The sequence below is a fragment of the Emys orbicularis genome, chromosome 14 (genome assembly GCF_028017835.1).
Source record: "Emys orbicularis isolate rEmyOrb1 chromosome 14, rEmyOrb1.hap1, whole genome shotgun sequence".
NCBI classification, from domain to species: domain Eukaryota; kingdom Metazoa; phylum Chordata; order Testudines; family Emydidae; genus Emys; species Emys orbicularis.
The window spans coordinates 11,420,717-11,564,895 of NC_088696.1; the positions used below are offsets into that span (position 1 = coordinate 11,420,717).

At 41.7% G+C, this 144,179-nt stretch overlaps 1 protein-coding gene across 1 annotated transcript; it reads right to left on the reverse strand.

The window, feature by feature from the left end:
* Positions 1 to 18,871: 18,871 nt before the first annotated feature.
* On the reverse strand, positions 18,872 to 98,092 carry CDYL2 (chromodomain Y like 2). The gene is made up of 7 exons (XM_065416692.1): positions 98,027 to 98,092; positions 52,884 to 53,478; positions 38,778 to 38,995; positions 27,730 to 27,902; positions 22,335 to 22,545; positions 21,543 to 21,686; positions 18,872 to 19,030 (listed from the first exon to the last, which is right to left on the reverse strand). The coding sequence occupies exons 1-7, from the start codon at positions 98,048 to 98,050 to the stop codon at positions 18,872 to 18,874; spliced, it is 1,524 nt and encodes a 507-aa protein (XP_065272764.1). The 5' UTR covers positions 98,051 to 98,092.
* Between the last annotated feature and the right edge of the window lie 46,087 nt (positions 98,093 to 144,179).

Consider the following 144,179-nt stretch of genomic DNA (forward strand, 5'->3'; position numbering starts at 1 on the left):
TTAGCAGGCTTCCTGCATCTGATGTACTTAATTTTTTTTTGCCATTATCCCTTAGCTACAAAGGACATTTTCTTTCCTGTCTCTGTACCTGAGTCTCCAGCTAAATTACCAGCAGGACACATTGAGCAAAACAAAGGGCCCAGTCCCGCTACGTGCCTGTATAGGAGAAGAGTAAAGTCCATAATGGGAAATGTGACCGAGAAGCTGAGAGCGGTTTAAACAGAGCACAGCATTTCTTTGCTCACAAGGGAGGACGGGACATTCAGAATGCAGAATTCTATTCTAACTTTCATGAGACCTGGGGTTAGATTCACAAGAGAAATGTAGGTGTCTTGCTGCCCCTTTAGGTGCCTAAGTCCAACATTTAGGTATTCACAAAACCACCACTCAGCTGCTACCTAACATTGGAAGTGCCTAAAGTCCCTAGATGTCTATGTTTCTCTTGTAAAGCTCCCTAGGTGCCTACATTTCTTCCACTTGGCATGCGCACTGCTGCCTCAGTCCTGACCCCACTGAGCAGCTTGATGCCTAAACTGATGTCTAAGCCCTGGTGGGTTCTCCCACCTATCTTGATTGAGGACCCTATGCTGGTCTGCATGCTTAGAGCATACCTAACCCCACACAAAGGGGGAAGGCATGGTCCCCTTTGAGACAGTGTCCCAGTGACCAAGAACACTTGCTCAGTATATGGGAAACCTAGCTTCAAATCCCCACTTTGCCGGATGTAGAGCAGGGGCTTGAACTCAGATCTTCTATCTCCTAGGAGAGTGCTTTACCCACTCACCTATAGGACATTCGGGGGGGGGGGGGAGGGAGAGCGAGAGAGTGTGTGAGTGTGTGTGTGTGTGTGTTTTGTTTTGAAGCTGTTCCACTTTGTATACATACTTAGATATTCATTTGGCCAGAGAGAGAATGACTCTGTAGCCTGATCATTAGCATACTCATCTGGGAAGGAGGAGGCCTGTATTCCAATTCCTTCTCCTTGGTTTGTCTTTAGGTGTCTAACTCCAGGAAAGGGTGCATGGCTGTGAATCCTGATTGGAGCTGGGTGCCTAGTTCCCTTTGAGGATGGGGCTTAGACTACACCCCCTTGTATTGTACAAGTGGCGTGGACACCTCAGGGTTGTGAATTCCACTAGGCGGTCTATAAGTTAGGCACTGCAATGCTGAATGGAGCAACGCCTAAGTCTCCCTTGTAAATCCAACCCCTAGTCTGAGTGCTTCAGCCTCTGTGGCTAAATCCACACTCCTTAAATATGGAGCATCCCTTCTCCATAAGCTTAGTGTTATTAGTCAGCACCATGTGATCTTTCTAACAATCAGACTGCTTTCTATTCACTACATGCCATGTTGAAAGAGCATACCATAGCCTACATCATGTGCTTGATCTAAAAGCCACCAACATCAGAGGAAAGACCTCCGAGGGCTTTGATTCATCCCACAGGTGATGTCGATGTCATCCTGAAGAGAACTCCAAGCTCATTATCAAAATTTGGTTCATAGTTGAAGATCTTTGGGACAATATAAAAATGGGCCTCAGTATGACTTACTTGTGTGACCACAAAAGATCCTTCTCGCTTTGAGGCAGATATTAATTTTGCCCTCAGCTTCTATTGGCATGAAGCCATCAGCCCTCAGGAAACTCCAACTGGTACAGAGCACTGCAGTGCGTCTCTTCAGCAACATGGGCTATTGCGAGCATATCAAATCTGTCTTCCACTCCACATACAACATTGAGTCAAGGTTTCAGTCCTTATCTTCAAGGGGCTCAAAGGTCTGGGATACGTAAAAGTTTTCCTAAAGCTCTGGGATGAGGACCATGGTCGACTGCTTCTCTAACAAATGGAACTTTCTAGCATAAGGGTAAGATTTGTCTGTGCAGGAGACAGAACTTTTGTAGGAGCCAGTGCAAGACTGTGGAACAAACTCCCATGGGAAGTAAGGACCATCACAAACCTCCCCACCTTCTGCATCTCCTGCAAGGTGAACTTCTTCAGCCTGCCTTCTCGAACAACCAAAAAGCAGCGTGTGCATTTAAAAACAAACAAACAAACAAACAAACAAAAAAACCTCCTCCCAAACCAGACCAAAAATTTCACCTCACACACAATCCTCCCCTGGGGAGTGGATAAGCGAGAGAATGAACCACGTCTGTCAGATGTTAGTCATGTCACTTAAGGCACGGTGGGGAGGAGCTCAGGTACAGTGGTGACGAGGGTAGAATAAGAACCTACATAGGATAGAACAGAATTTGTTCACACAAATAGCCAATTCTCACAGGTAGGATCAAATTTACAGAAAAACAGAGCGGTCCCAGTTTGTGTGGAGAAACTGTGTGCAGTTTTGCACCTAATTTTGCTTTACTTGTTCAGTCGTGGTAATTGCATACAGAGTGAGGTATTTGTGAATGCAGATGGAAGGTCGGTGCCTAAATGGCCATTCATATGTGTAATTATTCATTGCATGTACAAATGTAGATGTACTATATCACCGTGCTCTTTTGCTTAAACTCCTGGGATTCTAGCTTTCTGAAAATTTGGCCCGTGGATTCTGAGCTTTGCAAACACAAACAATTGATTGCAAAGTGTGGCAGGTGCAAATGTAGGGGCAGATTATGCCCTGGTTATGTGCCTGTGCATGGGAGTAAGGGGACATATTATGGGTAGCAGTGTGGTGGGGGGAGGGCAGGCTCTACAAAGCCACTATTTCCCCTCTTGTGCAAATGGACGGGGAGTCGGTGTTACAATGAATAAGTGAAGCGTTAGCGCTCTCCCCCACAATATACCAGCCAGCTCCGCTGACCCAGATATAGGGATGGTGCAGATTATTTCTCTAATGGAGCAAGGGGGCAACCAGAGACCAGACGTCTCTCTCCAAGAGATGGTTCCTGGTCTGGTTCTAATAGCAGTACAGCTACACACTGCCTTTTACTCAGGGTCTGTGGCAAAACCACAGCTGAGCCCTTGAAAGTAATTTTTTGAAGCTCGGCTTTGAGAATTTTGGGAAGTATTATTCTGGGGGCTGAGCACAACAAAAATCACAATAATTAAATACTGATTTAATAAATACTAAAAGGCTGACTTAAACTGACAAGAGTCAGGGGGCTAAATTCTGTTATCTTTACTCTGCAAAACTCCCACTGAAACAAATGATATTTTTACCTGAGTAAGGAGTGAATAAAAACTGAGTGCAGTAGAAAAGACTGTATTGCTTGGCTCAGGAATTTTCAAGTCACCCTCTTCATTGCTGGCCTCTGCTATAGTTTGCTAAAGGGAGGTGCAGTGGAGTTCGGAGAAGATGGCGGGATAATATGGAGCAAGACCTAAGAGCTCTTAGGGTGAATTACCATCAGTGGGGAAAACATGCTCTTGACAGAGAGGTAGAGGCAAATTGTGAGAGCGGCCAAAGATCTCCATGATCTATAGAGCCAGGGAGTGATAAAGTAAGTAAGTTTTGCACTGGAATCCTGGCACTCCGTTGTTGATGTATTTGATGCATGAGGAGACATTGGAGGTAATGTATGTACCGTGTATAATTCTGGAGTGTTAACATCCTTCCTGTCCTGTAGGAAAGGGAGTGTTTGCTTTACAGGAACTTCATGTTATTCCATGGAAGTTGCCTGCAGGACAGGTAGAATTATAGTCTCCCCAGGGTTGTATCTGCTACTGTAAGCAGCATAATTGTTGTTTATTATTTTTGTGCTGGGAGCTTCACAGAAACCAGTAAAATGGCATTCTGCAAATGACTTTCTACACAAAAATGATGTGTCCAGTTTAAGATCATTCAAACAACTGAGCCTAGCATATGATAAAATGTAAACTCAAAAATGTTTACAGGAGAAAAAGGGATGTTGTATGCATTTATGTAGATATTCTAGCACACCCATCTTCAGTGCCTATCCTCGTCAATACAGACTTTCATTACAAAAAATATTTCCTCTTTTCTTCTATATCCCTGTGTCTTTCCCTCACAGTCCTTGTCTGGTAATTAATTTATTCCCTGCTAAATGACAAACTGCTTCTTTCTTTTTATTTAAATGAGAAATTCCATTCTTACTCACAAAATACACTTCGACTGCTCCAGGTGAAAATTACCATGTCAGGCCAGACGGACACAATAATTGGAATCCAACACAGCTCTGAAGTATTCTATTTTTATGATAAATCAGTAATGAGCAAATTTGTAAAACTAAAAGAAAGAACAGTATGAATTAAAGCAAAATGTTCCAAGCACAGTGCAAATGGTATGAATGCTAGAGTTGGTTATCTCTCCAGCTTTACTGGTAACTTGAAACCCTCTCCAGGCTAAGATTGCAGAGCTTTTTGACTTTTAAGATGGAGAAATCAGACTTGAGAGACATACTCAGAACTGTGTCATACTTTCTTAAGCTCAGTCGACCCTGTGAGAGTCTTCTCAACAATAGCAAGACACTGGGAGGAATAGGGGGTGAAATCTTGGTCCCATTGAACTCAGTGGGGGTTTTGCCATCAACTTGTCAATGGAACCAAAATTTCACCCTGGTGCTCTCCTCCTCATTGTCCTAACCTCCCATTCTTCCATGTTATGGAGTCTCAGGTCATTTAGATAATCACCCAATTTGTGTGCAAAAATGCTTCCCATGGTGTCCATGAAGTCCTCTCATGAGCTGTTCCCTCATTTTCTTCAAAGCCTCTCCTTGCTCCTCCCACATGTAGTATTGTCCCTGTCTAAGGACTAGGGCTCAAAACCAGAAAGGATTTGTCATAGTGAGATGGTGCTTTGGGTTGTTTTTTTAATGCTGCCTTTGTTTGAAAACATTGATGTATTGCCTGCATCTTTTCTTTCTGGTGTCTCAGAATGTGTTCTTTTGTCTACTTTCCTCCAAAGGGAGGATCTTTACAGGCATTGGGTTTGGTGAGTTCCTCTTCCCTGTAACTTGCTAGTTCATTAACCTATACCACCACCGCATGCTCCCGAGGTGATTTATTCTTTTCAGCTGTATGTTCAGGGAAGACACTGTAGATCAGGGGTCGGCAACGTTTGGCACGCGGCTCGCCAGGGTAAGCACCCTAGCGGGCCGGGCCAGTTTATTTACCTGCTGACGCGGCAGGTTCGGCCGATCGCGGCCCCCACTGGCCGCGGTTCGCTGTCCCGGGCCAATGGGGGCAGTGGGAAGCCGCGGCCAGCACATCCCTTGCCCGCGCCGCTTCCTGCCGCCCCCATTGGCCCGGGACGGCGAACTGCGGCGAGTGGGGGCCGCGATCGACCGAACCTGCCGCGTCAGCAGGTAAATAAACTGGCCCAGCCCGCTAGGGTGCTTACCCTGGCGAGCCGTGTGCCAAATGTTGCCGACCCCTGCTGTAGATGGATAAACTCATCTCTGTCAATTCACTCAATTCAAAGGCAAAGTTTCTACAGGGTTCTTTCCTTCTAAAGAGCACATTTCATCTTTAGACTTCTAAGAAATTCATCCTATCCAGCTGCAGTTTCTTCTGAGGGCTAAACAGGACACACCTGACATAAATTTTTTTAAAAATATCATTAGTAAATAAGGGGCATTTTTCCAAAAGCACTTAAGTCAAAAGTTACTCGGCTAGGTGCCAAGGAGCCTAAGTCTCATTGAAAATCATCTGGATGTAGGTTCCCTAAGTCACTATTGAAGGTGGGATTTAGGCTCCATCAGGGAGCTAGAGGAGGGTTAATTCCCAGTTCAAGGAGACATACCCATGCAAGCTCTGATCGAGCTAGCATGCCAGAATGTGTAGCTGCGGCAGCACAAGCTATAGGAGGGGCCAGCCACCCCAAGTACATGCCTAGTGTCTTGGATGGGGATGTACTCGGGGCAGCTAGCCCCTCCTGCTGCTTGTGTCACCACAGCTTCACTTACATTTTTAGTGCGGTAGCTTGATCATAGCTAGTCTCCTCAAGCAGGGAATCACACCCCCAGCTTGAAGTGCAGACATTTCCATAAGTCCTTTAGTCCCAGAGTCTGATCTCTTGGTTTCCAACCCGGCCTGGCTCCCAGCTCCCGCTCAGTCCACTAAGTCAGAGTGTCCATGTCCCAGGCGTGAGAGTTTGCATGGACCAGTTAGGGCACAGAAGTGGGCCCAGGGCCGGCAGAATGGATCTGGCTAATTATTTGGGAGCACTGGACATGCTCAAGAGAGCTGCCTGCTTTCAGGCAAACAACCAAGCCCTGCAGGCGTGGGTTGTCCAGCTGACCTCAGGGAACCAACTATTTCAGGAGCAAAAACGCTGCACTCCAGGCATGCTCGCAGAGTTCTGTTCCCCGATACAGCAATTCCAAGGTTTTATAAACCAAAGTCATTGCTTGTTCATGATGCATCCTCAGTCTGATACTACTGATAGTGCAAAGGAAAAGGGCAAATATAGACCCCATGTATAAAAAGGGAAATAAGGACAACCCGGGGAATTACAGACCAGTCAGCTTAACTTCTGTACCCGGAAAGATAATGGAGCAAATAATTAAGAAATCAATTTGCAAACACCTAGAAGATAATGAGGTGATAAGTAACAGTCAGCATGGATTTGTCAAGAACAAATTGTGTAAAACCAACCTGATAGCTTTCTTTGACAGCCTTGTGGATAGGGGGGAAGCGGTAAATGTGGTATATCTTGACTTTAGTAAGGCTTTTGATACTGTCTCACATGACCTTCTCATAAACAAACTAGGGAAATGCAGCCTAGATGGAGCTACTATAAGGTGGGTGCATAACTGGTTGGAAAACCGTTCCCAGAGAGTAGTTATCAGTGGTTCACAGTCAGGCTGGAAGGTGCATAACAAGTGGGGTCCCGCAGGGATCGGTTCTGGGTCCGGTTCTGTTCAATATCTTCATCAACAATTTAGATAATGGTATAGAGAGTACACTTATAAAGTTTGCGGACGATACCATGCTGAGAGGGGTTGCTTTGGAGAATAGGATGAAAATTCAAAATGATCTGGACAAACTGGAGAAATGGTCTGAAGTAAATACGATGAAATTCAATAAGGACAAATGCAAAGTACTCCACTTAGGAAGCAACAATCAGTTGCACACATACAAAACAGAAAATGGCTGCCTAGGAAGGAGTACTGAGAAAAGGGATCTGAGGGTCATAGTGGATCACAAGCTAAATATGAGTCAACAGTGTAACACTTTTGCAAAAAAAGCAAACATCATTCTGGGATGTATTAGCAGGAGTATTGTAAGCAAGACACAAGAAGTAATTCTTCCGCTCTACTCCACACTGATTAGGCCTCAACTGGAGTATTGTGTCCAGTTCTGGGCGTCACATTTCAGGAAAGATGTGGACAAATTAGAGAAAGTCCAGAGAAGAGCAACAAAAATGATTAAAGGTCTAGAAAACATGACCTATGAAGGAAGATTGAAAAAATTGGGTTTGTTTAGTCTGGAGAAGAGAAGACTGAGAGGGGACATGATAACAGTTTTCAAGTACATAAAAGGTTGTTACAAGGAGGAGGGAGAAAAATTGTTCTTCTTAACCCATGAGGATAGGACAAGGAGCAATGGGCTTAAATTGCAGCAAGGGCAGTTTAGATTGGACATTAGGAAAAACTTCCTAACTGTCAGAGTCATTAAGCACTGGAATAAATTGCCTAGGGAGGTTGTGGAATCTCCATCATTGGGGATTTTTAACAGCAGGTTGGACAAACACCTGTCAGGGATGGTCTAGATAATACTTAGTCCTGCCCTGAGTGTGGGGGACAGGACTAGATGACCTCTCAAGGTGCCTTCCAGTTCTATGATTCTATGAAAGGTGAGCCTGGTCATCAGCCTGCTGTCCAGGGAAGCATTAGACTGGGCCTCCCTCTTCTTGGAGTGTGACAGCCTGATACTGTCAAGCTGGGAGGTCTTTCTCCAAGCCATGGCGGTGCTATTTGATGATCTACACTGAGCTTGAAAGGTGGAAGCTGCCCTAAGGATGCTCCAATGGGCAGGGCACCATAGCCATCTATGCAGCGCAGTTCTGCTGCCTCATGGCTGATACAGATTGCAATAAGGTGGCACATCTGTACCAGTTCCGGTGGGGCCTGTGAGAAGAAATTAAAGATGAATTGGCCCAGATGGAGACGCCTGTGAGTCTGGATGGCTTTGTGGCTCTCACCATCCGTGCAGACAATTGGTTACAGGAATGAAGGAGGAAAAAAGAAGTGTCTTGCAACTCTCCTAACCTCTGTTCTGTTACCTGTTGATCAGTGCGTCCCGCCGAGCCAATGCATGTGGATGTATCCTGTTGACAACTCACCCCCATAGAAAAGGAATAATGATGCCAGCACCCAGGGACATTCTTAGGATTTATGGGGCCCTACGCAGCATTATTAAACTGGTGCCTCACTGATCCCAGTGTGTCCAGGGGGCACAGCCACCACGCCTGCCCGCGGGCCCTGAGAAGAACCCCCCACACACAATTGCTGATGTCCTGGGAGCCGAGTGGTGATTCTCGCCCCCACGGAAGTGGAGAGGCTGGCCGGTGAATTTGAGGGAACTTTGCCCGACTCACCCTCGGAGCTGGCCATGTCGTAGGGGTCCGTGGGGCCCCGCGCCCCACCCTGCTCTCTATAGTCCACCTCTGCTCAGGCCTTCCAGGCTGTGTCGTAGTCCCCCCGCTGCTTGTCCGCCTCCACCGCTGGCACCATGGTGAAGTGCGGCATCTCAGGGACGGGGGACCCGCGGGCGGTCTCCCGCCGGAATCGGAAGGATCGCTGCCAGGAGTGGATTCATCAGGCCCAGGAAGAAGTGAAGGATCACCTGGAAAAAGCAAGACCAGACTATAAATGGTATGCAGACCAGCACTGACAGCAAGGTCAAACCTACCCGGTGGGAGGAAAAGTATAGCTCTCCAGGGAGCGTCTCCACACAGACAGACCTGCTCGCAACTTTTGGTTCCTTGGCTCTTTTAACTTCCTGTGACAGATTAATCCAGTCACTTTTGAACTTCAACTACCCCGCTCTCTGAAGATTTACCTGTGCACATATCACTTTTGAAATCCTACATGGAAAACCCTTTCTCTCACAGAAGCCAGCGCCTCCTCCAGCAGTACAGGTACAAGACCATGAGGAATACATGGTTCACAAGATCCTGGACTCTAAATGTAAACATGGCAGGCTCTGGTATCTTACTGGGAGGGGCATGGTCCTGTGGAGAGTACCTTGGAGCCAGTGGAAAATATACACCTCACCCTGCACAAGTTCCATAGGCATCACCCCCGAAAGTCCCACTTCACCCTACAGCACCCCTTAGTGAGGGGGTGATGTCAGGAACTGTAGATCTCAAACCCTTGTCTAAAGGCTCTTACTCACAGTTGCCAGAGCTAGAAGCTGCACTCTGACAGAGGACTCCGGTCCTCAGATCTGATTGGCAGAATGGTGGGGGTCTTGACCGGTTCCCTGCTTGTATTTAAACTGAGCACAGGAACAGGAAGATGTCCATGCAACTGGGTTTCCCTTGCTTAGGACAGCCTCCCTTGTGCTACCTGCTCCTACTTCCTGTCTCTGATCTGCTGATAGCCTGATCCTGCCTGCTTCCTACATAAGAACATATGAACAGCCATACTGGGTCAAACCAAAGGTCCATCTAGCCCAGTATCCTGTCTTCTGACTGGCCAATGCAAGGTGCTTTAGAGGGAATGAACAGAACAGGTAATCATCAAATGATCCATCCCTGTTGCCAATTCCCAGCTTCTGGCAAACAGAGGCTAGGGACACCATCCCAGTCCATCCTGGCTAATAGCCATGGATGGAGCTATTCGCCATGAATTTATCTAGTTCTTTTTTGAATCCTGGCACCTGACTCTTTTTTTGCCCTCTGGCATATCTCAGACTTTGATCTACTGGTATCCAAACTGACCTGGCCTGGCTCCGAGTCTTCTCCAGCCACTAGATCAGATTGCCCACATCTCAGTCATGACATTTAGGCACTTTTGAAAATTTTACCTGATATTTCTATCACCATAATATCTTAGCATTTCATAAATATTTAAAAATGAAAATAATAATCTCTCCCTTTCTTTCTTCCCTGTATATATTATAGGGCACTATCCAGACAATTTGGATGCAAAGTTACGTTTTTTAAAGGGACGTTTTTATAAGCGAAAGCTCAAAAGGACTGGTACCCAATTAAAAAAAATTCCAATTAAAAAGGGAGTTGTTAAAGTAATAAACACTCCTTTGCAGTTTTTGAAAGTACATAGAAATGAAGTGTCAGTGTTTTTTATCCAAAGCAACTGCTCACAATGTATAAATTGCAGCACTGAAAGCTGAGATGTCAAACTGAGGCATGGTCTACACCTAAAACTTAGGTTGACCTAGCTATGTTGCTCAGGGCTGTGAAAAAAGTTATGCCTTGTGTGACATAGTTATGTTAGGTCGACCTAATCCCCACTATAGGTGCAGCTAGGTCGACAGAAGACTTCTTCCGTCAATCTAGGTACCACCTCTCGGAGAGGGGGATTATCTACATCTAAGGGAAACCCGCTTCCACCCATGTAGGAAGTGTCTACACTACAGCAGCACAGACGTAGTGTAGGCAGCCCCTGAGTGAAAAAGGAAGTAAAATTGACTTTGTTGATTTCCATTGTTCCCGGTGGGAGAAATGCTGAAAGGAAACAAGGAACATAAGTAGTGCTATGTAAACTAGATTTTTTACCTTTAATAATCTAAGGGGTTTTTAGTATTGTTAATGAAGGACCGTGTTTGTGTACAACATACGTTTTTTTAAGTTGACAGTGTCGTTAACACTACATAAACACCATATTTAGGAAATAGCTTGCAGACCATGTGGAAATGATTGTCTTTCAAGGGAAACTGCAATTTTGTTAACCCATGAAAAGAGTACAGTATTTCGCTACTAAATATAAATCAATAATTGTTGGCCTATGGTGCTGGTTAAACAAGATTAAATTATATTTGTGTTCAAGTCCTCTGAGGATGATATTATAAGTGGCCTCAGAGGAAAAGTTCTATATAAATGCAACCACAGAGCATTACAAACATCAATTAGGCCTCTGAGTGTTAAACATTGATTAGGTCTCATAACACTCCTGTGAAGGAGACAAATATTATTTCATTTTCTTAAAGCTGGTTAGACTGAGGTATAAAAATTTAAGTGGCTGGCACAGGGGTTGGAAAACTTTTTGGCCTGAGAGCTACATCGGGGTTGCAAAACTGTATGGAGGGCCGGGTGGGGAAGGCTGTGCCTCCCCAAACAGCCTGGCCCCCACCCCCTATCCGACCCCTCCCACTTCCCGCTCCCTGACTGCCCCCCTAGAATCTCTGACCCATCCAACCCCCCCTGCTCCTTGTCCCCTGACCGCCCCCTCCTGAGACCCCCCCGACCCTAACCGCTCCCCCAGGACCCCACCCCCTATCCAGCCCCCCCTGCTCCCTGTCCCCTGATTGCCCCGACCCCTATCCACACCCTTGCCCCCTGACAGGCCCCCTGGTACTCCCACGCCTATCCAACCCCCCCTGTTCCCCATCCCCTGACCGCCCCCCCCAGAACCTCTGCCCCATCCAACCACCCCCTGCTCCCTGTCCTCTGACTGCCCCCAGGACCCCCTGCCCCTTATCCAAGCCCCCAGCCATCCACCCCCTTACCACGCCGCTCAAAGCAGCATGTCTGGCAGCCGCGCCGCCCGGCTGGTGCCAGACACGCTGCCGCGCTGCCCTGCAGAGTGCTGGTGGCGCGGCGAGCTGAGGCTGTGGGGGAGGGGGGACAGCAGGGGAGGGGCCGGGGGTAGCCTGCCCAGCCGGGAGCTCAAGGGCCGGGCAGGACAGTCCCGCGGGCCGGATGTGGCCCGTGGGCCGTAGTTTGCCCACCTCTGGGCTGGCATGAAGTCATGTAGCAAGTCCAATCAAAGCCAGGAATAGAACCCAAGAATCCTGGCTCCCAGTCCCTTGCTATAGATGGCTGACCCCACTACCTACCGGTGTCTATAACTGTAAAGCTAAGCACATTTTTTTTGTGATAGCATATGACTGTTTTCTAGTTCTTTTGTTTAAATTTAGCTTCTACTTTAAAATGATAATTTAATGGAAGTAAGCACTAATGTAAAAAAGTGTTTGGATGCCTTTGGAACTGTACACACAATTTATCCTATGCAGCTTTCCATTAAAGTGAATTTCAGCATTTTCAATCTTTTCTTTATGATGTTACCGTTGCCTCTGAGTAAATAATGTTTGTTTCTCTAATACTAGTGTACAGTACATGCTTCCATGCATTTATACAAAATAAATTGTAAATATAAAAACCGTATTGCCAACCCCAACTCTTCAAAAAGCATGAGGTTTTTAAACAATTAATATTTGGGTTCTTTTTTTTAGCCTTCAGGTTGCTTTTGGGTCATGTTTTCAAACTTTTCTCCAGAACCATGAAGGCTAGAAACTGTTTCCCCATTCCCCTAAGGAAAATCTCTGTCAATACATTTGCACTTTTAGTCACTTTTGTCTAGGTGTTCGTAGAAAAAAACAATAGGTTTTCCAGTTTTGGAAGGGCCGTGTATGTTTCATCCCTTTCAGCCCAAGAGTTGCCAGTCTGTGAGGTAAGTTAGTGTTGCACAGATTGTGGAAGTTAGATAATATGTGCAGTTAAATGAATAGTAACGACTACGGCCCTGATACTGCATGTCTCCAAGCACATCAAGAGTTAAGGGGGCTTTGTGTGGGTGCAGAGATTTGCTTTTAGGGTTGGCTCCATATTGTTTGTAGTCCTTATGCAAAAACTCCCTCCTTTGTATGCCCCATGCCAGGGGGTGTGATGGAGTATATAAACCCCACACCAGGCCAGAAGGGGTTAAGAAGTGATTCTGGGCTTAGGTGACTCCACCCCACCCCACCTGTAGAGCCTGCTGCAGCTGATGGAGGAGATTAACAAGGGGTGGGGAGGAGAGACCTATATTGGGAGTGCCTGAGTAAGGGTGAGGCCTGCAAATGGTAGGTACTCTAAGCCTTAGAATAGGGGCCAGAGAGGAGACCCAGGTATGAGGCAGCTGGGAGTTTTCTCTCTTGGGCTGAGAGAAACCTGGGAGGCAGAGTCCTGAGCTGGAAGCCTGACTGGAGACAGAGGCTGATCAGGGACTGCAGCCTGTCTGAAACTGTGGGCAGAGGGAGAGTGTGACAGTCTCGGGTAGTGGGAGTGAAACTTGGGCTAGTGTGAAACTGAGCTAGCCTGGAAAGAAGATGGCAAGCAGCTGAGCCCAGCTGGGCTGAAGATTCAGTTGTTTGTGCTATTTTTGGTTGGACTTTTAAGTGCAAGACTTTGAGGCCTTGTGGGGAAGCCAGTGGTGGGAAGCGGCCCAGGGAGGCAGCTCTGAAGCACTCCAGGGTGTTTTAGTACCCTCGGTTAGAGACTGATGGAGAGGGAGGGCCTGGGAACTTGTGGAGGGGGCATAAATCCCCTCACCCCTGGCAGAGGAGAGGCTTGAGACTTTGTAAGCCCTGTGTCAAGAGCATGCCCCATACAGGGGCTGAAGACCCTTTCTTTTGTGAGGATATTGGCTTCTATGTTTTGTTGGACTCTGTTACCCTGGAAGGGGGTGAACTCAATTGTCGACCCAGCCAGAGGGCCGAGTCACTACCTACCAAAAGGTGGACCACCACAATGTTGGCGTGATTGTTGGTGAGGGATGCTGGAGATGGGGGAGAGTTAGGACCCAGTGACCTTACCACTACGCAGCACCACCGGTAAGCCAGGCCTCATCATGAGAGGTTTCTCGTATTGCTGTTCTGCTCAGGGGGAACTAAGTGACTGCTCCCTCTCTATGACCCTGAGGTCATACTTTTTTAAGTGGGTCAGAGAGGAGGCACTAAGCATGGCACAGCCTCCACATCAGCCCTATGCATAGATGAATCCACAGGATTGTGCCCCTTTTGAAATTCCACTGGGATGGTGCTGCTCCAAATTGGCTGCAACACAGGGCTCTGTGCCACTTGCACAGTGCAGTCCTGTGTGCAGAACGACCCTTCCAAAGCCAGATCTCTTCGCACAGCCACTCCTGTATTTAGAACTGCATAATTGCTGACAGTCCTGGGCTCTAGAGCGTATGAGCCATATTGTGTCATACTTCGTATGACTCGCATATGTCAAAGCCAGGGTGGTAGCAATGGTGGAGTAGAAGTAGTCTTAGAAAATTATATTGAAGACAATGATTCTTTGCTAATTTTCTTGGATGTGAACAGAAGGTTAGGTGGAATGAAGTCAGACTCATTACATTACTAACAGAACTTCTCATTGATGTGATCTTTGCAATTTTTGGATGGATGATTAGTTTTAAATTTAATGTCCTCTCATAATAAAAACCTCGGTATGCCTAATTTCTTATAAAATGTAGGAGTGTATTCAATGTTTTTACCATATCACTTTATAATACCCCCTTTTCTGTATGGCATCTATTTACCAAAATCATTTTGATTCCTGTAAAATTGAAAATCACTAAATTGCAATGAAGTTTCAATGTTTTTATTCAAAGCAGCTTCTCACAATGTATAAATACTGCATATTAACACACATGAAAAATACAACTTCTAAGGCACCCAGAAATGTGTCCATACACTAGTTACAGGACCATCGACAAATATATTGTGTACAATTTGATGTAGACAGTCAATATTTGATATATCAAGATACAAGTCTCTCCGTACTGTACCAGTTTCAGAAAATATTTACAACACTGTGATAAAGGGGTGCCTGTACCCTTATAATATTATATTATGTACTCATCATTACAAATATTAGAAACGGTTTTAGTCTGTTCCATGACGTTCTGACAAAATAACGTAAGGGCCTAATTTGCAAAGTTCTACCTTTAATTTCTTGTGCAAGTTATTAGCTTGAAATCAAATAAATTTACATAGACAGATTTTGTGAATTTTTGGTTCTTTGCTTCATCTCAGAGGTTTGGTAATAAGCCTTACCAATAGACATGCCAGCTTAACAGAACATTGCTCATTTTCCAATAGTCTAAGTGGATACATTTCCCCCCTTATGCTTAAAATGAATGAGAATGAAATGTTTGTAGCAGGAAGAGACCATTTGATCGTCACTATAAATGTCAGACTAGTTCACTTGCTAAGTAACTAATGCTTTGTTAGAATAATGTAGTTCTTTGGTCCTTTGTTTTTATGGAAGGCATAATATTTTTATTCACTAGAAATCACAATCCTGTCAACCTGTAGATAAGTTAGGGAATGACTTTCAGTGTAGTATTAAAGTAGTGGTAAAGAGATTTAATATGGCTTAAAACATACGGTTAACTGGGTAGACACAGATAACACATCCAGGATACTGAATACTTAAATGTACTATGATTAAGATTGTCTATAAGTCTCTTATGTAAACTTCTTTAGTGTCTCCTAAAGAGTGCTGGCTTTAGCCAGATTTGACTTTTATAGACCCAGCCACAAAAAGCCTGAGATTAACTACTGTGGTTGGGAGAACAATATGCACATTTTATATAGAACAAAGCCCAAACTGACAAGTCTCTAACTATGTTGTTAAAAAAAAAACCAACCCGTATTATCCTTTTCACAAGAAAAACTTAAGGCCCTGTACTCTGATTTTGCCAACTGTTTTGCAGAGATTACTTGGGGAAGTCCTTAATACTACATATGCAGTTGCGAAGTTTTAAGATTTGTTGTACCTAATGGTAAGGCTTATTCACAAATGCAATAAATTTACAAATTACACTTTAAACTCAGTTACTTCAAGGCTGGCAAAAAACAAAACAAAACAGAAGACCTGCGCACCACCCCCAGCAAACCTGTCTGTATATATCCCTAACATTAAAAGAGCATTTTATTCTAGTGAAAAACTATTGGCACAAAACCAGTATACTATAGATTAAAAGAACAATTAATAGTAGTGAAAAAGATTGCCTAAAACGCATACCCTAACCTACCACAGAAATATAAAAGTTTATATTCTGAAAATATATACTGTATTAAAGTTTGTAAGCTTATTGGTTTAAACAGAAATGTACTGAAGTAGTAAACTAAACAACACTTATCTACAGCAAAAAATATACATGCAAGACAACACAAAATAAATTGCTTACCTTGAATATCTACAAATGCAAAACTGCAGATTTTTAAAGATTGTACAAAACAATTTACACAAGAATAAAATAACATACTTAACAACAAATTGCATTTTTTTTTAAATACTGTGAATATTAGTAAAGGTACCCAGACTAATATGTACAGTACATCTATGTATCTGAATAGCAATTAAAGACTGAAACAGAAGAGAAAATCAATTCTGAGCCTTAAATACTCAAAAAGGAAGCTTTTGAAATTATTAGCCTTTTTCTGAAAGAAAAACAAATTCTATAGAAACTAGATTGTAACTATATAGATGTGAATAATTAAACATTAAATATGATTAGCTCCTTTTATGAAAAAACATATTTTAACCATTCCTTTGTCAAACAAAATATTAATGTGAATATTTGAAAATGCAATTGAAATGGTGCATTTTAAAGTTGATTGAATTATGATTCTTTTTTATTCTAAAACCTTCTGTGATAAAATGCATCTTACTGCTGAGAGCAATTTTCCTAGATATATCAACATATAACAAGCACAGTATTGAAATAAACTTTCTAGTATTTTACTGACACATTTTACATGACCTGGAGTTGTACCTCTCTGGACCAGTATAAGAAAAAATGGAAGTTGGGGCATCATGATACTTTTCCTGATTTTTTTTTTCTAAAGTCCCATACTGGAAGCCTGATTGTACAAACACTTATGCACGTGACTAATCCCAAGCCTTTAAGCATGTGCGTAACCTGAACACACACTTAAATTTTGCTAGGGGGCCTAAGAAGTAAGCAACCCTTAACATATAACAAGTGCTGTATCAACCATTTCATATTTGTACTGAAAGAATTACCCTTTATTTTAGACCACTGAAAAATAAGAGTCACTCCATAATCATGTACAATGTTGCATTTCGAAGACATTTAAACAAATTCTAACTACAGGTCAGATTCTGCCTTTTGGGGGAGGGGGGGGGGTTTCTGACTTCAACCTAGCGCTCTGCTTTAAAAAAAAAAAAAAAAAAAAAAATCAATGGCACAATTTGGCCCTAGGAACATATACAGAATGTAAATGGAAGGTATTTTACTTTTAACTATGAAAAACGAAAAGATGGATGGACTTTGTGGAAACCTACCGCTCACTAGAATTGTCGGTTTGCAGTCTCTCAAAGACTTTATTGAGACTCTTTTTTGAAAGATTGTAAGGAAAAAACGAACAAACCCCTCAGCTCACTTGTGGTTCTTTTAAACTGTAATCTGGACAGTGAGCTCAAGGATGGAGAGCAAGTGCACAAATCACTAAAGAAACAAAGGTGCAAATTTTCTGCTTTGAGAGATTTTGATTTGGGCATACTAATATGGCAGTTCGATTCACTGAACATGTTCATGTTATTTCCTCCCTAACTGCCTGCTAGACTTTTGAATCCAGTGTTCAAAAGTCAGTGTCGCTGAAAAATATTAGGGTCACATTTTAAAACAGCAAATTAGATTTTTCTTTTTTTTCTTTTTTCTTTCACTTATCACAGACTGTTTTTATGGACAGCCATAGATTTTTTTTTTTTTTTTCCCTTCCCCATAACCAGATCATGGGGTGGCCAGCCACGGAGTATTGGAAAAGCAAAACAAAAACTCTGTCTCCACCCAGTTCAAAACCTAGCACCTTTTTATAAAACTCCTATCCCAGACCCAGACGCCTCCAGAGTATTAATTATCCCACAACTGAGCAATCAGGCAGATAGACTAAGGCTCACAAGGGTTTGTTTGTAGACTTCAGACCAAAAGGAGATGTTTAAACCTGAAGAACACTATGATGCCACATAAGGGCACCACACACCCTGTTATTAATGTCCAGCTAATAAGAAAATAGTAAACTTAAAGCATTTTGTTGGCAAGCCCTTCAGTGCTTCTCAAGAAGGCAGGAAGTGAAGAGAGACTTGTGTGGGACTCACTATTGCAGCTGCCACTGGTTTTCCTTAACAAGTTTAACAAACTATGACTCGACTTCAATACATCTTTGTACAATTTCACACATAAAGGAACATGTACATGGCTGTCACTTTTAGTGCCCAGACATTTGGTGATTTCTGTATGTTCTTTATTGTATACACAGCTCACTGTTAAAAATGCACTGGGCTACTTGCATTCTCATGTGAAACCATTAATCCAGTCAAGGGAAGTATGAAAATAATATCTATATGATCAATAAACAGTTGCATACAAACATAAAATAAATAAGTTAAATAAATTTAATGAAAGAAAAAAATCCTAGTAGTTTTTTTTTTTTTTCAAAACTAACTTTACATATTATACACATAAATTATCAGGTTTTTCCATTACATTGTTAGAACTTAAAAAAATAATTAAAAGATTTCTGAAGTATAATAATCTGGGTCTGCAGAATGTTACTGTGACCTGATTTTCAGATGGAGCCCTCAGTGTCAGCACAGACATTTGTTGCAAAGCAAGAATAAGTTAAAAAAAGGACAGACAAAATAAATCATTACAGATGGTGTGCCTTACTGGGCCACCGTAGTGCTTTTCAGCACGTGGAATGTACACTTCTAACTGGATGAGCATGTGAATGATGCAGCACTCAGTAGAATTTATGTGCGCTGACCAAGCCTGCCTCCATCTTGATTACACAAAATCAAACCAGCTAGAAGCAGCTGTGTAACTTCTCAATTTAACTCACAAGGAAATTGACACAACCATATGTATTAAGATACACTGTCACAAATTCATCTCAAGGATGCGTTCCCTCTGCTTTTCAAACACAGGCAATGTTTGAACTCTGTTTACACTTGGAATGTTTTCTCTCGAAGTTAAGCTATGACTTCAGACTTCATAGATTTTGTCTTGCAAGTAGCTGAATAATGAATCCAGTCCTTTGGAAGAACTCCACAGCTGTTTTAACATCTGACACTCTTTTTCATTCACATCTTCAAGTCCAGATTTCAGGAAGCTCCGCACCAGACATTTAGACTCTTCTAATACCTAAAGTGAAAATATTAGCAAAGGTGTTTTTCAATTTTTGATCTGTTCGACTTATTATGGACAGCAGTATTAAGTGTTTTACCACTTACATAATTATCTCCGTGGTGTAGAGAAGTTGGACCTGATTTTTCAGAAGTATTAAGCAGCCACCACTCCACCTGAAGTCAGTGGAAGCTGCTGATACTCAGCACAGACATTTGTATTTATGCACCAGTCCCAAGATTTTCAAAAGTAAATAGTGATTTCAGGTGCCTCCATTACTGGGGGCCTTACTTAGGCCGCCTTAATTTAGAAACTGTCTTAAGCCAAATTAGGTTGTCTCTCTTTACTTTTTTTTACATACAACCCCCCAAAGGAACTCTATTAGTTAAATGAAATTGGGATATGTTCCATGCTTCACTGTGTTCTAAGGGCAGGGGGTTAATACAAGATGTTAGTGTTTGTAGAAAAGGGAGACAAAAGGGAACAAGTTCTACCAAACAACTGAGTCCTAGACTAAGGTATCCTCTCAGTTTTGCACTGTAACTTGTTACTATTCCAGAACTGTGTTTCTTCTCAATAGACTGTAAACAGGTCAATTATAAGGTTGCTGTTTTTTTTCTTTATGGTGGTTTTTGTTTTGTATTTTTATGCACAATTGTCCACAAGGAACTAGAATGAGACCATTATATTCTACTTTTGAGCTCAATCTAGACTCCTAACTCCTTTATAACTTTTAACCCTTTTGATAGGTAGCTCATGCTTGGTCATATCATAGAAGTAGGGTTGGAAGAGACCTCAGGAGGTCATCTAGTCCAATCCCCTGCTCAAAGCAGGACCAACACCAACTGAATCATCCCAGCCAGGGCTTTGTCAAGCTGGGCCTTAAAAACCTCTAAGGATGGAGATTCCACCACCTCCCTAGGTAACCCATTCCAGAGCTTCACCACCCTCCTAGTGAAATAGTGTTTCCTAATATCCAACCTAGACCTCCCCCACTGCAACTTGAGACCATTGCTTAACACCTATCTTAACACCTTCCTTCAATCTAACAGACTTTAGTAGAAGATGCTGTTGTACACCTGATCCGTGTGTGGGGGAATGGAGAATGCAGGATGAGATTCAGAGCGCTTCCCAGCTCATATAATATAGGATGTATCAGCCTGATCTGATAAGCTTATGCTGCATTTCCAAAGACCAATTCATGGTGGGTTTAGTTCTGAGTGTCTTTTCCAAGATGTAATCTACACTTGATTTAATTAAAAATCTTCTGTGCCTCTACTGTGCCTTGAACGACAGGTCTTTTAAGTGAAGTCAAAGAATGCTAAGGGCATGGCTACACTGGAAACTTCAAAGCGCTGTCGTGGGAACCCTCCTGTGGCAGCGCTTTGAAGTGCGAGTGTGGTCGTGTGCGAGCACTGGGAGAGAGCTCTTGCAGCGTTCCTGGTAATCCACCTCCACGAGGGGATTACCTCTGAGTGCTGGGAGTGCGGCTCCCTGTGCTCGGAGCCTGTCTATACTAGCGCTTTAAAGTGCTCAGACTTGCTGCGCTCAGGGGGGTGATTTTTCACTTCTCTGAGCCAGCAAGTAAGAGCGCTATACAATGTAAGTGTAGACAAGCCCTAAGAATGCCAGGGGCATGCAGTATAACTAAAGAATTAAGTACAAATGGCTACCAGTTGCTTTCATTTTGTTAGTGCTGTTTTAGGGAGGCTGTGGTTTCAATTGTTACTGTTTACATTACATTTCTTTTAAAAGCTTAGATGGGGCTGATGCAGGAATATACATGGGAAAAGGGCCTTGGAAAGTGAGGGCTATGCAGAGGTTTTAACAGCCACTAAGCTGCAATCAGAAAACAGGGAAGTAATAACCCCTTGGACCAGATTTGGCTCCCAAGATCCTTGCATGGATCTCACCTCTCCCACATGGACCTCAAGAGAATGCTCTGTGGGGTCAGAAACTATGGGGCGGGGGGGAGAGGGAGGGAGGGAATTGGCAGCCTGGTGATGGATGAAAGCAGGAGATGGGGACATACATTTTCCCCTCCCCTCCACTGGCTCCCCTTCACTGGGGTGTGGGGGGGTATCCCTTTTTTAAAGGCAGTGGCAATGCAACTCCATTGGAGCCATGCTGCAGGGAGCAGAGGAGAAGCTTCAGGGAGGGACAGAGAGTCCACATGGAGGTGCAGGTCTCCTGCTGACCCCCTGGCTCTGTGTGTGGATCCCCCTGGTTCATCAATGAGCCCTACAATCCATTCCATATTGGGAAGAGAAAGTGAAACAACCTGGGAAGAAATCCATGAGCAGTCCTTGCACAGACTTCCTTCCATTAGCTCTCCTCTCCAGAGGTTTTACTACAGGAGTTGAGAATCTAGTTCTCTAGTACATGCCTAGCCCTTCTAGCACACCTTCCCTGTTTTCAGTGAAGTTATAGTTATAAATTCCTTTTGCCTATAACTGAACAAGTTTCTATTTAATTCCTTAATACGAGTTGTAATCTAGCTGATAGAAACAAAAACTGATAGATTTCTTACCACTGCGCTGCAAGATGCCATTTCCTTTACTCGCAGCATCACTTCTTGACTGAATGTTGTTGGCCAAAATACTTGTGACACAAGTCCTCTGCTGCAGGCTTCCTGTGCTGTTAGCTTTCTCCCGCAGAACAACATTTCATTTGCCTGCAAAAGAAAAGGCTCACTCAAGCTCTTGGGTGGTGATTTCTTTCTGTCCTAGACCACATATGCCTGGTGCTATGGTCAAATAAGACTTGCAAATATTTTCATCCTTCTCTTTAGTGAGAAGTACTTATAAAGTGTTTTTGGCAGTGACATCTAAGCATTGTATGGGCAAATTAAAAAAATACATTAGCTGTTCATATCAGCATAGTGATGTCAGTGATTTTGAAACGGTAACTGTCAGTATATAGGCAATGATACGACACTGATCCATGACAGCAAGTATAAGCTATTATGGAGGTCAAATTCTGATCTTTTTTTACACTGGGGTAAACTAAGTGACTAATGGAATTACTCCAGATTTACACTTGTGAAGCAGACAGCAGTGTAAAGCCCCAGTGTACCCTATTAACTAGCTATTGCATGAGTCTAGCATGGTGCAGAAAGATACTTTGAAACCTCCCACCTTAGCTTTGCCAAAGCAATTTGTCCCTTCCCTGACACATCCTTGAAAATGGCCCCTCTTCTCATGTCCCTCTCTTAACCAGAGACTGTAAAATGTGTCAAATTCTGTGACAGTCATAAAAACAGTGCAAAACAGTATGGAATTAACCAAGCCTGCTGAGCAATTCTAGGAGAAAAGTGCCTTACCAGAGCAACACCCAGTATTTGTGGGAATGTATACGATGAGCAGCCAGCTGGAGTGAGTCGGATCGTCGCATATGGGGTCTGAAACCAAGCCTTCTCGCTTGCCCAAACGATATCACACAGTGGTAAGATAGAAGCTCCCAACCCAAGAGCTGGGCCATTGATAGCAACTACAATTGGCTTCTTAAATTGAATAAAAGCTTTTACAAAATCCCTAAAATAAAAAAAAAAGGAAGTTCTTGAATAGGGAAACACTTAAATTAGTTCTTGAGTTTAAACTACGTATCTGAAAACAGATCTGAATGTCAAATGCCTTGCTCAGTTTTTATGCCTTCTACTGGGCTTTTCCCCAGATGAACACTTCAGCTGATTTGTCTGTAATTAATTTATAAGAATACTATGGAATATCAAATGATTTCTCTTAAATTGTATTTGGTTTGTGTAGAGTAACCGGAATGCCTGGAACATGGTACCTTTTTGCGGTATGGTTAGGGCTAGTATTATTTCTGGACCAGTAAGTGATGGGTTGTATACTTAGTGGCTCTCACTCTATTCAAGGAAGGCCAGCATGGATTCAGGTGGTCTTGCTTAGCTAACTTGATGGAATCCTTTAAATATATTGCAGAATGAAAGAGGAGGGAAACTCAATGAGTGCACTGTTGTATACTTACGTTAAAGAACCCAAGGCTCTGCATCAAAGATTAATGGTAAGGTATCATACTGAGCCATGGAATAGAGATAAAACAGGGTGATCTAAAGAGTACACACAAGCTGAAAGAGAAAGACACAAAGGGGAGCCACAGATTGGAAAAAACTACATTGAAATGAGATTATTAGAGTGGTAACCAGAGGTCACTTGCTGGATCTTTGTTAGAAGTGATTTAGATTAAGGTATAACAAAGATCTCCCTGTCCCACCTCTTACAACAAATTTGAACTGATGGGGGGAGATAAAAGAGGGGAAGCAGAAATAATGCAGTCAAATGCAAAATGGGTTGGCTCATTTAGGTGAGAGGGCGAGAACACAGTAAATTTAGTGCAATAAGAGCTTTGAAATAAGTCACCTGCCTTCTAGGAACAAGGGTATGGAATCTCTGCGAAACAGAACAGTCTGTACACTGATCAGGAAAAAGTGTGGGTGTAATTGTGGACAAATTATGGGTTCCATCAAACCAGTGCACAGCAAGAGAGAAGGCAAACAAAATACTGAATTATATTAGCAGAAGGAAAATGCAAAGCAAGAGGTGATACTATTACTGCCAAGTCTCATATGGAGTATGTTGTGGAAGACCATGATTCCTTTAAAGACATTTGTCCTTGGATGTGCTTGCAGATTTCCTGTTGAGATCAATGGGACCTATACTTGTGCATCTGAGAGCAGGATTTGGATACTGGAGATGATAGCAGATCTCATGGAAAGATTAAGGCCCTGATTTTAGTAAAGCACAGGCATATGCTTAACTTTAACCATGTGACTAGCCCCATTGAAGTCAATGTGACTACATACAGGCTTAAAGTTAAGCATGTCCTTAGGTACTATGCTGGATTGGGGTATAAGAGAAAGGGGTTTATTTTCAACAACAACAAAATAAAAAAAGAGAGGAGACTTTGAGATGACCCAATATTAGCGTTTACAATGTATGAAAGGGACTGACAGTGACAGTGATGTGTTTTTCAAAGAGGTACAGTATGATCAATATTAAGAGGCCTGAGTCTGAACATGAGAAAATAAGGAGTGAAGAGGGAGTTCAGGAGCTCCACCTCGTACAATGGACAATAAAACCGGAACAGGTTACTAGGCAAGGCAAGTAGAGTAAAGAGTACTGTATCGATGGGCTCAGAAGGCAAAGATGTATTACTGGAAAAGGAGGGGATTAAGGGGAATTATAGTTCACGCTTCGCTGAGCAAAGCAAGGCCCAATGATTAACTCAAGGGCATTTCTCTGCCTGTAATGTGACAACCTTGATCAATTCCAAAATTTCAGAGTATTCTGGGCACCAATGGGCACAAGCCTATTGATTTTTGGTACAGATCAGAAACTGGAAAAGCCTAATGCAGAGGAAAATCAAGACTCCCAGACTGCTAGGTGCAGAAGGCAGAGGAAACTCCCTTTGCCCCTGCAGCTGCCTTCACAGATCAGAGGCAGCAGCTAAACGCGCTGCATGGGGAGACAGTCTGCAGCCTGGCAGAAACAAGACAGCCTTATAAGGAGAAAGGGGGACCCCAGGAGGGGAGAGCAGAATGTGAGGGGACATTCTTAGAATTGCACTGGAAGTTGTAAACACTGTTGCACAGTGGAACTTATTACAGTGAAAGGGGAAAATGTTATGTTTGGAAGGCTTTTGTTTTTACTAGAGGAGACATGAAAATATGGTCTTCATGTGCACTTTTGAATCTTGCAATGAGCTTGGCATGGACACAGCACTCTCATTGCAGGATCAGGGCTTGTAGTCCGTTAAAGGGCCTGTGCAACAAGCAAACTGCAATCCTGTTGTTTTAGGCTATGATCAACATATGAGAGCTATAGCACAGACAGAAGGAATACACTGTGAGAATTATTCTTTTCATCTCATAATATTGATATGAACACATTCCACTCTCAGCTGATACAGAGAATGGACACGGGTAAGTTACTATACACTGGCGCACCCTAACCACTGACAAAGCAACATTTTCTCTCTCTCTACAGTGTTATTTTGTGTCAGTCAGTTAACTGCTTCTCCCTTTTCAGGGAATGATTGAGCAACAGAAAAGCATTGACATTTAAGTTAAAAGTTTAAGAATATTGTATTTCCATGCTCATAAAATCTAATCTGACTGGGCCAGAATCTGACATTCTTGCTGAGAGGAATGATGTTATTCTGAGACTACTACTGATTTTAACATAAGAAAGAATGGCAAAATGGACTATATAAGGACTTGATCCACACCCCTTTTAAATAAGAATCCAATTGACTTCACTGCTTGTTGTCAGGCCCTATACGAGGGACATACCAGATTTCATTGAGCAGTTTATACGGGGCCATATTGCAATATCCTTCCTTGCACTGAATAGTAGCTTACAATCTATGCGACTGTTTGTGGAGTAAGGCACTACCAATGTGAGTCAGAGTATCACAGTCTGGTCCATACTTGTTTAAATGTTGAATGGATATGTATGACTCTATACATCTATGGGATTTTTGTGTGTATAAATGTATGTTTATTTAGTCATTCGTATTTATAAAACAAACATTAAACAAGTATTTACATATTGATTGTGGTGTGTGTGTTTGTGTGTGTATATGGGTGTATACACACACACACACACACACACACACACACAATTTCATACATAACTAGTGATTTTGACACACTTTGAAGGTGCCTGATTTTCAGAAAGTGCTGAACGTCCATCCCATAAAAATTAGGCCTCCTTCAGGTGTCCTCAGCCTCACAAGACACTTCTGAAAATTTACGCCATAATATTATATAATTAAATTTACAAGATGTTCATTTTTCTCTACTTTAAGTTTCAGAAATGTCTAATAGAAGTATCCAAATTGTACTGTAATAGTTGTGACAGATATGGCAATTTCCTGTGTATTCTTGGGAGACCTTACTGAATTAAGTTGAAGTGTCTTTGGGGTCCATTGTATTCAATGCAAATCTTATATATTTTGGATTGTATGTAGCCTCTCCAGGAGGCAGATGTGATGTGAGGCCCGGGAGTTCAAAAGTCTACATTGAAAATGTGCCAGACAAGAATGGACTTTGGGACATTAAATGTGAGGTATTCCCCAGGAAATCTACTTAGGGAGAGGTTAATGCAAATTTCCCACTTCCAGTTATGCAAAAACTCAGCCTTTTGAAACTATGCCCTAAGGAATGGGTAATTGTCTGCTGATTATCTGTTCCAGGAGACTGCAGATCACATGCCCAAGCTGTATAAAGAAATAGTTGTACTGCAGTTGGGATTCTGCTTCTGAATCTGAGATCATTATGAACTTATTACCACAGGGAAAACCCAGTTGTGGGTTTTGAAGGACTGACCAGGGCTCAAGGTTGGAGTTGGGGTGAGCTCTGGTAACCTTTTCAGCATGCATGTAGATTCTTTTATTGTTTTTAATGTTTTCCCTGTAATGCTTTTATCTTAAGAATACATGTGCTTGCTTAGAATGAGCTGTGTGATAACTTATAACTGACAGCAATACACAGGTGGCAGCCCCCGGGGAGAAAGAAAAGAACCAACACTGGCTTTTTTGGCAGTCTAGCTTGCTGGGGAGATCACAGTGTAGGCAGGGAACTGTATAACCTTAAAGAACCCCCAGTCAGGATGGAGTGACATGCGGGTCTCTGCCCAAGAGAGGTGACTGCTGGGACCCTAAGAAATACAGGTGCAATTGCCCTGAAACTGACAATAGTCACAGCAGTAACTAAGACACTGGTAATCAACAGACTGAGGTCATTACTAAAATGGCTTGGCTTCCGTTAGATAATTCTGTTAATTTATATCATGAAACAATAAAACAAGTTGTCCTAATATAGCGGAAGTCCAGATCTATAGCAAACCATCCCCTTTAGTTGGATTCCTTCATAATAATGTCAGAATGTACTGCATAAAATTTGAAAGCTCTCAAAAGAGGAATACATATTTGTAGGAAATAATAAGTCTGAGCCAAGTCCTCAGCTGGTGTAAAAAGATGTAGTTCTATTGACTCTAATGGAGTAACACTGATATACATCACCTGAAGATCTGGTCATATATTTATACCATTGTGGATAATGGGAACATTTGATGGTTTATAGTGTAGACTGATTTATAGACAGCACTTCATAAACCCTGGATTTCTATTAAAATAATCTGATATTTTAAGCAAAACCACATTTTAGTTATGAAAACAGAACTACATTTACATATAAATTACATGATTTAAATGTAAGAAAAATATCAGAAACCTTTCTAATAAGGTTCTGAAATACATTAGAAGCCTGCTATATTAATATAACACGACTAAGTCATAGATCCCCATTTGTACTGAAACTCATTAAAATGATGAAAACTGAAACAAGTAAAATATGTGGCTTTGAGGAACAATGTTAAAACATGAAGCCACAGCTAATTTAAAAAACAAAGTTACATCTCAATTTGAATTTGAGACTTGAGGAAGAATTTTGAAATACACTGAGGTAGTGGAACTAAATAAATCTTAACACATTGTACTGGAAATAAAAGAGTTCTGTCTCATAAGACAAAGCTACAGCAAATCCATTCCTTTTTCTTGTTAAATGAATTTGTAGGATTGAAATTAGCATACAATCAACACTTAAATATATAACACTCTTCGACCTGACAGATATTTTTTATAATCACACACTGCATTTCATAATTTAGAGATCATATGTAAGCTTGGGTCACCTTATAGCTTCTGCAATCCTAGTGCTTTCTTTTCTTCTGTCATTGGATAACCTGCCAATTAAATATGAGTAATCTAGGCCACTACAGAATACACTTCCCACTGCGCTGAGAAGTAAGAGTTTACTGTCATCAGCTGATGCATTGCACAGTGCTCTCCGAACTTCCTTCATGATCTGTGGATAAAGAAAAGTAAACAATTCGACATGCATGCCTTTGCGAGATAATTTATCTTGCTTTATAAAATTGTACTTGTTGTTAGAGATGTATATTTTGGCCATTGTAACTTAAGTTATTTGAATTATAATAGTGTTTACAAAGCTCTTACATCTTTGAAGTGCTTTGCGGACATGCAGTAATTCAGATCCATTTTTGACAAGGTGGCATTTCTTTGCTTATCCTATGGGGGAAATTCTGGTTACCTAAATTGTGTTATTCTATTGATATTTAACAGATTTCTTGTTTCTTGGCTCTTGTTTTGCTCCTATGACTTTTAAAAAAATAAACGGATGTACATCATTGTACCATCAAAGTTGTTACCACAGCAATAGCATGGTAAGCTCTGTGTTTGAGTGAACTATATAAACCCTGGTCTTCAGTTCTTCCACCAGTTCAGTTAGGGTAGTCTGTATCAGTCAGGTGGAACAATACAACTTTAAATGCACAGATTTATGGCTAATTTATTGTTTATAGTGCTATGGTCAGTGACATTTTTAAAGTCTACAAATGCTATTGTAATAAAAGCCACTAGAAAGATGACTAATTTACCGCTTGATTTACTATTAGATCAAATTATTCATAAACACTAGTCAAAATCTTTAAGACCTTGATGTACTGGTGTTGAAATAAGAGGCTATTATTATTGCAAGAACAACATTTTTCCTAATCATTTTAAGAAGGGGAATAATATTTCATAAATTTCTGCAGGTAGTTTTCATTCCGGCCCTGACTGAGCAAGGCATGTAAGCACATATATAACTTTAAGCATGTGAGTAGCCCTGTTGACTGTCTACTCTTATTGACTTCTACGTGTGAAATCCTGCCGATTTAAATCAATGGGAGTTTTCTTATCGACTCCAGTGGGACTATGATTTCATTTAGCGAGACTATGCATTTGCTTAAACTTTTGTACATACAGGTATTTAAGTGCCTTATCGATTCAGGCCCCTAAGCGTGATGGGCCAAATTCTGCTCTCATTTATGCTGAAAGATTTGGATGTACAGGTAAATTTTTCAAAGACTGCAAAATTTGGCCTGATGAGTTACAGATGTAGAGAAATAAGACATTCAGGTGGCAACTACTACTTTTCACTACTTAATGCTTGAAAAGTGCTTTACATCTCTGAAGTGCTGTACAGACATGTTCTAATCCAAATCTATTTTAAAAAATGTCACTAAATGTAGAGGTGCAATTTTATGCATGCCACTTTTTCTGGACAGGCTTTGCACACACAAATTCTATGATTTATGGCAGTGTTTCCCAAACTTGGGACGCCGCTTGTGTAGGGAAAGCCCCTGGCGGGCCGGGCTGGTTTGTTTATCTGCCGCGTCCGCAGGTCCGGCTGATCGCGGCTCCCACTGGCTGCGGTTCGCTGCTCCAGGCCAATGGGAGCTGCTGGAAGCAGCGGCCAGTACGTCCCTCGGCCTGCGCCGCTTCCAGCAGCTCCCATTGGCCTGGAGCAGCGAACCGCGGTCAGTGGGAGCCGCGATCAGCCGGACCTGCGGACGCGGCTGGTAAACAAATCGGCCCGGCCCGCCAGGGGCTTTCCTACACAAGCAACGTCCCAAGTTTGGGAAACACCGATTTATGGGAACAAGCTTGCATTTGCTTGTGCGAATCATGTACCGTGGTGTCTACCTGATTTGCATGTGCAAACAAAAAGATCTGAATTCTAGTGTGTATAAAACTTGGACATGAGAAATGGCAAGGTAAGTTTTCAGAAGGTAAAAACTCTTTTGTAGGTACACATTCGAGTGCTTACAATCCTGACTGTGTGTGAAAATCAGGTAGTTATAGGCAGAAGTTCTCTCAGCTCTGTAGCTAGAATTCATGTACAAAAATGGCAGCACCAATTTTGTGAGGGCAATTTACGCCCAAATCATGGAGGCAGAGCCTCAGTCCTTTTGAGAATATTAACCCACACTCATGCAAAAATGCAGCTGGGTAGAACAGCATATGCAAATTTTGTTATATCTGTGAAGTGAGAACAATCTACTCGTAAAGTTTTGCATGTGATTTTAGACCTGATCAAAGCTAAACATTTATTTCAGAAGATACAGAACTGTGTAAGGTAGAGCTCTATTGGATTGACTAGTCCAACTCCCTACTATTATAAGATTGCTCTCGTCAGTCTATTTTCTAATGTTTTACGTGGCCCCAACACTGGGACTTCCACTGTTTCCTTGGCAGATTCTATAATGTAGTCAACATGTTTGGGCAATATTGTGTGGCCAAATTAGAAGCAAAACTTCCTGTTGATCGTAATGGGGAGTTTTGCTTCAAATGTGATGATAGGATATGACTCTCCTGTCAGTTAATTCCTCCTGATATTCAACTGTAATGTTCCCATCCCCATATGTTTATATGCACATCTACAATTTCTCTCTTCCTTGATGTTATCATCCTTCAAATACTTGTTTCGCTCTTAGCCCGTATGTATATCTGGATCTCTTCATTTTCCCACATAAACATTTCTAGACTTAGGTTTAAATGGATAGAATAATAGAAATGAAGGACTTGAAGGGACTTTGAGAAGTCAAGTCCAGCCCCTGCGCTGTGGCAGGACCAGTTAAACGTAGACTGTCCCTGACAGGTGTTTGTCCAAACTGTTTTAAAAACCTCCAGAGATGGGGATTCCAGAGCCTTCTTTGGAAGCTTAATTACCCTTGTAGTTAGAAAATTTCCCCTAATATCTGAGCTAAATCACCCTTGCTACAGATTAAGCCCATTACTTCTTGTCTGACCTTCAGCGAACAATTGATCACAGTCTCCTTCATAGCAGCCCTCAACATCTGAAGACTATTATCAGGTCCCCCCATCAGTCGTCTTTTCTCAAGTCTAAACATGCTCAGTTTTTTTAACCTTTCCTCATAGGTTAGGTTTTCTAGACCTTTAATCATTTTTGTTGCTCTCCTCTGGACTCTCTCCAAGTTGTTCACATCTCTCCTAAAGTGCAGTGCCCAGAATTGGACACAGTACTGCAGCTGAGGCCTCACCAGTGCCGAGCAGAGTAGGACAGTTACCTCCTGTTTATTACATTCGACTCTCCTGTTTCTACACTGTAGAATATTAGCCCTCTTTGCAGCTGCATCACATTGTTGACTCATTCAACTTGTGATCCATTATAACCCCCAGATCCTTTCCAGCAGTACTAGTGCCTAGCCAGTTTATTCCCCATTTTGTAGTTGTGCAGATCTTTCCTTCCTAAATGAAGTACTTTGCTCTTGGATTTAGTGAATTTCACATCTTGTTGTATTCAGACCAATTCTCCAGTTTGTCAAGGTCATTTTGAATTCTAATCCTGTCCTCCAAACTACTTGCAACCCCCTCCCCCCCCAGCATGGTGTCATCTGCAGATTTTATAAGCATACTCTCCACTCCATTATTCAAGTTGTTAATGAAAATACTGAATAGTACCAGCCCCAGGACTGACCCCTGGGTGACCCCACAAATTTCCCCTGATAGTTTGACAGCAAATCATTGATAAGTTTTTGAGTAAGGTCTTTTACCCATTTGTGCAGCTGCCTTATAGTAATTTCATTTAGACCACGTTTCCCTAGTTTCATTATGCGAATGTCATGTGGGACTGTGTGAAAAGCCTTACTAAAATCAGGGTATAACACATCTGCTGCTTTCCCTTATCCACTAGGTCAGGAACTCTGTCAAAGAAGGAAATTAGGTTGGTTTGGCATGATTTGTTCTTGATAAATCCATGCTGGCTATTTCTTTATAACCCTATTATCCTCCATGTGCTTGCCAATTGATTGTTTAATAATTTATTCCACTATCTTTCCAGGTGTTGAAATTCGGCTGACTGGTCTATAATTCCCTGGGAACTCTTTGTTCCCCCTTTCAAAGATACTGTATTTGCCCTTCTCCAGTTTTTGGGGACCTCACCCGTCCTCCAGAAGTTCTCAAAGATAATTGCTAATGGTTCTGAGATTGCTTCAGCTAGTTCCTTAAGTACCCTATAATGAATTTCATCTGGTCCTGCCAAACTGAATACATCTAATTTATTTAAATATTCTTTAACCTGATCTTTCCCTGTTTTGGCTTGCATTCTTTCCCCCTTGTTGTTAATATTAAATGTGTTGAGTATCTGGTTACCATTTAACCTTCCTTGGTGAAGACTGAAGCAAAATAGGCATTAAACACCTCCGCTTTTTTGATGTCATCAGTTATTAGCTCTTTTCCCCCAGCTAAGCAGAGGATCTACATTTTCCTTAGTCTTTCTCTTGCTCCTAATGTGTTTAAAGTACCTCTTCTTATTGCCTTTTATGTCCCTTGCTAGGTGTACCTTATTTTGTGCCTTAGTCTTTCTTATTTTATTGCTACATGATTGTGCTATTCTTTTATACTCCTTCTAAGCAATTCGTCTTCATTTCCACTTTTTGTAGGATTTCTTTTTGATTTTTCAGGTCATTAAAAAGCTCCTGCTAGAGCCATATTGGCCTCTTACTATGCTTCCTATCTTTCCTTCACATCAGGATAGTTTGCAATTGTGCCTTTAATATTGTTTACTTGAGAAACTAACAGTTCTCCTGAACTCCTTTTTTCCTTAGATTTTCTTCCCATGGGACCTTACCTACCAGTTCTACGAGTTTGTTGAAGTCTATTATCCTTATTCTGTTGCTCTCACTCCTTCCTTCCCTTAAAACCATGAAATCATAATTTCATGCTCACTTTCACCCAAAATGCTTTCCACCTTCAGATTCACTTCCAATTCCACCGTGTTGATCAGAATCAAGTCTAAGATGGTTGTCCCCCCTGGTTACTTCCTCCACTTTTTGGGACAAAAAGTTGTCCCCTACACATTCCAAGAACTTAATGGAAATTTTGTGTTTTGCCAAATTACTTTTCCAACAGATGTCTGGATAGTTCAAGTCCCCCATTACTACCAGGTCTCGTGTTTTGGATATTTCAGTTATTTGTTCTAGAAATGCCTTATCCTCCACCTCTTCCTTATTTGGTGGTCTACAGTAGACCCCTACCATGATGTCACCCTATTTTTTACCCCTTTTATCTTTTTACCCAGAGACTCTCAACTGGTCTGCCTCCCACCTCCTTCTAGACCTCAGAACAAATATCTATGTTTTAATGTGTAAAACCACACAGAAGCAGCAATTTGAGAAAAGGTTTTATTAAATGTACACAACACTCCTCCCCCATCCCAATTTTCTCCCCCCAGTGCTGAAGATTGTTTGTTTGCAGAGGGAGCCGAAGGACTTTAAAGGTCAGTCCCTGGGATCAAGTTGAATCAGAGGAGGCCAAATTTCTGACATTTTAAAATGAAAAACATTTAAAAAATATAAATGAGAACTTATTTTCACCCCTACAAATGGGATATAATTCATATTAATATAAACACCCAAAATTAGAAAGAAAAAAAAAAACCTAGAAAGCCTATCGTGGGTTAGCCCTTCTAGTCTCCTGATAATTTTTGTTGCTCCTCTCTAAATTTGTCAATACTTCTTTAGTAAAGATGTGCTCAGAAGCTGAACAGAGTATACTTGGATTACCAGAATTCCCTGGTTCTGTGATATGATGCCTGTGCAGCCTAAAATTCTATTGGCCTTTCTACTATTCCATGGTGCACATTTGTCTCTAACTTGCAGTTCGCTATCAGACTCTTCTAAGTCTCCTTTGGCATTATAGTTTTCCACACTTCTCATTGAATATCTGTGTTTTAGATTGTTTTCCTATAGATGTTTAAACATACATAAATAGACGTAGCATACTTATTAATAATCATACAGGATGAGCACAAAATCTACTTCTCGGCTACACAACTGAATGCTAGCAATATTCCAAAATGAACATCATTTTGGTCCAGTTCATGCCATTGTTTTTTTTAAGCAGAGCTCCCCACTGAACTCAGTATAATATATTCTTTCTGTCTGTTTCCAGACTCTCTGTAGGGTCCCATGTACTATTTCTCTGGCCTCTCTGGTATTTATTTTCACCTTCCTGCCACTTAATATAATTTGTGAAATTCATTAAAATGTAGTTTATTTTGTCATCCAGACCAGATCCAGCACTGATTCCTGCAGTGGCCCAGTAGATATCTCCCCCAACTCAATACACTGCTGTTTATCATTTAACTTTTCTTTTATGGCCCTTCAACCAGTTTTCATTTGTCAGGAGATTATTCCTACCCAAGTCCTATTTGAATTAATGATTTAATGTTATGAGCAAAAATTCACAAGACCAGATCCTCAGCTGGTGTAAATCAGCCAAATCACCAATTTGGGCCAGCTGAGGCTCGGTTCTGCATCTACTGCTTTGCTGAAATCCAAATATATTAAAACTACTGCTTTCTCTAGATTGCTAATTTTGTAGTCCTATAAAAAAAGCAACCAGGTTTGTCTGTCTGGCAAGATTTCCCTTTTATAAACCGATATAAAATGTACTTAAACTGCTAAAAAAAAATTAGACTACTATCTTTCTAAGAGCTTAGTTGAGTTATTTCTCCTCTCCCCTCCCCTTCTTACAAATGGGTGTTTTTAAAGACTTCTCTCTAAACTTTGCTTATATTCAGGAAGTCTCAGTGAATTGGGAATTTATCCCTAAACTCGCCTACACATAACCTGTATAAACCAATAGAAGTACCAGGTTTAAAAAATTAAATGTCATGTATTTATTTGAAACTGTAATGGTCCATTTGCTGATATATATAATTTTTAAAAGAGAAACATTCTCTAAAAATGTTACAATGAGCAAAACGTTCTAAACCCTTGGTAGCATTTTTATAACTATTCTGCACTGATTACTTTTGATAGCCTTGTTAATTATACATTTAATTCTATTATTTATTGATACATCAGCACTCCTGTAAGCACATTGAGTCCTTTCCAGTACAAGGATATCTGATAAATTATATGGGATGATAAATTCTACTGGAATGATAGGGCAATACTTGTGATTGAAGTCTGCCATAAGAAGCAATCTGTCTGCTAGGAGAATAATAATACAGATAGCTGTCAACTTGAACCTGACATATTTCATGAGAAGAGTGCAAGTAAACCAGTGATGTGACATATATCCATAACACTACAAGCACTGCATTTTTTCATGTCTAGAAGAATGAATGTTGGTATTTCATGTGTGTACCTCCACTTTCAGTTTTTGACTCATAATGCATATGGAGTAGTTTTGTCAATCTTTACTAAAGCCATCATCAATCTAGAATATATTTTCTCATCTACTCTTCTGCTTTTTAACTCAGTAAATTATTAATCCCCAGAAGTATTGTTACCCTAACTAGGAAGAATAAAAACAATGGATTAACCATGTTCCTGGGTCTGAAACAGATTTTGGATTACCAAAAGCTGTTGAGTTTAAAAAACAATAACAGAAGTTTTCTATATGTTTAGGTAATAAATTTTCAAAAAAGTTGGAATCAAATCTTCAAAATTAGCAAGTGACCTGTGAAGTTAAATAACCCATTGGTGGAATTTATGTTGAAAATTTGCATGACTCTCTTTAAAAAATGAAATAAAATACCGAAGCAAAATTATAATTTTTCAAAATGAGCAATGTCTAGTTAAAGATAAAAGGAAATAATCCCGTTAGTAATCTGAATCTTTTTTTCAAAAACCACAATGGCACTGAGCCAATTACAATCAATGCAAATCCTAAAAGAAAGGAACATAGGCATGTTTTATGCTAAAATCAACTGCATGAACTTCAACTATGATGTAGTTACTAGCAATGAATTATGATGTTCCATTTAGTGTTCGTTTACCTCCCTTTACTCTTGATATCAACAAGCCTAGTGATAATAACTTGAATTGCATACCATAGTTGAGGTTAATCTTTTGTCAGGCAAATGTTTGCTTGGCTCTGCTTTGACACGTGCAGAGAACTCTATAATATATAACCTTTGGGTTTTTAGACATCTTTAATTAAGTGGGGATAAACAGCGTAAATCACTAGTTTAACAAAACAGCTAAAGCCCAAAGGAAGTCCAGCTGTGGCTGGGTCAGGAGGAATCACAATGGAAGCTATGGAGAGAGTGGGCCTTTGTGTAATGTATAGTTTATAATGATTCTGGGCTGCACAAGCCTTGCTGCCTTGTCTACTTACTCTACTGGTGGCAGCTGCAGCTAGGGTGACTAGATGTTCCGATTTTATAGGAACAGTCCCAATTTTGGGGTCTTTTTCTTGTATAGGTTCCTATAACACCCCCCCCCCCCCGTCCCGATTTTTCACACTTGCTGTCTGGTCACCCTAGCTGCAGCTCAAGTTTTAACTTCCACGTCAGCTAGACCTGCTCTGAGCAGATTTGAGCAAACGTTTTTTCCTATGTTTCTAATAGAGTCTGAAATGAACATAGTAACTTTTAACAAAACCAAACCCTCTTCCCCACTCTCGGTTAGTGCTGGTAAAAGGTGTCAAACTGACAGCCCTGGGGACTGAAGCTCTGTGTTCACCCGCAGAATATTGTCTCAACCCTGCCTAGGAGAAACCACACACTAGGGACCAGAGATTTGCTCCATACTGCATGGCCCTTGGTCTCGTTGCTGAAATTGTGGGTTTTAAACATGCAAGCTAGATGTGAAAAGCTAGATACCCTGTTACTAAGCCCTAGGGTGACCAGATGTCCTGTTTTTATAGGGACAGTCCCGGTTTTAGGGACTTTTTCTTATATAGGCGCCTATTACCCCCCACCCTCTGTCCCGTTTTTTCACAGTTGCTGTCTGGTCACCCTACTAAGCCCTGACCATCCAGACCTTAGATATTAATGTAGCTTTAGAAATAAAAAGGCTATTTATTTCCATGTTTCCAGCTTCAGCAATGATTTCAGCCCAGCACTGGGAATACTGTCAGTGCTGCAGATCTGAGAGAAGGAGCCCACCATATTTGTTTGTGTGGTTCATGCATAGAGGTGGGCTGCTGGGTTACAGAAAAGATTCAAAGGAGTAGGCCAGGTATGGCTTCTCTGGAGAATTTTGGGCTCTAGCCACACTGCTCAATGAACTTGAACTCCTCTTGGCGATCTGGGGATGAGCTCTCAGGGCCAGCAACGCAAAGCTATGTCTGTTTAAAGTTAACATGGCAAATCATTTAGTTATAGTACAGCAGTCTCATACATATACATAAAGTTGTTTGCCTTATAATGAAGTGATGGATTCTATAGGAATGATGGATTTAATGTAATTTTTATATGTATGATGAGTACCGTTAAAATGGATGTTTGGTGCTCGATAGGATTTACCTTTACTACAGTATTCCTTATAATTTGGGCCCTACCAAATTCATGGCCATGAGAAACGCATCACGGACTGTAAAATCTGGTCTCCCCTGTGAAATCTGATCTTTTGTGTGCTTTTACGCTATACTATACAGATTTCATGGGTGAGACCAGCGTTTCTCAAATTGGGGGTCCTGACTTAAAAGGGAGTTGCAGGGGGGTCACAGGTTATTTTAGGGGGGGTTGCAGTATTGCCACTCTTACTTCTGTGCTGACTTCAGAGCTTGGTGGCTGGAGAGTGGTGGCTGTTGGCCAGGTGCCCAGATCTGAAGGTAGCGCCCCACCAGCAGCAAGGGTGGCAATACCATACCATGCCACCCTTTCTTCTGCGTTGCTGCCTTCAGAGCTGGGCAGCCGGATAGTGGCAGCTGCTGACTGAGGGCCCAGCTCTGCAAGCAGCAGTGCAGAAGTAAGGGTGGCAATAGCGTACCATACCATCCTTAGATCTGGCTGCTGCTGGCAGCAGCTCTGCCTTCAGAGCTGGGTTCCCAGCCTGCAGCCGCTGCTCTCTGGCTGCCCTCCTCTGAAGGCAGCGCTGCTGCCAGCAGCAGCACAGGGTTAAGTATAGCAGTACTGCAACCCCCCCACAACTCCTTTTTAGGTCAGGACCCCTACAATTACAACACCATGAAATTTCAGATTAAAATAGCTGAAATCATGAAATTTACGATTTTTAAAATCCTATGACCATGAAATTGACCAAAATGGACCATGAATTTGGTAGGGCCCTACCTATAAATATTGCAAAAACTGTGGGTGGTAAGTGTCTAGTTTTGTATGGTACCAACAGCGTTAACGTCTGTGTGTCCCCAATATGAAAGACAGAGTACATTCCCCACTGGATCTTAACTATTTGAGGGGGGAGGTAAAATTTAAGGCCTAATGTGCTTGGCAATGCTTTTAGCTGTGTTCAATTATTGGGAATTAATTTCAAAATGACACATTTGTTACTTAATAGAAGTCTTGATAAACAAGACAAAACAATCCTAGATGTAGAATGACTGACTCAATGGAAATCAATAACATCACTTATACAGAGACACCCTGAATCCCTGTGCATTTGAGTGCAGGGTTGGGGCCTCAGTTTGTAAAGAATACAATGCATGAAAATGTCAAATGGACAATTAAATAAAAGCAGTGAAGGATTAAGATGAGTTTTAATTTTTTGAATTTTTATCCTGAGATAAGATCCTGATTTGAGATGTATATGTGTATAAATCCTTGCACTACTAATCAAACATATTATTAAGGGTAGTAATTTTTACATTTGAACAACTACTTCTTAAAACTGCAGGCAGGGATTAGTGATCACATCTTTCCTTTTCTTACTCTTCATCTTTTATTTGGGGAGAAATTATTTGAAAAAATAATTTCCATTGCATATAATAGTTAGTTCCATCTGGATAAAATTCCAAGCATGGAAAGATGGAATATTTGAGCTCCATAAATTTTAAAAAGATATTCAATAGGGAACCCCACCCTCTAAAAATACAGATTAAGAGTTGCCTTAATTTTCAGGTTAACCACATTCCCATCTATTAAGATGGCTTTCTTTTGCTTTTATGGCTACATGCTTACCTCTGGGGTCAGTGCATTGTTATCTGAAGTCTGGCTGGAGAGCAGAATGTGTGTGAAACCATCTTCTTTCCGGACCACAATGTCCCTGAACCGACAGTTACTTTCATTTTGACGCACGCTGTACCTTAGTCTCTTATCAAAGACATAATCTTTCTCCCCATCCAGTTTCCTTTTCACATTGCTGTGCAGATTCAGGCCTCCATTGGCCAGAGAGGAACCTTTCAAATGCAAACAACCAAAATGGATACATGTGATCATGTCTATACCTCCAAAGAAAACAGTGTAGTGTATTATTAACTTGAATGTCACTTGATGTCTAGATCATCCTATTCCAAGGGTGGGCAAAAATGTGTCCAGCAACCAAATGTGGCCCACGAATTCTAGTGTGTCCCCTGACTGCTCATTTTTACTACAGCGGTTCAGCCTGCGTATCCCAGCATGAAATGCTCTATCGTGATCTGAGCAGAAGACCACTCTGATGTAGATCAATCATTGCATTTTGGGACTGGTAGTCTCAACAGATGTGCCTGTAGTGGAAAATGAGAGCAGCTGTACCCTGCTCTTTTATGTGAATTTGGGGTGACCCTCAAGTTCATGGGAAAATTCTAATTCAGTTTTCTTTGGCAAAGCTGGGCATGATTGACATAGTCCATATCCTCTCTTCCTAAGATACATATTGTTCCTTGTATACAGAGCTAAAGCCATTACCAACTCCATTTGGCAACTTTAATGTAGGAACAGGGTCCTCAATTGTACATCTCTACAGGGACTCAGAGCAAGATAGAGCAGTTCATATCAAACATTTACAGCTAAACTGACTCCACTATCACACTCCTCTTCCTTATAATTCCAGCGGTCACCATTAAAGGTAGTATTTTACCCATTGTTATCCCACTGTGGTATCTGAGATTATGCTCAAATTAGGATACAACTTGATACAAGGTGCTCCATTGGAGAGGCTGCAGGGAAAGGCAAACCTATTTGCACATGTGGAGTTTGTGTCCAAGAATAAAACAGTTTTGGGAGGAAACTAAAAGTCATCTCATGATAAAATGCTGGCTTCCTCGAGGTCCCCTGACCTGATTACCGAATGCTCCAGTAAAGGATCTACATTTTAAACAGGATGACAAATTTAATTTTTTTTTTTTTACTGTTAGGAGCAAGACCTTGTATTGCACATTATTGGGAAAATATTACTTCTCCTTCAATGGAATCGTGGAATAGTAAAATACATACTGTCCTCATATTAGAAAAGCTTTTACACCAAGTATATATGCAAGAGAAGTGCCAAAAAGAGGATAGCCATTTAAAAAATTTGGTCACCCTTTTTAGCATACTCGGAGAATGAGGGCTCTCCAACTAGGAAGCCAGAATCTTTAGCCAGGTTCTTTGAATATTAAGCTGATCCTTAATAAGTAATAATATATAATGAAGTATGTTAATGTCTTATTGTAACTTTACATTAATAAAAAGTCCCCTCCCCACAAAAGGGAGACTGGGACACAACTGTGGTATCTCATATACCACTGTGTAGTAACAGTAGGTAAATACTGACTTTTTAATCACCTGTACTTATAACATTAAACTGCAAAAAAAGTATTAATGCTGGTGCCATTTTGCAGAACACATATTGATAGGAAAACACTAAATCAATGACAAGAAATATATGCTTCCTCTTTAAAAACAAAACCACCACAACAAAACAGCATCTTACTGAGGAACATTCAGTTTATCCTGAGTTCTGCTTGCAGCAAATTGTAACTCCTGCTTTGTTCATATTTATAATTCCTATGGGATATTCAGGAAATATGTTGTCATTAGTAACAATACACAAGTAGGCCAAAGGCTGTGTTATGGAGTCATAAAAATATCCTAAACACATGCTTTCTGTAAGGCTCCTCCTTTTTGCAGTTATAGATATTTTAAATGTCATTACCATTAAAATGATGGGTGAATAAAATAATTAGATAAGTTCATGGCGGATAGGTCCATCAATGGTTATTAGTCAAGATGGTCAGAATGTCTCTAAACCTCTGACTGCTAGAAATTGAGACTGGATGATGGGGTAGATGACTTGATACATTTCCCTGTTCTGTTCACTCCCTTTGAAGCATCTGGCACTGGCCACTGTCGGAAGACTGTATACTGAGCTAGGTGGACCATTGGCCATACTGGGTCAGATCATTCTTATGTTCTTATATAGACTATGCAAAAGCAGAAGTTAAAGTTGTTCAATTTACTTGATATATTGGCCATTTAAAAAAAAAAAAAGAGAGAGATGGTCCCAAAATACTCCAAACATGCAGGAAGGAAAAAGAGGAGTACAGTCTGCATCCAAACCTGAATCTGTATTTAATTGTTTGTTCTTACCTCTAGAGCGGAGTAAACCAACCTCCTGGTTTTGTATTAAAAATCTAAGAGGGTTTTTTTGAGGAGGAGGGACGGAAATTAGGACATGGATTTAAATTTTGTAGCTTAGATCATCTTTGTCCAATTAAAAACGCATTGTTACTGATGACTGTAATGATGAATTTATAGTGAAAGATTCCCTAATAGGAGCCAGCCATCTTCCTTCGATAGTATTAATATTTACATTACTTGATGTCTGAGTAGCTAATTCAACGACATGACTAGCCGTCACTAAACCCTGGACTCTGCAAATGTTCACATCCTGTAAAATATCCATTTATACCCTGCAATTATTATATTTAGTACAAACTATATTAAATGTCTAATAGTATTCAGCTAATAGAGTCTGGCCTGATTTAATATATTGTTAATTCTATTTTTTCAGGGATTCAATAAAACTCTTTTTAGAGTTAAATTATAAACACTCTCTAGTAGAGCTCTAGCAGATATATTCAATTAAATAATGGTTTATTAATTGAAACATTAAATTTAAATTAGTTCCTTAGTTTAGAAAGAATATTTGAAGCCTTTAGGGGGTTTTTGTTTGTTTTTTGACAAGAATTATTTTCAAATGTAAAAATCCCAAACCAACACCACATTTTAAAATGCTTGAAATTTTAAAAATTGTACATTTTTGGCTTCTTCCTTGTTTATAGTGACTCATTACTAGAGCACAATGACTTGTCTGGTAGTCTATTCCTTTTTTTTCTGTTCATGAATTATTTGCAAACTGAGGTCTCAATCTTGCAAACACATATGTGCTTAACTTTAAACTCAGGAGGAGTTCCATGGAAGTCAGTGGGAGTATTCATGTGCTTAACGATAAGCACTGGTGACTGACTGACTTTTACAGATTTGTTCAGCATTCAGAATTATTCAGCAAATACTTTGTGAAAGCATTTCAGCCTGTCATTGTTTGCAACCAACTTCCTTTATCTAGGTCTTCATCTATTTTCTGTTCACTAAGTATATGTCATCTAGGATGCATGGTACTGTTTCTTGTGCCTGACTGGAGGACTGTAGCTTTTTTACAAACAGTAGATGGGAAATACAGTTCCCAGGTGTCCGGTTTTTTGACGGGAATGCCTGGTGAAAATGAGTGAGTGAGGGTGGGGAGAGTGAGCGAGAGAGGGAGGGGGGATGGAGTGAGCAGGGGTGGGGCCTCGGAGAATGGGCGGGGCAGGGGGCGGGGCAAGGGTGTTCGGTTTTGTGCGAGTAGAAAGTTGGCAACCCTAATGGGAAAGCAAAGAAATTTCAAGATGGCTACTTGAATAGGTAGCCTTGTTAGGAAAGAAGTCAGACATGACAATCATAGTTGTTCCTTCTGGCCTTTAAATCTGTGAACAACTTCTGGTATGAATCTTTAAGCAAACTTCTACTTAGGTATTCATCAATTTCATTTTTCACAAACATTCTTATAAATAAACAAAAGTTCTTGTATAAACTTGCATGTGAAATGAATAATTGGGGTTGTGAATAATTCATCTTTTTTTTGGGGGGGGGGGACCAAAGATTCCAATACCACTTTTGTGCACTATTTGCTCTGCTTCGTGCTCACTATGTTGTTTGGTCCATCTGCAAGCCTGCTGGAGAGGGAGATTTTGCAATAAAGTCTAAAGAACTTAGGAAATTAGATGCAAGAATGGACATGAGATGGAAGCAGCCTCGGGCTAACTGCATTGGTAATCTGCATACTATTAAGGAATAAGCAACAGCTGTTCTAAGTACAGATGGTAAGGGGAGGGTGGGGGCTTAATTCTTAAGGGAAATCCATCAAAACAAAAAGCCTCTCGTCAATCAGTTTATCATCATTATTTGTTGCATCTCATTTTGTTCAAATAGTGCGCCAAGTGGGGAAGTTAAAGATATGACAAAAGAAGCTGTTAACCTCACAGCAATTATTATAAGCAAAGTATGTGTCAGCTGACAGGATTTTAACCAACAGAAGGTCTACATGCAATCTACAATGGCACCTATGTTTTCTAATTTATGCTTTCCTCAAATGACACTGTAGATTGCATGTAGACCTTCTGTTGGTTAAAATCCTGTCTGCTGACACCCACTTTGCCTATAATTGTTTTAGGTTTCATGCAAAGATTTACACCAGGGGTCGGCAACGTTGGCACGCGGCTCGCCAGGGTAAGCACCAGTTTTATTTACCTGCTGACGCGGCAGGTTCGGCCGATCGCGGCCCCACTGGCCGCGGTTCGCCGTCCCGGGCCAATGGGGGCGGCGAGAAGCGGCGCGGGCGAGCGATGTGCTGGCCGCGGCTTCTCGCCGCCCCCATTGGCCCGGGACGGCGAACCGCGGCCAGTGGGGGCCGCGATCGGCCGAACCTGCCGCGTCAGCAGGTAAATAAAACTGGCCCGGCCCGCCAGGGTGCTTACCCTGGCGAGCCGCGTGCTAACGTTGCCGACCCCTGATTTACACCAATGCAACTAAAATAGGTCTGGTCGTTTTTTGCATGAAACCTAAAACTGATACAAATACCAATAACTATCCATGGATTATCTATGGGAGGAATATCTGATAGTCCCATGATAGTGCAATTCTGTATAAAAATTCTGAACAATGTTGCCTGTCTGTCAATATCAGTATTCCAGCATGGAACTCAGACGCTCATCTCTAGTTGTTGGAACCTAAACATAATTTAGTTATCTACTTTTGAGATGGGCCAAGAGAGTGAATATCAACCTCTGGAGCTATAATTAAATAATATGTCTTCCTACTGAACATTCAGCCTAAAACAAAATGGTGCCTAACTTTTATCACCTGGTTAGTACATGGTAGGGTAACAGTTAACACCTTAATATGTCAAGATGAAAAATGACTGTGGCATGGAGTAAAGCTAGCCATCCCCCAAACAATGAATAATGTATGTGAAATAAATTAGAGATGTCACAAAAAAACACAGGAAGCTTTAGCTACCTCTGAACTTGATTTCCCAGCCTAAACACAGAGATGAAAATTTTAGTTCAGCTTTTTGGTGCTCTCAGTTTATATGTGAAAGAGAGCATGAGACAATGTTTCCTTAATTTAGCTAGGTCTATAAATTAAATACCGGGTTATAAATAATCTGCAGTAAAACTTGTGAAGGTGTGTAGAAAGAGCCATGTAAAGATTGGGAAGAAGAGTTGGTAAAAGTCACCAAGGGAACAAAATTTATATTGGTGTCTAGAGATCCCAGCTGACTTCAGGGCCACATCATGCTAGGTGCTGTACAAAACTCATCCCGATAGACGTACTGTCTAAAAAGATGAAACAAAGGGTGGGAAAGGCAGGGCAGAAGTAAGGGTAGCAGTATTGCAACCCCCAAGCCCCTACAATAACCTTGTGAACTCCCCACAACTCCTTTGGGTCAGGACCCCTACAATTACAACACTGAAATTTCAGATTTAAATAGCTGAAATCATGACATTTACGATTTTTAAAATCCTATGACCGTGAAATTGACCAAAATGGGCCTTGAATTTGGTAGGGCCCTAATGATGAGTCTCTCACACTTGAACCAAGTTTGTTACTCACTTGTTGCAAGGATGTTCCAGAAGAGCAAATGAAAATAAGAATGTCCCAGAGACAGTTCTGTTGCATTAAACTCTCAGGTGTGTTTTTTGGTAATAGTTTTAGAGCCATGTAATCAATTACACACCTGCAGGGTTCCTTAAATCAACACATTTCTATCCAGACTGACCTGAGAAAGTGAGACAAGGTGGGTGAGGTAATATCTCTTATTGGACCAGAGTGTCACAGCTAAGGTGGAACAGATTGTTTAGCATAAGCAGTTAATACACAAATGAATGGCAAATAAATGGCAAATGAAATTTAATGTAGATAAATGTAAAGTAATGCACACTGGAAAAAATAACCCCAACTATACATACAATATGATGGGGGCTAATTTAGCTACAACTAATCAGGAAAGAGATCTTGGAGTCTTCGTGGATAGTTCTCTGAAGACGTCTACGCAGTGTGCAGCGACAGTCAAAAAAGCAAACAGGATGTTGGGAATCATTCAAAAAGGGATAGAGAATAAGACAGAGAATATCTTATTGCCCTTATATAAATCCATGGTACGCCCACATCTTGAATAGTGCATACGGATGTGGTTTCCTCATCTCAAAAAAGATATACTGGCATTAGAAAAAGTTCAGAGAAGGGCAACTAAAATGATTAGGGGTTTGGAACGGGTCCCATATGAGGAGAAATTAAAGAGGCTAGGACTTTTCGGCTTGGAAAAGAGGAGACTAAGGAGGGATATGATAGAGGTATATAAAATCCTGAGTGGTGTGGAGAAAGTGAATAAGGAAAAGTTATTTACTTGTTCCCATAATATAAGAACTAGGGGCCACCAAATGAAATTAATGGGCAGCAGGTTTAAAACAAATAAAAGGAAGTTCTTCTTCACACAGCGCACAGTCAACCTGTGGAACTCCTTGCCTGAGGAGGTTATGAAGGTTAGGACTATAAGAGGGTTTAAAAGAGAACTAGATAAATTCATGGAGGTTAAGTCCATTAATGGCTATTAGCCAGGATAGATAAGGAATGGTGTCCCTAGCCTCTGTTTGTCAGAGGGTGGAGATGGATGGCAGGAGAGAGATCACTTGATCATTACCTGTTAGGTTCACTCCCTCTGGGACACCTGGCATTGGTCACTGTCGGTAGACAGGATACTGGGCTGGACGGACCTTTGGTCTGACCCAGTATGGCCATTCTTATGTTCTTATGTTATGTTCTTATTTCAAAGGGCCATTCAAGGTGAAGTGGCGTGTTAACACCCCTCCAGTAATAGGTGGGTGAAGGAAAGAGGAAAAAGGCAGCGGGGGCAAGGGGTTTGGGATTATTATTGGATTTATGGTTTATTACTGCAATGTGTCTATTCAGTCCATTGGAAAGTGTTGTTGTGCATGTTTCCTTTGAGGATGAGGACTGATAGGTCAGATCACTTTGTAAAAAGTGCTCACCCACAGGTGATGTGTTTTTGTTGTTATAATTTTTCCTGTGTGAGTTCATTCGAGAGCATACTGATTTGTCTGGTTTCACCCACATAACCCCCCACCCCCAGCTGCCTCCCTCACCTTCCTTCCTCCCCCCCTCCCCGCCCCCATGATGGCCACTTTACCTTGAATGGTTCCTTAAAATGTGTTAACTACTTATGCTAAACAATCTGTTCCACCTTGTGTTTAGCTCTGTGACACTTTGAGTATGTTTCCCAGACCTGAAAAAGAGCCCTGTAAGCTCCAAAGCTTGTCTTTCTCACCAACAGAAGTTGGTCCAATAAAAGATATTACCTCACCCACCTTGTCTCTCTAATATCCTGGGATCAACTTGGCTACAACAACACTTAGAAAGTGAGTATTTTTGGTTGCATTTTACTGTTTCCTATAATTAACAGAACAAGGGGAATAAAAGGAAGCAGGAAACTGGGTTGATAGAGAATATTTAAATTAAGGACACCATGACACTATGAAGGTTTTCATAATGGAAAGATACAGAGGTTAGTGATACATAACAAGCAGGAATTCTTCAGCAGACGGTGTGCAGAACTAGAGTAGGGCAGGAAGAAGACTATTTAAAGGGAAAAATTCGATGCTGTCAAAGAATTTGACACAACAATCACTCTCAATTGCAGTATCATGAAAGAAGCAGATAGCAATGGGATAACAGAAGACAACAAACAACAGAGGGTCCTGTGGTACCTTTAGACAACAAATGTCATCAGAATACTGCTTCAAGCTATAGAAAGTTTTTTCAACAGATGTTCCAGAGTTTACCTAGTGTTTGTTTTCCTCATGGCCTGGCCTATTATAGTCATTCGCAATGCAAGAGTCCAGACCTCCAAGGCTAACAGCACGCATCTCCTTAGCAACATCAAAACAATAGGTGTTCCTAGTTTATGGCAAGATGCAAAGGAAACAAGAGAGCAGTGTACATTAACCTACAGCACACCCTTACACTTACTGACAGGGAAGAGCTGAGAGGATGTGGCTATTTCACGGGAATTACAATGCTGTGTGTTGAAATGGACTAGCTAGTGTGTATGGCAAGTCCAGCCCCCTAGTGGACAGAACCAGTGCGGCTCAGGGCATTTTGATTTATGTTGTCCTCTAATGTCCACCAGGCAAAAACCTTTTACCCTAATGGAGGCAGATATAAGTATTCATATAGTCATTTGTTACATGGTTCTGTTCTGCCATTCTAGGTAACAGAACTAATAAAATACAGTAATCTTGTGATTAAGGAAAATTAAGAGTAAGTGGAGGAATGCAGAATGGAGATTTCTTTTTATGTTGGTAAATGTATTAAAAGGTGGGGTTGAACGTTAGAATTTTAAAGATACAGATATTAATGTACATTGTGAGGTTCTTGAAGCTTTTATCACCAGCTGTTGATTCCCTTAAAAGATAATAGGAGAAGATGGTAAGCACTACTTGATCTGGGCTTTCAAGGTTGGGGCTGGATTCTTCCCTTCGGCAGAGAAGTCTATGGAAGAGGCAGTATTTTTCCAGGCAATTATCTCCTCAGGAGGGAGAGTGCAGATTGTGGGCAAAAGGTGTAGTCTCCCAATCCAGCAGATCCTGGGAAGAAAGCAAGTCCATGGGATGCAGAGGCAAAAGCTGTGTCTGTGGCTATCCCGGCTGCCCTGCTGAGTCTGACATGGCTGCACAGTGGTCCAAACCTCCAGTAATGTGCATGCAGGTATGTGCGTGCATGCGCGTGCACACACATCTACAAGTACACCGTGGGTCTGTTGGTGAAAATTGTATCCGTGGGGTGTGCAGGTGATAGCCCATCCAAGTATATGTGTATACAAAGCGGGGCATGCATTAGTGGAGGCCACTTTAGGGAGCCACTAAACCTCAGTCCCCGAACATATATTATTTTACAGCACCATTAGTATGTGTGGTATTTTATAGACAAAATACAGGTTCTTTAATTATAGGGTTACTCAGCTTATGACATAAATTTAATTATCAGGTTAATTCAATTATTCATTATTGCTATAGTATGAAAGGCACTTTTGGTTCAGGGTGATGGGATATGGGGCCTTTCACTTCTAGGCTATGGCTTGGACTATAGCCAAGATTGGGGATGACTGAAGACTTAGTTGCTGTCCTATGTAAAAGGAGTTGGTGATGTCAGTCCAGTACTAAGTGGACATATGCCCTCATCACAGCTGGCATCTGTATTAATGCTAATAAGCCTTCCTGTAAGTGTGCAAACTGAGGAGAGAACATATTCGTCTCGGCCGGAAATGAATAGCAGTGCAGATTTCTTTGATTTACCTGTGGTTTCTGTCACACTCTCTAATTTCTTCCTGACAGGGAATGGAAGAAATTTCAAAAGCCTATAGCAAAAAACTTTAAAAGCATTACTTTTAGTCTGTCTTGCCTGCTTCTCCTTGCCCCTGTTTTCTATCCCTTCCCCTCTTATTTTGGTTGCATAGTTTGTCCCCTTTTTCTCTTCTCCATTGTGCATGTTGGCCACTGCAAAGTGAGACTGGATGGAATCGTCAACTCAGGAGTGCTGCTAGACATAGAACTTTTGGAGGATATGCATCTAAACTCAAGATGTAGAGATCAAAATTCAGCTTCACTTTGCTTCTGGCTGCAGGAAGAACAGAATGGAGTGAAGGGAGCAAGACGAGTGTAAAGCACAAGAATAGAAGTGAAGGAGTGGGGGAGATACAATGTAAAAATCATTATAAAGAAATGTTCTCAGATAGTTTGGGCCATCTGCTGTTATGCCATAAGGCATATCCATAAGTGTCTGCACACCTGGGAGCTCAGGGCAAGGAAGGGTTTTTTTTTCCAGACAGACCTGTCAAGGGTATTATTCAAGGAATGGGAGATACCGGTTTTTTCCCCCCGTAGGGACAAATGAAAGTTTATTTGCCCCTCGAGTTCTTGTTTTATTTTCCCCTTTTAACAAAATGATCTTAAAATATAAAAGGAAGGTATGTGTAAAAACCACTGCATTGTGAATAAATATATTGTGTACTGGAAAATGAATTAAGAGCAACAGGCATTAAAAACTTTCATTCATTAAAACCTATAACTACAAAAAAGAAAAATAACTTAAATGTTATACACATGTAAGCAGAGTCAGGATGAGCTCTATCCTGACATCTGGTGGTGAATTATGGCGAGTGTGGAAAAGAACTCCAGGGGCTGATCTTGTTTGCATAGGCACACCCACCTGCCTGGCATGAGACAACAGCAACTGATAGTGGTTACTTTGGATGGGGTGGGATCCCCAGTTTCTCTGTTATTGGGGCAGGAGGAATAAAGTGTTGTTACCCTGATTATGTGAATCAAGGACAATGAAACTGTTTTATGACAGAGGATCTCACCATCACCTAAGTAGCACTCGCTAGACAAGGGACATGGGTTCCACAACCCAGTGAATTGAGAGAGGATGGGGACAGGTATTTGTTCAGGCCCTTTTGAGGGCCTGAAACACCAATTGCACCACCACCACCACCACCACCTCCTCCTCTCTCCACTGTTGAATGTCAGAGCTAACTTTGATTCTATTAGGAGTCTAATTACAGGCTGCTGAGCTGAATTCACTTTGGGCCAATGGTGCACTAGCACTGGGGCTCCCCTACTATGAGCTGAAATCACAAAAGAGCTAAAGTTACTAAGAGCTGAGATCACTGAGTGCTGTGTTAACTAGTGGGGGAGCCTGAAGCTATATTGCTAAGTGGCTGGTGGAGCAGTTTGCGGAGACGGCTGGAGGAGCAGCGCGGAGCCTTGCAGGGACGGTTGGAGTGGCCCAAGGAACGGCAAGTGGAGCTGTTTGCGGGGACGGCTGGAGCGGCTCACAGGTCGGTGAGCAGAGCAGTTTGTGGGACGGCAGGAAGTGGACTGGCTCGTGGTGAAGGCTGCGGCGGAACCCCATGGAGAGAGGGCCGGTTGGCCTTGGATCACGTAAGGTGCCCCTTAATATCCTGCGTGCCCCCCCTTTTACTCTGGGGCTGCACTGACCAGGGACAGAGACTTTGGGGTTTGTTGGACTTTGGGTGGTTGCTGGACCCAAGAGACTTTGGGGGTGTTGGACTTTGGGGACTCTGGGTGATTTCTGGGTTGCTGGATTCAAGAACCAAAGGGAAAGGACACGGCCCAATTTGCTGGGGTGGGTCTTTTGCTCATGGTTTGTGTTAGGAATCCTGTTTGTGGTGTTTTTTCCAATTTAATGCTGATGTCGTTTACCTCATGTTATTAAACATTTTCTGCTACACTCAGACTCCGTGCTTGCGAGAGGGGAAGTATTACCTCTTAAAGGCGCCCAGGGGGTGGTATGTAATTGTCCCAGGTCACTGGGTGGGGGCTCGAGCCGGTTTTGCATTGTGTTATTGAAACAGAACCCCTAGATACAGAACCCGGCCCTCGTTGCTGCCAACTTAGATGGGCAGAAGGGTTACACACACAACACAGCTGAAGCTCAATTTTCAAACAGACTTTCACCCAAACCCAGCAAAGCACAGAAGCCCAGACTCTCAGCTTTAAGCACGAGAGTTGCCTCACTGAAGCCTTTGGGATTACTCATATGCTTAAAGATGAGCTTTCTCTGGACAGGACATTTGGATGCTCAGATTGGAACACAGGTGCCTTATTTTCAGCCTCAGGCCTTCACTGGCTAACATGAACATTGGTGCATTAATGACTGTGTGCGCACTTGAAAGGGTTCAAGTTAATGGGCATTTCGGTGCATCTCACTTGCAAGGCTTTAATTTCACAAAATGCAGGTGTGAACTTCTTATGCAATACCCAAATAACAGCAATGGTTGTGTAGTATGGCAACTGCTGGGGTAACTATAATAATCAAGGTTATGGGATTAGCAAAGAAATATACTGCGTACTCATGTCACTGAAACAATACCAAAACGGTAATTAAGGAATTAAAAACACCTTGATGGCCATGTTGGGGCAACCTAGTATGGCTCCTGTCAAAGAATACTGCACCTCTCTAACCTACTAGAGTTCTTTGAACGTGTGTCCACAATGTAGTGGATAGTGGAAAACTGGGTGATATGATATGATTTATGTGGAATTTCAGAAAACCTTTGACAGTCAGTCATTCACAAGAGGCTATTAAGGAAACTAATACTATCATGGACTAGAAATTGGCTAATAAAAATAAAGAGTGGAAAAGAAACCATTTGTTCCATCATGGCAAATGATTAACAGTGGGCTGCCCTACGGACCTGTAGTAAGACTGGTTTGTTTGATATACATATAAATGATCTGAAAAGGAAGTGAAGTGATAGAAACATCTGTAGTGAACAAAATTTGACGACTAGAAGAGATTGTGAGGAACTAGAGAGAGAGAGAGTCCTGAATTGGCAACATCACAGCAGATGAAATGGAAGGAATTTGAACTACTCATACACATGGCTGGATTCTAAATTAACTGTAATCACTCAGGAAAAAAGATTGGTGGGTCACTGTGAACACCTCAATGAAAACCTCTGCTTGCTGTGCAGCAGCAGTAAAAAACCCAAACAAAATGTTAGGCAATATAAGGAAAGGAATAGAAAACAATACTGAAAACAGTGTAGTGCTATTATATCAGTCAGCAGTACACCCTCACCTGGAATACTGTGTTCAGTTCTGCTCACACTGTCTCCAAAAATATACAGCAGAAACAGAAGGGGCCAGAAAAGGGCAATGAAAATCATTAGAAACATGGCAAGCCTGCTATATGGGGAGAGATTGAAAAGACCTGGCACTCCTTGGCTTATTGAGGCGATGCATGAGAAATTGGTTGCTCCTATTTACCTTTTCACAGACTATAGGAACAAGTGGATATTCAATGAAATTGAAAGGGAGAAACTGATAAAATGAAATACACAACACATAATTAACCCACAGAAATTATACAAGGTATCATTGATGTCAAGTGCTTAGTACGATTTAAAAAGGATTTGACAATTCTGTGGGCAATGAGAAACTCCACCATTATGTTAAAACAGGATGATTTTTTTATAAGGGGTATAAACTCCATTCTCCAGGACATAAGCCAACCACTAACTACTGGGGTAAGGAATAAATGTCCCCTCTGGGCAGGTTATTATAAATTGTCTACTAGGGGATTCCTTGTACCTTCCAATGAAGTCTTTGTCTTGCACCTTCCTATGAATCAAGTCACTGTCAAGAGATACTGACTTCTGGGCTCATCTGGAATGGCAATCCTGAATAATTACCTCCTAAAAGTTACTAGTGGCAGTAATAAGTACCGTAAAATTATCCAGGCACATTTATCACAAAGTTTAGGCAACAAATTAATACTAAGATAGTTTCCAAGATCCTGCCTTTTCTGGAGTGCTGGGCCGGTACTTGTGGAATTGAGAAGCAAATAGTGAGTTGGTAAGAGGTATAGCCAGAATTTCAGTGTTGTACATACCTCAACTGTCGCCCCCACACCATTCCTCGGCATCCCTCCCCCACAAATACCTGTAAATAAAACACACCAGAGAGGTGTGTGACACAGTCCACATTGCCTCACATGACTCAGCGGGAAAAGGGAGGGAGGTGAAGAAGTGGATCGATGGAAAATTGTGTGCAGAGTCTGGACCTTTTTCATGTGCTTATTACTCATGCAGTATGACAATAACTTTTCCATGAATTGGGCTCTTTTATCAATTGCCATAATTAAAACCCAACAGAAAGGACTGTTGCTGTTTAAATCACATACCGATTCCATTCACAACAGGCACATCATTATTAACTTCCAACATGCTGGGCAAATCATGTTCTCCTTCGTGGCCATTTAAATCCATGTTTTGCTGTTGTGAGCCATTCCCAAAATGTCTAGAATCTTTCTCGTGACCAGCATCTCCGTTCTGTAGGCCATTGTGAGGCTTTTTCAATGGCATGATCTGTAAACCACTGGGGGTAGTTCGGTAAGTCACAGTTTTAGCGGCCCTGTCACCAGCAGGTGCCGGCTTTGCTGTGTACCCTCTTTTCTGTTTTTGAAGAGATGGGTTAATTCGCTTTCTTTTATGTGTTGACCCTTTGGCCTTCCCAGATTCAGAAGGTCTGTGTGATATTTTCTCAACAGATGACCCTCGGCTTTCTCGTAAAAATTTTGGCGCACTGGTCTGTTTCCCATGTTTTGCTCGCTTTTCTCTAGTGACACGTAGTCCGTTGAACTCATCAATAAATTCCTCACAATGCAATAGGTGATGCTCAGGTTCCCATGTGTCCTCATTGCTTCCATAGCCTTTCCATCTGATAAGATATTCCCATTTGCCCTTTTTGTTCTTCCTTTTGTCAACAATCCTCTCAACCTAATAGAAAAAGAGGAGATACCATTAGCTGTTAGAAAGAAAAACAATTCAGTCATGAAAAACATTTAGGGCCTGATCCTCAGTTACACTAAGGTGCCTTTACACTGCCAGAGGCTGTTTACCAGGACCTTAGTGTAAATGAGAATCAGGTCCCTATTGTGAATATAAACTGATATTGCATTCTGGCACTGAACGCTGTGTACTGTCTAAGCAGGCTAAACAGAAATTTTGCCAAACAGATCAAACATATTCTCATTTTTTAGAAACCTCTCCGATCCCCTCCCTACACTTGTAGTCCCATCAGATGCTCAATAGACCCTGGCTGACTGTTGATGTGGCCTACCTGGCTCCTGCATATACTGCTTGATATTCCATTTATGTATCACAGCTAAATGTCCCCATTTATCAAAGAATGCTCACAAGCAGATCTGGCTGTATATATGGAGGAACTTTGCTGGCCCATTTGGTACGTTAACAGCAATCCCATTTGCAGGCACTCACCTGTTTTCCCTGTGAAGGAATCTTAACTGTAATAATGTACAACCGTGTTTCCTGAGTATGGCTAACTCTGGGAATATATGAGGCTTAGGATCAGTAAAGAATGTGTGTTACCATTGAAACTGCATTTCTAAAATGAGACCATATTGTCATCCTCCTCAGCTGTCTCCCATTGAAAAAAGCTAAAGTATCTTTTGCTGCATTCTATACATTGAACATGTGTACGTATGCTCTGATAGTGACAGTTCTCTTATTACCTGAACTATAGGAATTCCTGCTACTTCATCTCTGAAACTATCTCGCAAAGAAATCGTACTAAATTGTGTGATCATCCTGTATTGAGGGCCACATTTGCAACATTGTGTGTGCACTTTTATATTTGCCAGCTCTCCCAAAGTCCGATTTCTCTATGGTTGCAGTGTTTGCACTGAAATTTGTGCACACACATCAGTGTATGTGAACTTAGCACATTTATTTTTGAAAATCTGGCCTCTGACACTAAACTGAAACTAACTGATTTGCATCTGACACCAAACTTAATTCAGGTCTCCAGATGTATAAAGCAAAAGTTAACAGTACTGGTACAGACAAAGAAAAAATTAAATGGGTTAGTGCAACAACTTTTATTGGTCCCCTGAGGTGAAAAGTCGGCATGTTTACATGCACTGTGCCACTTCCCTCAGCTTATTTTCACTTCTCCCCGCCAAAACTAAATACCTGTTTAACAGTTATCTCCTATTCCTTTCTGGACATATCTACTATTAGCTCCTTAACTACCCTTTAAACTACAAAAATGTCCAACTGAATTCATTTTGCACATGCATATGTTGATTTGTTTGCACAATTACATTTTTTTCCATACATAAAATCGATGCCCTCAAATTCTGAAGGCATGATTTAAAAAAAGCATGCTGAAAAACTGCTGACCATAATACTTATCAGTAATAGATTCATAGATTCTAGGACTGGAAGGGACCTCGAGAGGTCATCGAGTCCAGTCCCCTGCCCGCATGGCAGGACCAAATATTGTCTAGACCATCCCTGATAGACATTTATCTAACCTACTCTTAAATATCTCCAGAGATGGAGATTCCACAACCTCCCTAGGCAATTTATTCCAGTGTTTAACCACCCTGACAGTTAGGAACTTTTTCCTAATGTCCAACCTAGACCTCCCTTGCTGCAGTTTAAGCCCATTGCTTCTTGTTCTATCCTTAGAGGCTAAGGTGAACAAGTTTTCTCCCTCCTCCTTATGACACCCTTTTAGATACCTGAAAACTGCTATCATGTCCCCTCTCAGTCTTCTCTTTTCCAAACTAAACAAACCCAGTTCTTTCAGCCTTCCTTCATAGGTCATGTACTCAAGACCTTTAATCATTCTTGTTGCTCTTCTCTGGACCCTTTCCAATTTCTCCACATCTTTCTTGAAATGCGGTGCCCAGAACTGGACACAATACTCCAGCTGAGGCCTAACCAGAGCAGAGTAGAGCGGAAGAATGACTTCTCGTGTCTTGCTCACAACACACCTGTTAATACATCCCAGAATCACGTTTGCTTTTTTTGCAACAGCATCACACTGTTGACTCATATTTAGCTTGTGGTCCACTATAACCCCTAGATCCCTTTCTGCCGTACTCCTTCCTAGACAGTCTCTTCCCATTCTGTATGCGTGAAACTGATTTTTTCTTCCTAAGTGGAGCACTTTGCATTTGTCTTTGTTAAACTTCATCCTGTTTAACTCAGACCATTTCTCCAATTTGTCCAGATCATTTTGAATTATGACCCTGTCCTCCAAAGCAGTTGCAATCCCTCCCAGTTTGGTATCATCCGCAAACTTAATAAGCGTACTTTCTATGCCAATATCTAAGTCGTTAATGAAGATATTGAACAGAGCCGGTCCCAAAACAGACCCCTGCGGAACCCCACTCGTTATGCCTTTCCAGCAGGATTGGGAACCATTAATAACAACTCTCTGAGTACGGTTATCCAGCCAGTTATGCACCCACCTTATAGTAGCCCCATCTAAATTGTATTTGCCTAGTTTATCGATAAGAATATCATGCGAGACCGTATCAAATGCCTTACTAAAGTCTAGGTATACCACATCCACAGCTTCTCCCTTATCCACAAGACTCGTTATCCTATCAAAGAAAGCTATCAGATTGGTTTGACATGATTTGTTCTTTACAAATCCATGCTGGCTGTTCCCTATCACCTTACCACCTTCCAAGTGTTTGCAGATGATTTCCTTAATTACTTACTCCATTATCTTCCCTGGCACAGAAGTTAAACTAACTGGTCTGTAGTTTCCTGGGTTGTTTTTATTTCCCTTTTTATAGATGGGCACTATATTTGCCCTTTTCCAGTCTTCTGGAATCTCTCCCGTCTCCCATGATTTTCCAAAGATAATAGCTAGAGGCTCAGATACCTCCTCTATTAGCTCCTTGAGTATTCTAGGATGCATTTCATCAGGCCCTGGTGACTTGCAGGCATTTAACTTTTCTAAGTGATTTTTAACTTGTTCTTTTTTTTATTTTATCTGCTAAACCTACCCCCTTCCCATTAGCATTCACTATGTTAGGCATTCCTTCAGACTTCTCGGTGAAGACCGAAACAAAGAAGTCATTAAGCATCTCTGCCATTTCCAAGTTTCCTATTACTGTTTCTCCCTCTTCACTAAGCAGTGGGCCTACCCTGTCTTTGGTCTTCCTCTTGCTTCTAATGTATTGATAAAAAGTCTTCTTGTTTCCCTTTACTCCTGTAGCTAGTTTGAGCTCATTTTGTGCCTTTGCCTTTCTAATCTTGCCCCTGCATTCCTGTGTTGTTTGCCTATATTCATCCTTTGTAATCTGTCCTAGTTTCCGTTTTTTATATGACTCCTTTTTATTTTTTAGATCATGCAAGATCTCGTGGTTAAGCCAAGGTGGTCTTTTGCCACATTTTCTATCTTTCCTAACCAGCGGAATAGCTTGCTTTTGGGCCCTTGATAGTGTCCCTTTGAAAAACTGCCAACTCTCCTCAATTGTTTTTCCCCTCAGTCTTGATTCCCATGGGACCTTACCTATCAGCTCTCTGAGCTTACCAAAATCTGCCTTCCTGAAATCCATTGTCTCTATTTTGCTGTTCTCCCTTCTACCCTTCCTTAGAATTGCACTCTATGATTTCATGATCACTTTCATCCAAGCTGCCTTCTACTTTCAAATTCTCAACGAGTTCCTCCCTATTTGTTAAAATCAAGTCTAGAACAGCTTCCCCCCCAGTAGCTTTTTCAACCTTCTGAAATAAAAAGTTGTCTGCAATGCAGTCCAAGAATTTGTTGGATAGTCTGTGCCCCGCTGTGTTATTTTCCCAACATATATCCGGACATATAAATAATAAATTCCAAGAAACCTTTGTCTATTCTTGGGCAGCGACTGTGTCTTCATTTATGTTTGTGCCACCCTGAGCACACTTGTGGCCGTCAATGAATAATAAAAGAATATAAGCAGCCTGCTACTTCTACCTGCATCTTTCAGTGATGCTTCAGTTTAATATTTTAGGCATCACAATTACTTATATGATAGGGTGTATGAAATCATTGAAGGAACTGAGCATCAAAAGGAGATGGTGATTAGAAAGGGGAAAGCTGGTATTTACACATTTTAATGGGCAACTATGGGAAAGAGAATACAGATTAAATGCAGGACTATCCAAGAAATTTGAGTCTGCGTGTTTATCTTTGAATGTTCATAGTTTTAAATCAATCTATTTAGTGCAGCATCAATAGAATCCTGAAGGAAAGAGATCCATTTGGAAATAGAAAATAATTCATTAGAGTTAAAATGATTACAACTACAGTGCAACACCCATTATCAGCAACTGAGGTCTGTTTCTTAAAAGGTATAAAACAAAAGTGTCCAATGCTTTTCCAGATTAGATATGAAACCAATCCCACATATTTTTATCCATTCACAGCTCAAAATTATGTTGAGATTTAGTAAAGGGCAAGAGTACGTATTAGTAATTTATGTTAAAATACATTACATGGTTATTGTAGGTTTCCCCAAACTAAGCATTCTAAACTCACACTGTTGAATATCGTTATAGCATCAAGCACAATTACTAGGCCTTTCAACCTGGCCCCCTTTTCCCTGTGGCTTCATGTCCTTCATTTATGCCAACCCCCTTTGGAGTGCTGCTCTGCCCTCTAAATGTATTCAGCAGAAGCACAACAGTGCTTCAGTTCGGACATGAATTTCATATTTGTTCCCCATCACGTGGTACAACTTCCACCATTTCCCTTCAATGTGCAGTGAACACCAACAGCATGATTGGCCATCTATTTTTTCCAAAATGATTGGTTTTAATTTCGACTATATCAGTTGAAAATGCTCTGTAATAATCTTCTTGCATTTAGTGTAAGCTTTCAGAAATTCATAGGAATTGTTCTTAAGAAATTATTCTGACAACTAGTGATTAATGGAAATGATATTTTAGTTTTTCTCTCAGAATACACAATTTCTGTTTAAGTAGAAAGATCTCTGTTACTTCCACTTCTTATTTTCCGTATTTCCCATCAGTTCACTCTTCAATGAACAATGTATAACATCTGCAAAAAGCAGTCTTGGTAGTCTTGTATTTGACACCTTGAATTTATTACATTTGGTTTGGAAAACTAGATATTTAATCTAATAAAAACAACATTACCTAATTACATTGCTGTCCTATCTTTTATAAGCACAAGTACATTGTAGAAGTATCATAGTTAAGAGTGTCAGAATTTTACATGTGTCATTACTTCCTCTGACTATACGATAGGCATACAAGCTAATTCTGGGTGAATCGAAATGTTACTAAATATGTTTTAAGAGAAGAAATGGAATGAAACCATGACATCTGTGGAAATGCATTTTTAACGCTACTTTTCAACTTTCAAGTGTGGATGATTCATAATCTTAGCAGTATTCTCACCTATATAGGTTAAGAGGAATGACATAAATGAAATAACATCCTTTTTGATTAAATACATATATGGGGACACAGTATTAGTATTAGATCAGGAAACAATGGTACAGATCTGTAGAACTTTGTAAGCTAAAATGTGAATGCAGAATTTGTGCATGCAATTAGTTATTGCATGAGCAAATAACCACTTAAACGTAATTAGTGAAATTGCACAAGTCATGTCTATGCATGTTCTTGAATTAGCACTTGAACTTCTATATCAGTGGTTTCCAAAATTTGTATAACATGGACTGTTGAACAGAGATGATACATACCGCATACACAGCATGCACATTTTGCTCATTCATAAAAAATACAACATGCAAATCATTTGTGTATAGAAGTAGTAGATCAAATCTCAAAAAAATTGTAGGTTCAACCCTTAAAAATTAATTTTATCAGTTCAATGACGTCAACAGGCATTGGTGTATAATTAAAGCACTGTGCATGCTGTCACAATTCAGATAATCAGATCTACACAGCAATATAAAACTCTTCACATTTTCAGCAAGATTACATATAATTCAGCCTGCCTAATCATGAAAACAAATCACCTTTCCAACAGGATATGGTTGGAAGATTACATACCTAAATCCTGATTTCCAGAATGGGCAGAAGAAATTACCTCTTTTTTGACCACATCTATCTGTATGTGGACAGATGCTGTAAATAGTAATCTGGGCAATGTGTGGTAAAAATACAGGACCAGTTTTTCAACAGTGCTCAGTCCCCACATTAAAAGCAATTGGAACATCTGAGTGCTGGGCCTTTCTTGAAAATCCAACACAAAGTTTAAAAACTAGAAGAGATCCAATGACCCAACTGAAAAAACCCACCTTCCTGAACCTGCATAGTGAAGGAAAGAGGAAAAGCTAAATAGCTACGAATATATAAAAGGAAAATTTACTTGTTCTAAATCACCCACAAACAGAACTTCAACAGACATCTTCAGGGAAGAAGTTCAACAGACAAAGTTCTGGTGCTAATGAGGCTCTACTTCTTCCCCTTCCTAGATTCTGTTTCTAGGTTTACCAATTTCTAATCCTTTGGAATCTCTCCTGAAGTGAGTGAACTGTTAAAAATGCCCATTAAATGTTCACTGGTTTGCCTGCTGTGATGTCTTAGAAGACTACAAAGAATACTCAGAATATAAAAGTGAAACAATGAAATTTCAAAACAGTATTTGGAAATACTTGAAATGTTTCTGTGTATGTATTGATATGAATTGGGTGGCTGCATATGCCTGGGAGGCGAGTGGAGGGTGGGCACAGGAGGGGTCAGCCATTTTAATAATTGCATCAGGACTAGAGGTTGACACATAGGGGCCAGAAGGAGTTTTCATAAGCAAAGATTTTTTTAGAGGCAGTCTACACTCTTATGGTGTACCTGGACCTCTGGTTCTGACAAGGAGTGTAAACATGAGAGCAATGTACAGTACACACACACACACACACACACACACACCCCTACACACCTATATTATCAGGGCCTCATATTTTTCCTACTTTAGGTACACTCTATTCTCTTTCCTACATGAGCGTAGTGTCCAACTCCATTGAAGAAAATTAAGCATAAACCTGACACTGTGTGAAACTAGGCAATACAGTTCTCTTCCTTTCTTTGTGTCAGGAATCTTCTGGTTTTCTGAGGCTGAAACCTGGGAATAGAGCTGGCCAGCTCCTCTTTATACCAGTTTACACCAAAGGAGGCTACGGCCCACACCCTGCTGTGTTTGAAAAAAACCAAACAGACCACAACTATGGTTCTTCCATCCATGCTCACATCTCTAGCTGCCTCCTGGCATGTTTTCTTAGAAGTCCAACCACTATCTGAAATTCAATCTCTTTCAAATTGAACTTCTCATCTTGCCTTCCAATTTTTGCTCTCCTCTGCCTCTTTTCACTATTTCTTTTTGACAACTGCCATTATGTTTCCTGTCTTCATTCCCATAGTCTCAGTGTAATCTTCTCTCTCTCTCCTCCTTTCTCTCCTTTTCCAACCATTTCCAGTCTCTTACAAGGTCCAATGCTTCTTCCTCTTTAATATCTTTTCCTTGCTGTCTCTGCTACCAAAACCTATTTTCATTCCCATGTCTTCTCTGACCTTGATTACTGCAACTTTCTCCTGGTCTGATCTAATTGCCTTTCCCTTCTACCTATTCCAATTTGTCAAAATAATGCCTGTGTTCAAACCATATTCCTCTCCCACCCTAATCTCAAGGGGATTTTCTAAACCACTTGACTGCATTAGTACATACAAAATACATTAGCATCCTTCAGGAAAGTCCAAAGGCTATGGTGCCTTTCCCATTGGGCAAGGTCCATTTAATTTCAAATGCAGATAAAATGCCATATCCCCCCCCCCCCTTCCTAGCTTTTGTGGATTTTAATTTTGTCATCAACTTGTAGCTTTTAAGGGTGTCTTGCTAGCTGGACTCTTGTCTAAAAGCCTATGTAGAAGGTTCCAACGTACATTCAAATGAAAGGCAGATTCTTAATGCAATGTGTGGATTTTGAAATTCCATCTGCCATTGTATTGTAAGTATTAATATTTAAATTATTAAAGGAACACTGCCAAGGCTGCAGGCAGGAAAAAAAGCAACCTACCGAGCTTTTACTTGTGGGTGTACATACTGTAACACGACCGATGGTGAAAATGCTGTGTTTGCTGACTATTCATGTGAGCAGTCAGGGTCATGAAATATACAAGAATCCTACTCTGGAAGAAGGGAATTTTTGTATAATTCAATACTGTGATCACCCTCAAGAACAGAGCCAGAAAAGGGGAGTAGAGGGATGACAGGACATGCACATGTTTGTGTTACACACATACACAGACTGTGCCCTGGGAGTTTTCTTGCTAGGTCGCTTAGCAGAACAATTGGTAACTCTTACATTTAATTATTTTTAAACAACACTGACACTCTCATTTTGGAAAACTGATGCGTTTTTCAGGATTAAGAGCCATGTTATTAGGAAAATTTCTTGGTTTTGGATAGATTTAATTTACATAGACAACATTTCTTGTACCTAAAAAGATCAAAACATAGACCATACCCTTGCACCATTACATCAAAAGGACTAGGATGCATAACAGTGAATGAGGCTTCTTTAGGTTAATCAAAGAGTAGTTGATTAGAATTTTCAAAGTAGTTGCTAACTAGTTCTGTGAAGTAATCTAGTCTGTTCAAAAATAATATTGAATGCAATAAATTCCCATCAAAATAGTCACATTCCCTTCTCTCATAACAAAAATGCCTGTCTAAATAGTTCAAAACTCACCTACAAAGTGTCAAAGCACAACATGTAGAAAGATAATGAAGATGGGTTTCCCACTTATTTTAAAGAATAATGATGCAATTACATTGCCAAATCACCATTTTCTAAGGCAGGGGTAAACTGTTCCCTTGTACAGGAAGTAAGCCAATGAATGTTCTTCAGTGTTTATTTTTTTTTACAAAAAGCACAAAATAAGAAGCCAGGCTTCCCAATGTCTCAGCTTCTGTTGGATAAAAAATTAGAATTTGGCTGATTGCACACTCGACAATCCTGCTAGTATAACTTATTTCAAAATGAAGCTGGCATTTGAGTTTGATGACGAATACTTATTTTTATTTCACTACTAAGCTACAGCTGGTAGTTTTTACTATGCAACTAAATTTGTTTTGTAATGGTGTGGTGCATACTTTAAATATAGAAACAATAGATGTGTTTTCAGTTTGCATGCTAACAAAGGAAAAAATAAGTACAGGTTCCTATTTACTGCTAAAAGTGAGATTTAAAAATAAAGCCTGTACATTGTGTTAATGCAAAAGATTTGAGAAGTGGATAAACTTTGTTTTAAATACAGCTATGTTTGTAGAGCTATGTTTGTATGGTCTATTTTTGTGACTAACATTGATGAATACAGGGGAAATGAGGCATCAACATTTTTGTAAAGCACTACAATGCTTGCCTACCGTAGGAGATGCAAGTTCGGCTTTCAGCTTTTGTGGGCCAGATTCTCAAGTGGTGTAAATTGGCATAGCTCCCTTTGAGTTCAGCATAGCTATGGAGTGTTGGGCCAGTTGATAATCTGGCCCATCTGAGTTTAGTCATATGTATTGAGGGAGTGAAACATGAAACAGGATGCAGGTGCACGAGGATGCAAGAGTTAATTACAACTTTGATAAGCATTAAGAAGTAAGGGCCTGATTCTGAATACACTTACTCTGGCTTTCCAATGCCATAACTCCATTAGTGTCAATGGAGTTGCTGCTAATTTACTCAGGTGCGAGATCGGAATTATTTTTATTTCTCTTGGTTTTAAAATTAGGGAACTTGAGTGGTGGTGACTGGGTTTTTTTTTTTAAACTTCACAGCTGAAGGTCTTGTGCAAAACACTTACTGGTTGCCTGCTGAGATACCTTAACAGTAAGAACATACACTATTATTACTGGAGTATTTCACTGAAAATGTACAAATCTTTCTTTAATTGAGAACATTTGTTTAATTTAAAAAGTTGACAAAGTCTGCAAAGAATTAAATATCTATAGATTCTAACACTTTACTGCCCAGTTCTACCCACTACTCTATCCTCCTCATTGCACTCCTACTGACCAGGAAAGCATGAAGGGACAGACCCTTGGCTGGTGTACATTGGCATAGATCTATTGCAATCAATGAGGCTATACTGAGGCCAACCAACTGAGGCTCTGGCCCATTGTATTTTGTTTGAGAATCTTAGTTTTATCTGCTAAGGCCAATTTACCTGAAAAGAAAATCTGTATCAACCGAAGAATCTGAATTTTAAAGAGGTAATTTCAAACTCAGCATCACAAAAAAATACCACTGTACTTGACTGATTATACTAACTGCTTTTATAGGATTTGGCTATATTTTCTTTCTGCTAAGGGCCCGATCCTGCTTCTTTGGAAATCAATGATAAAATTCCCATTGCCTCCACAGAAGTAGGATTTGGCCCAATTTCAGCAGTACTGCTCATGGCAATGATAATAATTCGAGTAAGAAGAGGTGAGTAGGATGCAGGCTGGATGTGAAGACCCTAAGAGGGCTGGTATTTCTGTGACAGCAGCACAGCTCTAACAATGGAATATGCTGGAAAGATGTTAACATTAGTCATGTTTTTAAACAGGTACAGGAACATATTAGAAGCAGTTATATTTTTAACTTGAGTGTCATTAAAGATGCTTTTCACTAGCATCAAACTAAATGCTAGGGGGCTATTTTACAATGTCCAGAAATGCAGGAAGCAATTACTAGTTTACATAAATGCTGTACCTGAAACCATTAGCGTTAATGAGCTCTGCCTGTTGTCTTTCTATTTCTTCTATTTCCCCATTCAGTTGCAGGTTATTTAGGTCTCCTGTTCTTGTAAATTTCTTCCAGTCTTTTCCTTCTCCCTATGGACCTGATTAATGCCCACTGAACCCAGTAGAAAATGTTTTCACCCCTCAGCTCATAGAGTACTACTAGTCACTTCAGTTGGACCCTGTTGCCTCTACCGCATAGATCAGCCAAAAGTGGTGATTCAGTGAACAAAGATAATAATGAAGGTGCACTTTTAATGCTATATTAATAATAGTTTGAACTTCTGTGCTGTAGTGCCCCTCTTTCAGCATCAGTAATAAAATAAGCCTCCTCACTCGTGTGTGGCAGGTAAGTATTTGTATAGCTGTCTTGCACAACAGAGTGGTAAATGCAAGCAAAAAGAGGGTAGGGCCCAACTTTTGAGAAGTGTCTGCTCATAGTGGGTGAGCCCATGGATCTAATATTCAGAGATACTGAGCACCCACAACTCCAAAGAAGTCAATAGGAACTTTATCGATTCAGGGATGCTCTTTTCTTCCAGCTTCTTGCAGTGGGACATATAAGTAGGTATTCTTCTGGGGCAGTTTCTTGGCTGTGGAGAACTTATGCTCTAGGTATAAGACAAGAGACAACAGGTGCATACAACAGATAGGTGAGGGGAAGTGCAAGATAACAAGATGATACTGATCAGCATAAAAATAACTACCAAGAAGGAAGAATGATAGACTACTATCCTCTCAAAAACTGCATTCAGGTGAGCAGTGTCACTGGGCAAGATTTGGACCTCAGTTATCTAGGGTTACCATATTTTAACACCACAAAAAGAGGACACTCCATGGGGCCCCGCCCCCGCCCCAACTCCGCCCCTTCCCCGCCCCAACTCTGCCCCTCCCCCGCCCCGCCCCAACTCCGCCCCTTCCCCAAAGTCCCTGCCCCAACTCCGCCCCCTCCCCTGAATGCTCTGCCCCCTGCTCCTCCCCCTCCCCTGCTCCTCCCCCTCCCCTGCTTCCCGCGAATCAAATGTTCGTGGGAAGCCTGAAACAGGCAGGTAGGCAGGCAGGCAGGCAGCAGGTAAGCTGGGACGGGGCGGGGCGGGGGGGCGCGAGGAGGCGCAGCCCAGTCCGGCCCCCCCGGCCAAGCGGCTCCCTCCAGCGGCCGGCCCCGGCCAAGAGGCTCTGGCCCCGGCGTCTCCAGCCCGGCCCAGCTCGGCTCGGGCGCTGGGGCGCCGGCCCCGGTTCCAGCCGAGCGCGCCGGCCCCGGCCGAGCGGCTCCAGCCCGCCCCGGCCCCGGCGGCTCCAGCCCCAGCCCCGGCCCCGGCCGAGCGGTGCCGGCCGGCAGCTGAGCACCCCCAGCCCCAGTCCCAGCGGCTCCGGCCCGGCTCGGCTTAAGCCCCGGTTCCGGCCGAGCGGCTCCGGCCTGGCACCAGCCCCGGCCCTGGCTGAGCAGCGCCGGCCGGCGACCGAGCACCGCCGGCGCCAGCGGCTCCGGCTCCGGCCCCAACGGCTCCAGCCCGGACCCAAGTCCCACGATCCCTCCCTATTTTCCCAGACATGTCCGGCTTTTTGGAATTTCCTCCCGGACGGGGATTTGAGGACCAAAAAGCCGGACATGTCCGGGAAAATCCGGATGTATGGTAACCCTAAGTTATCACATTGGCTTCTGTGGAGTCACTCGAGATTTACACTGGTGTAGTTAAGATCAGAATCTATCCCAATGTAAAATCAATATATTATGGGTGCCTGGCAGGAACAAACTACTACCTTACTGATAGTGCTAAAGACAGTTATGAAAATTGTCAGCAGATATCAGGCTGATGTGTTTCCAAGAATCCACAGAATAGCTGATTAGAAGGCTACATTAAGAAACTGGCAGTCTGCAAAGGCCACGAAGCAATGGAGCAGGAGCATATTTAACTGCTTTGATGTAAGTACATGTTCTGGGGTCATCAGAGGCAATGTGTGTGTGAAAGACCGTTTCCTCACAATGTGAATGAAAGACCACTTGCTATGGAGAAGCCTTAACACTACTGTGCTTGTACAAGTGGGATGTGTGTGAAATGAGCCATGTTCTGACTACACCATGCTGCATGGCACACTACAGAGCTTATGTCATCATGCAGAAAGTAACACTTTGTAAATTCAGACTAGAGTCCTTCGCATTAATCAGTCTGAACTCTCTGCTATTTTGTAAGACCAAAAACAGGCAGTGAAGTCAGTTCTTCCCATCACCCCCCATTAACCATAGCTAGAGTGTTGAATAAAGAAGTTATTATGTAGTCACATCACTCTGATGGCAATAGAAAGTGAAGTACAAACACCACAGGGAGGATAGAGTGAGATTGGTACGCAGAAGAGTCAGACAATCACATGTTCCCTTCTGCTCTCCTCAGGGACAGCTAAACAGACCCTGTTGTGAGGCCACTTTGGCAATATCCAGAATCTTCAGCTTTCCTTGACCCCACTCAATCTGGTTTCAGCCTCGGTATTGTACACAAGCCAAGCACCATTAGCTGTTGCTTGCTGGTTCTTTTAGACCTGCCAGCCTCCTTCATTATTCTTGATCATGAGGTTTCAGTGACATGTCTGCAGACCTCCCACGTATAGACGGCGTTGCTATGGAATGTATCCATTCTTTCTTTCTGAGACAGGGTGGCATTAAGAATAGCTCATCTGTCCCGAGGGCTCTCCCATGCAGAGTACTACAGGGTTCTGAGGTGTTGTCCATCCTGCTTAACATGCATATGAGGCTACTAGGCAGGTTAATGAGGAGGCCTGGGCTACAATATCTTTATGCTTATGACACCCATCTCTATGTCTCCTGACCCTTTTGGTGAACAGAGACTTATCCAGCATCAGGGTGAAACTGGAGCTCAGATGAAGCTCTGGCTCCATCCAGGGATGGCTGTGGTATGATTGTGCTGCTGGGAAAGCAGGTTCATATGATGAATGCAAGTTTTTTTTTTGCTGAGAGCAAAAATGTACCATCCAGGATTAGATGACTATGCAATTATGTACAGAATTCATGATCCTATACCAGCTTGACCTCTCCTCCAAAGAGTATATGGGTTACAAAGGCACATATAGGAAAAATAATGCCGAAATAAGTGGTAATGTACAAGGTGAAGGGATATCATATGCTTATTACTGCAACAGAGCTACTACAGTAAGCAAGGTAAATATTGGGGAAAGCATTACCCATATTATGGTTGTCAGGTGCAGACTAATATGAAGAACTTAAATCTCAATCAAGTTGGAATCTTTAGAGGAATATTAGCTAGCCTTTCAGATAAGAATAAGGCAAAATATATTTTACATGGATTTACTAAGGATTTCAGGAGCTGTGCACATGTTTCTGTGCTGTTTGAAGAGGAATCAAGAATCCACTTTACATTTGTAGATCATGAGTAAATGATCTGTAGTGAAGTTGACCATTTGAACAACTATCTTTTAATAGAGAACTTCACCACAAAGCTGAGCATTCCCAAATTCTTGATCTTTGACACTTAATTTTTATTGCTTGTAAAGCACTATACACAACTATGGTACTCTATGAATAATAGCTATTAATAATAGTAGAGATGTAACTTGGGTCAATGAGCACTTCATGATGTAATGTATCGTGTGCCACAATGATCCAACATGTACATTTGGTTAAACAGTCAGGACACACGGATGACAAAATACAATAGTGCACTGGCTTTTGGATTATAAATACTGGTGAGCACGAAAGATGTCAGATTCTCTGTTGCTCTGACAAAGACCTTCCCCTGGGCTGTTGAATGTCATATGCAGTGTTCAAAATATACAATATGCAGTGCAGGGGCAAATACAAGGCATACAGTTCAGTGTGCTACATTATCTCAATATGTCCTGTCTTGCTGATTCTGCTAATACAATCCATTGCAAATAATCAGTACAGATTTTAAAAGAGTAGTACTTGGGAGCTGAGAGTTACTTTTAAAGGGAAGTTTGAGATTCTTTAAACAAAAGTAATTAGTTTTTCAAAGATACATAGTAGTTAACTGATAGCCACAGGAAAAATTGGGAAATGTATCTTTATTTATGGAAAGAATGCTCTAAAGATGCTGCTGCTAAGGAATATGTGGTATATAAAGTCATCAAACAAAATTTAAGAGGTTTATTGAAGAGTTGTCTCAATGAGTAGAGCATTCTCAGGTGTGAAATAACCTACACTGTTGATCATATGGCATCATTTCATTTTTAATTCAACATGACAATCTGAATGGCTTACATTATTCAACTGTCTTCTGATGTACACTCTGTTTCAGGAGTGTTTTACACCCACTTTGCGCTCATATCAATGACTGAATGAGTGTACGACCGTGGAGAGTCAGGTACAAGTTAATCAATAAGCCATTTAAATTTTGCTGGAGGAGCATCATTTCAGTTTTTCTTCAACTGGACAATCTGAATGGCTTTGACCATTCCATTTACTATTGTTTTCTGCTGTACGTGATGGTAGGTGTTTGGGGGCCAACAACTAGCAAGAAAAATAATTTTAGAATATTTTCCTGTCTCTGCTCCAACCACAAGTTTTGCATTTTGGAATCTGGGAATGTCCTTTACCAATATAATAACCAGGTACTTGTGGAATTAATAAGTCAACAATATTAAATCCAATTATATAACCAATTGTGAGATCTCAGTGTCAGTGTCCAGTGAGTAACATACTCTAATAGCTTCACTATGTTGCACGTGAAGAGAACAATATTAGCTGATGCTTTGTCTTGTTTTCAATTCTAAAGATTTTTTTTTATAAACCACTAGAGTTGGATATGAAACCTATGCTTATTTCTACTAAGCTGTGAATGTTTGTAAACTAAGACATTAGATATGTGTAAATAGTAGCTGCAAAAACAGGTATTATATGTATTTTAAATTAGTTTATTATTTCTGACTGTAGAATATTGGGGTTTCCGTTACCTAAGAGTGATACTCAGTATGTTATTCACAAAATAAAATAAAATTTGACTTACTCTGCACTCATAACTCAGTTGGTGGACATTCTTCTTTAATAAATTGCAGGTTTTGCTCCACAATGCTTAAAATGCAGGGCCACTACCTTGTTTACTAGCTGATCCTAGAAGGATGGTGAAAGAGAGAGGCACTATATGCACCTTGGTCCTATTTCTCTCTTAAGTGAACTGTTTTGAGTATTGCTGTAGCTGTGCACATATTTGTATAACAGATATTCAAATATAGTCTTTGCATATTAAAGTTTGAAAATTAAAATACAAAAACTATAAGACTTTATATATGGTAATCACCATCCAGAACATTTCAAAAAATAATGTAAAAATTTCTTTCTTCAGCAAATTGGTTTTTGCCAAATAATTGACCCTCAACCATCAAACGTTTGGGGATGCAGTGACCGAGTAATATTTTGGTAAGGAAAAAGGCCAAGAATTATCCATACTGTACCCTGGATTTACACATCAATAAGTTGCATGTGAGATGGCATGATAAGAATGATAGGGCCCACCACAGATAATGTTGTTGATTTAAGACCTGTTGAAGAGTGATGCATTGTGCTCTTTAGGTATAATTACCCAGCCTCAATTGTTTATCTGGGATGGATGTCCATGAAATGCACGGCAGTATTTATAGATTCACTTACTCCTAGACGTAAAGGCCAGAAGGGACCATTATGGCCATCTAATCTGTCCTGCATTACACAGGAATGAATTTCACCCAGTAATTCTTGCATCAAACCCAGAACTTCTAGTTTAGCTGGTGCATATCTTTCAGAAAAACATCTTACCTTTATTTGAAGATTTCAAGTAATGGACAATCCACCACTACCCTTAGTAAATTGTTTTAATGGCTAATTACCCTCACTTCTAAAATATGGACCTAATATCTAATCTGAATTTGTCTAAATTGTCTTCCAGTCATATGATCTTGTTATGCCTTTGCCTCCTAGATCAAAGAACCCTCTACTATCAGAAGTATTCTTCCTATGCAGGTTCTTGTAGATGATCATCAAGTAACCTCTAGTAAATTTAACTTCATACGTCTCTCATGGTAAAGCAAGATTTCCAAATCTTGAATCCTTCTTACAGATCTTTTTTGAATCCTCTCAAAATTTTCAGTATATTTTTAAAAACTGTAGACACCAGAACTAGACACAGTGTTCCAGTGATGGATCGCTGCTCATCTGGAACCTCACCTTCGACCTTCCCACCTTTGGCGACTCTGCCAGGAGTGTGAACTCCAGACAGCATCGCTCTCAGGATCATGGGAACGATTAAGTTGCTCCACCACATCAAGGTCGCGATCCACTGGGGCTTTGTGGAGAATTCTCCTTAAATTTGGATGCCTGCCAAAATTTGTTGCCATTGCCATCCTCTGATTCCTCCATGACAACATGTCTATGTTGGTTGTCAGCAATGGATCTGAAACGGACCCGTTTCTAGTTAAGACAGGAGTTAAGCACGGCTGTGTCGTCATGCCAATCCTTTTCTCCATCTTCCTTGCTGTCATCCTCATCATCACTGACAAGCTCTTCTCCTGACTTGACATCCAATTCAGAATGGATGGCACTTCAACCTCATTCAGCTCTGATCCCAGACAAAGACTATTACTAAATCAATCATTGAGCTCCAATATGCAGATGACTGTGCCCTGTGTGCCCACTTGGAAGAAGTTCTTCAAAAAATAGTCGACACGTTCTCTGAGGCCTACAACCAACTCAGCCTCACACTCAACATCAAGAAAACTAAAGAAGTCCACCAACATACTCCAGATCACCAGGATCCTGCTCCTGTAATTCAGATCAATAAAGAGACACTGGAGAATATTGAGCACTTCCTTTACTTCGGCAGTCATCTGTTGCAGAAAGCTGACACCGATGAAGAAATTCAACACCACCTTCAATGCGCCAGTGAAGCTTTTGGACATTTGAGAAAACATGTCTGAAGATTGTGACATCAAGAATTAAACCAAGCTTCTCGTGTACCAAGCCATTGCTATCCCTGCTCTCTTGTATGGTGCTGAAACCTAGGGCATGTACAATAGACACCTGAAGGTTTTTGAACAATACCATCAGTGGTGCCTCTGCAAGATCTTCCGAATCAAGTGGGATGACCGACATACCAACATCAGTGTTCTGTCCCAAGCCAAAACCTCCAGCACTGAAGCTATTATCATCCACCACCAACTCCGTTGGGCAGGTCATATTCTTCAAATGCCAGAAAATCGACTCCTGAAGCAGGTCATGTTCTCACAATTGTGCCATGGCACACGGACAAGGAGTGGGTAAAAAAAAGCACTTCAAAGACACCCTCAAAGCCAACATGAAAAAGTGCAGTATTGACATAAACTAATGGGAAACCCAAGCCTTCGACTGACAAAAATGAAAAAGAACCATGTGTCAAGGATCCCAGTATTTCAGGAAACAACAGGAAATGGAGAAATGGGAAAGGACTCAGTCCGACTCAACAATCCAGATCTGCCCCTTCCATTGGGAAATGTCTGCCCCAATTGTGACAAGATCTATGGATCCCAGATCAGTCTCATTAGCCACCCCTTGATTTAAATAATTGATTTTAATCTTGTTTTGCATTTGTACTTTTAAGTAATTTTTCTAAAGGTTGACTCTCATTGTTTGGTAGCCATTAAAACGTATTGATTTGCAACTAAATGTAACCTTTACATTAAAATTAGTACTTCTGTTTACTAACCAGGATGATACACTATATCTGTACACATTTATTTAAGCATTTATATAGCTTAATTTACATTTATTCAGAGTCTACATTTTTAATTTTTTATTATATGAGAAAATGGTGAATGATGCATTTCTTATCTACTAAATAATTAATTTTTTACTTGTGAATTGTGTCAAACTCTATTTGGATGGAAATTCAAATTCAATAAATAATGCATAAACAGCATTTTAAAATGTGTTTTTATTAGTTAAATAACACTATCTTCAATATGCTGGATACATAAGAAAAAGGTTTATCAGGAAGTATACCAAAACATAATTTGCATTTAAAATGAACTGATTTGTTAAATAAAGGAAGCTGTAGTTAGTGCATGTAACATTGTTTCTGGTCACTATGTACTTCAAGATTTTGGAAAAGGTCAACAAGCTTTCCTGCTTTTTCAACTACTACTGGTTTCTTAACTTTGAATGAACTAGTCACTGAACTCCACTAATTGAATACACTGAAACTAAGAAAATATTCTCTCTGCACCTGCCAAAGAGGCTATTGCTGTTGAAAGCTGGTTTAGCACTTCATCTGGCTCCAGGAGCTTGGTCAGTGACTTCCCCTAGTGCGGTGGTTTGACTTTCTTTAAAACTTGGCAGCAAATGTACCACTTAATATTATTTAATGTAATTTAAATCATTTTAATAGATTATAGTGAGTTTAGGCCTTAACATAGGTTGTCATTTTCAGATTTAATTTTAATTTTTTAAAAAAAAATTTAAAAAACCCCACACAGTTGTATTTAAATTTAAAAAATAATTTAAAAAAATTTTAATTAAAAAATTGATTTTTTTTAAAATCACTGATTTTCATCCACCCTGCAAGGAAGATGTTTAATACTAATTTCTCTGCCACCATTGTGTTGCAGCTGTGAAAACACAGTTTTCAGCTGGCAGCTGTCTAAATTGCATCTGGAACCATGTGTTCAGTCCTACTGGCTAAAGGAATAGTTTCCCCATGTTGTCCCATATTGCAGTGGTCCTCAACCAGAGGTCCGGGACCCCCTGGGAGGCTGCGAGCAGGTTTCAGGGGGTCTGCCAAGCATGGCTGGCATAAGACTTGCTAGGGCCCAGAGCAGAAAGCTGAGGCCCCGCCAAGCAGGAATGCAGGCGGGGGCCCCAAGCTCCACCACCCAGGGCTGAAGCTGAAGCAACTTAGCTTTGTGGTGCACCCTGTGGCATGGGGCCCCAGGCAATTGCCCTGCTTGCTACCCCCTAACGCTGGCCCTGGTTTTATATGCAGAAAAACAGTTGTTGTGGCACAGCTGGGCCATGAAGTTTTTACAGCATGTTGGGGGGCCTCAGAAAGAAAAAGGTTGAGAACCCCTGCATATTGGATCACTGCACATACCTATAGACTTGCCCACATTCTGTTTTATATTTGCATAAATCTTTAACCTTTCTTTCTAAAGTGGGATGACAATACACACCTTCCTCATTTGCACTTCAAAATCCAAGTGCTTATTGTTTCTTTGAATGTATTTAAACTTACTGCATTATGCATGTCTGAGTCACTAAAAAAAGTGTCATGTATCTGAGTAACATAAATCCTGTAGAGTTTAATAATCTGCCTTTTTAAAAATCAACAGTCTTCTATGTGTTGAATTTTTGTAAAACACATGTGGTGTATTCGAGAATCTGTTCAGAACATAGGTGGTTGTAAAGAATATTTCGACATGCACTAGTTTTAAAAGGATACACCTAATGTGATGATCAACATGTAGGGAAGGAGACCAAATGTATTTTGTATTCTAGATGTCTGTTTTATTCAAATTTCCACAGTGTGGGGCAGAACTCATTGGAAGAGCTTGAGCTGAGTTGGGTTTTACACAGCACTATCAAGATCGATATCCCTCCAATATACCTTAAAATAGGAGAGGCATGGTTAAGGCTGACCCCTGAAAAGTTTTCACAAGGCACAAATAATTTCCCTCATAGAGTTTTATGCTGAATGAAGGAAGATTTTCTTCTGGAATGAGAAAGGTTTATCATAGTCACTTTTAAAAGACAGCTTGGTGAGACTGTACCACTTGGATACACATAAAGACACCCTTGGAAATATTGTTGTTTAACTCCTAGAGAGCAGACTGTGAATTAAGAAACAAAAATTTAGTAATTGTTTTCCACTGAAATTCACCACTAGTGAGTTTCCACTGAAACAAGCCAGGTCTCTGCATTTCAGAGCTCAGAGAACACCACAGGGCAAAATAACTCAAGTAGCCTTGTCTTGTTGGTACATGAGTTCACTGGTCCTGGCCGGCTTTATATGACTGATAAAATACTTTAGTTCACTACTTAAAACAATCCCTCAGAAGTGTAGTTGTCAAACTGAGTGCCAAGAAGGGACCTGAAATGGCTATCTGAGAAACTCTGTTTTCTAATACTTTTAAAAGTTTTCTAATATTTTCTAGGAATTTTATAGTTTCTGGAAGCTGCAAGTAATGTAGCCAGTTTTACTGATACCATTTTAATGTCCTTAAAAGCATGTCCTAGGTTATTATACATTAATTGTTTGAATGAATACTTAGAGACTTCATGTCTTCAAGCCAAAATTAAAATTAAGGCTTGACGGGAATGTTCACAGTGGTAATCTACAAAGAAAAATATGCATATATCCGTACTTACTAAAACTAATGGTCTGTAAACATCACAGAGGGTATATAATTTTTCATCTGTTAGCTATACTTACAACATGGGTCGATACCAAACCTTTCCAATTTCTAGTCATTTTCTCTGAGTCACTATTGTGAGAAAATATGTCTGTTTGTAGTATGTATTTTTGTCTAATTGGTTAAAACATCAGTATTTTTTGTCAAATACACTCTAAAAGCAAAGAGCATGTCCTGCCATTGATCTGCATACAAAACTCCTGTGAAGTCCAATTGAAGTTCCAAAGACAGGATGATACAGGATACAGCATAAGATGAAGGAATACAACTTTGGTACTTTCACTAAAGTAAAAGGGAACAACATTTGTTGGTCACGGATCTAACAGAGCTGGACCAGCACTTGTTGGCATTCTGGAGGTCATCTGAACACCTATTTAAGAGACAGTAGGCTACCTGCCTATAAAAGCTGCCCTGCTTGACTGTAAAAGGTTTCTCTGGGTCTACAGACACAAAAACATGTCCTTATTACACTGGTCTACAATTTTTGAGAAGTCGTCTGCTTCAGAGACAAAATGTGCTATTTATTATGTATTTTGATGTGCTGAATTCAAATATGACAATTAAAACAACTGATTGGCTACTGTTTCTAAGATATTTAAGTTTTTATATTTTATGTCTATGTATATTGTGTAGATAGTAGAGTTTTAATCATAAATTGTAAACCTAGGTCTTTTCATGTGTTTATGGTTGCTTTACATGATAATATTTCACCTGTCCTGTTTATGTAACACTTTAAAAATCAGCAAAAGGGTTATATAAATAAAATGTATTATGAAACAAAAGGCAAAAAACTATTCTGTACATAGTTTAGTCCTATTCAGTGTCTACTCGGCGCTTCTTGGCTTGTCTCTTGTATTCATTAAATGGAGCATCTCTTGTCACTGTCCAGCAATAGTCTGCAAGCATTGATGGGCTCCATTTGCCCTGATAGCGTTTCTCCATTGTTGCAATGTCCTGGTGAAATCGCTCGCCGTGCTCGTCGCTCACTGCTCCGCAGTTCGGTGGAAAAAAATCTAGATGAGAGTGCAAAAAATTTATCTTTAGTGACATGTTGCAACCAAGGCTTTTGTATGCCTTGAGGAGATTTTCCACCAACAACCTGTAGTTGTCTGCCTTGTTGTTTCCGAGAAAATTTATTGCCACTAACTGGAAGGCTTTCCATGCCGTCTTTTCCTTGCCACGCAGTGCATGGTCAAATGCATCATCTCGAAGAAGTTCACGAATCTGAGGACCAACAAAGACACCTTCCTTTATCTTAGCTTCACTTAACCTTGGAAATTTTCCACGGAGGTACTTGAAAGCTGCTTGTGTTTTGTCAATGGCCTTGACAAAGTTCTTCATCAGACCCAGCTTGATGTGTAAGGGTGGTAACAAAATCTTCCTTGATTCAACAAGTGGTGGATGCTGAACACTTTTCCTCCCAGGCTCCAATGACTGTCGGAGTGGCCAATCTTTCTTGATGTAGTGGGAATCTCTTGCACGACTATCCCATTCGCAGAGAAAACAGCAGTACTTTGTGTATCCAGTCTGCAGACCAAGCAAGAGAGCAACAACCTTCAAATCGCCACAAAGCTGCCACTGATGTTGGTCATAGTTTATGCACCTCGAAAGTTGTTTCATGTTGTCATAGGTTTCCTTCATATGGACTGCATGACCAACTGGAATTGATGGCAAAACATTGCCATTATGCTGTAAAACAGCTTTAAGACTCGTCTTTGATGAATCAATGAACAGTCTCCACTCATCTGGATCGTGAACGATGTTGAGGGCTGCCATCACACCATCGATGTTGTTGCAGGCTACAAGATCACCTTCCATGAAGAAGAATGGGACAAGATCCTTTTGACGGTCACGGAACATGGAAACCCTAACATCACCTGCCAGGAGATTCCACTGCTGTAGTCTGGAGCCCAACAGCTCTGCCTTACTCTTGGGTAGTTCCAAATCCCTGACAAGGTCATTCAGTTCACCTTGTGTTATGAGGTGTGGTTCAGAGGAGGAGGATGGGAGAAAATGTGGGTCCTGTGACATTGATGGTTCAGGACCAGAAGTTTCATCCTCTTCCTCTTCCTCGTCTGACTCAAGTGAGAATGATTCTGGTGCATCAGGAACTGGCAGTCCTTCTCCGTGGGGTACTGGGTGTATAGCTGATGGAATGTTTGGATAATGCACAGTCCACTTTTTCTTCTTCGACACACCTTTCCCAACTGGAGGCACCATGCAGAAGTAACAATTGCTGGTATGATCTGTTGGCTCTCTCCAAATCATTGGCACTGCAAAAGGCATAGATTTCCTTTTCCTGTTCAACCACTGGCGAAGATTTGTTGCACAAGTGTTGCAGCATATGTGTGGGGCCCACCTCTTGTCCTGATCTCCAATTTTGCAGCCAAAATAAAGGTGATAGGCTTTCTTAACCATAGTGGTTATACTGCGCTTTTGTGATGCAAAAGTCACTTCACCACAAACATAGCAGAAGTTATCTGCACTGTTCACACAAGTACGAGGCATCTCTGCTCACTTTGGCTAAACAGATATGTGTCCCTTTGCAAAATCAAACACTGACAAATAAGAGAGCACGACACTGTATGATTTCTAGAGCTGATATAGGGCAATTTGTTCAGCAGAGTGATGTAAGCTTCGTTATGATTGCATCATCCATGACTTCTAGGAATAACATGATGCAATTCATATCATGTATGACGCAATACCAGCTTCAGATTGCATCATTCATTGTTTTGCCTAAAAAGCAAGTACTGTCCAAACCCAGTCACAGATTTATTCATAGATCCAGTCAAAGATGTATTTTAGTCATTTCTGGTTTAAATTGAGATCCCTTCCCTTTATAACTCACTTATCCTCCACCATTCCCAAGTCAAGGGTCGTATATACTGACCCAATAGCATATCTTGAAAACTAGAGCCAATCAACAATTTTAAGCATCATTTTCGTTCTCAGTGACCCAGAATTAGTAAAGTTTGACTACATTTATTTCAGAAGCATTTTGGCAGTAGAGCAGTGTTATCAATGCCTCAATCTTCATACAGTAGCCTATTATCCCCGTCTCATGGACAAAGTGTGTGACTCTTCCCCAGCTAATTGCAAAATATGGCAACTGTGCTCAAAGGGATGATGTTGCAGGTGGGTGTGGAGTACCAGCATTTTCAGTGTGACCCACAATGAGGTACAAGTTGCCTTCTGACATTCAATCAGCCAGGGAAGAATTTTAGTAAAGTTGGGCCTGTTGAAGTGTCCTGAGCTGACAAATCTATTTTAGAACTCACTAAAGGCGAAGACACTGGGTTGAAGATTTCTCTCCCCCAACTCTTGGCAAAAGGGAGAAGGAAGGGATTTTGATAACTTGGAAGGAGTCCCTCCTCATGTCAGCTCTGGTGATCAGGAAAAGGAAGCCCTAAATTACCTGTCCCTGCTGGTCAGGAAGGTGGCTAGGATCCACCTATCTCCCACCCTTGTGCTGCACTGGAGGGTTACTACTTCCTTGGGTTGTGAACACTAAGGTGAAGGGAAAAGCAGCGGCCCAGCTCAGGCACAAGGAACTGTGTAGTGGAAGGGAAATGGGAGCCCATTAACATGAACACTTTTCCTCTTCTTCACTCCCCCAAAGTAATTCTCCAATTCCCTGCTACAGAACTGTTTTTTTCACGTGCGTTCTATTGCAAGTAGCCATCCTTTTCCTTGACTAGATCAGGCTGCCATTCAGCTAGCATCCACATGCTTGCACAGGTTGGGAAGTTCTCTCTTGGTTGGGCCCTGAGGTAGTACTGTCTTGTTTTCGCTGTCTGTTTGAAAACCCCTCTAAAGGGGCTTCATAAAGAGGAAGAAAGGAAAGATCAGACTATAACATTAGCAGTTTATGTTTTAAAATATGTAAATGACATATTCCCCTAAGAAACACTAGAATCTTTTATATCAGATATTTCCCTAATCATCTGTGCCGAAGGCTGTCGATGATGCCTTAGCAGAAGTCAAAAAGCATTGACATTACACCATTATTAGCTTTTGATGCATCATTTAAACTATGCTAAGTTCATAACTATGCAGAACCAAATCCCTCTAGCACCTTGAAATGTAAGGTCAACCATGTTCAGCTGAAGGGTTTTTTAATGGAATTTTTACTATACTTAGTTATAAGGCTTTTTATTTGTTATATTTACCATGCTTTTCAGCTTTTGGTATTAGTAGACATGAGTGTGTGATGAGCAGGGAAACTACCAGCTAGCACAGCAGGGGTTAAAGAGAGCCTTTGGACCCAGCTAGCCCCGCCCCGCTATACCTGCAGCCAATGCCAGCCTGGAGGTGGGGAGAAAAGAAGAGAGACAGGCTCAGTTTGGGGCTGACTGGTGAAGAGGCGGGAGCTAACTGCCCCCCTACTTGAGGGGAAGGAGTGCTAGCCAGTCAAGGCAGCCAACAGGGAAGAAGCACTGTCTCCCCAGCCAAGGGAAACTGCAAAGGGGACCTAGGAGCCTCCAGCACCTGAGCTAATTGAGTGAATGAACCCCACAGACATTGTGGAGCTCGCCCTCACCAACTTGCAGCAGACCTGCCTGAAGAAGCCTGGACCATGGTAGGATGCTGCCCAAGACCCAAGAGGGGACCCTATAGGAAGCAAGCCACCCAATAAATTGGACTAGAGGGGTCATACCCCAAACTGAAAAGACTGGTAGGAATTATCCTAGGGCAGTGGATTTTGCCTCTCTGCTAGGAGGGACCTGCCCCCCACCCCCATTTAGGGGTGGACATACACAGGTCCCTGGACTGGGACCCAGTGGAGTGGGAGGGCCTGGGTCCATCTATGCCTTAAAGACTGAGGCTCCTCAACCAAGCAGGGTACTGAGAGCCACATGCTCTAACCATTAGGCTGCCTGGCCCTCCAAGCTACCTGTTATAGTATTATTATTACTATTCTAGTAAAAAAGAATCAGTTGGAGAAGAAATGAAAAGTTAGGCCTTATTATTACTATTAATAGATGTGAGTCTTAGCAATCAAATAAGTACCTAGTCCTGGGAAGGTGATACACCAAATATTACAAATCTGGTGGGACACCTCCTTAATCAAATGCCATTGCATTTAGAGGTGCATGTGTTCAAATACACATTCAACACATCCCTACAGTTCTGGCTTTAGGTCTTAAACAACCCTAGGTCTTAAGCAAACTTTCAGGTATGATATTCTGGTACACATGCAAATTAAGATCTCATCAGATAATTACCATCATATTTCAGCCCATGAATAGCAGAGATGTTGCAAGATTTTGGAATGGCCATCTGCTGAGGCCAGCAGGAGCACCAGCAAGTGGAAAAGCACACTTGGGGAGAGAATGGGGTTGTATGTGGATAGACCAGGGGTAGGCAACCTATGGCATGTGTGCCGAAGGCGGCACGCAAGCTGATTTTCAGTGGCACTCACACTGCCCGGGTCCTGGCTACCGGTCCGGGGGGCTCTGCATTTTAATTTAATTTTAAATAAAGCTTCTTAAACATTTTAAAAACCTTATTTACTTTACATACAATAATAGTTGAGTTATATATTATAGACTTATAGAAAGAGACCTTCTAAAAATGTTAAAATGTATTACTGGCACACAAAACCTTAAATTAGAGTGAATAAATGAAGACTCGGCACACCACTTCTGAAAGGTTGCCGACCCCTGGGATAGACGCTGTCAGATAATGACTGAGATACACAAGAAATCAGTTTAATTTGGGAATCTAGAATTTCACTAAAAAAACAGGAGTACTTGTGGCACCTTAGAGACTAACAAATTTATTAGAGCCTAAGCTTTCGTGGGCTACAACCCACTTCTTCGGATGCATATAGAGTGAACCATATATTGAGGAGATATATATACACACACATACAGAGAGCATGAACAGGTGGGAGTTGTCTTACCAACTCTGAGAGGCCAATTAAGTAAGAGAAAAAAAACTTTTGAAGTGATAATCAAGATGGTTCAGTACAGACAGTTTGATAAGAAGCAAGTGTGAAAATACTTATAAGGGGAGATAGATTCAATGTTTGTAATGGCTCAGCCATTCCCAATCCCTATTTAGCCCTAAGTTGATTGTGTCTAGTTTGCATATCAATTCCAGCTCAGCAGTCTCTCGTTGGAGTCTGTTTTTGAAGTTTTTCTGTTTTAAGATAGCCACCCGCAGGTCTGTCAAAGAATGGCCAGACAGGTTAAAGTGTTCTCCCACTGGTTTTTGAGTATTATGATTCCTGATGTCAGATTTGTGTCCATTAATTCTTTTGCGTAGAGACTGTCCGGTTTGGCCAATGTACATGGCAGAGGGGCATTGCTGGCACATGATGGCATATATCACATTGGTAGATGTGCAGGTGAACGAGCCACTGATGGTATAGCTGATGTGATTAGGCCCTATGATGGTGTCACTTGAATAGATATGTGGACAGAGTTGGCATCGGGCTTTGTTACAAGGATAGGTTCCTGGGTCAGTGTTTTTGTTCAGTGATGTGTGGTTGCTGGTGAGTATTTGCTTTAGGTTGGGGGGTTGTCTGTAAGCGAGGACAGGTCTGTATCCCAAGATCTGTGAGAGTAAAGGATCATCTTTCAGGATAGGTTGTAGATCTCTGATGATGCGCTGGAGAGGTTTTAGTTGGGGGCTGAAGGTGACAGCTAGTGGTGTTCTGTTATTTTCTTTGTTGGCCCTGTCTTGTAGGAGGTGACTTCTGGGTACTCGTCTGGCTCTGTCAATCTGTTTTTTCACTTCAGCAGGTGGGTATTGTAGTTTTAAGAATGCTTGATAGAGATCTTGTAGGTGCTTGTCTCTATCTGAGGGATTGGAGCAAATGCGGTTATATCTTAGAGCTTGGCTGTAGACAATGGATCGTGTGGTGTGTCCTGGATGGAAGCTGGAGGCATGTAGGTAAGTGTAGCGGTCAGTAGGTTTCCGGTACAGGGTGGTATTTATGTGACCATCGCTTATTAGCACAGTAGTGTCCAGGAAATGGACCGCTTGTGTGGATTGATCTAGGCTGAGGTTGATGGTGGGATGGAAATTATTGAAATCATGGTGGAATTCCTCAAGGGCTTCTTTTCCATGGGTCCAGATGATGAAGATGTCATCAATGTAGCGCAAGTAGAGTAGGGGCGTTAGGGGACGAGAGCTAAGGAAGCGTTGTTCTAAGTCAGCCATAAAAATGTTGGCATACTGCGGGGCCATGCGGGTACCCATAGCAGTGCCGCTGACTTGAAGGTATATATTGTCCCCAAATGTGAAATAGTTGTGGGTGAGGACAAAGTCACAGAGTTCAGCCACTAGGTTAGCTGTGACATTATCGGGGATACTGTTCCTGATAGCTTGTAGTCCATCTGTGTGTGGAATATTGGTGTAGAGGGCTTCTACGTCCATAGTGGCCAGGATGGTGTTTTCTGGAAGATCACCGATGGATTCTAGTTTCCTCAGGAAGTCAGTAGTATCTCGAAGATAGCTAGGAGTGCTGGTAGCGTAGGGTCTGAGGAGAGAGTCCACATAACCAGACAAGCCTGATGTTAGGGTGCCAATGCCTGAGATGATGGGGCGTCCAGGATTTCCAGGTTTATGGATCTTGGGTAGCAAACAGAATGTCCCTGGTCGGGGTTCTAGGCATGTGTCTGTACAGATTTGTTCCTGTTCATTATATCTCCTCAATATATGGTTCACTCTATATGCATCCGAAGAAGTGGGTTGTAGCCCACGAAAGCTTATGCTCTAATAAATTTGTTAGTCTCTAAGGTGCCACAAGTACTCCTGTTATTTTTGCGGATACAGACTAACACGGCTGCTACTCTGAAACCTAGAATTTCACTAGAAAATGTAATGCTGAGCCAAAAGTGGTAGCTGTTACCGAAGGAATTCTGGTTGTAGTCTGAGAATGGAAGCAGCTACCGAGAATTTTTAGCCTGTAGACTGTGATTTAGTCACAAATCCTGAAATGGATTGTGAAGACTTGGGGTGTGAACATTCTAACATTGAAGGACGGGGCAGTAGTCCAAAAGCAGTTGGGTAGCACAAGTATTTTTATTGTTCATTATGCAATGTCCCTCTTCTCTGTGCACTACACAGGCTACCAGAACAGTTGTTGACAACCCTGGAGAAAATTTGGACAGTTAAGTGTGCAAATAGCAAGTCCAGTTCACAAGCAAAAGAAGCCTTTGTTTTCTAAACAGGGCAGGTTGTCAGTGACATTTGATTAGAACAGATGCAGCAGAGAAAATAACAGTGGCACAGTTGTGGAAGAATTTAAAACACAGCCCACACTGGATTGTCAACAACTGGTAACTACACATGTACTGCGATATTTGATACCACATCTAATAGTGAGAGCTGTACTAGCATTGACAATCACTGCAAATACTTATCTTTGGTGTCAGAAAGCGAGTTTGTTGTTGCAGGGTCAGAGAATATTGATGGGGAAAAGGATCCTGCTTGTGACAAAGCTGGGAAAAGGCAGACAAATTACTCATCCAGGAGAGATTGTCTTACTCCACTTCTGCTAACAATTCCTTGAAGGGGCAGCAAAATCCATAGTTCATACAAACTGTGAACCAGGTCTGACCCAATCCATATGGTGAGCAGTGATGTTTATTGATGGAAGTGTGTCCTATTGATGTTCAAGCAAAAGGTTGACAAGAACAATTCACATCTGTTACATGTGAAAGAAAAAAAACACGTTGCCTCCTTATTAACTTGTAATTTCGACAGTGACCCACTTGATAAATGTGGTGCAACATGCTGTTTGCAAAGCCTTAGTCAGCAGGGAGAGATGGCAAGGCCACGTTGGCACCCCTGCTTTAATCTGTCATCTGATGCAAGTGTATGCCAGTGCACGGGAAAGGCACCAGAAGTCATTTATTGCTGGAGAGGACGCGTCAGGAGAAGAACATGCAGGGAGGAGACTGAGTCTTCTTGCTGTGACATCAGAACATTCTTTACTAACTGAGGACATGGGAGGGGCAGATTGTTCTACTGTCCCTTCTGCTGTCAGGTCACAAAGCAGTATCCCTGGTACTAAATCTGAGGGCATTATTTATTCCCTTAGTGCCCCCCAAATTACTAACAGACCACTAATGGGTTCAGCAAGGTCTGGAGTAAATTCTGAAAAACTGATAAAGGGAGAAACCTGGTGCAAAGCACCTGTTTACTAAGCAAGTTACTGAGGTCTTTGCTGCTATGAGAAACAGGCCCTGGTTCTCATGGGGGACTTCAATCATCCTGACATCTGCTGGGAGAGCAATACAACGGTGAACAGACAATCCAGGAAGTTTTTGGAGAGTGTTGGGGACAACTTCCTGGTGCAAGTGCTGGAGGAACCAACTAGGGGCCGTGCTCCTTTTGACCTGCTGCTCACAAACAGGGAAGAATTGGTAGGGGAAGTAGAAGTGGGTGGCAACCTTGGCAGCAGTGACCATGAGATGGTCGAGTTCAGGATCCTGACAAAAGGAAGAAAGGAGAGCAGCAGAACACAGACCCTGGACTTCAGAAAAGCAGACTTTGACTCCCTCAGGGAACTGAGGGGCAGGATCCCTGGGGAAGCTAATATGAGGGGGAAAGGAATGCAGGAGAGCTGGCTGTATTTTAAAGAAGCCTTATTGAGGGCGCAGGAACAAACCATCCCAATGTGCCGAAAGAATAGCAAATATGGCAGGCAACCAGCTTGGCTTAACAGAGAAATCTTCGGTGAGCTTAAACACAAAAAGGAAATTTACAAGAAATGGAGACTTGGACAGATGACTAGGGAGGAGTATAAAGATATTGCTCAAGCATGCAGGGGTGTTTTCAGGAAGGCCAAAGCACAAATGGAGTTGCAGCTAGCAAGGAATGCAAAGGGTAACAAGAAGGGTTTCTACGGGTATATTAGCAACAAGAAGGTGGCCAGGGAAAGTGTGGGACCCTTACTCAATGGGAAAGGCAACCTAGTGACAGATGATATGGAAAAAGCTGAAGTACTCAATGCTTTTTTTGCCTCAGTCTTCTCAGACAAGGTCAGCTCCCAGACTGTTGCACTGGGCAGCACAGTATGGGGAGGAGGTGAGCAGCCCTCAGTGGTAGGGTGACCAGATGTCCCAATTTTATAGGGACAGTCCCAATTTTTGGGTCTTTTACTTATATAGGCTCCTATTACACATCACCCCGTCCCAATTTTTCACATTTGCTGTCTGGTCATCCTACTCAGTGGTGAAAGAACAGGTTAAGGACTATTTAGAAAAGCTGGACATGCACAAGTCCATGGGTCCAGATCTAATGCATCCGAGGGTGCTAAGGGAGTTGGCTGATGTGACTGCAGAGCCATTGGCCATTACCTCTGAAAACTTGTGGCGATCGGGGGAGGTCCCAGACGACTGGAAAAAGGCAAATATAGTGCCCATCTTTAAAAAAGGGAAAAAGGAGAATCTGGAGAACTACAGACCAGTCAGCCTCACCTCAGGCCCTGGAAAAATCATGGAACATTCTGGAATCCATTTTGAAGCACTTGGAGGAGAGGAAGGTGATCAGGAACAGTCAACATGGATTGACCAAGGGCAAGTCATGCCTGACCAACCTGAATGCCTTCTATGATGAGATAACTGGCTCTGTGGATATGGGGAAAGTGGTGGATGTGATATATCTTGAGTTTAGCAAAGCTTTTAATACGGTCTCCCACAGTATTCTTGCCAGCAAGTTAAAAAAGTATGGATTGGATGAATGGACTATAAGGTGGATAGAAAGCTGGCTAGACTGTCGGGCTCAACAGGTAATGATCAACAGCTCGATGTCTAGTTGACAGCCGGTATCAAGCGGAGTGCCCCAGGGGTCAGTCCTGGGGCTGGTTTTGTTCAACATCTTCATTAATGATCTGGATGATTGGATGGATTTCACCCTCAGCAAGTTCGCGGATGACACTTAGATGGGGGGAGGGGTAGATACGCTGGAGAGTAGGGATAGTGTCCAGAGTGACCTAGACAAATTGGAGGATTGGGCCAAAAGAAATCTGATGAGGTTCAACAAGGACAAGTGCAGAGTCCTGCACTTAGGACAGAAGAATCCCATGCACTGCTACAGGCTGGGGACCGACTGGCAAAACAGTAGTTCTGCAGAAAAGGACCTGGGGATTACAGTGGACAAGACACTGGATATGAGTCAACAGTGTGCCCTTGTGGAGGGGGGATTTGATAGCAGCCTTCAACTACCTGAAGGGGGTTCCAAAGAGGATGGAGCTAGACTGTTCTTAATGGTGGCAGATGACAGAACAAGGAGCAATGGTCTCAAGTTGCAGTGGGGGAGGTCTAGGTTGGATATTAGAAAAAACTATTTCACTAGGGAGAGTGATGAAGCACTGGAATGGGTTACCTAGGGAGTTGGTGGAATCTCCGTCCTTAGAGGTTTTAAAGGCCCGGCTTGACAAAGCCCTGGCTGGGATGATTTAGTTGGGGTTGGTCCTACTTTGAGCAGGAGGCTGGACTAGATGACCTCCTGAGGTCTGTTCCAACCCTAATCTTCTATGATTCTATTGTTCTAACCCTGTGACCCTTTCTGAGAGAGACCCATAGACTTCCACAATATACTGCAGACGACCATGCCCTGATATGAAATGCCAAACAGTATTTAAAAAAAAACTGTGCCAGAACCATTCCTTTGTTACTTTGATGGGAATAGAGCGTGTCTCTGTGTGTAATATAGGAGAAAATCCTCCCAGTGTAACATTATAAGTTAGTGATCACTAACACTGCACCAGCCTGGAGCCCCCTCCTGCACCCAAACTCCCCCCCCACAGCCCACACCTCTCACCCTCTCCTGCACCCCAATCCCCTGCGCCAGCCCGGAGCCCCCTCCTGCACCAAACTCCCTCCCAGAGCCCGCACCTCTCACCCTCTCCTGCACCCCAATCCCCTGCACCAGCCTGGAGAACTCTCCTGCACCCAAACACCCTCCCAAAGCTTGCACCCCTCACCCCCTCCTGCACCCCAATCCCCTGCACCAGCCTGGAGCCCCCTCCTGCACCCAAACTCCCCCCCCCACAGCCCACACCTCTCACCCTCTCCTGCACCCCAATCCCCTGCACCAGCCTGGAGACCTCTCCTGCACCCAAACACCCTCCCACAGCCTACACCTCTCACCCTCTCCTGCACCCCAATCCCCTCCACCATCCTGGAGACACCCCCCCTAGCTAATTTTTTTCAAGCTTTTCTTTCCCTCCTAGTTGCCTCAATCTCTTTTCTTTAGTTTTCCTTTTACAGATAGATTAAAACAAAACCATTTTGTATTTTAGCCATCATCCCCCTCCTCATTCATTAATAGGCCTCCTTTCTGCCTCATATTCCCCAATCTCTGATATTTTTGAAAAGGATTTTAATCCACTGAATCCTAACATTAACAAATTCTATTTTCTGCTGCCCTTAACTTTTTCCTGCAAGCCTTAATGGACTTTGTGTGCTGTTGTTTGGTTATCTCCCTTTTTCATTTCCTGAACAAAGCTGTTATCCTCACATTTGTGAGTTGTCTCTTATGAAGTTACACTGATCACTTCTTGTTCCTTGCATTCTTCTTTTTTCACAGGATTTTTTTCCTCTGGTGTCTCTTAGGATTCTCGAGTCTTTTTCTACACTCAGGGATTTTCATACTTTTCCCCACTGCACACTAAATTTCTCAGTTCTCCCAAATTTGCTGCTTTGAATTCTAATTCTCTAGTTCTGTTGCATTCTGTGAAGCATTCCTTACTATGCTGCATTCAAGTAGCTTGTAATCAATAGCTCCAAGAACTTCCTTGTTATCCTTGTGTTCTCAAAAAGTTCCTTTTCTTTTGTTCTCACCAGCAAGATGTCGATCCAGGATGGTTTTTCACAGGGTTGGAATCTCCGCTTCTTGACTCCTTGGATCACAGTGCTGTCTTCTACGTAAGCTGGGAGTAAGAGCCTTTTGAACGTTGATGCACATTTAGCCATATTGGCTACCCAATAGCTATCTGGGTAACTAACTTGTTTCTTGTGAAAGGTATTCTGAAGTACGGAGTTCGCTGAAATTTGTGTCAAGAAGTTTTCATTCTTGCTCTTCTCCAATCCTGAGGATTGTCTTTCTCTTCCTGTATCTCTAAGTATTTCTCTACCATTTTTGCCACTGAAGTGTATTTCACTGACTTGGTAAATATTGTACTTCCTACTCCCCACTGCCACTTCCTTTTCTACACAGCGTGCATCTGACATTCCAAAATGGGAGTAATGCCCCAACTGAGATTGTTATGCTCCAGTTTTTCGTTATTAGACTCAACCCACAAAGTTTCAGTTATGTTCTCTTTGTCATAATCTCCATAATTTAGTATTACTTCAGGAACTTCTGGGTTATTTCCCATTCTCCTTGTATTTTTGTGGAGACACTAGTACATGAATGCACCTTTTTCTATAATTCCTGTCATTCTGATTACAGTACTTAACTTGTGATGCAGACTGTATTCCTCATCTGTCTTATGGTGTATGATGAAAGTACATGCTTGATTATTGGAGTTATGCTAAACCATCCATTCTCACATGTGACTACTTCATTTAGAGCTGCCATAACAAAACCTGCCATTTTTGAAAGTGGGAATTTGTTACATCCTTGCTTACGTGGAAACCATCAAATACAGTCTCTTCTCATCACAGAAGGCATTCTGATGATCCATGAACACCAACTCTCCTCCATCCATGCTTCTATCCGTTAACCTCCAATATTTTCTCTCTACTCATACTTGTCATCAGAAAATTTTCTGAGACAATCACCTGCCTTGACTCCCTCTTCAAAAGTTCCAGAAGTCATTCTTGATTCTAGCAAAACTCCATTTGTGCACTTTGGTCCTACACACACTACACTCAGCACGAACTCCCCAGCAGTATTCAGGATATGCTCCACCTTTCTTGTCACATTTCCGACACTGAAACACCTGCTATCCTGTCACAAGGAGGTTTCTGAAAGAGGAATTCATCCAGTATATTCATTTGTTAAATGTAATGATTTTTATACTACATCTTGTTAATCAATCCTATAAATTAATGAGGTTTTAATAATTTAAGACATTCTGTTATTAGTTTGAGGAAACTCCAAACACACAACATTTTAGGGGAAGATCCATCTCCCAACATTAAACATTAAAAAAGGTAATCTTCAATAGATACAGTATAGAATTCAGTTGTCTGTAGTTATCAGTTATAATTTAAACAGCATTAAACATTAAAAAAGGTAATCCTTTTACCAAACCTTATCATACAGTTGTGTTCTTTTTGTCCTCCTTCCCCTATCATGGATGACTAATAAGCTATGTGAACAGAAGCTATCTCCTTTACAATCAGCCTGTTATACTCACTGATGTCAGAGCATAGCTTATAACATCACCGTTCATCACAGTGAATGAGAATGTGATGCTGTAAAAAATAAATTTTGGCCTCACTGAAATGGAGCAGATTTGCTGGACAAGAGGTAGCTGTTTACATTAAAATATATTGATAATCAGCATTTATAAGAAGGGTAATAAGGAAAAAGTATATAGCCATTTAATAAGGTTTCTGTGAAATGTTACTAAAATAAAAGTTTGAATAAACTACCACTTGCACACAACAGCAAACTAGGTCTTTTCAGATTAATGGGAAGAAAACATAAAATTGTATAGAGTGTGATACTTCTGAAGATGCACCCCAAAATCTAAATTAACGGAAAGTCCTGGAATAAATCCTCCCAGCACAGATCTTGAAATGATTTCTCTGTTCAAAGCAAAATTATAAAAGAGGAGAAAGCTATTTTAGGCCATTAGAAACACCTTCTTTTATTAATATATATTTACAACAACATTGATTTTACAGGTTAACTCATTCTACACGTATCACTAAAATGCCTTTTAATTTATCGTAATTCCTTTTGCAAGGATTTTCAACCAGAATTGAGGTGGTCAGTCAAGTTTATTACTACTGTCTATTAAGCATAACATATTTGCACATGCCACAGCATGTGGAGATTCTGGGTGACACTGCCATCCATGGGCAGCTGAGGATGGGCTACCTAAGTTGTGCCAGGGGTTGCACCAGCCTCTGGAACAACCCAGCATCAGGGGCATACAAAGGTGGCTTAAAGCCAGTTTAGTCCCCACTCCCTCTGGGCTGCAGGTTTTGTGCTGGACCTCCAAGAGGCATAGCAAAAATCACATCCCAAGTGATATAACAGCAGTTTGCAAAGAAAAGGGTATTTTTGGCAGACATTTTTTCAGCACTATTTTCATTGTCATTGTCTATCACTAAGTAACCCCATGCTATTCAGGTATCAGGATGTACTCTAATGGGTGATCTATTTCCCATGCTTTGCTAAGTTACAACAAAGAATCACTGGCTCCTACACTGTCCATCTGTATCAACCTAAACAATGTCAAGAAAGATATGAGAAACCTTAAATATACCCTGCAATATACAGGTCACTGTTTAAATTATAAATAATAACTACAGAAGACTGAATTCTACACTGTATCTAACAATGACAACATTACAGTTGGTGTGTGATAAAAGAAAATAGACACACCATATTTCCCCCACAGCCTTACAACACTAGCCATCTATAGGATAAGGGCTTTGGAATAAACATAGCTATTGTGGCACTGTTGTTAAATCAAAAGACCAGTTTTCTTTCTCTAGGAAATAGAAGAATAATCTTATTTTTATTTATGTAAAACATGTTGGGACTCATACAGTTCGATCATAATTTCTACCACTGTAAATATTACACGTTTAAATGGTTTGATACGAACTTTACATAATTCCACGCACTTAAATAAAAAGAATAATTAAGTCTTTCATCCAGCTTGTTGACAATACCAATATGTTTATGGCATAAAATATATTATAAAATTATTTCCCAAAATATATGGGTAAGAGGTGACAACAAATAATCTACACTGATGAAAATATACAAAGCCAAGAAAATGCAACAGTGCTAAAAGTCAAATGAATGGACAAAGAAACATTATTCACTGAGTAGTTAGCCATTACAATTCCGCCTTTGATGGAAAAAAAAAATCAGCTAATTTTCCTCAGTATCAGATCACATTTGAATTTCACAATTATTTGTATTAGGTTTGTTCTAAATATATTTTAACTTACAAAACACAAACAATTACATCGGGGTCGGCAACGTTTGGCACGTGGCTCGCCAAGGTAAGCACCCTAGCGGGCCGGGCCAGTTTATTTACCTGCTGACGCGGCAGGTTCGGCCGATCGCGGCCCCCACTCGCCGCGGTTTGCAGTTCCAGGCCAATGGGGGGGCGGGAAGCGGCGCGGGCCAAGGGATGTGCTGGCCGCGGCTTCCTACCGCCCCCATTGGCCCGGGACGGCGAACCGTGGCCAGTGGGGGCCGCGATCGGCCGAACCTGCCGCGTCAGCAGGTAAATAAACTGGCCCGGCCCGCTAGGGTGCTTACCCTGGTGAGCACGTGCCGAATGTTGCCGACCCCTGAATTACATAATTACATGACAATTTTGAATAAAACACCAATCTAAGTGCAATACATTTTGTATTTTTACATTTTTGTAGTTGACCAAATGCTATCAGAAAAGTTATGATGTGATTATATATGTACCTAGACAGTGAAGGGAAATATACTCAGTTTAATTTTTTTTGAGAAATGTACTTCATCTTGTATATTTAATGGTGATTTAACTATAATAGAAAGTATATTTCCAATAGTTTATCCAATCAGGAACATGGTCATCTCATGCACATTCCTGAGTTAACCTACATTTGGAGGAAATATATCATGCTCTGGATGAAAGAACTTCATCAAGATGGTCATAAAACACTAACGCGATAGAAAATCATTTGGTTTACAATAGGTCTTTTCATACTCAAAATGTCCCAAGCAATTTCCAATGCAATGAGGAAGTTGGATACTGGTAACACAGTGACAATGTAGGTAAACATGACAGTCGTTGTGTGCACAGTAATGTTTTACATAGCTTTTGACACCAGAGTCTGTTACTAAGCCTGTACTACACTTAAACATTAGATTGATCCAACTACATCGCTCAGGGCTGTGAAAAATTTTGTGCCCTGAGTATAGGGTGACCAGACAGCAAATGTGAAAACTCAGGATGGGGGTGGGGGGGTAATAGGAGCCTATATAAGAAAAAGACCCAAAAATCGGGACTGTCCCTATAAAATCGGGACATCTGGTCACCCCACCTGAGTACTGTACTATAGTTAGGTTGGCCTAACCCCTGGGGTAGATCTGGCTTGGTCAACAGAAGAATTCTGTTGACATAGCTACCCCCTCTTGGAGAGATGGATTAACTACATTGATGTAGGAAGCATCTACACTACAGCACTATAGTGGCACAGCTGCAGTGCCACTGTAGCAGCAATTATGTAGACATGTCTTGAGAGGGAATATTGGCAGAGTTATTCCCTATTCTTTTCTTAGAGTATTATGAAACTTTTTCTTTAATATGCGGAACTACAAGATGTGAGTAGAAGAAACCTCAATTTAACTTCTTACTGAAAGGTTGACACCTACATTTAACTTCTCATCCAGCAGATTACCCAATCTAGAACTACATAACACTGTCACCACTGGGTACAAGATCAAATTTAACGTGGATTTGTATCCAGAAAGCTTCACTCCACTGTGAGACTTCTACCAACTGAACTAGAGTAGTATTTGTACAAGTTATCTTAATTTAAGTAAAATTATGTCTCCCAAATACTATTGGTTGTGATAATCCTTCAGTGACACAATGATACAGAAGTAAGTTTATGGTCAGTTAAATTGCTGATTCTTCCTAGAGAGACTTGATAAAGCATTCTCTTTCGCAGCAGTTTTGCTTAAATGTAATAAGGCCAGATCAGCAGCCAGTGTAAATAGGCTTATTTCTATTGCAATCAGCATTACAGTCAATAGAGGTATACCAATTTACACCAGCTGAGAATCTGTCTCGATATACTATATTTTTCTGCCCTCACTCCAATAGAATTTTCATTATTTATAAAATCATTTGCTCCTGAAGTATCATTCTCTGCTTGTGACATCACACATATTCCCACAACAACCAATTGTTATGTCAATAAAGAGGTTGACTTCGGTTTGGAAATAAGTGTATTTACTTCTTTAACAAACATTCTGTTTTCAAGTAAGTCGCCTCTGTATTGAAAGAGGAGGACGTGAACTTGTTTTAAAATAAATTTCCCCTTCCCAAATGTTTCCCATAAGATAACAGCAGTTTAAAGTGTGGCTCTATATTGAAAAGTGACTCCATGAAAAGAGCATTGTGTGCTTCCATCTTTATTACGGACTGGTAATCACATTAGCTCGGTTTACAAGCCAAAAGTCAATTTCTAAACCCTAGTTCTGTAAACTCAAACGGGAATGTGAAATTCAAGTTGTAGTCTTTCTGATTCACACATCAAGACAGGTTACAAATATTCTGTGGACCATATTTTGCCCTCATTTACATCTGTGGAGCACCACTGTTTTCAGATTCTGTCCTCACTGATAGCTGTGCAGAGAGCACAGGTATAATTGAGAGAAGAATTTGACACTGCAACTCAGTTGGAGCTTAATTAACAATCCTGTTGATGATGTGAGCGGGAATAGACTGCAGCCCACTCTCACATAGCCGTATTAACAGGAGTAAAATGTAGTTAAATCTTATTTTTGTCACTGATGTAGGTAGACATGAATACACTTAGGCATTGTATCTCTTGATTAAGACAGTTTCATTTTTAAGAAGTCACTTTTCCAAGTAAAATAGCACTTTAGTGGCTAATAGTTTTAAATAATGATGAAATTACTGTGGTCCAGAGATATCTACCTGCCACATTCCTCTCGAGAGACTTAGCTGCTAATTCATTAGATCGCTGAATTAAGATACTGTTTAATAAACTACCATAATTGGGATTTCCAATAGTTTTAAAGAACTATGAGAAAATATTTAAGTTTTAATCTCATTGTTCCAAAAGCTCTGATTATGTTGGTTTATTATAAACAATGAGAAAAAATAGACAATTTTAGCTCAAAATAAAAACTACACTTCAAAACAAAAATGCCCATGATCTTCAAAAGCTTCTGCATGTTATTGATAAATGATATCAGCTATTCATCATCATAAACCAGAGCTTATGTTTTATTGCACTAAATTGCATTCTCTTTGCTAGAAAAAACTTGTGTGCAGTGGTCTGAAGTAAAAGTTTTGTTTTTTATACTGTCATCTCATATTTAATACCAGTGCAATAGCCTTCTTAAGAGACCTAATTCTGTTAAGAGAGGGTCTTAAGTGAACTCAAGATGGAGAATACAAAAGGATATACCAAGGCAATGACAGCAAAACTCATAGCACCAATGAGAAATGTTGAAATTTACCCTTGATTATTTTACCTGTTCTCTGTTACTGAGATTAATAAAGACATTACATCAATACATTCAACAAGTTGTCTAAACTAGAAAGCTCAAGAGTGCTATGCTACTGAAGGTCACTGTGGATATGCTGTTGCCAAAGTTTGTATTTAAATTTTTATTGGTCTAAATACTGTGCTATATATTTCTTAAATATTTAAAAAGATTACATCGCCTGAGCAAATATCGACGTAATAAAGAACCTCCTCACCCACCGGGAGAAGCTCAGAGTCATAATTACGTCAAAACAAGCAAACCAGAACTGGCCTTTTGTTCAACCTGTGAATGCATAGCTGTGCTTGAGATTCTATTCTATTCTATTCCGGTTCTTACACTGTGCTCATCATCGTAATGTCTGAGTGCCTCTCCACACTTCAATTTAATCTAAAATTTATTAAAGGGAAAATCTTAAGTGAATTTCTACACAAAAAAGAATATTTGTTTCTGTCTTCAAAATTAGCACCTACTTTCTAATAATATCTGATGCAAGATATTATCCTCAAGTGTAACACATCTTGATTCTAAGATACACAAACCTAGAACCCTATTATCAGTAAGCATAGAAATCTCTAAGGATGCTCTTCATTTTGTAGAATAAATGAAAACTAATTTGTAATCCTAGAGAAATAGAACGTATTTCAAGCAGAGATGACTAGAAGCCATTTGATATTGACAAGTGTAGCAGGACAACATAAAATATTATTGTTGTTTTGACTGTAATCTTACATTTCCTTTAACCTCGACACATGCACTAAATTTATCTTCAAGTCAACACTGTGTTGAAAAAAAATCTGTTTTTAAAATAATTGAACAATACAAAATGGATGAATTGTTATATATAGAATCACATATCTAGATTTCAAAATTTAAGGGTTTGCACTGAATTATATTTCTCATATGTTACATAATGTAGATACAACCAAGGAAAATTTTTAACATGGGTTAGATGGGTAATAATGCAGTGTACTCTTTTTAGTCATAACTACTGTAACTGTAATCAGCTGTAGCAAAATCATTTTTAGCCAATACCATTTGCTTACTATTACAGAGGTAACTGCTCTTGCATGATTCATTGAACTTCAGTAAAAATCTTTGAAGGACTGAGATATTGTTAAGGCAGTTCTACACATACTTAGTAGATTCATAAGTGTATCTACAATTAAAAATGTTATGCAGGGTGCTTTAAGCCCCAGATCATTCAGAAGAGCAACCTGTTAAAGGTGACAATCATAAGCTATTTAATATGCATCTTGACATCAGAACATTTTATCTGTCCAAACAAGCAACCAAAACAATGCCGCATACAACCAAAAAATAAGGTATGGACTCCAAACACACGACATGTTCATGGTGATAACATCATCTCTCATGCAACCTAACTGATATTTGACATCACTACCTACACAACTGTTAGAAGCCTCTTTCTAAAGACTCCAGAAAACCCAAAGAGATCTTTAGACGTGGGGGGTTGTGTGTGCGTGTGTGGGAAAGTTTAGCAGTCATTTAACCAGAGCCTAACAACTGCCAACTTGCAGCATATCAGAATATAAACTATTCATCTTTCCAGTGGTTCTCTCTGGCCCCAGTCACAAGTACCTTCACAGTAGAAAGGTTTTTACACTGCATACATTGAATTGCTAACTTAAGCACTGCACATACTTTTCCCAGCAGCTTGACATAAATGCAATGATGTAACACCATGTACCATCTCAGAAGGTCATGTTCTAGACATATCAACAAAGTAGAGGTGGAGATCCATACTTTCACTTACCTGTCCTGATGGATACAACTCTTCTCTATTATATATTGATAAGCAAAAACGGCCCAAAGGGAATGATCAAGAATAATCCACAGGCTGCAAACTACAGCATTCAGCATTGCCTAAGTTAAGTTCATGGTACAGTCAAAGATGGCTTCACCGCCTAGACTACAGCCTTTAAAATGATCATGCTTCGATGTGCTTCCTAGGTTGCAAGTCTGGATTTCACATAGCATTTTCATGGCATAATACACAATATTAAATGCAGAGCTCATCTCCCATTTCTATAGGTCATCTGCTCATTCAGGGCTCATAAAAGAGCATAGATTTTAATTAATGAATAGGAGCTGTAATAACACAGCCAGTGTCAATGTTAGCGGTATGTGTTTGTTTCCTTCCAGAACTAATCTAAACATGTACTGAAATGTCTCTGGGGAGCAAGATTATCTAAAACTTCTCCATGCTTCACAGAAGTTACAAATAGGCAGTAAAAGAAGGGCCCAACCAAACCTTTACTTCACTGAAAGTTATGGGCCAAAGTCATCCTTGATAGATCTCCTATAGACTACAATGGAGTCAGAGCACAGATAAAGTTGACACAATGCCGTTAATAACTAATTACAAACTGACACTATAAAATCTATGAAGAACCAGCGAAAACAAGTTGACAATATTAATTTAGATCAGTACACGTCTCTGAGCATTTAATCTCACCTATGAGAGTCCAATTTCTACTTACTTCAAGGAAACTTAAAGTCCAGTTCAGCACAAGAAAGACGCAACTGATCAATATCGTACATTAATTACGCCCTTTGTTAGGGGATTTCAAAGGCAATAGCCATGGTAAAAGGGAAAAGTTGATCACAGATCCTGTGAGTTTTGGATGCAAGACCCCAAATTCTACGATCAAAATAGAGAACACGCCTAGCTACTCTTACTGCACCAGACTGAGGTGCATCCTGGTATATGAGTGCTGCAGAAACCTTGACACTTGGATGGAACTGGAACATGACAATTTTTGGTTGCAAGTCTCATAGTGTACAGTTTAAACAAAGAAGAAGTCTAGCCATTCCAATTTCACTTGAAAAAAGGTGGACCTTGATGCATCCTGATTCAGTAGCAGTTATAGGACCAGATATGATTTTTTTTTTATTTCAGTGATGGAATTTGGGGCTTGGACCACATTTTGACAAGATTTAGCTGGATCCATTCGCTGGACCCAGGTATTTGCACTGCCTGGGTCCAAATTCTCTTGTGGACCAGCAGGAGGGACTAGACTTGCTCTTGCTTTGGACATTTAAAATTGCGTGCTCGGGGTCAACATTTGGCTGGATCCAGCAAGACCCTACGGCCAGATTTGGTTTTTTAGTCGGAGGTCCTGCTTTTTTTTTTTTTTTTTTTTTTTGGCGCAGTAGGAGCAGCCAGACTTGTGCATGGTACAAATTGGGAGCCTGGAACCAAAGACGGGCAGGATGCAACGAGCTCCAGCTTTTCCCTTCCTCCCTTGGCCGCTGAGGTCTAACCAGCCACCAGGGACCTGCCCAAACTTTGACAGCCACCCCCTGCTGCCCCGATCCCCTGCCCGCAAAGCCCCCGATCTCCCCCCACCCCCAGCCGCCCCCCAGGCGCAAGGTGAAGCAGCCGGGCGTCTGCTCCTGCACTTTGCACGGCCAGGCGCGGAGCCGCCTCCATCCCTGCGCCTTCCTCCCCAGCAGCGCCGCGGCGCATTTCCCCCTCTCCGCCGCACTACTCTGCAGATTCAGCACGTCCAGCGCCGCCGCTGACTTTACCTGGACTTTCTCCACTCTCCGGGCGGCTGACACCTCCCATCCTACCGCTAACTCCGGCTCGCGCTCACTCCTTCCTCCTTCTCCCTCCCGCAAGGCCTGCTGCGCTCCAGCCCCACGGAAAGTAGGGAGCGCGAGAGGAAGAGGGAGCCAGGCAGGGGAAGGGAGGGGAGCGCTCCATCCCGGTCCCCCCCCCACCCCGCCGCCCCAGCGCACACGCCAGCCCGGCTCCCCCCACCCCCGCCTGGGCGATTTCCTCCCCTCTTCAGGAACTAACCAGGCTCCGCTAAGCGTTTCCGAAACAAACCCCCCACTGCTGCTGCTGCTGCTGCTGCCTCCCCTCCCCGCCCGGCCGCCCTTGCCCGCTGCCCGCCCGGCTGCGGCGTGCAGCTGGCCCGGGGCTGCCCCCCGTCCCCGTACCTCGTAAAGGTCCCCCGAAGCCATGCTGGGCTGCGGGACTTGGCTTCTCGGCTGCCTCCTCGCCACCTCTCCCTCTGTCTCCCCCGCTCGCCGTGGAGTAAACTGTGTTTTGCAGAATGACAGGCGCTGGGGCCGGCTGTGCGCAGAATCAGAGGCGAGGAGAGACGGCGAGAGAGGGAGGCAGCGGGCGGGCGGGCGGCGGGGCTGGCTGGCGTAACCAGCTCTGGAGCAGGGCGCTGCGCTCTGTGGCTTCTCTCGCGCTGGCTTCAGCCACCCCCCTCCCCCGGCCCCCCTCCAGCCTAGGGGAGGGCGAGGAGGAGGGCTGCGCCCGACACACGCCGCAGGGAAAGTCCCCGGGCCCTCCGACGTGCCGCCTCCCCGGACAGCCGGGTGCGCTTCAAACTCTTTCCACGGCCCAAAAGGAAAGAGCGAGGGGGAGCCGGGACCTGCGGTGACACCACACCGGCACAGCCAGGGCAGGGCAGCTAGGCGGGAGATAGACCGGTCTCCAGCCCAAGGTCAAGGCAGGCTGTGGGGCTTGCAGGGTGGTAGTGGAGTGTTAGGGATCTCTGGGAGCATGGGGGAGCTGGTGCCTGCCATCTCCCTCAGGGACAGGATGACCACCATGAAGGAACCCAAAGTGGCCAGGGCTTACTTCAAGCCCCATCCACCCAAGGACTGCTATCAAGAACATGGAGGTCTGATAACCCTCAATGGCCACCTGTAGGGAATGATGAGGAGATAATGGCACCCTTCAAACCCCTCTCCCCTTTCCTTCTGCTCCACTGGCCACTGACTTCCTCCATGTCCCACCCCATCAACAGCCACCACCAGGAAAATGGAGGTTTTCTCTTGGCTTCATTCAACTATCCTACACTTGGAGTGGCCACCATCAATGGAGCTGCCCATGAGTGGCTTCAAGACCCTCCTCCAGTAGATACAGACAGGTAGTCAACGTCATGAAACCGTGTCTTTATGGAGAGTGAAATATGGAAGAGATTCTCCGTTCCACTTTGCTCCTTTCTTGGAGCATGGAAGGCTCACCAACTTGCTCTGAAAGGCATTTACCCCCTTCTTCTCAGCTCACACCCCCTTTATTTGCAACAGAGGTGTCAGAGGTGAGGAGTCGTTCAGAGAAATTTCTCAGAAGAGGAAACTTGCTAGGTTCCATCTCTGCTTTGCCTCTAATCTGAAATGTTTGGGAAACCCATTAGGGTTTGGAGCCCGTGCAGAGGATGAGGAGAGTCCACTGGATGAAGGAGTCTTAGGTCCATGTGTAATGTCAGCCTGATACCATATTATTAGAACAGAAAGGTGCTAGCAGACTAGGATGGATCAGCTTTGCCCTTGGGCAAGGTTGTCCAGGAAAAAAGCAACCGGGGATTCCAGCTGAATGGATTCTGCTGGGACATACTCCAGAATGCCCAGACTAGGAGTCTTTCCCTAGATCTGTTTAGCCACCATGCCCCAGGAATTTGCTGAACACCCATGGAGCCTCTGCTTTGCATAGGATGGGATGGGAGCTGCATTTTGTGTGTGCAAAGAAACCATCTGGAAATGGGCTACATTTTGGAGAAACGGATTAAAATGTTCGAGGAGGCAAAAGACTCTTTTGCAATGGGGTGCCATTACAGTAATATAAATGATTCTCCTGAGACTTCACAACCCCAGATCTACCCAACCAGAGAGACTTATCCCCCCAGCTAAAAAATGATCATCTTCTCAATAACAGTTTTCTTGACAATGGAGAAGAAAGCAAGTAGATTCTGGTTTGCTAGAACCATTGCATCTTGACTTCATAGAGACCCTGTTGTCAGCAGCACTGTGTTACTTGGTTTCATATTTGATGTTTTCACCTCTCTGCAAGGCACCATTGACCTGTAAATAGCATGGTCCTTGTCACAGTGCCTTGACAGATGACATGGATGCTGTCAGGTGTGTCTGTGTTTTGGCCCTGTTTTCTATTTGCCCTCACTTGATTGGTATTTGTCATTTTGGTTGTACGATCTCATCCTTTTGAATGTTTCTATAATACACATGAATATGAGATATGTTAAGAGAGACAGATTTGACTACAAGGTGGAAGCCAGTGATAAAATATTATATAGTAATTCTACTTTGTTACTAGTAAATATGGTTATTTTTGGCATTGCATTGTCTTCTGAATTTTCATTTACAACGAAGGATTCAAATAGAATAAGTACTAAATACTGTTGTAAGTAACAGAAATTTACCAGTGCTCAGTACTTACAATTGATTTTTTTTCAGTTTTGTATTCTCTTTTACCATGACAATAGGAAATATTTATGTATATCTTGACTGACTATTCAACCTACCAGTATCCTGAATTGTGAATATTACATCTGGTGATTATGAACATGCCAGCTAACCAGATTAGTATTGACATATGGGTCAATAAAAACTATATAGTTTTTTATTTTGGAGCTTAAAGCCATTTATGGTTCATGTGGTCTACTTGATGATATGATCAATTTTAAATTCCTAAGAACAAAGCTAGATTGTTTACCGAAAAGCTAATAGTTTTGTACAAGGGAATAATCGGAGTTCTGTTTTAGGCTTATCAATTTGCCGGCAATATTTGAATTTTTTGAGATCTGATATTTAAGTAGTAACATGTTGAAAGGATTAAGAAATATCATAAACTACCCATGACTGGAGCATAATTAATAATTGGCACAGTAGAAATGCCTTTATGTCCAATAAATGTATTACTTGATAATCACACCCAGTGGTTTAGCCTTGATGTTATTGTAGAACTCCTTTGTCAGAAAACAAATACATTATTTTGTGCTAAAGTAAACTGAGATTGGTAGTTTACGATAGCAACTCAGCCCTTTAGAATGCTCACTGAGCAGAATGCTCCTTAGATATAGATACATTTTAATTAATTGCCCTTAAGAATCTAGTTTGCAGGACACATGCCTGCTCCTTTCCAGAGCAAAAAACCCAAAATGGCAGTCAAAACAAATGAGTCACTTCTCAAGTGAGTCCTACGACTTCCTTTTCATAATTTTTTCTAAGAATTAATTTCAAAGATGTCTTTAAAATGTCCCTTCTCTAGTTGTTGAAGAACATGCATTGATACCTTATGGTACATCTCAATAATCTAAAAGATATCTCTAGTTTTCCATGTCATCTTGTTATTAAACCAATGAGAATTAGAACAACCACCCTCTAGTCACACTTGGAGAAACTTCTAGGAGGTGGTTTATATTTTAAATGTGCTTGCAAGAATATTACACCAAGCATTATGTGTTGGATACTTTAAAAAGAGGAATGCTTTAGTGAATACTTTGAAGAAGGGAAACATCTTTTTCCTGATTACTCATTCCTTGTTTTTAGAATATGTAGTCCCTTGGGTATGCAGTAAAGTGTGAGTCAATAGTAAGGAGTAGGAAGAGGACTTATATGAATATTTAATCCATGAAAAGTTGATTATGGTCTCAGTGGTTTTTTTCCTCCTAAGTTTGGCAAAAAACAAAAACAAATGTAAGAGATATTTATCTGTTTAGTGAAACACACACTTGTTTTTAACGCATCAGTTTGTATGAGTAATATCCATTTGAGTCTTTCTGAAATAAACCAGAAAGAATGTCTGAGAACAATGGAAATTTATTATTAAACTTTGTTTCAGTTTCTGCAGGCAGTTTTTAAAGGGAGTATTTTTTTAAAAATCTTAACAATTGTTTTTAAATTTTAAGAATATATTTTTATTCTGAAGTCAAGTTACTGCAAAATTACAGTTGTGTTGTAAAAATCACATTTTTGGACACTATTACAAACATTAGACTTGAACATTCATTGCAAAGTATGCACTTTTCATCCTCTTAATTATTTCCACTCCCTTCCACTGTGGAAGGAAGGCAGAGAGATTCTGAGGATGATGCAAAGTGATCACACGGTGTTTCTGGTTTGATTAGATATTTTGGGTTCCAGCAGTACTTTCCATTTTAAGTACATTCATTATCTCTCAAACTGGCAGAATCTTTCAAAATGGAAGAAACTTGTTAAGTGAAACCATTGCACTATTTTTAGTTTAAAAATAAAGATAGTAGCATGTCTGTGATATTGATTTATTGATTGGTCATAGTACGCTCAATGCTGTGTAAATACCATATAGCCAACAATATAGTTCCTGCCCCAAGGACGTTACAGTCTAAGCCCCAATCTTGCAATGAACTCTGTGTGGGTGGGCCAGTCTCCTCCTATGGAACCCAGTTCAGGATCAAGGCATAAGGACCTAAACCATACATTTAATCACTATTGAGCAAAATGCTTTCTACTGTGATTAGTCCTATAGACTTCAGTGTGTCTGCAACTGGCGGTAAATAGTAAGTTTAGCAGGATCAGGCCTTAAATTAGAGACAGGTAATACGGTCTTAATATATAGGATATATAGGGTGGATGGTGGGGCATTTGTCAGGTTATCATAAATGGCTGAATTGTGTTTTAAAGAGCAATGAGAATGAAAAGAGGGAAAGACATTAGGTGAAGAAGGAGAGGGAGGGAGGGAGTTATAATCTGGGCCAGGAAGGAAAAAAGGCATGAAGATGAGATGGGAGAAGGATACAGAAGAGGGCATTCAGGAAGGAGGGTTGGGATGAGCAGAAGTAATGGGAATGGGACTAGGGGGACAAGAAACCAAAGATGTAGGCAAGGACAGAGCTGTGCTAAACCTTGAAGATGAGAAATGTGATGACGCAAAAAGGAGGAGGGAAGCCCTTGAAAGGATCTGAAGAAGGGAGTGACATGATCCAAGTGGAACATGAGAGTGTTTTAGCAGCAGCAGTTGTTTGGAAATACAATAGAGGAATGAGGTGAGGAAAAGGAGTCCATAAATGTGGAGATTTCAGGACGAAAAGTTAGAGGTGACCAAAGCATGGACAGGTGTCTTAGCAGTGGGGGTGAAGAGGAAGGAATGGGTTTTAGAGATCTTGTAAAGGAAGAATTGACAGGATATGGCAATTGTCTAGAGTAGGAGAGAGGAATGTTTATTGTGACACCACTGTTTTGCACTTGGTGATGAGCAGGACAATGGAAGTTTTGACACAGCTGGAGAAATGCAGTTGGTGTTCACATGTTGATTTTGAACTGGTGAGGAAACATGCCAGAAACACTGTCAAAGGCATGAGACCAAACGGACGCTGGACAGCAAGATACGGGAATCATCAACTTAGAGATGGTAGCTAAAAGTGCATGAGTAGGTGAGTATGAAGGAAAAATAGGAGGGGATCAAGTTTTGGGTCACTAATTTGTACATTTTGTAGAGGGAGAAAATGGATTTGAAAAAAGGAGTATTCTTTGTACTCATGAAAATGCTGAACAGTCTTCATTTCAAAGGTAAACAAATGGTTGTGATCATTTGGTTCTGATTCTAAATTCAAAAGATGTCCACTAAATTGTATACAATGCAAATCTTTGTAAATTAAAGAAATATTTAAAAAGGCTACCCAACATATCACAGTGTATTTAAAGCAAATATAAGGTAAGAATAAGTAATACAAATATCATTTGAGAAAATGGACAGGATTCCATCTATCTTTTTAGGCATTAATACTCTAACAACTTTGTATAGAATTTAAGGACAGAGTGAATCCAATGATTTTCATATGCAACTGAATGGAGTTCTTCCAGCATTGAAAGTATACTTTAATTGCAATTGTTGTTAAGAGCCACTCTAATTTGTACAACCATGTTCCATTAGAGTATGCTTGCTGCTTTTCACAAAAATTATGATATGGCTTAATACTATTTTGTCTTTCTGTTTTGTGGGAATAATTCAACACTTTGACCTAGGATGTGCGAGAAAATGGATGCTAAGAAAAATATCTAGTAAACCACCCTGAGATGTCTGCCATAACAAGCCATACCCTGAATCAGAATCTAATAAGCCAATGTTATGTATTCTTATTGCCATCCATATAGCCTTAGGAATTAAGGAGGCAGAGGCTTGACTACCAGAGACTGGAAATCCATTTGTATACAAGGAAATAGGTGGAAATTTTTTTTCTAATACTTTCACTTAATTTGGGATTAGTTTGAGGGGTTAAAGATAGAAATGAAAGACAAAAGGAATCGTAGAGGAAGATAGACCCTATTGGACAGTTATCTACTTTGGAAAATGTGTCAGGTCAGAGACAGCCCATAGCCCTGATATTGCAAGTTAATCCATTTGAGCTATTGACTTTAATGGATCCCTGTCCAGCATAAGGACCTATCAATTGTTATCCCCAAAACAGAATTTGCATACCCCCAGAATTGATAACCTGTTTACTTGTTATAACCAATCTGTTTTCATTAGGTATGGGACTCTAAGGTGGCTAAGGAAATACTTGGAGGATGCGGATACAGTCTTCTGATAAATGATTGACACACGCAGTATTCTTTCCAAAACAAGATGCCTTTTATTGATACAAATAACCTTCCTTGACAAAATAACAATCTAAATACAAATCCCTTATAACAAATTAAAGTAATTCAAACCACATTGCCTTATAGTTTGAAATGATACGAAGTGGCTGGTCCCTGCTTACGGTGATCAGTCATTCATGGGTAGCTAAGAGCAATTTTTAGATGTTCATTAGGTTTTACATATATAAATCCCTTTCACAACCAACACACATGCATACATCTTTATTAACCATCCCCCCCAAACTTATATACATTAACATACTATACTTTGCTATAACTATAACTATTACTTTGACAGACTTACTCAGCTGACAGCACAATATCTTCTCCTGTTATTTCTCTCTCTCACTCCTCTGATGCATCCTTCTCTTGTCATTCTGCTTGCTGCTGCTTCTCCTTCATCTCATCCTCACCACCTTCACACCTTTCTCTGCCTTCTTAGCTCTGCTCAGCTGCTTTCTCAACCTCTTCTCAAGCCTGTCAACTCTCAACTGTCAGCAGTCAACTGACACACTGACCTTTATACTATTTCAATTCTATTTTTAGACATGACATCGTACCATTTGACTATTATTTGTATCTGTCAATCATTGTTTACCACCTTCTTTTTCCCACCAGTTCTACTATGTGACCTTTAGCCTATATTCTAAATTAGCTCACAGTGTTATGATCTGTTTATCACCTTTTCTCGCCAATTTGGTTTTTAGTGGTATGTGACCTTTAGCCTCCATTTAATGGTGGAGTGATGCTTGCTTATTTAAAATGGAAGCCAGGGACACAAAATGGAAGCCAGGGACACAAAATAGAGTTTCTCTGGTATTACTATATGGATCAGTTTGGTGGACTGGAACTGTATAGGAAAAATAAGGAAAAGACTCAAAGAAGGCTGCAGTGATTTTAAAAAATAGGGCATGGAGTGCCCTAAGAAAATAAAGGACCATAAGAAAATAAAGCAGAGATACTATATGCCATTGCTATGCCATATAGAAAAAGAAAGGACAGAAATTACCCTAGAGACATCACTAGAGAAAGAGACATCACTGTCAAAACAGTGTTTTCCGGAACAAATGAAAGTACCATTCTGTAACAGCAGTCACTGAAAAGAATAAGAAGAAAACATGGTAGTGGGTAGAACTTGTCGCCAGGACAGATAACTCATGATTAGTTTCTGATGTGAGTCAGTGGAAAGTACATTGCTGATTCATTATCATCACAACCACATTACAGCCACTGCAGAAGATGCATTACCAGCAGGTATCCCTGTTCTAGGACAAGTATGATCATGAAGGACCTATCCAAACCCCATTGAAACTAATGGGATTTTTTCCTCTGAGTTCTATGGGCTTTGGATCGGAGCATGGCTTCTACCCAGGTTACTAGTTAATCTCTCCCTCTTTTTTTTTTTTTTTAATTCCCTTAGCTGTATTTACCATTCATTGTACCACCTACAACCTTATTTTAGAAGTGTAGGCATCTTCTTGCACTAATGCCAGAAAATAATTACTTTAGTTTCTTCTCTGCTATTGAGATATCTCTTACCTAGCTTTCCACCTGAACACACATGTTCTTTTTCAGGTTTCTCCCTGTGACACCAAGAATACATCTTTTCAGATTCTGCTCCATCTTGTTTGCAAGTGCAGACATGTCATGATAGATAATAGACAGATACCAAAACATTTTTGTTTAAGCAGACAGGAGGCTTGCTCCATAGACAAAATACCTAATAAAGAGGGGAAATAGTAGAACACGTAGATCAGGTGGATGTCAATGTCATATGGAAAATTACTGTACTATACTACAAAAAGCTTTTTAAAATGACAGTTCAATGGCTGAATTTTTGCAAGAGTAAGGAAATGCTCAGATGACACAAAGAAGGGGCAGATGAGAAGCATTCTTTTTTAAGGTTTCAGGGTGTAGCCGTGTTAGTCGGTATCAGCAAAAGCAACAAAAGCCTTGTGGCACCTTAGAGACTAACAAATTTATTTTGGCATAAGCTTTCGTGGGCTAGAACCCACTTCATCAGATGCATGGAGTGGAAAATACAGTAGCAGATATATATACATAGTACATGAAAAGATGGGAGTTGCCTTACCAAGTTGGGGGTCAGTCTAATGAGACAATTCAATTAATTCTCCAGTATGTCCTAAACATAAAATGAGAGAACATGGTCAGAGACATCAGTTAACTGTCTAACTTTTATAGGAGTAGAAATTTGCAAGTCCGAAATGGATGGCTATGGTGGTCTATTCTATCAAGCAGAGGCGACACGTATTGGAGGGGCATGGGGAGTCACGTTCCCCCCCACCACCACCGATTTGCTGCTTGTCTTGTACTGAGCATGCTCACATGGACTGAGCATGCTCAGTAACACTGCTGAAGCTGACTGCCCTCCCTCTGCACCCCCACTCTCGTCAAGCACGGGTTGTGTCTGCTATCAAGCGGTGCATGAAATAATATAAACAGCTTAGAATTGCAGAAGTTATAATGGAATAAGGAAATTGAAACTTATGCCATGCCAAATAGAGAAAATGTTAAGAGTGAACATGCTGTCTGGACATAACAGCCATACTGGGTCAGACCAATGGTTCATTTAGCACTGCATCCTGTCTTCCAACAGTGATCAGTGCCAGATGCTTCAGCGGGAATGAACAGAACAGGGCAATTTACTGAGTGATCAATCCATCCCCTGTAGTCCAGACCCAGCTTCTGGCAGTCAGAGATTTAGGGTCATCCACAGCAAGACATATTAGTATCATTAAGAAGGAGCCATCTGTAGACAGACAAGATGGAAAACACCAGTAGAACTACCTGAACTAAATAAGAGTCACTTCCTGAGAAAACATCTGCCATCTTCACCGTACGTACCAATAGGTCTTGATATAATAAAGCACAGGAACAGGTTGATAGCTTGTCCCCCCTGACATTTGGTGTTAAAACAATATAGTACCAACAAGCTTCCAATTACTACTATGTAGATCAGGGGTCGGCAATGTTTGCCACGCGGCTCACCAGGGTAAGCACCCTGGCGGGCCGGGCCAGTTTATGTACCTGCCGACGTGGCAGGTTCGGACGATCGTGGCCCCCACTCGCTGCGGTTCGCCGTCCTGGGCCAATGGGGGCGGCAAGAAGCAGCGCGGGCGAGGGATGTGCTGGCCGCAGCTTCCCGCTGCCCCCATTGGCCCGGGACGGCGAACCGCAGCCAGTGGGGGCCGCGATCGGCCGAACCTGCCGCGTCAGCAGGTAAATAAACTGGCCCGGCCCGCCAGTGTGCTTACCCTGGCGAGCCGCAGGTCAAACGTTGCCGACCCCTTATGTAGATATTTCAAATTATGTTCATATTTCAGGAATAATAACATTTTATATATTAACCCAGAGTACGTTTCTTCTTTGTTCATTTTTCAGTCATGGATTCAAATTAGGGATCTGTGTTTTTAATTGCAACCCACAAAAATTCCATTGCACACATAGTATTTGTTTCCGTGGCACAATAGTAAGAAATCTGTGTGTTTAAATATGCCAGTGGCTCTGAAGCCAGGCCAGGACACATGTCATTTCAGAAAAAAGAACCGCTAAAGACATATTGATGCAATTTCTTTACTAATGGGCAGTACACACAGAATAATGCAAAAATCATAATTTTGTTGTATTTATTACTATGTTTAATATTAACTATTTGCACATGTGCAGTTTCTTTCATCTGAGAATCTCAAAGTACTTTCCATATGTATGGCTGTTTTATTATCCCTAACTTACCGATGGGAAAGTTCAAACACAGCAAAGCTAAATGATTTCCCCAAGCTCATGAAGAGTTGCAAAGACAGAGATGGATCCCAGGTCTCCTAACTCTGAATTAATTGTGCTTCCTGCATTACTATTTAAGATGATTATTTTATTTTATTTTACTTTATTTTGAAGAAACCTCTTTTGCAGTTAAAGAGGTCCTGGACATGGGAGAATTACCATGGATTTCACTTTGATTGCTTTTAGGAAAAACACATGCATTATTTTGAGGCTCCAAATGGGAAAAAAGTGTGGTTGGTAAGGATTGCAATAGTGGCTCAAAACATTACTATTACCTGTGAACGGGACATGAATAATCTACTCTTGTCTAGGAGCTTGAAGCAAAGGTCTGTTGGATGTTGCGTAACAGGAAAAAGATTCTTTAGGCTAGGCAAGAGGAAATGGAAATCCTTGAATTTATATGAAGTCTATTCTGAGATTTATTCTGTGATTAGTTATGTAGATGGAGGCTCCATCTTGTTGGCCTTGTGTGTATTTATGAGAAGTTTGTTTGGGAGACTGGAGATTAAAAAAGGCAGAAATAAGTGCTTGTCCCTTTTGATTTATTTTATTGAATATATTGTCTGTTTTTAGACAGTAGACTGTATATGGTGCTTTATATTTTAGTCAGACCCATATTGTTCTTTAAAAATAGTAATTTATTACATATGTTTGTTATTTACTTATTATTAGAGTGGGTGCACTAAAATATTATCAGCTAGAACTCTCCATTTATGTATAGGGAATATTGCTGGAATTGATAGTAGCTATACAACAGGAATTATGTTTTTAAGTGTGACCACTATAAGTGACTATTCAATGTTATGGTGCATACTTAAGTATGCTTATTCATGGGACCAATCCTCAGGACTACTATTGAGAGTAAGGATTACAAGACTGGGTATTGAAAATGAAGTATAATAGCCTAAAAACCATTCTCATGCAGTTTTTATGAAAGAGAATCTGCAAAAAAGCTGATATCCTGTTGGTCATGTTCTCAGATATTAGGTAGATACTGCTTTATTTATATACTGGGATGCTTAGTCTGTGAAATTAAATTCATCTGTAAACTTCAAAATGTTGAGAATTTCAGGTGGGCTCCACAAAGGTACTTAGACGCGTAAGTCCCATTGTTATGCACCACTGCGAAGCACAAAACTCTTGCTTGGCTGCCATCTAACCCTGCAGGTGCCTAAATTCACTCAGTGCCGAAGCTTTTGTAATAAAAGCTCCCTATGTTTCTGACTCTGAGCATATGCACTGCTGCCTCCCTCTAGGTGCCCAGGCACCTATCTCCCATCTAAGCCCCAGAGCAAGTCAGAAACTGGGGAAGATAGACATTCAGTGTCCTTAGTTGCTTGTGCAGGCCCAATCCAGTAGCTGTGCTTAGAGGCTGTGTAACACCGCACAAAATGTAGGGAGGAAGAGGCGGAGCTCCCTTATTGCCTTTAGCCTGGTGTATAGGGTACTCATCCAGGATGTGGGAAACCCCTGGTTCAAGTCCCCTCCCCCACTCCTTCTAAGTGGGAGACAGGATTTGAACAGAGATCGGTGATCTCTCAGGTGAGTCCTCTAACCGCTAGGTTGTAGAGTTACTCAATGCTTTCTATGGCCCAGTTAATATTTAAGCATTCAATTATTTAATTAAAGCGGAATAACATCAATGGCAGAGATTGAGGGAGAGCCACATTGGATTTTTTCATAGTCTAGTGATTAGTGCATTCACCTGAGGTGGCTGATTCCTGTCCAGGCCCTTCTCCCGTTCAGGAGGAGCAGGGACTTGAACTGGGGTCTCCCACATCCTGGGTGAGCATCTGTGACAGAGTGCTGGGAATTAACAGGTGAGCATGCACGCTGATCACTCTGGCATTAATTGGCTGCCCCAGAGAGGTCAGATTGGGGGGATGAATAGTAATTATAGTAGGCTAGGTGAACTAAAGGATTAATTAGCCCATCAGCAGAGGACTGATAAAAAGGCACAGGAACAAAGTGAAAGAGGGAGGAGCAGGCAAGCTGAGCATGGAGTCAGAGAGATCTGCAGGAAGGGAGACGTCTTCTCTTGGGCCCTGGGAAAAGGCCTGAGGATACAAGGGACATTGTACATAGTGTTGCTGCATTAAACTGTAAAGATGTTGGTGGAGGGATCTGAAATAAACAGCACAGTGTGGATATCTAACCAGTAGGGTCTGAGCAGGTTTCTGTGATACCACAGAGCAGGGGCAGAGTGCCAGCCTGTCACAGCAGCCTATCCACTTGACTAAAAGTTATAAGGGAGAGTGTCCTCCTCTTCCCCCTGACTGTTTTGTTTCTGGGATTGCATGTGTCTTAGGCATTCGGTCACCTGTCTTCCCTGGGTCATGGATGGCAAACAGAGATAGGTGCCTATCTTTGTGAGATGGGTGGGGCTTAGGCCACACCCCTCTCCTCTCTATCTCCCATTGGCTAGTTTAGGCCTCTCTTCACCTATTGCTGGCCTTGTGGAACACATTCTGAGGTGCTGATTGCTCCCTATTAGTTGAATAGAAATCGAGGCACCTAACTCAGGCTATATGGATGGCGGAGTTGTTCCTGTGATTTTTCTATGTCAGTGGTGGGCAACCTGCGGCCCGTCAGGGTAATCCGCTGTCGGGCTGCGAGACAGTTTGTTTACATTGACCGTCCGCAGACATGGCCGCCTGCAGCTCCCAGTGGCTGTGGTTCGCCGTTCCCGGCCAATGGGAGCTGTGGGAAGTGGCAGCCAGTACGTCCCTGCGGCCACTGGGAGCTGCGGGCAGCCATGCCTGTAGACGGTCAATGTAAACAAACTGTCTCGCAGCCCAACAGCGGATTAACCTGATGGGCTGCAGGTTGCCCACCACTGTTCTAAGTGCTTAAAAGCCAGGTGCCCCGACACTCAGCATTGCCTGCATCCCTTGTGGATCCCACCTTTCATTTTTATAATTTTTCCACCCACAATGACTTAAATTCAGTAAAAATTTGAAATTCATCCAAAGAACTTGACCCTTTCCATGTTAAAAGTGATTTACAAATAGTAACCAATCTAATTTACCTTGTTTTTAATGGAGATTATATAAGGGTGTGGCCAACTATCTCTGTCTGAGATGGGTATTGGCTAACCCACATGCTTAATAAGGTGGCTTTCTGGGGCAACGATGAAATGACTTCTTGGAGCCTGAGTTAAAAGGAATAAGCTAACTAATAAGCCTAATTAAAATTGAGAGCCTGATTCTCCTCATATTTCCACTAGTGTAAATCCGGAGTAACTGTGTAGAAGTTAATGAAGTTACATTGATGTAAAACCAGAGTAAGAAGAGAATCAGGCCTGAATCTTTAAGCACAAAAGCAGGCTTCCAACACAACTAAGGTCTTTAAATACAAATTGGGACATCTTAACAGCTTGAAAGCTAGATTCTCAGAAGGTGTAAATTGGTGACTTCAGTGAAGCTACACCTATTTACATCATCTGAGAATTTGGCTCAGAGTCTTCATCTGGAGATAAATCATGTGTGCTGGCAGCCATCAAGGAGAGAGCTTTTATCAGCTGAGTTTCCATCATCCAGTCTTACTCCACACTCTTGAGCACATTGACTTAAAGAGCATCTATGTACCAACTCAAAGTCGCAATGTAAATGGCTTCCAATCCCGCTATTGCTGTTTATACTATTTCTTCCTCCCTGATGGAACAATCTTTGACACCGACTCCCTACCTCCTCTTTTCCTTTGTCTGGATTTCACCTTTAACTTCTGTAATGAAGGCGAACACCAGAAGTGAAATCCTGCCCTCCCGCTCTCCATCATTGAAGTCAATGGGAGTTTTCCAATTCAGTGGGTCCAGGATTTCACCCCAGCTGTTAATATGCTTCTTAGAGACAAGGTTTAATCCTTCTGTCTGCAAAACACTGTGTTAGGTCTGTGTGTTGTGTTACAGGGATATACTGATAAAATAATTAGAACCCAAAGAAAAGGCTCTGAGATTTTTTGCAGGATCCTTAACTGCAGTCATAAAGTTTTTACTTTTTGAAATTTTTAATGTTATGTTAGTACATGGGTATACGAAATAAAGCAATCAAATTATCTTGTGTGGGTGGAGATAATCTACACAGTTTCGAACAGCAAATAATAATTAAATGGGGTGGTGGCAGAATGTACCCTTTACTAGAGCAGCTGCTATCCACATTGTTCTACTGTCTTCCTTCACTGCATTTTGTACAAAGTACTAGTGCAACTTTAAAGAAAAGAGGAAGGGAGTAGGTAAAGCTGCCAGATAATCATGAGAGTGTTGTGCATGAGTTGCCTGTGTTTATTATGATATGACTGTGTTGCTCTCAGACTAATAAAATGTGTGATTGCAGATCTCTACTAATAGAGCAAACCTGTAATTGGGCATTCAGAATTTGTAAGTGGCCAGTCTCTGAATTGTGCAGCTGTATGTTCACATCTGCGGTGGCGTGCGCCTGTAATCCCAGCTACTTGGAAGTCTGTGGCTAGCGGATCATTTGAGTTCAAGGGTTCTGGGCTGTAGCGTGCTATACTGATTGGGTGTCTGGAGCCACTGACAGCCTGGCCAACGAATGGTTGAACGACTGGCTAGAACAACACAAATGACATGTTGTGACCAGCACTCTGTGAAGGCTGATGGACCGATCAATCAAGGTGATGTTCGCATCTATACCTTAATCTTTAGGTGTAAAGCTATTCCTAAATCCACTTCTTGAAATTTTCTGAAAGATCAGCAGTTCAAATCCATTTCAGGTGAATAGTGACCCAAAGATGCAATCATCTGATAGCTGTTTGGTGACCTGTGTGAAGTGAGTTTGGGGGCCTCAGTCCCATTTGTACTGGATGTTTTCCAGTTCACAAAAACCAGTAAATCTTTTGGAGGCAGTATTAGAAGACAGGCCAGGGATTGAATGGACATAGAAACAGAACTCCTTTATCACCCCTGGTCTGTGTAAGCCCCAAAAGGTCACTCTATCTGGGCACTGTTTATTCTGCAGTAGAAGTCTCACTTTTCCCCCACATAATAGAACAGTTTCTTGGTGGCAAATTATATAGCTGCCCAAGAGGAAGAGAGATTGTACCAATGAGTGGTAAGCTAACTCCCCCTCCCCCAGCCCTCAGCACAGTCCATTTGCCCACTTGCTGCTTAGCAACCTTTGGGATTAATTTCTCTGCGTAGCTTTATTTTAGGGACAGTGGGTGGTTGGGTCCAGTTTATATGCTGAATGTAAACAATAACAACAAAATCAATGGGAGTGAGATTAGGCTCCTGAGGGCCCCCTCTTTCTAATGGGGATTCTGTTCCTTCAATTATAACATCTTTGAATGGATCTATGAATAAATCTATGACTGGGTTTGGACAGTACTTGCTTTTTAGGCAAAACAATGAATGATGCAATCTGAAGCTGGTATTGCGTCATACATGATATGAATTGCATCATGTTATTCCTAGAAGTCATGGATGATGCAATCATAATGAAGCTTACATCACTCTGCTGAACAAATTGCCCTATATCAGCTCTAGAAATCATACAGTGTCGTGCTCACTTATTTGTCAGTGTTTGATTTTGCAAAGGGACACATTTCTGTTTAGCCAAAGTGAGCAGAGATGCCTCGTACTTGTGTGAACAGTGCAGATAACTTCTGCTATGTTTGTGGTGAAGTGACTTTTGCATCACAAAAGCGCAGTATAACCACTGTGGTTAAGAAAGCCTATCACCTTTATTTTGGCTGCAAAATTGGAGATCAGGACAAGAGGTGGGCCCCACACATATGCTGCAACACTTGTGCAACAAATCTTCGCCAGTGGTTGAACAGGAAAAGGAAATCTATGCCTTTTGCAGTGCCAATGATTTGGAGAGAGCCAACAGATCATACCAGCAATTGTTACTTCTGCATGGTGCCTCCAGTTGGGAAAGGTGTGTCAAAGAAGAAAAAGTGGACTGTGCATTATCCAAACATTCCATCAGCTATACGCCCAGTACCCCACGGAGAAGGACTGCCGGTTCCTGATGCACCAGAATCATTCTCACTTGAGTCAGACGAGGAAGAGGAAGAGGATGAAACTTCTGGTCCTGAACCATCAATGTCACAGGACCCACATTTTCTCCCATCCTCCTCCTCTGAACCACACCTCATAACACAAGGTGAACTGAATGACCTTGTCAGGGATTTGGAACTACCCAAGAGTAAGGCAGAGCTGTTGGGCTCCAGACTACAGCAATGGAATCTCCTGGCAGGTGATGTTAGGGTTTCCATGTTCCGTGACCGTCAAAAGGATCTTGTCCCATTCTTCTTCATGGAAGGTGATCTTGTAGCCTGCAACAACATCGATGGTGTGATGGCAGCCCTCAACATCGTTCACGATCCAGATGAGTGGAGACTGTTCATTGATTCATCGAAGACGAGTCTTAAAGCTGTTTTACTGCATAATGGCAATGTTTTGCCATCAATTCCAGTTGGTCATGCAGTCCATATGAAGGAAACCTATGCCAACATGAAACAACTTTCGAGGTGCATAAACTATGACCAACATCAGTGGCAGCTTTGTGGCGATTTGAAGGTTGTTGCTCTCTTGCTTGGTCTGCAGACTGGATACACAAAGTACTGCTGTTTTCTCTGAGAATGGGATAGTCGTGCAAGAGATTCCCACTACATCAAGAAAGATTGGCCACTCCGACAGTCATTGGAGCCTGGGAGGAAAAGTGTTCAGCATCCACCACTTGTTGAATCAAGGAAGATTTTGTTACCACCCTTACACATCAAGCTGGGTCTGATGAAGAACTTTGTCAAGGCCATTGACAAAACACAAGCAGCTTTCAAGTACCTCCGTGGAAAATTTCCAAGGTTAAGTGAAGCTAAGATAAAGGAAGGTGTCTTTGTTGGTCCTCAGATTCGTGAACTTCTTCGAGATGATGCATTTGACCATGCACTGCGTGGCAAGGAAAAGACGGCATGGACAGCCTTCCAGTTAGTGGCAATAAATTTTCTCGGAAAAAACAAGGCAGACAACTACAGGCTGTTGGTGGAAAACCTCCTCAAGGCATCCAAAAACCTTGGTTGCAACATGTCACTAAAGATACATTTTTTGCACTCTCATCTAGATTTTTTTCCACCGAACTGCGGAGCAGTGAGCGACGAGCACGGCGAGCGATTTCACCAGGACATTGCAACAATGGAGAAACGCTATCAGGGCAAATGGAGCCCATCAATGCTTGCAGACTATTGCTGGACAGTGACAAGAGATGCTCCATTTAATGAATACAAGAGACAAGCCAAGAAGCACCGAGTAGACACTGAATAGGACTAAACTATGTACAGAATAGTTTTTTGCCTTTTGTTTCATAATACATTTTATTTATATAACCCTTTTGCTGATTTTTAAAGTGTTACATAAACAGGACAGGTGAAATATTATCATGTAAAGCAACCATAAACACATGAAAAGACCTAGGTTTACAATTTATGATTAAAACTCTACTATCTACACAATATACATAGACATAAAATGTAAAAACTTAAATATCTTAGAAACAGTAGCCAATCAGTTGTTTTAATTGTCATATTTGAATTCAGCACATCAAAATACATAATAAATAGCACCTTTTATCTCTGAAGCAGACGACTTCTCAAAAATTGTAGACGAGTGTTATGAACGAGTCCAACCTCACTACTCTAATTGTTGTGTTTGGGGGTCTTTGCTAGTATAGGAGAATTCTGAGGGACTTCCTACCTCCAGTACTGTATGGACCACACAGCTACTTCCTTCCTTCTTTTTTATTACTGACTACAGGCAGGGAGCTATTAGCATGGGAGAACTCCAAATGTCTGGCTATGCCCATGTTCAAATCTTTCCTTAGCTGATGCTTATTCATTCATCCAGGCAAGGGCCTGATCCTGTGTTAGGACATGAGGGGCAGACTATGCATGTGAAGGGGGCACTGTCATCTCTGGAGAGGCAGTATCACTCTGATGCTGAGGCTAATTTTGCCTGGGTCTGTTCCTAGGGATTGTAAAATGCCAGCTTACAGGGGAAATGGTAATTTTTAACAGTTCGTCACTCAGCTATGCCTGAATGTGTGATTTCACAGGATAAAGAAAAGGCACTTCTCGAGCCTGAGGGCTGAACAACCTTTACAATAATAAGGTTCTGCTCTGATATTGTGTAGTGGTATCTGAGTGATGTAATTCATAAAGCCAGACTGAACAAGAATACCACATTACAATTGGTAAATTTATTTTTAAGGTACTAATTTTCTAACTTCTGTGTCTTTGTGTGTGTCTGTGATAGATGATGTGAGAACAGTCTCAAGTACACCCTGAATACTAAATCATTTATAAATGCCACTGTTCAGTGTTCACCTTCCAGGGAGGAAACACTGCTGCCCCTTTTCTCACCTTTGCTTTTCTTTCACGCACTTCTCAGCAGAGGAACTAGAACAGAAGAAGTGGGACAGAGCTGAGCCTCTCCTCCCTGCCCCCAAAGAATGAAATGAGCAGGAGGAGATGCTACTGCTGTCAGACGTCTTGCTCCGAATCTCTCTCAGGAAAGTTCAAGGACCATATTGGGATGAATATATAAAAATATTCCAAGAAATAAGAGATGGAAAAGATTTATTAGTGTAGGTCTCTCCCTGGCCAATATGAGATTGTTCTTCCAATGCTTGGTCCATCTACTTTCAGTTGTCCCAAGCAATGAGGTCTTCATCAGTTCCACACTCTACTAGATTTCACCATTAGGAAGTCTTTCCTAATACACAACCAATGGTCCCATTTCATGCCATTATCCTTATTTACATGTTATTTGCCCACTCAAAGAGATGACATCCCCTCCTAGGCATTTTCTCTTCTTTGGTTCTTTGTTTTTGCCTATTTCTCTCCCTATAAGTATTTCTACTGTGTTCATCATTATATTATCTAGGGACTGTGTTCCAGTGCCAAACATAAGAGATATGTAATATTTTGCTAGAAGTTGGAACTCCCCTTTAGGATCTAAAGGCCTTTGAGATCAATAGGAAAGCTCCCATTAATTTCAGTGGGATTAGGATCAGGCCCTTAAGAAACTATCTTTGTGAGATCAGAGGTTTTACTCCTACACCAAATACCTCAGGGCCCGTCTGCTTTGAATGCCAATGAAAAGATATGGGTCTTGCACTGTACCCTAATAATGCTGGTTTCATGCTGCTCATCATTCCATTTCTTCTTTCTCTTTCTTATTGTGTGTAAATCCTCCCCTCTTTCCATCGCCTTTATTACCACTTTCCCTCCCACAATGCCTCTGACTATTCTTCCTCATCTCTCTCTCTCCCACCCTTCCAGGAGTGGAAGGAACTCTTGATCCATGTAGTAGGGGAAGGGGTGCTGAAGCTATGTGCAACGTCTGGGAGTTATCATTTGGAGTGGAAGAACCTGTACCCACCACTGCTCCAACAGTAGCAGTATGCAGCTGGCTCTTTAGAGAGTTCATGTTCAACTCTTATTTTGGCATGATCCTAAATTTTTCCTGAGCAATGCAAGCAAGAGAGGGGAAATGGTCATTTTTAACAGTTTATAAATCAGCGAAACCTGAATACAAAAGAAAAGGCACTTGTCTAGCCAGAGTGCTTTCTCCCTACTGAATTTCAAGGGCCTGCTGCAAACTATGGAGATTTGTGAGATTTATAACAAACAAACAAAACTATTTGCAGAATCTTTTATAATCAAAAATGGTAGGCAATGTAAATATAGAGGTTACTAAAGGCAATAATGTTAAAGTTTTAAAAATAATTTCTGACTTTGAAAGGATAAACCAGGGAGAAAAATATTTTTGTTCTGTTGAACAAAGATTTGGGTAAGCCACATACATGAAAATGAATCATGAGCTGGCTAATGTCAATGACTGTTGATCCAAGTCTGTTCTGTAGCAATTAAATTCAAAGATCACAAGCATACAGCAGTTGTTTAACTCCCAAGAAATGGGAGATATGTTTGTTCATCAATTTATTTCAAGAGTGCTTTGTGAGCCTTTAAGATAAAGGGTGCAATATATAAAAAGGTACATTTTATGATCTTTTCAGATCCAGAGTGGTGATGCACTGAACTGAATTTTCCTGCTCTACTGCACAGAGGTTCTCTACTGACACATAAACCTTTTATTGATGCAAAAACGTGCAGAATTCCCCCTGGAAAAAGGATACCAAAACTGGGGAAAGGTACAGTATACATTGAACTACAGTCACTTTTGCATGCAAAACCATTCAGTTTCCCCCTTTCCCCCCAGCTCTCTTTGGGAACTGTCCTATTTATTGCTTTGGGTTGGATTTTTCCCTGCAGACACAGGAGAATGCAAATTGCATCTCCTTGTTCCTGTGGTGGCAAGTGTGCTGGATGGGGGATTCCCCTAGTGCAGGTGGTAGTACTGCAGGAATGGGCAGGACTGAACTCCAGCAGAGGTTCCTTAGGAGCCCTTCAGTGAAGGTTGCCTGAGAGATGCTGTGATGGGTCATGTGTCCCATACTGGCAAACAAAGGGTTAATAGGAGAATTAGTGCCTAGGTAGCCCATCAGGCTACACCTGGGGGAGGGAAGAAGGGCAGGCCTAATTTAGTATCGGCCAGATGAGAAGGAGGATAGGGCACCATACAGGTAGAGGCTGGGAGTAGCTTTGAGAAAACTCTTCAATAGAGAGTTGGGAAGAAGCTGCACAAGGACAGCAGGCGTAGTGGTGGTTGCAGTCCCTCTGAGAGATGCCAATAAATGGGAAAAGGTAGGAGGAGCCCAGGGAAGTGGCAAAGGATTGTAAGGAATAGCCCTTAGCTGCCTAACACACAGGGACCCCACTGGACCTCAGAGGAAAGGAGAGGGCAGACCTGGGTTCTCCTCCCCTTCCCCCAGCCAGAGGGGAAGTACAAGTCTCAAAACTAAAAGAGGCAAAGATTGATGAGTACTATATGGGAGCTGAAGGCCTGTCATAAAGGTTATTAGACTTTGGTGTTTTTTCTGTCTGGACTTTTCTGCTACCCTGAATGTGAAAGGTGACCTGGCCGGAGGGTTGGGACACAGAAGCTGCAGACCCAGGACCATAGGGACTAGAGTGAAAGAACACCATCAACCCCTTATCATGGTTTGTGGGGGTGTTTCAGTGGTGATTTTACCCCCATTACAGATGCTTAATCAGTGCCTCTTCCACCCGGGTAGGTGATGCTCCTCCTGAGCCAATCCCATCCAATTTGGGGCTGTCTGGGCTGCTTCTGGGCCCTCTCAATGGAGTGGGATTAGCAGGAAGCTGGCAGCACTACACCATTACTTCTGGTGAACATACCAAGGTCAGTAGCTGCTAGGCCCTTAATTAGAAAAGTAAAACTTCCTCATGCCGTTGCTCAGAAATTTTCTGTCAAAACTTTTGACAAAAAATGGCTTTTTGAATAAAGAGAAATTTTCGTGGCCAAAAAATTCCATTTTTGTCAACAATTTTAGGGTTTTCAGCCAAAAAATGAAAATTTGAAAATGTAAGTTTTTGGCAACCAACTTTGTTTTGCTTTTTTGACAGAAACATTTTCATCGACATTTTTCACAGGAGAAAAATATTACTTTGCAACCAGTTCTGCTCCCTAATGTTGGCCTTTTCAGATAGGTAGAGCTCACCTGTTAGAGGTTGAGTCTACACAGCTGCAGTGAGCATGGTAAAAACTACTTTTGTACTCTCTAGGCTTTCATGATTGCTCAGTGCAGTGCTTCAGTGTCAGCTGTCAGTTATAAACCATTTTTTAAAGACAATAGCAATGAGACCGCCCCATCGTTACACACGCTTACCAGCATTTCTTATACAGAGAAAGCTAAATGAGCTTAGAATGTTTTTACTTTAGGGATATTCTAATTTAATTTTTGGTAAAAAGTGTTAAAAGAAAGCTGGCCTGTCTTCTAGCATACATTACAAACACTGAAGTACTCCAAAGTGCAGTAGGGTGCTTTACGCTGCTAATAATTGAGTGATCTTTATGTTAACACAACTTGCAAGAAGGTTTAATGCCTCTTTAGTGACATTAATATATTCAAGAGTTATATTAATAAGTATTTTGAGTCATAGCTCAGCTTTAAAATGTAATTACATGTTCCTCATACTGTTGCTTATAGACCCTAAATTCTGCCTTTTCATTCAAAAATTGTCTGTGGTGAAACTAGCTGCAGTTCCATTCTTTGTTGCCCATAAAGCCACATCTTGAAGTCATTGGGTTTGCACCAGTGTAGCAGAGCAGAGTGTGGCAGCACGTGACAACAGCTCAGCTTTCCATATATTGTTCTTATTGTAACTGACAAACCGATTTTTCATTATTTCCGTATCAGAAAAATGAAGTAAAATGTGCAAAATTGTGTTTTTTAAACCACAATTGTTGGAAAATAGCAGTAATGGGAAATCAGACTTCATGAATAAAGGATAGTCCGTGATTAGCTGTTATATGGGCTTGCTCCATCCTCGAGGACTAGGATAAAATTGTCATGTCTGAATACCAATTTTAGCTGGAAAATAGGAGTTTCTTGGCAGGAAGTCATGCTTTTTTTTAAAAAGACACGACACTTTATTTTTTTTTAGAATGAGTTGAGCTTGAAAAACGTGTTGGGGTTATGTTCCCTCTTATTTTTCTTCATTTAGAAGTAAGTTTCTCATTGAGAGTTCAGAGAAAATGTATATTCTCGTATGAGGAGGTACTTCTGCCCTCAGGTTTTACCATTATTTTATGTATGGCATATTGAACTGGCAGGGATAGAATATTTTATTTGCACTGCAGCTACTTATAAAAAAAAAACCAGACATGGGTTCTGTGGAGACCTCAGTCTGGTACTGCTGAATGGGATGTCAGTCAGCAGTGTGTGATGGAATGAGTCAGCGGTTTTTCAAAGCAGGGTATTCTGCATAGGGAAGGATGAGTCAGCAGGTTGTCCAACCAGTGTTCTGGGATAGCTGGTGCAGTTAAAAAAAAAAAAAAAGCCACAGAAGCCAAGGAGTTTGACTTCATCAGCAGTACTTAGATCAGACTGTGTAGACTCCTACAGAATCTTCAAAAGTGAAGAGAGAAATCACTGCTTTTGGGTGCTTCTGGCTGCTGTTCTCTCCACAGCCTGGCCTATTGTGCCCTTGGCAATGACTCTTAAAAAGTTGACTTTCCAAAAAGAGCACAACCCATTTTGCACCTGTAACTCTTTACTTACAAACACCTGGGCATGCCTTTGCTAACGCCAGCACTTGTGTGTGTGTGACAGACACTAACATCTGTGCACACAAATGGATTTTGCACATGCCAGTGTAATCACTTGTGTTGTGCAAATTATAGCAGCTCTCAGCGTCAAGTGGTTAGTCCATGTAATGTGCACATGCAGATGTATGTGTGTAAAATGTCGTGTGCACACAAATGAGATATGGATAAGGTCCATCTGCAAATTAAAAACTAACTTCAGCCACTGATGAACAAAGACAGATCTACATCTATTATTTTCAGTTAGAATTACTGCTAATTATTAGGGCTTTCAAGTGATTAAAAAAATTAACCATGCGATTAAACAGTAAGAGAATACAATTTATTTAAATATTTTTGGATGTTTTCTACATTTTTAAATGTTTTGATTTCAGTTACAATACAGAATACAGTGCTCACTTTATATTTTTTATTACAAATATTTGTGCTGTAAAAAACAAAAGAAATAGTATTTTTCAATTCACCTCATACAAGTACTATAATGCAATCTCTTTATCATGAAAGTTGAACTTACAAATGTAGAATTATGTACAAAAAAAACGGCATTAAGAAAAACAATGAAAAACTTTATAGCCTATAAGTCCACTCAGTCCTGAGCCAGTCACTCAGACAAACAAGTTTGTTTACATTTGCAGGAGATAATGCTGCCTGCTTCTTGTTTACAATGTCACCTGAAAGTGAGAACAGACGTTCGCATGACACTGTTGTAGCCAGCGTCGCAAGATATTTACGTGCCAGATGTGCTAAAGATTCTTATGTCCCTTCATCTTCAACCACCATTCCAGAGGACATGTGTCCATGCTGATGATGGGTTCTGCTCAATAACGATCCAAAGCAGTGCGGACCAACGCATGTTCACTTTCATCATCTGAGTCAGATGCCACCAGCAGAAGGTTGATTTTCTTTTTTGATGGTTCGGGTTCTGTAGTTTCTGCATCTGAGTGTTGCTCTTTTAAGACATCTGAAAGCATGCTCCACACCTCATCCCTCTCAGATTTTGGAAAGCACTTCAGATTCTTAAACCTTGAGTTGAATGATGTTGCTATCTTTAGAAATCTCACATTGGTACCTTCTTTGCATTTTGTCAAATTTGCAGTGAAAGTGTTCTTAAAACAAGCAACATGTGCTGGGTCATCACCTGAGACTGCTATAATATGAAATACATGGCAGAATGCAGGTAAAACAGGGCAGGAGACATGCAATTCTCCCCCAAAGAGTTCAGTCAAAATTTAATTAATGCATTTTTTTTAACGAGCGTCATCAGCATGCTTCAGCTACCATGTCCTCTGGAATGGTAGCTGAAGCATGAAGGGGCATACAAATGTTCAGTATATCTGAAACGTAAATACCTTGCAATGCCGGCTACAAAAGTGCCATGCGAACACCTGTTCTCACTTTCAGATGATCTTGTAAATAAGAAGCCAGCAGCATTATTTCCCAAAAATGTAAACAAACTTGTTTGTCTTAGAGATTGGCTGAATAAGAAGTAGGACTGAGTGGACTTTTTGTTTTTGAGTGCAGTTATGTAACCAAACAAAATCTACATTTTTAAGTTGCACTTTCACGATAAAGGGCATTATGGTACTTGTATGAGGTGAATTGAAAAATACTATTTCTTTTGTTTATCACTTTTACAGTGCAAATATTTGTAGTAAAAATAATATAAAGTAAGCACTGTACACTTTGTATTCTGTGTTGTTATTTAAATCAATATATTTGAAAATGTAGAAAAACATCCAAAAATACTTACTATATTTCAATTGGTATTCTATTGTTTAACAGTGTGATTAAAACTGCGATTAATTGCGATACATTTTTTAATCACAATTAATTTTTGAGTTAATCGCGTGAGTTAACTGTGATTAATTGACATCCCTACTAATTAAACCAGGTAAGACATTAGCTCTAACCTTCCTTTTGTGTTTAGTGAAATCATAGTTCTTTACACCCCACATCATAATCACTTATATTGGAAGCTATAATATTGTCACAAATAAGGTCTATGATATCAATTTGCTATGGAACAAAGATTTTGTTAAGTCCATTCTTTTTCATTATAAAGCTTATATATCTTCTATTCATGACTGTTAAAGATTGATATATACACCTCTACCCCGATATAACGCTGTCCTCAGGAGCCAAAAAATCTTACCGTGTTATAGGTGAAACCGCGTTATATCAAACTTGCTTTGATCCACCGGAGCGCGCAGCCCCGCCCCCCCAGAGCGCTGCTTTACCACGTTATATCTGAATTCGTGTTCTATCGGGTCGCGTTATATCGGGGTAGAGGTGTATTTAACTTGTTTATATTTCCTTGGTAAGGAAAACACTGATTAAGAACTGCTGTGAAAAGCAATTTTACTTTTCCCGTGGTCATTGCCTTGCTTTTTGACTCAAGTTATTATTTACATGGTTGCCATATTCCCAAGACTCTATCATAAATGAGCTCTAAAACCCAGTGGTGTGTCCTGGTCAGGTAAATAAATGGAGACAAAATACTCTAAATGAGCTTGCTGTTCACATTTCGTATCCATTGTGTTTTATGTCTGGTAGATAAGCTCAATAAATGTTATGTTTTATGCATTTGTGCCACAAATATTCCATTTGATTCCTAATGGTTCATGAAGTGCCTTCTGCAAACCTTTGAGGGGATGTCAGACTGAACCATGGAAAATATATTCCCTACTAAATTCATTTTTCACAGTTTTACTGTATCATGTTTATCCTGTTCTTACTTTTCTAAACTGTATACATTGCAAAATTTTATATTTTGGACCTGATCTGCCTCTTGTTTGTAGGAGTCACTCCACAGAAGCCAGCAGGTTTACACTGACACAAAATGGGTGTGAACTGGGTTCTGTGTATGCTGTTGCATTCTAACCTATGCAATCTTTTATTCACATAAGAATAAATACCAATCCCTGTTAAAATTATACAGGTCTTGATTTTTTTTAAACATACAAAATGAAGACAGTTTAGAAAATTGAGTCAGAGTAGGTTTGAAATATATCAAAGAGGTCTCAGGCCAGGAGGTTAATGTGCTGTTAAATCAACCAGTTGTACCTACAGCTTGTAGAATGGATCACCCATAGTTCCTGATATAACATGACCTACAATTCCTGACTTGGATGGCAAAAGTTGAATGAGGCTGCTGTAACAGAGGACTAACCCAACTTTAACTTCTTTTGGCCTTTGTTCATTTAAGTGAGAATCCCACCCCCCTTTCCAAGACTATGTATTTTGCATTTCCCCCTTTGTTTTTAAAGTGCAGTTATACTCTGAAAAGTGACCGTAATGATAACATTGTGGAGTTGTTTGTTCTCAGTAAGTATATACATACTGATTATTTCACTAGGAAAAAGATGGGAGTTTGTTCTGCCTGACATTGCAGTCTGTTTTGTGATCTGAAAATCAGGTGTCTCTCTTCTGGCTTGGGCATATTGCCAGTTATAAAGATCCAGCATTCAGAACTTATTTAATAAAGTTTGTGGATGATGCAGGAGTGAGAACAGACCTTAGCTCAGTTTTCCTTAGCTCTATTGGCTCTGCAGAGTAAAGAATAGTAAAACCATATTTTTATCACCAAAGCAGGCTAATGTCAATTCTCTGACCATAATCACAGTTTAAGGCAGTATAATTTATATAGGTCATATTCACTAATATTGTATTACATTACAATGATATTCTCAAATATATAGACAAGACTGACTTAAAGCAATTCAGAGGATTGTAGAAAAGCTGAACATCTAACTTGCTTTAAGTAAGATTCAGTATGCGATTAAGATTCAGATAAACCGGTTTCATCGTGGGTGGAATAGATTTTCATAAATGTGGAGCATAAAAAGAAAAGGACAATAAATTCTAAGTAGAAGATGGTACATTTTGAATGGCCAAATATACAGCTAGGGGGGAGGGATAGCTCAGTGGTTTGAGCATTGGTCTGCTAAACCCAGGGTTGTGAGTTCAATCCTTGAGGGGGCCACTTAGGGATCTGGGGCAAAATCAGTACTTGGTCCTGCTAGTGAAGGCAGCGGGCTGGACTCGATGACCTTTCAGGGTCCCTTCCAGTTCTAGGAGATAGGATATCCAAATGGCAGTGTTAGTTCAGCATTTGCTTCAGTATTTAGGATGACTTAGTCCCAGAGAATTCCTTGAGACAATCTACTTTGTGTGTGATGGAAAGTTGTAGGTCACCAAGACAAGGCTAATATCTTACATCCTAGTTCTACTGAACAGACAAGTACTGGAATAAATAGCATTATATGCAGCCAGGATGTTGGCAAATCCATGGCTATAGAATGCTAAAATAATATGGTTTAGTATTAATGAAGAATTCATCTTTTTGAGAGCTCATTGGATTTAAAGGATCCACCTGTGGGGTCTAGCAATGCTTTTTGTATGGGCTCTGTAAGGAAGACTAACATAGAATGCAGATTTTGACAGAAGAAACCAGGGTGAACAGAATGTTGCATGGCAAAATTATACCAGAAGGTGTTAACTGCAATTTAGAGTGAAGGCCAATAAGCACCAATGTGTTTCTTGCTCTTATTAAATCGTACAAAGTTATTTGACAATCAAGGTTAGAGGACATGAAACAAGTAATGGCATTTGGAGAAATGTGGGTAAAGACAAAAGGATTGGTACCTGATCAGCACTGACATGACTGCCACTGTATCCTTGTTACTTCAGAAAAAACGCTTATGACCTGATCCAGGTTCACTGAAATCAGTGGAAGAGTTTCCACTGATTTCGCTCAGATTTGGATCAGACCCTTAGCCCTATGCAATGCTTATCAAGAGTGACCGGACACGTATATAGAGAAAAGAATAGGCCCTCCCTTAGTTGTTTAGGGAGCTCCTTAGAAATTTGTAATTTGGCAATGAGTACAGTCCTCTTCAAATTAACGTTGTTTAATCAGAAAAGTACATGTAAATCCTTTAAATATTCTATTAAATCAGTTCAAGTGTCTAAAGGCAGCCCCCCCAAACAAAAACAAAACAAAATGCTCTGAACGATATATTTTGGGTAATAGAATCAAATCAGCAGAAAAGATACAGAAGCAAAAGCAGGTGAATCTGACCCCAATAAACTCATATTCTGTGATTGGGGGTGGGGGGAATCTCAGAAGACGTATGTCAGTAAATCCTTGATGTATGTCAGTAAATCCTTGACTGATACAGTGCCCAGTAGGCATGGATTGCAAAAAATGTGTGTGTAATTAATGTGACCTGTTCAGTCACCTTCAATGAAAATGGATGGTAAGAGGTGGCACAGTATCTTATTTGATTGGCTATTGCCAGAGATGATGGCATACAGAAGTAAGCTGTTTTAAAGCCTGTGGAAGTTCACTGCTTAATGAGTGAGTGTCATATAAATCAGTAATCACAAAGATTAAAGATTCAAATGTTGCACTTTTGTTGATAGTCATCTTCAGTGCTTGCTCTCTGTAAAATGTTTAGGATCAATGGTATGGCAATAATCAGCATACAAATTATTGCCTCCAGTGAGGTCAATGAAATATTTCCCATTGATGTCAATGAGAGCAAGATCGAGCCCGGAGTGACAGTCTACATTTAAAAATGAGGATTAAAATAATTATAATGGAAAGACTGGTAGTCTCTCCAGAGGTAAGGTAGTAGCTGGTGTTCCATAATAAAGCAGGATCCAAATCTAGAATCTCCCAGTCCTTATATTATCAAAATTTGAAGGCTAATTCTGAGGGAGAAAGAACTTTTCTGGAAACCTTGGAGGAAATTGAGCAAATGCTTTTCCATTTGAACTAATTTTTGAATGACTGACTGTTCAGTTGTTGTGAAATGTTCAGTCCAGGCTTCTCTCCCCAGACAAAACCAACTCTATTGTCCTCAGTCTACATTCCCCACCCAACCCATGCGATGCTTTGCAAGTCCTCCAGGACATAGCTCCATATGGGCTACAGCAGTTGAGAAGAAGAATGGATTTAGGACTTTAGACTTAGTTGTGGCTGAGGAGGTCTGTGCCAGTTGCATGGAGGGGAGGACCAGTCCTTTCAGCTCGTAACTTTTTCTGCATCAAAATTTTCATCTAAAGCGTTTTAAAAATTTACTGTGTTATGCACTGGAGTCTCTATTCACTGAGAACAATTCAGCACCCAGGGCTTTATGCACTATCAATGTATATGATGAAAAGATCTTAGAGTTTAAAAGTCTTTTATGCATAGAATAGTTTGAACTATAGTCAATGGCATCATATAACTCATGAAATTAGAGCTCAAATTAAACCTGAGGTGCTGGGTCTGCCAACTTCTCCTTGGAACAGTTATCCAGGTTGGGGTGATGAGTTTCCAAACTCCATCCCTGAGCCTGTGCAGCTTCGAAGCACTGAGTCCATTGACCTGATGAGAAAGATGGACAAAGGACACCAGATTTTCGAAGCCATATTTCGAAGCCTTATTTAGCTTTGATGATACTGGTTCCCGTCTTCACTCTATAATGGATGAAATACAGAGCGTTGGCTTGTCTTGTCTAAGCTGATCGACAAGCAATTTGCTGCTCTTTCTAATTCATAGGCGTCTTTATTCGAGCTAAAGGAACAGTCCCTGCCATAACATTGTAATGTTTGTTACATCTCCCTAGTTAGATTTAGGAAATGTAGTTTCCAAATCCTTAATTGCTTTTTCCAAGAGCTATATGTCTTAAAGCTGGTCCTTCTTTTTCAGTTTGGATAGCTATGCAGTTCTTCATCTAAGTGTCTTGAAGCTTTTCCTCTTGTTAGGTTCAACCCCAAACTGGTGGGAAGGTCCATCTCTTACTCATTATGTAATAATTTTAAACTACATATTGCCTTTTAGATAGAACTGGTCAGAGAAATTTTGATATTCTATTGGATTATTCGGTTCTGAAATGGTCATTTTCCCCAGCAATTTGTTTTGAAAGAAAATTGGGGGGAAAAAAATTCTGAAAACACAGAAACATCCCATGATGACATTTTTGGAACAAATGTTTCAATTTTTTGTTTTGAAACAAAATTTCAACATGAAAAATTGTTGTTTATATAATATAAAACTGGAGGTGCCTTTGGCATTCTGAGTCAGCCTTGCAAAGTAGTCTAGAATAAAGTTAATCATATTAATATCTTAGTGCTAAATTCTACCTGGCTTTAATGGAGCTGCATGGGTGTGACTAAAGGCAGAAACTGAAATATTTAATGATCACTCAGGAGGCAGGTTTTGTCAGGAGTGAAGAGAGTATTTGTATTAGCTATGTGAACAGTCATATCACACTGAGACTGCTCAAGATAGGTCTACGCTACGAAATTAGGTCGATTTTACAGAAGTTGATTTTTAGAAATCGATTTTATACAGTCGATTGTATATGTCCCCACTAAGCGCATTAAGTCAGCGGAGTGCGTCCTCAGTACTGCAGGGCCTCCCAGAGGATTCAGGGGGCCTGGGGCAAAGCAATTTCGGGGGCCCCTTCCATAAAAAAAAGTTGCAATACCATAGAATACTATATTCTTGTGGGGGCCCCTGTGGGGTCTGGGGCAAATTGCCCCATTTGCCCCCCCCCCGGGCGGCCCTGCCTGTGTATGGCTTCATGAGCCATGGAAGCAAGGGGTAGGCTGGGTCTCCAAGGATAACTATTGGCATTTCAACATCCCCAACAGTAATTTTCTGGTCTGGGAAGTAAGTCCCTTCTTGCAGCTGCTCAAACAGCCTGGAGTTCCTAAAGATGCAAGTGTCATGCACCTTTCCCGGCCATCCCATGTTGATGTCGGTGAAACGTCCCTTGTGATCCACCAGTGCTTTCAGCACCATTGAGAAGTACCCCTTGCGGTTTATGTACTGGTTGGCAAGGTGGTCTGGTGCCAAGATAGGGATATGTGTTCCGTCTTTCGCCCCACCACAGTTAGGGAAACCCATCGCAGCAAAGCCATCCACTATGACCTGCACATTTCCCAGAGTCACTACCCTTGATAGCAGAACGTCAGTGATTGCATTGGGTACTTGAATCACAGCAGTCCCCACAGTAGATTTGCCCACTCCAAATTGATTCCCGATTGACCAGTAGCAGTCAGGCGTTGCAAGCTTCCACAGGGCTATTGCCACTCGCTTCTCAACTGTCAGGGCAGCTCTCATCTTGGTATTCTTGCACTTCAAGGCTGGGGAAAGCAACTCACCGAGTTCCAGGAAGGTGGCCTTATGCATGTGAAAGTTTCGCAGCCACTGGGAATCATCTCATACCCGCAACACTATGCGGTCCCACCAGTCTGTGCTTGTTTGCCAGGCCCAAAATTGGCGTTCCACTGTATCAACCAGCCCCACTGCCACCATGATGTCCCAATTGCCACATCCCGTGCTTTCAGGAATGTCTGTGTCCATGTCCTCCTCACAATCGTTCTCGCGCTGCCGTCTCTTAGCCAGGTTCTGCACATACTTCAGTATAATGCACGAGGTGTTTACAATGCTTGCAACAGCAGCGGTGAGCTGAGCAGGCTCCATGCTTGCCGTGCTATGGCGTCTGCATGGGTAACCCAGGAAAAAAGGTGTGAAATGATTGTCTGCAGTTGCTTTCACGGAGGGAGGAAGGGAGGGAGGGAGAAGAGACTAATGACATGTACCCCAAACTACCCGTGACAATGTTTTTGCCCCATCAGGCATTAACCCAGAATTCCAATGGGCAGTGGAGACTGCAGGAACTGTGGGATAGCTTCCCACAGTGCACCGCTCCATGAGTCGATGCTAGCCACAGTACTGCAGGGCCGCCCAGAGTGGGGGGCAAGTGGGGCAATTTGCCCCGGGCCCCACAGGGGCCCCCACAAGAATATAGTATTCTATGGTATTGCAACTTTTTTTTTATGGAAGGGGCCCCCGAAATTGCTTTGCCCCAGACCCCCTGAATCCTCTGGGCGGCCCTGTACACAGGCAGCCTGGACAGTAGTAAGGAGCAGTTCAACTATAGGCTGAACAAGTGCAGAATGGTCGTAGAATGTGCCTTTGGATGTTTAAAAACTCGCTAGTGCAGTTTGCTGACTAGGTTAGACCTCAGCGCAACCAATATTCCCATTGTTATTACTGCTTGCTGTGTTCTCCATAATATCAGTGAGAGTAAGGGGAAGACGTTTATGGCGGGGTGGGAGGTTGAGGCAAGTCGCCTGGCTGCCAATTTTGAACAGCCACAAACCAGGGCGATTAGAAGAGCACAGGTAGGCACGCTGCGCGTCAGAGAGGCTTTGAAAACCAGTTTCATGACTAGCCAGGCTACGGTGTGCCAGTTGTGTGTGTTTCTCCTTGATGCAAACCTGTCCCCTTTGTTGATTTTAATTCCCTGTAAGCCAACCACCCTCCCCCCTTCGATCACAGCTGGCAAAGGAAATAAAGTCACTATTGTTTTGAAACCATGCATTCTTTCTTTATTAATAAAAAAAAAAGTGAGATAACTGATAGGGTAGCCCGGGTGGGGTGGGGGAGGAGGGAAGGACAAGGCCACATTGCTTATTGTAGCCACACTACAAATCAAAACTGTTTGAATGACAGCCTTCTGTTGCTTGGGCCATCCTCTGGAGTGGAGTGGCTGGGTGCCCGGAGCCTCCCCACTGCGTTTTTGGGCATCTGGGTGAGGAGGGTATGGAACTTGGGGAGGAGGGCAGGTGGTTGTACAGTGGATGCAGCGGTGGACTGTTGGCTTTCCTGCAGCTCCACCAGACGCCTGAGCATGTCCATTTGCTCCCCCATTAGCCTCTTCTCATCGCACTCACTTAATGCTTTCCTGGACTCTGCCACTGAATGCCTCCATGCATTCAGCTGTGCCCTATCAGTGCGGGAGGACTGCATGAGCTCGGAAAACATGTCATCGCGAGTGGTTTTTTCCCCCCGCCTTCTAATCTGCAATAACCTCAGGGATGGAGATGCTAGGGGGAGCATAGAAACATTTGCACCTGCGGGGGGATAAAAATGGAGAGTAAAATTTAAGATGATACATTCCTGAGAACAAAAGGAGGACTCTTTCACAGTGAATCAAGCAATTCACAGCAGACAGCACATGTGCTTTAGGTACAAGGTCGCATTTTGCCTTTTATATTGAGCGCCTGCTGGTATGGTGACACATCACACACGGCTGGGCAACAGAATTTGGTTTCCATGCAGACATGGTAAGCCAAAGGGTACGCGGGTTTGGCTTCTAACGCCTTCATAACATGTGGGAATGTTTTCAAACTGCAGCACCCTCCTTTCCCATAGCAAGCAATGCCAGTTGGGTTTGCCATTTAAAAGGAGGGGCTGCAGTTTTCGGGTGGCTGTGCAGCACACCCCTCCCTCCACCCCTCCGCGTGGCTATTTGGGATGATCCCTTCACCCCTCCCCCCACCGCGTGGCTATTCTCAGGGATGATCCCTTTTAGCCAAGCGCAAACAGCCCAGCATGAACGGCGTCCTTTTACTGTTCCCTTACAAATATTCCCCTATTTCAGGGGTCGGCAACGTTTGGCACGCGGCTCGCCAGGGTAAGCACCCTGGCGGGCCGGGCCAGTTTATTTACCTGCTGACGCGGCAGGTTCGGCCGATCGCGACCCCCACTGGCCACGGTTCGCCGTCCCAGGCCAATGGGGGCGGCGAGAAGCGGCGCGGGCGAGGGATGTGCTGGCCGCAGCTTCCCGTCGCCCCCATTGGCCCGGGACGGTGAACCGCGGCCAGTGGGGGCCGCGATCAGCCGAACCTGCCGCGTCAGCAGGTAAATAAACTGGCCCGCCCCGCCAGGGTGCTTACCCTGGCGAGCCGCGTGCCAAACGTTGCCGACCCCTGCCCTATTTCAATCAGGTGACCATGAATGATATCACTCTCCTGAGGCTAACACAGAAAGATATAGACTGAATGTTGCTTGCATGCAACCAAAACCCAGGACCATTCGCTGCCATGCTTTGTGCCGCAATGATTCCAGACTACTTGCTACTGGCTTGGCGTGGTAAAGTGTCCTACCGTGGAGGACGAAATAAGGCAGCCCTCCCCAGAAACCTTCTGCAAAGGCTTTTGGAGTACCTCCAGGAGAGCTTCATGGAGATGTCCCTGGAGAATTCCCGCTCCATCCCCAGACACGTTAACAGACTTTTCCAGTAGCTGTACTGGCCATGAATGCATCCCAAGTCTTCAGGGCAAATCAAACATTAAACACTATTGCTTTTAAACCCTGTACGGTAGTTACAAATGTGCACTCACCAGAGGTGCCTTCTCCGCCTTCAGGGTCGGGGATCCCGCCTTGGGAGGGTATTGGCTCCACGGTGATGAAACGGTCCTGGCTGCTGGGGAGAATGGATTCACCGCTTCCCTGCTGCGCATTCTCCTCCTCCTCTTCCTCATCCACAAAATCCTCCTCTGTGTAGTGTGAGACTCCCCCCTTGCAGGTGTCCACAGACAGTGGTGGGGTAGTGGTAGGGTCCCCCCCTAGAATGCCATGCAGCTAATCATAGAAGTGGCATGTATGGGGCTCTGACCCGGAGTGACCGTTTGCCTCCTTTGTCTTTTGGTAGGCTTGCCTGAGCTCCTTGACTTTCACACGGCACTGCTGTGTGTCCCTCTTGTAGCCTCTGTCCATCATGCCCTGTGTGATTTTGGCATATACATCAGCATTTCTTCTTTTTGATCGGAGTTCTGCCTGCATAGATTCTTCTCCTCATACAGCAATCAGATCCATTGTCTCCCGTTCGCTCCATGCTGGAGCTCGTTTGCAATTCTGGGACTGCATGGTCACCTGTGCTGCTGAGGTCGCCATGCTGACCAAACAGGAAATGAAATTCAAAAGTTCCCGGGGCTTTTCCTGTGTACCTGGCTAGTGCGCTGGAGTTGAAAGTGCTGTCCAGAGCGGTCACATTGGAGCACTCTGGGATAGCTCCCGGAGGCCAATAATGTCGATTTGCGTCCACACTACCCCAAATTCGACCCAGCAAGGTCGATTTTAGCGCTACTCCCCTCACTGGGGAGGAGTACAGAAGTCAATTTTTAAGAGCCCTTTAGGTCGACGGAACGGGGTTGTTTGTGTAGACGCATTCATTATAAAATTGACCTAACGTGGCTAAATTCGACCTAACCCCATAGTGTAGACCAGGGCTCAGTCTTTTCAACTAGCTCACTATGTGCATGCCTAGAGGCTGAATACAGGTATTGGCATAGTCATTGTCTCCTTAGCTTAGTCATCTAGTAACTTGACATCTGCCCTCAGAGAACTTGCTCTTTTAAATAGTTTTCATGCCTTATCACTTTTGTAAATTAGGTGGAGAAGGGTCATCAGGTTTAATTTCTGGCAATCTTTGAATCAAGATGGAGTGTTTGGAATGAAGAATAGTATATAATCTGACCCTCCTGACTTTTCTTAAAGAAATCGCATAGTAAATTGAATTTACATTTGAGTTAAATAAATACTTATTTCTCTTTAATTGAATTATTTAATCTGGAGGTGTTTCCTAGAGCTATTTAAAGACATGATGTGTCATATTCTGACAGTTCTAAAGGATTACCTTTAGAGCTTGTCCCAAAATATTTTTGGGGGTGGGCATTGGTCAAAAAAGAACACTTTTCAGTGGCAAAATGAAAATTTTTGGCCAAAAACTTTTGGTTTAATACAGAAAATTTTGGTTTGGAAATGCTGCCATGATGCCTTGTGGTGGTGTCTTAAATTCATGAGAGGGCTGGAGCAGCTTTTTGTCATTGCAAGATTGGTTCCAGCCCTAGTCAAAACTGCTACCAAGGAAATCATGAGAGTTGACAACGCAGCATAAGTAGGACTTAAGTGGTGCTTGGGCCTTGTGTTAGTTTGCTTCATGAGTGCATTTCACCCATTGGGAAGAACTTGTCCCTGTGTTCTAGGTCTTTCAATTGGCCTCCTGACTGGGACAGATGCTTTTGGCAGTCCTGCACTGGTTCTTTAGGTGCATCATTTTCCTCTGAAGTATTGGGTCTGTTAAAGGCAGTATACTATGTTAGATAGACCAATGATCTGTTCTTATATGGTAATTCCTAGGTTCAGATGTATCTCTTGACAGCACCTTTTTGTTTTTTTCAGAACCCTGTTAACTAGTGACTACAGTGAGAATTGTCCTTAACCAGTCAGGCAGATTCTCCAAAGTTATTGTACTTGTTTTATTCAGAGGCTCTTATAATGTGCTTTTCACAGTTTGCCTGTTCCAGTGATGACGTGGATTGCAGCTGGGCAGTGATTCACACTGTGGGAAAAGGCTTGATTCAATTGCTACTTTCAGTTTTCAGACTTCTTGGTGTCTTGCATGCAGTTTCACTTAGAGAAGCTATTCTTTTTTTCCTTCTAACCCTCCCCTGCATCTCGGCACTTGCTCATCTAGTTCTTTCTTCCCCGGCCTCTCACTTTATCTGAATGGAGTCAAATGGTGAGCTTAGAGTCCAGAGCAGCTTACATCTGACTCTTCCTTGTGCATCTAGATTTTTCGGTCTTTTTCAGACTCATAGAAACTTAGGGTCCTCAAATTCTTTTCCACTTGGTTCCAGCCTAGGCATGTCTGTCTTATGTTTGAGTCTAACAATGAGGAAGTATAGAAAGACATTTGAAACAGCATTGGTACAATAACTCTGCTTTGCTTCACATAGGATGGCTGGTTCCCAATATACTCAAGGGACAGTACTTCATGCTCCCCCCACTTTCATTCTTGTGTTCGGGGAGCAGACTTTCTCATACACACAGAGCAACATGATGTGCTCAAGCGAAAAGCATCAAAACAAAGATTATGGGCAGGAAACAAACAAGCCTCTAGAACCTTGACAGGAATCTATGCAGGAAATCCTCAAAACACATCAACTTCATGTAGTGCAAAGCCAAAAAGCCTTTTCAACCACAGTGACCCACTCACTCGGAGGTTTCATTTGGTTGTTAAATATTCATAGTTGTTATCATACCAGGAGCTTAATATTCGGTCACACTGTTTTGACTAACAACTAAATTGCAGTGTTTACTCCCTCCTCCCCCCCCATAAACACTATGATAGATTGACAAGAACAAATACATATTTTAGATTAAGCTGTTTGGCACAAAAATGCAGATAAATTACAGAAAGGCCAAATTTGAGACATATATAATCTATAGAATGTCGCAACAGATGCTGGGGGGAGAACACAGATTAGTAATATTAGTCTGTGATTCATACCCAATGGCTGGGGAAAAAGACTTAAAAGTAACAAATGAAGGCAAGTAATAGTTTTCTGTTGCGCTGTGAATTGTAAGAAGAATTGTACTACTATCAGTAGTAGTTTTGGCTGGGACTTTATGTTTCACAACACATGTATTTTTGTCACCATGGATTTCCTATGTGACCAAGAGGAGATGCTAGAAGCTGTGCTTTATTACAGACAAAAGTGTGTGGGGTTGGGGGGGGGAAGAGGGGGAGGGAGTCCAAACACTTGCTTAGGGGTGGGTTTTATCATTTGTACTTGCTCTCCAAACGGTACACTGATCTCAAAATTATTTTAAACTACAGAAGGTAACAGAGTCCCTATAGACCAGGGATCGGCAACGTTTGGCACGCGGCTCGCCAGGGTAAGCACCCTAGCGGGCTGGGCCAGTTTATTTACCTGCTGACGCTGCAGGTTCGGCCAATCGCGGCCCCCACTGGCCACGGTTCGCCGTCCCGGGCCCATGGGGGTGGCGGGAAGCGGCGCGGGCGAGGGATGTGCTGGCTGCGGCTTCCCGCCGCCCCCATTGGCCCGGGACGGTGAACCGTGGCCAGTGGGGGCCGCGATCGGCTGAACCTGCCGCATCAGCAGGTAAATAAACTGGCCCGGCCCGCTAGGGTGCTTACCCTGGCGAGCTGCGTGACAAACGTTGCTGACCCCTGCTATAGACTGAGGACTTCACATGGCGAAGCCCTCCATCATTGCCTGGTGCATAGGAATGTGACAGATTTCCAGGTACTTGGCCTATGGACATATCTAAACATAGGTGCTGGAACTAGTGGTATGGGGGGTGCTGCTGCACCCCCTGGCTTGAAGTGGTTTCCATTATATCCAGGGTTTACAGTTTGGTTCAATGGCTCTCAGCACCCCCACTATACAAATTGTTCCAGCATCCCTGTATCTAAAGAAGGCTTTGTTTTCTCTCAGGAACCTTTGGTGTTATAACTTTTAAAATTCTCTATTTTAGGTTTTCAAAAAAGTGCTTATAACCCTGTTAATTAAATGCTCTTAGAGGTCTCAGACCAGTGGGAAATCATACAAATCCAGGGTCACATGCTGCCTGCGTTTATGTGCACTTAAATATCATTGAAATCAATGGGAGCGTTGTATATGCCATCAGTAGCAGAAATGATACCCTGATGAACTCCACAAATTGGGTATTCTTGTAACTGTGTCTACTAGTGAAGCCAATATTCATTGGGTGCAACATAGAGCAGAATTTGGCTGCTATTTTCATTAGATCGACATTAGAATGATGCAAACTGACCACAGGTCAAAGATCCCTTTGAAAAAGAAGCTGTACATTCTTCACTGTGAATTCTCTTGCTTTTGTGCATGGAAACCAGGCTTTATGGTATTTTATGTAATATTAAGCATGATGCTTTTTTTTGTGGATCGATAAAAGTCACAGCCTGGCTGACTTGTGCATGAAGAAATCATGGGGATAATCTCCTTGCGGAGAGGATAAGAGCAGTACTTGGGTAGGGCCTGTGTCTACTGGCATTAATTTGAGAGTAGAGACATTTTGTGTGTGTGACAAAAGAAGAATAAAAATTACACTTTTAGCAGCGGTGTTTATAGTATTTTTTTCTGGGGCGATATGCTGGTGACATGATGATGATGTTTCTTAAAATTATATTTGTTTCACTGTGGCATTGATGTTATATTTTAATGCTAATATGCTGTGAGGGTTTGTGTCTCAGAGGTTTGTCCACAAAATGTACAGTGTGTGGAGAAAATATATAATGTACCAAATTATAAGATTTGCTATCCTCCTGTGTCAGTAGAGACAGCATCCGATATATGTTGGAATCCCGCAAAGGGACATCTAGACAAAAGGGGGGGGGGAAAGCATTGTCTTTACCCAAAGCAGATGTTTGACATCTTTCATCCCCACCCACAACAGATTCCACATGGAGTCCTTTCTGGATCACACCAAGTTCCTTCCAGTTAAGTTTAGTCATTGCTTTACAATAAAGATGTTGACTTTTGGTTGTCTTCAGCTGGCAGTGGATTAGGTGTAAATTACTTGATGTCTCTGCTAGTTCTTGAGCCATAAAGGGTATGTCTTCACCGTGCTTGAACATGGCTGTGTACAAACATGGCAGCTGTAAAAAACCCACCCCCATGAGAGGAGTAGCTACCAGAGCCGGGAGCGTGGTTCCCAGTGCTGGTGCACTGTCTACACTGCCACTTCACAGCACTGAAACTTGCAGCGCTCAGGGGGGTGTTTTTTCACACCCCGAGCGAGAAAGTGCAGCACTGTAAAGTGCCGGTGTAGACAAGTTTCAACAGGAAGTTAAGAAGTTGTCACACCTTCTACAAGACACTATGCAGTGCCATGTTTCCTATTGACTTCCTCAGACTCTCTACTACACAGAGAGAGGCACTAGTTGCAGATGCTGAGACAGAGAATTCGGACAGGCTAGACTACAGCAGCACAATGTTTAATTTCTAGATTATTTCTTGTTGTTTTTGGATGTTCGCCACCTCTGAAAGTCATTCTCCATGTGTCTCATGTTGAGCACCCACAATCAGTGACCATTTTAGGAAATTCTTCATTCAAGTATTTAGTGGAAGCAACCAAAATATGTGTCTAGGACCCAGTTTTCATATCATAGCAGATACTTTTATCTGTGTGTTTGCCGCTCTGTTTGTGAAAGGGGTGGATATTCTGTGGTGTCCTTCCAGCAGTTTGCTAACAGTGTCTGTACATTTTTTGGCTTTATCTAGCTACTTTGGGTTTCATATCAATAATGCTGAATGTCCATTAATGTTATCACTTCATCAAATAGTCAATTAGTTCAAAATGGGAATCCTGAATGTGTCTTCCCTTTGGCCTTTCATAGCCTTCTCCTGCCTGGAGGATTGTCACAGAGCTTTCCTAGCATCTCCCTGCCTGGCTGCACTTCTACATAGTCTCTGCTGAGATTCTTTGGATCATCATCCCTGCTATGCTCTTGTACCCGGGAGGAGGAGGAGCCTATACATACTGCAAGTGCAGGGTGGGAATTGGCTGGGAGGCAAATGAAGAACCTGAGCATGGGGAGGAGGAGCAGAGGAGTAGTCCCACCCAAACATGGGGTTTTCTGCACAATAGGGAGCATCTAGGAGGTCAGTTACACCTGGTGGGTGCTTTTTGGCACACAGGGCAACAGACCAGGTAATTTCAACCCAGCAGGCAAACTTTGATCCACTTTCTCTCTCTTGAAAAAGTGTTCACCATTAGCAGAGTCTCTTGAAATACAAAGGGTTTGTGATACAGTAATATTGTAATAGAAGATCAGACTAATTCTTTCTGGTACATTAGACTTTTTAAAAATGCTTTCCCAAGACTAAATCCATGTGAGTATAAAAATCCTTGATGTGTGGAGCAACGCTGGCATAAATTATTAGCGCTGAACTCCAATTTATTCAGTTACAGACTAAAGTAGAAAGTAGTGAGTTCTTTTTACTTAGGAATGGATCAGTCTAATTTGGGAAAGTGGCTGTTATTCTGGGGCCAGATTTTCAAACAGGCCTGAGATCCATACACAAATATATGCACTTTGCTATCTACATCTGTGCATATAGTTTCTGTGATTGCACGTACATAAGAGCAACTATGTGAGCAAATTGCACTTTTGTGCACAAACTGTGTGCATAGATCTTTGAGAATGACTGTCAATATTTACTGTATGATTAGCAATCAGTTATAAATTCATGATTACTCATTTTCACCAATATATCCAAATTAGATTAATTTGCCTCCAGCTTTTTGCTTTAATAGTCTATGCAAACCATTATGAAATAGTCCTATAGCATTTAATAGAGACAAAACTAGTAGGGTTCCACAGGAACTTCATAGGGGTCTATAGGAAGTTTTAAAATAAATCATAGGATGTAATAGTAAAGGAAATAAAGACAAGTGCAAAGTACCACACTTAGGAAGGAAAAAGCATATGCACAGCTACAAAATGAGAATACCCGACTAGGCAGTAGTGCTGCTGAAGAGGATGGGAGGAGTGGGCTATAAGAAATTAAATGAATTAACATGATGCAGTTGTGAAAGGCTAATATTCTGGGATGTATTAACAGAAAGTCATACGTAAGACATGTAGGGTTGCCAACTCTGACTGAAGCTATTCTGGGAGATCCCCCTCCCCCCCCCTCGATGTAATGTCATTTTCTTTAAATATCCTATTAAAATCTACTGGATTGCTTTCAATAGTCATCGGGAGATCGATGCCACTTCCGGGAGACTCCAGGCCAATCCTGGAGGGTTGGCAATTCTAAAGACACAGGAGGTAATTGGGTCACTCTGCTTGGCACTGGTGAGGCCTCAGGTTAAAAAACTGAGCATGTTTAGAAGAGAAAAGAAGACTGAGTGGGGACCTGATTAGTCTTCAGGTATGTTACAGGCATTATAAAGAGGACAGTGATCAGTTGTTCTCCATGTCCACTGAAGGTAGGACAAGAAGTAATGGGCTTAATCTGCAGCAAGGGAGATTTAAGGTAGATATTAGGAAAAACTTTCTACATATAAGGGTAGCTAAGCTCTTGAATAGGCTTCCAAAGGAGGTTGTGGAATCTCCATCACTGGAAGTTTTAAGAACATGTTGGACAAACACCTACCAGAGATGGTCTCGGATGGTCACAGTGGCCTGGACTAGATGACCTCAGGAGGTCTCTTCCAGTCCTACGTTTCTATGATTTTATGATATCCCACATAGGGTTTTTGAACCATGCTATAAAGTGCCATAGTGAGGATATCATTCTCTTATTAATCTTTCCATAAATTTGTTTTTTTTAAACATCTTGCGTAATTTATCATTTTTCTAATTTCCATAGGATTTTTTTTGTACTGGAGCTTTTAAATCCAGTTTATAATGGCAATGTTTGTTACCCTGCTTTGAAATAGTTTTGTTTGTGTTCTCCATTGAAAAGAAGTCTCCACTGTCCAAACGGCTCTCCACAGGAGTGCTCTGAGTCAGTGACTGAAGTATGTCTCTAAGGGATGGGAAGATCGGAAGACTAAATAGAAGGAAAGAAACGAAGGAGATGTTTTGTGGGAAAACACACAAGATTTCTGTGAGACTCAGATGAAAAGGAAAGGATGAGAAAAGCTGCCTCCCCAGCAGGGGTTAACACCAGAGAGACAAAAGGCCCTTTGTGCCTTCTTATGTGGGACAGATGTTTACCATGCAGCCTTGTTTACACCAGTAAAATGGTGCTAGGTCACCCTGACAGAGCCTCAGACCTCTCAACTTAGTTGGACTGAAATATAATACAATAAGAGAATTACTGTTCTGGCTGAGCAAATGTTGTCCAGAGAGTGCTATGAGAAGTATCCAAAGATAAATGAGAAAACAAAAGAAGCAAGTTCCTGTTGCCCAGTGAGTTCAGATGAATCACTCATCTGGGTGTGGAAGCCTGATCTGTGGCCTTCCACCCACACGTAATTTCTGATAAATTTCAGTCTACAAATCTTACCTTTTTTTTACAGGCATAACTTGGTGTCCTGCAGGCTGCTGGTCCTGATCTAGCAAAGCACTTAAATACATGCTTAACTTCAAGAACATGAGTAGTTCCATTGAGCTCAGTGGGTGTGGCTAACCAGGCTGTGGGTGGTCATGCCTAATGGTGGAAGCAAGAGTTTGGCCTACTGGTTAGAGCTGGGTCCAGGCTGGGCCGAGACCAGGAAACGAACCGAGGGTCAGTACCAGAGGGACGGAAGCCAAATGCCAGAAATGAGGGTCAAATAGAGTCATAAACCAGAGGCAGAGCCATGGATCAAAGCCAGAAGTCTGAAGCCAGAGGGGAGCAGGTCCTGGAGCAGAGCTGGAACAGGAATTGGAAGCAGTCTGGAGCAGGACTTGAAGCAAGGGCTGGAACAAAGCAGGAGCAGGGACTGGAACAAGGGCAAATGTAGTTGCAGGCATGGATAATTTGCATTGAGCAGCCACTGATCCACTTTGGGGGCCAGGCTTATAAGCAGGGCAACTAGATAAGCAGCCAGTTGGGGCTGTGGCCATTCTGTCAATTCCAAGGCAGTGCAGCTGGGCTTACTGGTTGCCTAGCAGAAAAAGTCAGGAAGGAAGCAGGTCAGCAGCTGGTCCTACCTGATCTGGTCCTCAACAATGGGACTATTAGCATGCTTGAGTGCTTTGCTGTGTTGTGGATGGAGTGCTCAGCAGTTTGCAGGATCCATTGATATGATTGTTAATATATTATAATGTATTATTGTGTTTGATCCGTGGTGTGTGCTCGGCACTTGAACGCTTGTAAATGTCAACCTTACTGGTATAAGCTCTGATTTCCTTGAACTTGGTCCTGGCAGTATTATACAAACACTACTCATCTGTGAAGGACCTTGCCATCATGTCTGAAGCTTGCACAGGACAACACCTTTGCTGTACTTGGTTCCAAGTTCTAGACTTCACCCTGACTTGGACTCCATCTTAGTCCATCTCTCCCAACTTTTTAAAAAAGAAACTAACCCATATTTTAAATGTCGCTTGAATAATCACTACTGGGCTCCATTTTTATACCCTTTATTGTTCTCTTCTTTGCTTCCCCTCTTTTTAATTTGGAATCTTCTCCCTTGATCTGTTTGAATAATAAGAGTGTTATTTTAACTCTTTTAATTTACCTTTATTATTTCATGCAGCACCCTGAGTGCATCAGTATGACTGTGCTTTATATATACAGCTATTACTAGTGTTGTTATCAGAGAAGATAATTTTGATCTACAAACCTGACCCTTGCAATCATTTCTGGAGACTTGCAGACCATCTGGACTGAAATCTGCTAAATATTTTAAAGCAAAGATGCACCTCCATAGAACTTAAGGAGACACTGCTGAGGTGTGTAAGTAGTGTTTCTGTATTAGTTTAGGAGTCTGTAATTCTACATATGTCTTTCTAAGAAAACAAATGATGTAATGCTCTCTGTTTCCTAAAACAAAAGCAATGTCAGCAGCTCACCACTTATGAGCCAACCTACATTAATGTGAATTCAGTAAAAATCACTAGGTTCAGTTTGAATACAGGAGACATATTGATACAATCACGGAGTTGTTAACTGGAATGCTTTTGGACCTCTTTAAGAAAGCTGGCTGCTTCTTTGAGGTATTGTCCCTAAGGGTGCTCCATGTGAGGATGTGCACCTGCTTGTACACTTTCATTCGGTGATTTTTCTGGTAGTAGTGGTGCCCGTACACTTCCTGGTGCTCCACTACATGGTCGTTTAGGGAGTAGTGGATCCCTGCCACTCCAGTTCCTTCTCAGCCACCCGCGGCTCAACACAGAGTTCTGTGGAGTCTGCTATCAAGCTGACTCAGTTTTTCTTCTGCCCCTTTACCTCTTGATTTTCATTTTATAATTAGTTTTTAGGGTATTTTGTTGTTGTTAACTTACCCTGATAGTGCAGTTGTGCTTTGAAAGGGGTTTCTCTCTCCCTTCTCCTCCTGGTTTCTTTGAGACCCTTCTCTTTCTCTTGGGCCTTCTCAACTGGTGGCTTTCCTTGTGGGGTTTTCTCAAACCCCAGGAATCAAGCCCTACCAGACCTGCCACAGGGCTTTCCCCCCAGTGATGGGCTCTCCAGCTGCCTCTGCTGCCTTGGAGAGGCTCATGCCCCATCTAAATGTAAGACTTGCTTTGGTTTCAAGAGCAGATCTTGAAAAATGAGGGAAGACTGCCTGAACTTGCTCCTCATGAAGTGCAAGTGCTGTCCCTCAGCACCCAGATTTCTCCAGAACGACTGGGGCCTTCTTCGATACTACTGGATATATGTCCTCTGGAGAAACACTTGCCAGGCTCACCAGTACCTTCCAGGTTCCTCTCTCATGAGGACCTCCATGTTATGGAGGAACCTGAGTCGTACTTACTAAGAGGTACCATGAGGACTTTTCCACTTGTACCAGTCTCCCACCCTGACCCAGCATATTTGCTGATACTGCTGCAGCCTCAAGTAAAGATTGGCCCAGCAGTACCATCACAATTGCCAGATCCTCAATGGTCTCCCAGTATGGACTCCTACTACAAAAAGCCAGGCAATAATCTGGACCTCCTCGCAGGTATCCCTTGATGCGGTAGATATGCTTCTTGATACATGGCCACCACAGTAGTCATGTGCTGGGCCTCCTGGCTACAATCCTGCATACCCAGGGCAGTGCAGAACACCGTGGAGGACTTTGAGGGGCCTAAAATCTTTAGTGATGCCACAGACAGATCTTTTCACTTACTCAAGATGCCAGGGGGATGTTACATTCTCTCAGTATCTACATGCCATCTGCAAAGAGAAAATATAGCAAGTCTCAGACAGTGCAACACTCCCATCTTGTGTATTATCAGGTGCCCCAAAGAACCATTGAGCTGCCCAGAATGAGGCTTGGCGACACAAGAAAGGCCCGTCCTCCACAATCACCTCTTAGATAGCTACCTCACCCAAATGAACATTTTGACACCTTGGTTGAGACCCATAAACCCTCACCATTGGATCTTCAGCTGCAATATGCCAGTCACCCACACTTTGGAGACCATTTTGCCCATTTCCTCCCTTCTTGAGGGC

What these genes read in the sequence shown, in the direction of transcription:
- CDYL2 (XM_065416692.1), bottom strand. Translation starts at nt 98,050, where the DNA reads ATGGCTTCGGGGGACCTTTACGAG. An exon ending in ACAATGCACTGACCCCAGAG is followed by an intron (nt 27,903 to 38,777) that starts GTAAGCATGTAG and finishes CTTTATCCACAG; the next exon opens with ATCATGAAGGAAGTTCGGAG. An exon ending in AGGATTGCAGAAGCTATAAG is followed by an intron (nt 22,546 to 27,729) that starts GTGACCCAAGCT and finishes TTTTTATTTTAG; the next exon opens with GGATTTTGTAAAAGCTTTTA.